The 141,865-nt window shown below is 35.7% G+C and overlaps 17 protein-coding genes, 1 non-coding gene and 4 pseudogenes across 22 annotated transcripts; 8 read left to right on the plus strand and 14 right to left on the minus strand.

Moving 5' to 3' along the window:
* Positions 1–7,304: 7,304 nt before the first annotated feature.
* On the plus strand, positions 7,305–10,446 carry LOC109012594 (glucan endo-1,3-beta-glucosidase 1-like). The gene is made up of 4 exons (XM_018994308.2): positions 7,305–7,607; positions 7,680–8,993; positions 9,804–9,831; positions 10,003–10,446. Exons 1-4 carry the CDS (start codon positions 7,535–7,537, stop codon positions 10,184–10,186), a joined length of 1,599 nt encoding a protein of 532 aa, XP_018849853.1. The 5' UTR covers positions 7,305–7,534; the 3' UTR covers positions 10,187–10,446.
* Positions 10,447–12,095: 1,649 nt separating this feature from the next.
* Positions 12,096–14,961, plus strand: LOC109012595 (tyrosyl-DNA phosphodiesterase 2). The gene is made up of 4 exons (XM_018994309.2): positions 12,096–12,621; positions 13,113–13,258; positions 13,330–13,440; positions 14,221–14,961. The coding sequence occupies exons 1-4, from the start codon at positions 12,132–12,134 to the stop codon at positions 14,803–14,805; spliced, it is 1,332 nt and encodes a 443-aa protein (XP_018849854.1). The 5' UTR covers positions 12,096–12,131; the 3' UTR covers positions 14,806–14,961.
* Positions 14,962–15,045: 84 nt separating this feature from the next.
* On the minus strand, positions 15,046–18,108 carry LOC109012603 (annotated as a pseudogene).
* Positions 18,109–18,716: 608 nt separating this feature from the next.
* Positions 18,717–18,789, minus strand: TRNAF-GAA. Its single transcript has one exon. It is a non-coding gene; the product is annotated as a tRNA-Phe (tRNA).
* A 1,003-nt stretch (positions 18,790–19,792) lies between these two features.
* LOC109012604 (glycine-rich protein 23-like) lies at positions 19,793–21,053 on the plus strand. The gene has a single exon (XM_018994322.2). It carries the CDS (start codon positions 19,905–19,907, stop codon positions 20,508–20,510), a length of 606 nt encoding a protein of 201 aa, XP_018849867.2. The 5' UTR covers positions 19,793–19,904; the 3' UTR covers positions 20,511–21,053.
* A 967-nt stretch (positions 21,054–22,020) lies between these two features.
* LOC109012596 (U3 small nucleolar RNA-associated protein 6 homolog) lies at positions 22,021–26,207 on the plus strand. The gene is made up of 6 exons (XM_018994310.2): positions 22,021–22,541; positions 23,189–23,851; positions 24,049–24,498; positions 25,012–25,184; positions 25,355–25,538; positions 25,991–26,207. The coding sequence occupies exons 1-6, from the start codon at positions 22,137–22,139 to the stop codon at positions 26,081–26,083; spliced, it is 1,968 nt and encodes a 655-aa protein (XP_018849855.1). The 5' UTR covers positions 22,021–22,136; the 3' UTR covers positions 26,084–26,207.
* A 545-nt stretch (positions 26,208–26,752) lies between these two features.
* On the minus strand, positions 26,753–29,468 carry LOC109012597. 4 transcript variants are annotated; one of them, XM_018994315.2, is made up of 7 exons: positions 29,266–29,468; positions 28,753–29,012; positions 28,520–28,642; positions 28,277–28,435; positions 27,756–27,928; positions 27,328–27,433; positions 26,753–27,027 (listed from the first exon to the last, which is right to left on the minus strand). In XM_018994315.2, the coding sequence occupies exons 2-7, from the start codon at positions 28,972–28,974 to the stop codon at positions 26,998–27,000; spliced, it is 813 nt and encodes a 270-aa protein (XP_018849860.1). In that variant the 5' UTR covers positions 28,975–29,012; positions 29,266–29,468; the 3' UTR covers positions 26,753–26,997. The 4 variants fall into 4 exon arrangements, with proteins under 4 accessions (XP_018849860.1, XP_018849859.1, XP_018849857.1 ...); XM_018994314.2 differs by having other exon boundaries at positions 28,277–28,438; positions 28,753–28,997; positions 29,266–29,462; XM_018994312.2 differs by having other exon boundaries at positions 28,277–28,438; positions 29,266–29,462.
* A 4,719-nt stretch (positions 29,469–34,187) lies between these two features.
* Positions 34,188–37,354, plus strand: LOC109012601 (aminomethyltransferase, mitochondrial). The gene is made up of 4 exons (XM_018994320.2): positions 34,188–34,450; positions 35,285–35,863; positions 36,091–36,209; positions 36,630–37,354. The coding sequence occupies exons 2-4, from the start codon at positions 35,303–35,305 to the stop codon at positions 37,174–37,176; spliced, it is 1,227 nt and encodes a 408-aa protein (XP_018849865.1). The 5' UTR covers positions 34,188–34,450; positions 35,285–35,302; the 3' UTR covers positions 37,177–37,354.
* Positions 37,355–37,911: 557 nt separating this feature from the next.
* Positions 37,912–43,205, minus strand: LOC109012598 (dihydrolipoyllysine-residue succinyltransferase component of 2-oxoglutarate dehydrogenase complex 1, mitochondrial-like). 2 transcript variants are annotated; one of them, XM_018994316.2, is made up of 16 exons: positions 43,066–43,202; positions 42,875–42,945; positions 42,707–42,784; positions 42,228–42,288; positions 42,094–42,121; positions 41,966–41,989; positions 41,821–41,891; positions 41,643–41,717; positions 41,454–41,509; positions 41,326–41,370; positions 40,919–41,209; positions 40,738–40,832; positions 40,337–40,427; positions 39,973–40,083; positions 39,286–39,480; positions 37,912–38,827 (listed from the first exon to the last, which is right to left on the minus strand). In XM_018994316.2, exons 2-16 carry the CDS (start codon positions 42,923–42,925, stop codon positions 38,636–38,638), a joined length of 1,464 nt encoding a protein of 487 aa, XP_018849861.1. In that variant the 5' UTR covers positions 42,926–42,945; positions 43,066–43,202; the 3' UTR covers positions 37,912–38,635. The 2 variants fall into 2 exon arrangements, with proteins under 2 accessions (XP_018849861.1, XP_018849862.1); XM_018994317.2 differs by lacking the exon at positions 41,966–41,989 and having other exon boundaries at positions 43,066–43,205.
* Positions 43,206–46,023: 2,818 nt separating this feature from the next.
* LOC108984587 (probable F-box protein At4g22030) lies at positions 46,024–47,395 on the minus strand. The gene has a single exon (XM_018956593.2). It carries the CDS (start codon positions 47,346–47,348, stop codon positions 46,029–46,031), a length of 1,320 nt encoding a protein of 439 aa, XP_018812138.2. The 5' UTR covers positions 47,349–47,395; the 3' UTR covers positions 46,024–46,028.
* An 11,374-nt stretch (positions 47,396–58,769) lies between these two features.
* Positions 58,770–60,307, minus strand: LOC118347936 (probable F-box protein At4g22030). Its single transcript, XM_035688347.1, has one exon. It carries the CDS (start codon positions 60,225–60,227, stop codon positions 58,917–58,919), a length of 1,311 nt encoding a protein of 436 aa, XP_035544240.1. The 5' UTR covers positions 60,228–60,307; the 3' UTR covers positions 58,770–58,916.
* A 5,432-nt stretch (positions 60,308–65,739) lies between these two features.
* Positions 65,740–67,103, minus strand: LOC108991001 (probable F-box protein At4g22030). The gene has a single exon (XM_018965145.2). It carries the CDS (start codon positions 67,045–67,047, stop codon positions 65,740–65,742), a length of 1,308 nt encoding a protein of 435 aa, XP_018820690.2. The 5' UTR covers positions 67,048–67,103.
* A 10,118-nt stretch (positions 67,104–77,221) lies between these two features.
* LOC108980947 (probable F-box protein At4g22030) lies at positions 77,222–78,561 on the minus strand. The gene has a single exon (XM_018952005.2). The coding sequence runs from the start codon at positions 78,530–78,532 to the stop codon at positions 77,222–77,224; it is 1,311 nt and encodes a 436-aa protein (XP_018807550.2). The 5' UTR covers positions 78,533–78,561.
* Positions 78,562–84,548: 5,987 nt separating this feature from the next.
* LOC109002846 (probable F-box protein At4g22030) lies at positions 84,549–85,917 on the minus strand. The gene has a single exon (XM_018980759.2). The coding sequence runs from the start codon at positions 85,857–85,859 to the stop codon at positions 84,549–84,551; it is 1,311 nt and encodes a 436-aa protein (XP_018836304.2). The 5' UTR covers positions 85,860–85,917.
* A 3,801-nt stretch (positions 85,918–89,718) lies between these two features.
* On the minus strand, positions 89,719–90,511 carry LOC109002849 (annotated as a pseudogene).
* A 5,269-nt stretch (positions 90,512–95,780) lies between these two features.
* On the minus strand, positions 95,781–97,407 carry LOC109002843 (annotated as a pseudogene).
* A 400-nt stretch (positions 97,408–97,807) lies between these two features.
* On the plus strand, positions 97,808–101,616 carry LOC109002850 (peroxisomal membrane protein PMP22-like). Its single transcript, XM_018980761.2, has 7 exons — positions 97,808–98,048; positions 98,316–98,414; positions 100,013–100,114; positions 100,455–100,530; positions 100,950–101,020; positions 101,118–101,203; positions 101,351–101,616. Exons 1-7 carry the CDS (start codon positions 97,974–97,976, stop codon positions 101,400–101,402), a joined length of 561 nt encoding a protein of 186 aa, XP_018836306.1. The 5' UTR covers positions 97,808–97,973; the 3' UTR covers positions 101,403–101,616.
* A 1,160-nt stretch (positions 101,617–102,776) lies between these two features.
* On the plus strand, positions 102,777–104,147 carry LOC109002848 (probable F-box protein At4g22030). The gene has a single exon (XM_018980760.2). It carries the CDS (start codon positions 102,777–102,779, stop codon positions 104,106–104,108), a length of 1,332 nt encoding a protein of 443 aa, XP_018836305.1. The 3' UTR covers positions 104,109–104,147.
* Positions 104,148–106,289: 2,142 nt separating this feature from the next.
* On the plus strand, positions 106,290–108,812 carry LOC109002851. Its single transcript, XM_018980763.2, has 2 exons — positions 106,290–106,796; positions 108,093–108,812. Exons 1-2 carry the CDS (start codon positions 106,514–106,516, stop codon positions 108,473–108,475), a joined length of 666 nt encoding a protein of 221 aa, XP_018836308.1. The 5' UTR covers positions 106,290–106,513; the 3' UTR covers positions 108,476–108,812.
* Positions 108,813–109,076: 264 nt separating this feature from the next.
* On the minus strand, positions 109,077–110,126 carry LOC109002844 (annotated as a pseudogene).
* Positions 110,127–111,599: 1,473 nt separating this feature from the next.
* LOC109002845 (mitogen-activated protein kinase kinase kinase 18-like) lies at positions 111,600–113,069 on the minus strand. The gene has a single exon (XM_018980758.2). The coding sequence runs from the start codon at positions 112,983–112,985 to the stop codon at positions 111,600–111,602; it is 1,386 nt and encodes a 461-aa protein (XP_018836303.2). The 5' UTR covers positions 112,986–113,069.
* A 16,907-nt stretch (positions 113,070–129,976) lies between these two features.
* On the minus strand, positions 129,977–136,172 carry LOC109021769 (aspartic proteinase-like). Its single transcript, XM_019004481.2, has 14 exons — positions 135,973–136,172; positions 134,453–134,830; positions 134,277–134,337; positions 133,619–133,713; positions 133,422–133,534; positions 133,163–133,331; positions 133,020–133,059; positions 132,817–132,881; positions 132,221–132,334; positions 131,957–132,021; positions 131,473–131,629; positions 131,269–131,388; positions 130,408–130,496; positions 129,977–130,269 (listed from the first exon to the last, which is right to left on the minus strand). Exons 2-14 carry the CDS (start codon positions 134,822–134,824, stop codon positions 130,185–130,187), a joined length of 1,545 nt encoding a protein of 514 aa, XP_018860026.2. The 5' UTR covers positions 134,825–134,830; positions 135,973–136,172; the 3' UTR covers positions 129,977–130,184.
* Positions 136,173–141,865: the final 5,693 nt, after the last annotated feature.

Consider the following 141,865-nt stretch of genomic DNA (forward strand, 5'->3'; position numbering starts at 1 on the left):
GGGGAACTCCACCCCCTCTTCATGTATCACTTTTTTAGTTTAATGATATCCACTTGCCTACTAAAAAAAAAAAAGGAGGAAAAAATATTGTTTATGTGGTCTTTAACACTACCCAGCTAGAGACTTTGTAATAAAACTTGTTATTCAAATACACAGAAGCAACCATTAGAACAATACACAAACCATTTAACTGTTAATACTATATATAATGACTGATTTAGAAGCTTCAAGGATTACAAAAACAAAAGTTGCCAATAGAGAGTATTTAATGGATGAAAGATTCAAAAGTGTAGGCGATGGTCATGTGTTGGTTCTAAAAATAACAACAATTGTCACATAAAATAGATTATTTTATGGTCAAAAAATAATTTGGCTAGCAATTTGAGCTGGCTAGATTTAGTTAGCCAAGAACATGATGGACAAAATTATTGTAGATTTAATTAGTTTGATGTAGATGCATTTTAAGCAAATTAGCTAAATCTTAACTAAATTTTAACTATACCTCGCTGACTACTAGTGCTCTAGTGTTGGCCAAGAAAACCAATCAGCAATTTCAAAAACTCCATGAGCTTGGGCTTCTCATGTTAGCATAAAAAAACTCAATTTATTTCGATACAATCATGCAATCTAGAATGGTTTTTCCATTTTTTTTTTTGGAAAAATGATGTATACAACCGCCTGGTGCAACCGACGTGTCCATGTCATCTACAATATGTTTTTTTATTATTATTTTCCACTTCCTCTCCCTCCCCATTTTGTTCCCCCTCTCTCTCCCTACAAATTTCATTTCTCCCTCCCTCCATCTCCGTCAGACCTCTCAATCTCCATTTTGTTTTCTCCTCCCTCTTACTCTTCATATCGTAACCCTAAATCCATCCCCTTCCTAGCTCTCAACCATCTCCCCTCCCTCCCTTCGTCTTTAGCTGTCCCACGAAATTGAATCCCCATCATGTTCGCAATAGAAAAATGCGATTATGCTCGGCGCGTTTGGCGCACGCGCGACCCCTGCCACCTGTCGTGCGGGTTTTTCAACCTCAGCCGTGTCCTAGAGTGGCTTTGGTAGCCACGCGCAGCCCCACCGGCTTCAGAGGTCTTAGATTCTTCAAATCTGCTTGTCTATCCACCTCCTCAAGTGGCACGTGTACTACACACGCCGCCACTGCCTGTGTTGATCTGTCACCGACGACTCGGCTTAGATTTCGGCTGCTACCCTATGTTACCGTTTTTCCTAACCAGTGATCTTGTAAGAAGGATCGTAGACCTCTTCAAAAATCATCTCCAGACAATATGTGACAGTGCACCCGCCACCTTTACTGCTTCCAGTGCAGGTTCCACCGTCTCAAGCGGTGGTTCCATCGTTTACATTTTCGCGAACATATTTCTATCTTTATATAAGACGGTGTCCTCTCGTAGGACATGGGTAGGGACCAAGAAATTGGTACCAAATAAACCCGTTTACCACTTTGCATTGTTTTCTATTGCTTTTTGGGGTGATTGTTGGGGAACTCCACCCCCTCTTCATGTATCACTTTTTTAGTTCAATGATATCCACTTGCCTATCAAAAAAAAAAAAAAAGGAGGAAAAAATATTTGTTTATGTGGTCTTTAACACTACCCAGCTAGAGACTTTGTAATAAAACTTGTTATTCAAATACACAGAAGCAACCATTAGAACAATACACAAACCATTTAACTGTTAATACTATATATAATGACTGATTTAGAAGCTTCAAGGATTACAAAAACAAAAGTTGCCAATAGAGAGTATTTAATGGATGAAAGATTCAAAAGTGTAGGCGATGGTCATGTGTTGGTTCTAAAAATAACAACAGTTGTCACATAAAATAGATTATTTTATGGTCAAAAAATAATTTGGCTAGCAATTTGAGCTGGCTAGATTTAGTCAGCCAAGAACATGATGGACAAAATTATTGTAGATTTAATTAGTTTGATGTAGATGCATTTTAAGCAAATTAGCTAAATCGTAACTAAATTTTAACTATACCTCGCTGACTACTAGTGCTCTAGTCTTGGTCAAGAAAACCAATCAGCAATTTCAAAAACTCCATGAGAGCTTCTCATGTTAGCATAAAAAAACTCAATTTATTCCGATACAATCATGCAATCTAGAATGGTTTTTCCATTTTTTTTTTTGAAAAATGATGTATACAACCGCCTGGTGCAACCGGCATGTCCATGTCATCTACAATATGTTTTATTATTATTATTTTCCACTTCCTCTCCCTCCCCATTTTGTTCCCCCTCTCTCTCCCTACAAATTTCATTTCCCCCTCCCTCCATCTCCGTCAGACCTCTCAATCTCTATTTTGTTTTCTCCTCCCTCTTACTCTTCATATCGTAACCCTAAATCCATCCCCTTCCTAGCTTTCAACCATCTCCCCTCCCTCCCTTCGTCTTCAGCTGTCCCACGAAATTGAATCCCCATCATCGTTGTCCTCGCCTTTATCATCGTGGTCTTCGTCATCATCAAAGAAAAAAGAACAAGAACAACATCATTTAAGACAGGAAGAGAGATTACCCAAAACTTTTATTAATAGGAGGATCTTCAATTTCAAGTCAAATAGTTGTCTCTCTCTCTTAGATCTGCAAGAAAATGATGAACACGATGACGATTAACTTGATTTTTTTTAATTAAAATTTCTCTCTTTCTCTTTTTTCTTTACCTGTGATGTATGGATTCTAGTTGCCTACTCAAAAAGGCATAAAAAAATCGTAATATCCTGTTTGTCGACAACAAAATCGATCGGTTCTGTGTTCAGTAATTTACTTTTGCTCGACAACCCAGATTTCAGAAGCGATTATGCTTTTGCTTAACCTGGTTTTGCTTAACTTGGTTTTGCAGAAGCAAGTGTGAAATTTGAAATCTACAAAAGAAAAAGCAAGTGTGAAATTTGCGATTATTTCTTAACCTCCAACTGTGAAATCTGCAAAAGTTGGCAGGTACCTTTCCAATACTCTTTTTCATTTTCATTTTTTACTGGGTCGTGAGTGATGGGTTTTCATTGTTGAAAGATTTTCTTTTTTTTATAAGTGTGTTGAAACTTGAAAGAAATTTTTGGGAGCTATTACATTTTATTTGGAGTTCAAATTTATTTTCAATAGAGGGCTATTTTGGAAAAGGGAAAGAAGAAGACGACGAAAATTTTAATAGAGGAATGTGTTGAAAGAAAATGAAATTTCCTCCGTTTTTTATGTTTCAGTCGATTTTTTTTAATCATGCTAACGTGGCATAATGCCACATCATCTGATTTCCTCAGGGTTACTCACCCCGATGTTGTCTGTAGCAAAACTATTTTTTTTTTTTTTTTTTTATGCATGCCTGTGATGGTTTGGCGTCATGAGTAAGCTTAAGGCCCCAACCAAACAAAACCAACATTATTTTTATTATTATTATACCCATAGGGCAGCCCAATTTTAGCTTGGATTTATTTTTGCATGTAATAAATATAGAAGGAAATTAGGGCTCGTCTATTTTCTTAGATGAGATGAAATAAATTGAGATTAAAGTTAAAAAGTTGAATAAAATATTGTTAGAATATATTTTTTAATATTAATTTTATTTTGAGATTTAAAAAAGTTGAATTGTTTATTTTATTTTATATTAAAAATTAATAAATTTATAATAATTAGATGAGATAAGATAAAATAAAATAAAATATTTTTTAAAAACAAACGAGGTCTTATGCTTAAGCAAATTTAGAAGCTAACATTTTAATTTCACTTCTATTTATTTTTTCACTTCTTTATTTTGATTTTTTAATGGACGAAAGGGAAACCTATTAAGTAGGATGATGTTACAGCTTTCGCAGGGGTTCCTGTTGAAGGTATAACATGTGTTTTCATATGTTTTTGTGTTTTTTTTAAAGTTATTTTTTATATAAATTTTTTTAATATTTTTAAAAAATAAAATAAATTTAGAACATCATTAAAAATACTTCTTTAATTAGAAAGTAAAAAAAAAATCATTAAAAAATACTTCCTTAATCACGAAATAAAATAAAAAATTATTTTTATAATTTTTTTATTTTACTTTGTAATTAAAAGATTATTTTTTAATAATATTGTAGACTTTTTATATTTTTCAAAAATATTAAAAAAATTTATATAAAAAATAACTTTAAAAAAAAAAATATAAAAACATATGCTAGACCTCCAGCAGGAGCGGGAGCTCAAGTATAATTTTTTTAAGTATTATAGGATCCGGTACCTTGTCAAATCTCTAAAAAGTTTGCAACGGTGTTAACAAAGGGAAGCTGCCATTAATGGTGGGTCAACTCTGGTGTTTTTCATTTTTACATTTTTTTAACTCACTGTATAACTTACTATGTTAAGATTCCGTTCTTTTCTACAATGATTCCTTCTGCTTCAAAAGTTGCTTATATGCCTCACATGTGCTATTTCCCTACTTAAAATGCTCAATACATACGTCGGGTCAAAATACTCTATTCATAAAAAAAAAAATTACATAAAATTTTATAAATTAATGTGATTTATTTTTACTATAAAATAAATTCGATGGATCACGTGAAATCATACTAATTTATGAGATTAATTTTATATATATTTTTTTATAACTGTAACACTCTTCCTTCTATTTTTATTTTTGGTCAAAGAGTGGGAACTTCGGATATTGAAGTCGAAAAATGACAGATTGGTGGAGTCAAGAAGAAGCACAAGTTGTTCAAGTAGAAGATTACTTACAAAAGTGTGACATGAAAATACAAATTTTCGGATGGTAAACATTAAACACTGTATTAAAGTAAAAGGACCACAATTTCAGATTGCTTTGTTTGGAAGTCAAAAGCAGCTCAGCTCAGTTCAAATTTGAACTGAGCTTGCCATCCAAACGATCAAACGAGTTTCAACCTTAACTCAATTTAAACTGTAGATGGACTTAACATGTCATTCTTTGCAGAGATTCCTGACAAGCAACTTAATTTTCTTTTTTTTTTGCTTTCCGTAGCGTCTAAGCTACAGTGCCAAAGCATTTGATATTTTTCCTGCATTTCCTACTTGCATGTGCGCCAGATCCCTACTTCATTTACATTTTTACTGTAATGTGAACAGTAGAAAATAATAATGGGATCTATTTCTTTTACAACTTCCCATAAATATATCTAAACTCATTTTAACATTCAAACACATTTTAAACTTATTTTAAGTGGACCCCACCAAACTCATTCAACAATCTCAACTCACTACTATTCATAAAAAATTCAACTCATCTCAACTCATCTCAACATCCAAACGCAACCTAAAAGACATGCACTTTCTCTCTTTGTTTAAACGACAAAATAAACATGTGCATTTCTTGTGTATCACTCGCTGCAGTTGAGCAGCCTACTGTTGGTTGAACCGCCTGTTACACATTCCATTCAAACCAGCCATGCACCTACCTTTCTCATTCTCAGTAGACAAAGCATTTTTATCCATGGATTCCGGGATCTCATTCCTCGCTCCTGTCTTTTTTCTTTTGGCTGACATATATGCACTATCTAAATTCTTCCCAGCAACCATAACTACTACTATATTATCTTCAACTACTAACTTATTGAGAAAGATAAATGATTGATTATTGTTCCTTTGTCCAAAAACTTTCCTCCAATCAAGGTTCATCTGATTCACGATAAAGTCATGAAGTATTCAAATACCGTACAATCTTTTTGAAAAGATTTACGACTGTAAATATGATTTCTCTTCTAATTTTGAGTATTGTGTTTGTGCACTTGACTTCAAATCTCTCTCACAAATTTGCTGTAGTTTACACCATTGCAGGATGACTTTGAGGCTCTGGGTTTCCTGTATTGTTGCAAAAAAGTGTGGAAAAAGCACCAATGGGCCACTTGAGTAAAGTTAACTTAGAGCAAAGTTATATTAAAAATGTAGAGAGCTTTGCTTTTCAAATTTGTAGCCCTACAACAACAGGTAATCTGCAATCATATAATGAGCTGTGCTTGGCATTACTTCTTTTCCTTGACCACTGTTTCTTGTTGTATTGTCAAAATGGCGACTGTTGAATGGGTTGTGATTGTTTAGCGACTCTAATTATATATATATTTATTTATTTCCTTGACCTCCCATTAGTAATAGAGAGGTACGAGAGATTGAAGCCTTTCCACTCTTGAAAAGTAAAGTTAATTTAGCATAATGTCCAAACCACAACAAAGCAACAATAAAGACGAGACGGCTACACAAGAAACCTCTCTCTGCAAAAGCCAGCCTGGATAAATTCAAGAACCATCTCAAAGGTTCACAAACAACCACGTGTTCTTTTCTTTTACGGTGGTCTATATATATATATATATTTATTATATGTAGGTACACTTAAGAGGTAGCTTTTTTCATATTAATATATATATATATATATATAGATATAAGAAAAGCTATTTTACCTCTTAAAATAGTCTCTTTTAAGTGTACCGTTCAAATGTATCACTTGGATAAAAATTTTTCTTTTTTTTTTTCAAATTTTTAAGAAAATAATTTTAAATATATTGATGTATTTTTTCTAAAATATTTAAATATATTAAAAAATATAAATATAACAATATAAAAAAAAACTTACAAAATTGATTAACGGTAAGTTTGAGCGATGCTACTCAATGGCAGAGTAATACCGCTCTATATATATATATAAGTTTAAAATATACCAGTCTTATTTTATAAAAAAAGTTTGATGCATGTATTTTTTTTTTGTTAAAAAATAGATTCTATAATGAAAATTGAAAAAGATTATTAATTTTTATTGGATTGACTTTTTTTTTAAATTAAAGTTAATTTGGATAGTGAGATAAGATGAGATGAGATGGTTTTAGATAGATTGAATAAAATATTATTTTTAATATTATTATTATTTTAAAATTTAAAAAATTTAAATTATTTATTATATTTTATATAAAAATTTAAAAAAATTATAATAATAAGATAAGATGAGACGAAATAAAATTAATTAAAAATATTCATGTATCCAACAGATTAGTGTTGTTGGAAATAATAAAGTCCAAGACGACAGTTGTTTTCTACTATATATATTAGGACATTTTATATTTATCATCTTCAAAATTAAAGACAGTGATGTTACCTCATTACAAATATGAACATTTATTTGAATTTTCTCCCTAAATTAATAAGAGGGGGTGTAAAATAAAATGACCTTTCCTGACCCAAGTTCATTTGAATTCTTACCTTCTCCGTGGCTGTCGGCTCAAAGATCACAAGGTTATTTCAGTGAATTCATTAAAAACAAAGTACAGAAACCCCAAACCACACGGGCTCCTTAGTCCGCTCCTTAGTCCTTTAGTTAATGTCTTCTCTTTCCTTTCACACAGTAGATCTCTCGGGTTCTGTCAGACCCGAACCTAGACATCGAACTCCCACACCCCCACGAAACAAAACCACAAATAAAAGAATCCAAAAAGGAAAAGGAAGGAGAATTCTTGGAAGATAATGCAAGGATCTGTAGCTGAACCAGAAGCAGAGGGTGAGGAACTAAAGCTCGAGCCCATCTTCGATAATGGCAGCCTCTAAGCTCACTCTCCTTCTCACCCTTTTGTCCTTATTCAATGTACTTTCCTCAGTCTCACAAGGTAAATAAAGCAAAACCGAGAACCACCGATTTTGCTCATTTATCTTCAATTCTTTATGTTCTCTGTTTGCAGCTAAATCGCCGTCGGTACTGCCGCTGGCACAAATCAAGCAGCAGCAGAAGGAAGACACCGAACCCTTCGTGGGTGTGAACATTGGTACCGATGTTTCAAGTCTACTGTCACCCTCAGCTTTAGTCTCTTTCCTCCAACTCCAAAAGATTACTCACATCCGCCTCTACGATGCCGACCCTGACCTCCTCAAGGCTCTGGCTCGCACCAAGATCCGCGTCATCATTAGCGTCCCCAACAACCAGCTCATCGCCATTGGCTCCTCCAATTCCACTGCCGCAGCTTGGGTCGGCCGAAATGTCGTCGGTTTCTACCCCGAAACCCTCATCTCCGCCATTGCTGTCGGCGATGAGGTCTTAACCACCGTGCCCTCCTCAGCTCCTCTTCTTCTCTCAGCCATTGAGTCCCTCTATAGCGCTTTAGTCGCAGCAAACCTTCACACCCAGATCAAGATTTCGACCCCACATGCTGCCTCGATAGTTCTCGATCCTTTCCCACCTTCTCAAGCTTTCTTTAATCAAAGCTTGAGTTCTGTTGTACTTCCGTTGCTTCAGTTCCTTTCGAGAACTGGATCCCCTTTAATGATGAACCTTTATCCTTACTACGTATTTATGCAAAACAAAGGTGTGGTTCCTTTGGACAATTCTTTGTTTAAGCCCTTGACACCCTCTAAAGAAATGGTCGATCCAAACACTTTGCTTCACTATACCAACGTACTCGATGCCATGATTGATGCGGCCTATTTCTCGATGAAGAACCTCAATGTCACCGACGTTCCGGTCCTTGTCACCGAGAGTGGTTGGCCTTCAAAGGGCGATTCGAAAGAGCCTTATGCCACAATTGACAATGCGGATACGTATAATTCCAACCTGATCAAGCATATTCTTGACCATAGCGGAACCCCTTTGCACCCGGAGGTGACGTCCAGTGTGTATATATACGAGTTGTTCAACGAGGACTTGAGGTCCCCGCCGGTATCGGAGGCTAATTGGGGGTTGTTTTATGGAAATTCGACAGCGGTGTACTTACTTCACGTCTCGGGAAGTGGGACTTTTCTGGCCAACGACACGACGAACCAGACGTACTGTGTGGCCATGGATGGGGTGGACTCGAAGACGTTGCAGGCTGCGTTGGATTGGGCATGTGGTCCGGGGCGGGCTAATTGCTCAGAGGTTCAGCCAGGGGAGAGTTGTTACCAGCCTAACAACGTGAAGAGTCACGCTTCTTATGCGTTTGATAGCTATTACCAGAAGGAAGGGAGGTCTGCTGGTTCTTGCGACTTCAAGGGTGTGGCCACGATCACCACCAGTGACCCAAGTAAGTTTTTAATTATATTATGAATTTCAAAGAACTTGGGTGTTTGAGATTTTAGGCTTTGAATTCAATGCAAGTGAGCAACTAGTTCTATCTATACCTCTGGATTTGCTGCTACAATTTGGCTGGGAAAATACCCAATGAGAGAACTAGCTGTTTCTTCTGTTCCCTGGTTTCATTTGTGGCTAAATTGCGTCTCATGGCTTTGTTTAGTGAAAAAGAGACTAAAAAACTCTAGTTTTGGTTGCTTTCTAGGCTAATTCCATTCCACTGTGGTAAAGTAAAACAGACAACACACGCTCCGCGGCTTCAGTCACGGAGAACTCATACTCTCATGGGTCACAAGTCATCACTCTGATGACTTCAGAGAGTGAAAAGATGTGTGGCTCCCCACCTGGCAGCACACTGTCTCTTATGTGATTGTAATGTGGACTGAAAGGGCTGGTAATTTGCATTGAGAAATGATACCCACGCAATATATTTTACAACAACACATTCCTAATTGGAAGTATGATTTTCCTTTTTGAAATTGGTTCCTCTGTGAATCTCATAATGCCCTGCCCTCCAAAAGATTCTAGAAATTTTGTCCTGGTCAAGGTTGCATTTCTTCAGAGTGAGAATGCTTTCTTACGACATCCCTGCAAGCAAACTTCCATTATATAATAAGCATACAATGTTGCCTTGTATCTACTAGAGATTCCCTTAGGCAAAAGGGCTCCACATTGTTTGTACGTTTATCTCCTGTTTCTATGTCCTCCATGGATGAATCTAATCTTCTGATATCCCACTCCCTTGTGGGGAATTTTTTTGTAGGTCACGGGAGCTGTATATTTCCTGGAAGGTGAGAAAAGCTGGCTTTTTTTAATACCATACGCTTATTGCTCCTCTCTTCTACGTGTAACATGCAAATTTTAGGCAGCATTTTGCTGTTACCCCTGCAATTATTAAGAGCATTATTTTTATGGAAACTTGCGTTGTGTTCTGAGCAAACTGTATTTAAATTTGTGTACAGTAAGAAGGTAACCAACACGACAAAGCAGGCAGTGAACTCAACGCATGCAAGTAGTGCAGCGGACAGTCTAAGATTTGTCACCTTCTGCAGCTGGCGAACGAGTGCAACCAACAAGGGGTTGCACGTTTTGTTTTTTGTAGGTTTCAATATTTTGTTTTTCATTCCTCTAGTAACTCCATTATGAGGTACAGAAATAAAGCAAAATTTTGAAATGTAGTATTAGCTTGTAATAAGCTCGGCTATGGATCTCGTGCCTTTTGTTTGGGTGGGGAGGTGAAGTGTACATGGGCGGGAAAGCAAGATATATGTCGGTAAGGGAAAGAAAAGGTGAAGTGTCTTTGAAAGCTTTTCTTTTTGCTATTTTGAATAGGAAGTTGAAAAAAAGGAATTCTCCTATGTAATCATTACGAAGAGGAAAGAGGAAGTTGTGTATTCATTGTTCTTGGTTGCTTGTCTACTGCATCAGAATTGGCTAGACATATAGCCACCGATCATCTTGTTAATTAGTAGTACAAAGGCAATGCTCTGTTTTTTAAGAGAAGTTGGGGAGATTTGACTCAGGTTCGCAGCCCCTACTGTTGATTTGGTGTTGAAGTACTACGTATCCAATGCAAGTTACTGATCATAGTCATCCCAATTTGTCATTAATTAATAGGCGTGCGGTGCTCATGGAAAGAGATTGTGAATGCGTCCTTCATCACACTACCCAGAAAGGAATTTTTGTACTGTCTTTAGCGACTTGAACATTGAACATCTGCATTTTGAACTAGAACTTCGTGTGGGCATGAGCCAGCCTCCCTTGTACCAGTACCAGTACCACCATAAGAATAGGGGCTTAAACTGCACTCCATTTTTCTGATTGATTAATGAGGGGAGGGACCAATGGTCTAACCTCTTATCACATCCAATGATGACGCGTGGTTTTGGAAAGCATGTTTTCGTAATGAAGTCATAAGACTTCACATGGTAGCATGAAGACTGTTTGTCAAAAAACCCAGTTCTTCCATGGCCCCTCACCAGCAGCTTGCCTTCAGATCCAGTGAATGGTCCTCTTAATACTAATACTACTCAGCCACAACTCCAAAAGCATGCGTTACAATTATTGTTTCTGCTCCGCATCTTAATAATCACAACTATTTTATAATGCATTACAGTGCAGAACAGAACAAACAACATTATGCTCTCTCTCTCTCTCTCTCTCTCGCTCTCTGCGCTTTGGTCTCTGTAATGGCTAGCTTGCCTGTTTTTTCCGCTATTCCTAGTCAAGATAATTTCCTCACCGAAAGAAAGAAAACAGGACATGACAGGTTGAGGTGGTTATCATTATTCCAAAAGAGTAATTATATGCAATGCAAAACATAAAATAAGTCCGAGGAATCGTATTAAATAATTTGTTTGGTCTCATAATTGACAGCTAAAAAAGCGGTTGCTAAGGGCATTCATTTGTTCGATTGCTTCCAATCATTTATTCCAAACTGAACTCACAAGTTTAATACATCTAATTTTTATTTCTATCCATTTTTGAACGACATATCACATATTTCTATCCTTTGGACAAGTCCTTACAAGAGAATGCTTTTATCAAACCAAACGGCTTGAGTTACAAAAGAAGAACATTCCCATTACATCTCAATATCACTAATACTCCATGCATGTCTTGCTAGTTGATGCGTTGCCGAGTTACCTATCCTGTTGACATGCAAAACCTTAACCTTTTGTTAGATATAAAATATGTATTAAGAATCATAAACAAATAAACCGGTGCTTTATGTGCTCAAAAGTTTAAATGAAATCCTAAATGCATTTTGCCAATTGGTGATACATGTGCTAAATGTGCTCGCGCCTTGGAAATTTTGCACGAAAAAGAAACCCGATTCAAAATATATATAATGTATAGTTCACGCATTTGTAATTTTGAATAAAAAAATACTAATTAATATTGTTTTTTTTGTTTTTGTTTTTATGGGACTAATTCATATTGTTGTCATTTACTATCTCAATAATCATATATTTGATATGGAATTCTCTATAAAATCAATGTAATTCCACCTTTGAGCATGAACCACATGTTGTGTGTCGTTTAATAACCGACATGTATAATCAGAGCAAAAGCGGCAAGCAATTTGAAAATGGCATCCTATTTGATAAAGGGTATAGCTTTTTCACCTCATTTCCACAGTCACGGTAGCAGAATAAACCCTAGAAAACCCTCTCGTCTTCTTTTATTTTCAATGTCTTCTTGGGCCTGCAAAAAATGCACCTTCATCAACCCACCTTTTCAAAAATCCACCTGCCAAATCTGCTTAACTTCTTCTTCCTCTTCTGCTTCTCCGTCTTCTTCTCCTTCAGCTCCAAAATGGGCATGCAAGGCCTGCACTTTCTTGAACCCATACAGGAACACGAACTGCGAGGTCTGCGGCACGAGGGCCTCAGTGTCGAGATTCGAGGATTTGAACGATACTGATATTGATGATGATGAGTCTGGGGTGGGCTCCGTTTTCTTGCCATTGCAGCGTTGCAAGAGGAAGCTGCAGGACCCAGTTGCGGATGAAGAAGATTGCGTTGAATTGGGTGGGTTTAGAGGAGCTAAGGCTTCGAGTAAGGCGCTGGCCGTGTTGGGTGAGTTTTGAGTTTTGGTCAAGTTTGCATTTTTGGATATTAGTTTGCTTAGTTTTCCTTGTTATTATTGCTAGTAGGGTCTGCAATTTTTATTAGGGCAGGGTTTTTTTGGGATAATATATTGCTGGACACCGTAAACGAATGTGGGTGGTCTAATGGTAGTTTCTCTTTCTTCTTTGTTTTTTTTCTTCCAACAAGATGATTGATTCTTTAGTAAGCCATGCTTTGTCCCTTTTGTGGCAATGTCTTAATTGGTAATTATGGGAATTGTTAATGATTGTCTACACAGAGCAATCAGAAAGCATATTGGACCTCAGAAATTATTCTTTGGATATAGTTGGTTTCCAACGCACGATTAGTTTTCCATGACTTGGACTTTAGATCTACTGTGATGGACTTTTCTCTTTCGTATTTTGGTTTTAATGTTTATACAATGGAAGATTAGGTGTTTTTGGTTTCACGTGACTAAAGACAAATTAAATGTGTGACAGAGGACTCAGGTTCGGGCACAATATCTAGTTCATTGAAGGTTTTAAGCTATAATGTTTGGTTTCGAGAAGACCTGGAAATGCATAATAGGATGAAAGCCCTTGGTGACCTTATCAAACTGCATTCCCCAGAAATTATCTGTTTTCAGGTTCTCTCTGTCTCTCTCTGGATTAGCTCTATGTATAAATACATCTTGCTTATGGTCACTTTCCTCTGCAGGAGGTTACTCCTAATATATATGACATTTTTCGCCAGTCCAGCTGGTGGAAGGTATATAGTTGCTCAGTTTCATGTGAGATTGCAAATTCAAGAGCTTACTTTTGCATGCTGGTAAGTTTTGGATCACCTCTAGAGTAAAGCTCATTTTGCATTTTGATTATTGTGCTATTAGTCGTGCGGGATGGGTTTAAGGAGATCCCTTTTCAGCTTTGTCATGACAAAATTGAGCATTGGCAAGAGATGTTTATTTGTAAGTCCTCCATGTTATACATTAAAGAACTGTATTCATTCACTATTCTGGGCACTGACATCCGTATTATAGTTCATTTTTTTCACATAAGTTGTTGTGTGTGACTTATGACATTTTGTTATCGTGTCTGTTACAAAGGTTCTTAGGGGATTGGCCGAGTCAGATGGTACACTTTTTCCTAACTGATATGGTCATGTTGGGAAATGGTAATAGAAAAGTGGGACAAAGTTGGATTTTGTCCAAGGCTGGGAATATGTTTCTCATTCACGTTAGCAGTAATCTTTCATATATTGTAGTCATCCCATCATCTGTGCTCACTCAATTTTTCGAATTCCAATGCTTGATTGTGTTTGGCTTTGCTCTCCGGATGAGTGCATCTTTCTTGATATATTTGCTGCTGCCAGAACCAATGGCATGGTCAACCTCTTTTCTAGGACTTCTGGTGGCATGCTTTATAGCTATATATATGACTTGGCTATGTTGTGCACTCTATTTTATATTTTAATGGTGTGAACTAAAGGATTGTTGATTAACCAAATTGCTCAATTTGTTTAATTGATGATCATGTGGTACTAATATTGGTGTGCTTATTGCATGATCATGTGGTTCTAATATGGACGTGCCTATTACATGGCATGCAGCTAAGCAAAGTGACTGTGAAATCCTTCAACTGTATACCCTTCAGAAATTCTACAATGGGGAGAGAACTATGTGTTGCTGAGGTTGAAGTTCAGAAGGGCAAGACTCTAGTGATTGCTACTAGCCATTTTGAGAGCCCCTGCCCAGGACCCCCGAAATGGGATCAGATGTATAGCAAGGAACGTGTTGAGCAAGCAAATGAGGCAGTCAACCTTCTCAAAAAGAATCCGAACGTGGTTTTTGGTGGTGACATGAACTGGGATGACAAATTAGATGGTCAATTTCCTTTACCTGATGGATGGGTTGATGCATGGCGAGAGTTGAGGCCAGGGGAAAATGGATGGACATATGATACCAAATCCAACCCGATGTTGGCCGGTAACCGTACATTGCAAAAGCGACTAGATCGAATTATTTGTAATCTTCGTGATTTCAAAATAAGTGAAATTGACATGATTGGGATGGATGCAATACCAGGTCTATCATATAACAAAGAAAAGAAAGTGAAGAAAGAGAAGAAGCAGCTGGAGCTTCCTGTTCTGCCTAGTGATCATTATGGCTTGCTTTTGACAATCTCTAGCCAGTAATATGTTTCTGGTGACTAATTGCGGTGCTTCTGTGCGTGCTTTTGCATGCAGTTTTGTATAGTTAGCAGATGGAAGGATGTAAGTGAAGGGCATCTTGTTTTGAGTTCTGTATGGAACTTGCTTTAAAAAATGATATATTTTCAGATATACTGCTAATTACTGGAGTGTTGATTGACTATTCTATCTTGTCATATTGTGGTTACCTTAAAGAAGTAGAGAGAGAGAGTCGAACATGATAATAAATAACACTCCAATGAGTCGTATTATGGTTGCTAGCTAAATGGTCACAACATAGCTTTTTGCTATCAAGAAGTGTAGCAGCCATAATATTGTCCCAATGAATCTTGTGCTAGGCAGGCACTGGAAGAGCAACAAATGGGAAATATTCTCTGTTGAAGTTCTTATGTTGCTTTGGAAGAAACGCTTATGCATACGGATCATGTTTGTATCAGGCTTTACCTCCTGCTTTTATTGATTCAACCCTTCAGATCTCTCTGAAGCTGCAGGACCTTCTAGTCTAAAATAGTCGTAGAGGATTCCGCAGAGTGCATCTCCTCCCCTGGCCAGCGTCAGAAATATGTTGTTATCTCCCTTGACCAGCAACGATGAGGAAATGTCGATGCTAAACAGCCGGTACAGTCCATGAATTCCATGTCTACAAACCGTGTTGTCTGTCCCTAAGTTCATAATTTGGAAGACCAGTTGTTCTTCATCCATGTTTTTGACATGGGCCTGCAACACAATATCAAAGGCAGAAACTAGTAGAAGTTCACTGCGAGTTGGGAATGCGTACGAAATAGATCATTATTAACTTTCACGAGATTCGAATGCTTGCATGTAGTGAAAACTTGGTCAAATTCAGGATGTGTTAGTGTATCTGTCCCACAAGCCGTATTGCCTGAACCTATATTTTGGTACACATGAAGGTTGAGTATAAATCATGTTTAATTCTCTCCACCAACTTAAAGCATTACATAAGACTACAGGTAATTTGTTATATGGTCCACAATCAACCAGCGGAAAACCAAACTCTTTTTCAGTAAATTTACAAGTGGATGGGATCAATGAGCTTGAGCAACTTCTTATTCAAGGAAGAACACAGGAGTTATGTGAACAGTACCTGCAGAGATGGTAACCTGTGCTTTATCAGTAGTCACCGATGAAACCAGGAACATAGCCATGGAGTCCATAGACACCAGGGATTACATTCTTGATTATGAAACTTCCATTTGAATCTGTTTGAACCCAAAACTGATAATCCTACACGCAAGAGAAACATTTAACTTTCAAATTTACCATTAAATGTAACCGAATTAGAAATTTATAACAATGAAAGATCAGTCATGCCAAAAGAGAGAGTTCCATTAGTTATTACCTTGCTTTCTGTCTCCCAGGCTCTTCAGTGCTTGCAACTGATAGACCAACGTAAGCATACTTGGCAGGGATAAGAGAATTAGAAACGTATCTGGGATGAATGTTTACAATGTGAATAAGCTGCAGTCAGCCTAAGGACCATCGATGCTATGAATTGGATTATTATGCAGCAAGACATTCCCATGGTCAAGAATTCACTACCTGTCTTCAACAAGCAGCCTTCCTGAAGCTGAGCCGCATTCTTTAGCATTGAGATAATAAGGTGATGAGACAAAATCATATGGCCAGGCCATCTCTTCACGCAGTCTCTAAGATGACAAAATCATGAGACAACCCCATTATTAAATGTTCAATTTTGAGGTTTTTTTAGCTCACAGAATAACTCCACAGAAAAACCTCGATGTAACACAATATATTTCATGGTCTACTGAATTTATGATGTCACAATCTTTTAGACCAGAAGCAATAAAATAAAAGTCATTTAACTAACTAAGGTGGAAGTCTAAGGAAAACAAGGCTGAGTTTAATCACAAGACGGCCACGATATATTGTTTTGCACTTGAAAGCCATATATGGACGAATAAAATGTATTGATGATGATGATGATGCAATGACAAGGTACCTGCTTTTTTGCGTCCGTCCATAAGTTGTATGCATTCGAGACCTTTGATGTTGAGTTAAGATATACGAAAAAAGGTCCAAACACCTTCCTCCACGTCTCCCCCCTTTCGAAATGAGCTAATATATAATCGATCCCCAATATAATGGGTTCCATGAAACATCTTGTAACTTTAGTTGAAGCAATAACATATTTTGTCCCTTTGGAGATTGATGTCATATTTCAATATATCATGGTACTTCTCTTGTTTGAGGATTTTTGAAAGATATCTATTGGCTACTTGGAGCCATCCCACATATTCTAAACATATACTGTTTCAAATAATTTGAGATGATCTGCTTCTCCTTTTCCTAAAAAAAAACGAAAACAAAAAGATGATCTGTAACTTCTTGCAATTTTAGAGTGATAAATTTACAGCAAGACAAGCTGGACCCGTGTGGACAGTGAGCTTTTGCTTGGTAGGACGGCCGTTTCGAAACTCATGGCTGGGAAAAATGACCCAGAATCCTACATTCATGGGACCAGAACTTATCCATCCATGGACTCCACCATCTTTGTTGTCCATTGAATTCTGGTACTTATCATCAACCTGCATGCATCAACACACAAGATAATCTATTTCTATCTATTTCATTTTGGTTATTGTAAACCAGTGCATCCATCCAAGCACAAAAACTCACAACAGACAAACTTTAGTTATATGCACCTCGCCTTTGAGATCTGGATTAATGGGATTTATCAGCAAAACCGACTCTGGTACAGTTAGTTGTTTGCCTCTACCAAGTAGTAGATCTTCTGGTGGATTCAAGTTTCGGCTGTTACCTTTCTCTCTGACAGTGATTTTTAAGAAGGTTAGCTTCAGATTCGTACATGATCTTAGGAGGTGGATTTTCTAGATCAAGATTTTCTACTCTAGATTTGAGTTACAATTATTCGCAATATAGCCTCAATGTGTTGTAGGAAATATGTTCATTGATGCTGCACTTGGTCACGTTTACATGTATCATGATGTGAATTGTTGCAAATTTTGAAATGTTACAAAGAAGCATGATAAAGCAGTCCTCATCCCTTTCTAATAAATAGAATTTTTTTTACATCAGATATGGTTCTATATATATTTTTTTTGATAGGCAGATATGGTTCTATATTATCCTATAGAACCAATTTATTGTAGTGGTTGGTTAAATTAAGATTTTGAGAAGTGGTCAAGATTGTGTTTGGGAGTAATCAGGAATCAAAATTGTCTGCAGATGGTTGGACTTCAAAATATTCTTAACTTACTCGTGCATGAAATTAATGAATCCTCTCATACTTTCTATAGTCAATTTGTGGCTAATACCAATAATGTTAGTTTACATTATGTGGTTAAAGGGATTTCAAGGGTTCTTCCAGCCACTTTTACTTGAGAAGTTTGTGCATCTGCAGCTGCAAAAAGCCTATGACAGCCCCCAAGATTTGGTTTCTGCATCCATTGCTCTGCAGAAAATGGTACTGATTAATAATTGCGGGGAGCGTCTTGTCATCTTCAGCTGAAGTTGTTGTACTACATCAATTTGGTGATCAAGCTCACGTTTTTCTTTGCCATAAGAGAAATGGATGCTTCTTCCCTTCTATGTTTGCTCTCTATGCTCTACACTCAATGAAGAGATCAATGCATTTGATTGAAGATCTGATGAAGAATGGTAGCTTTCTGGCTACTATGGGAATTAGTGTATACCTCAAGTATCAGTATCCATAGTTTTAACCTTATGTTACAAAAATGCATAGGCACCTTGTTAGTATCACTTATTTCTTGGTCCTTTCTCGAAAGTGACATTGACAAAAAAATAAAATATCTGCTGAAATGTCGTTTTTTGTTGGAGCGACGGGAGCAGACAAAGCTGAAATGGAAAGCTAGAAAACAATTTTAAAAAAAAAATGCGGTGAGCGTGGATCGAACACGCGACCTTCAGATCTTCAGTCTGACGCTCTCCCAACTGAGCTATCCCCGCGCTTTGTCATCAGCCGACTCTTAATAACTTTAAACTACATAGCTTGAGCTTCCTCCTGAGATTTGATCCAAAAACTATTAGGACATCGTTTGTTTTCACAAATGAGTTGAGATAAAAGTTAAAAATTAAATAAAATATTGTTAGAATATATTTTTTTAATATAATTTTTATTTTGAGATTTGAAAAAATTGAATTATTTATTTTATTTTATATGAAAATTTGAGAAAGTTGTAATGATTAGATAAAATAAGATGAAAATTTTTGTAAAAATGAACGAGATTAATGCAACGTTCAACCCTGAAGAAAATCTTATACATACATTTTCAATCTAATTGGACTCTGCCCATTATGGCCAAAAGAACAAATGTTTTTTCCAATGAATGTAATTCACAGGCCAAACTCTCAATTTTCATAGACAATCAACATAAAAAGGGCTCTACAGTACTGCCTGCATTGGAGAAAATTATATATGAATGTTCTTCTGGGAGAATAGTACAAATAATGTGACAGTAAAAGTCATCAAATTAATAATGGATCCACGCCTAGTATAATATGTACTAGCATGACAAAAACCGCTGAAAAACTCCAAAAAAAAAAGAAAAACAAAACAAAAACAAAACGAAGTTACTATGTTTATGTACCCTTACACCTACAGACCTTTCGCAGAATCGCAGCGATTTTCTTGGTTGAGGGAAGTTTTACTTTTTTCTATGTAATAAAACTACGATCATGTAATGGTACATGATAGCTAGTGCCTAACACGTTTTAGAATTATATGCAAGTTTCGTATATGATCATGATTATGATACCAGAATTCTCACTTGTCATCCTTTACATCAATTGGGTATAAACATGCAGGAAGTTCCAATCTAACAGCAAAAGGACGAGTAAGCTGGGACGGGGAGGACTAGGAAGGGAGAGAGAAAGAGAGTTGGGCGAGTGAATATAAATTATGTTGAACATGAAAAGGGAACTATTTAGAGAGAAAGAAGGGGTGGAAAAAGGCGAAAGAATATGAACAGATCCATCCAGGTTGCTCATCAACATGGAATGGGTCTCTTTTTCACTACTGGCAGTTGGCTCCGATCCATTTACTTTAGAAACACGGATTACAGATGACAGACAGTATGTACAAATTTAAGACCTTCACAACCGCCATCTGTCCTCTTTTTCAGTTCTCAATCTTCTATATATTCTCTCCTTCCCAACTTCATTTCTCATTTCTCATTATCTTGGTTAGTATCTCAGCAAAGATGGATTCTAAGCTTCTTTTGGTGGTGCTTCTCGGTGCACTTATTTGCACTCATGCTAGAGAGCTTGTCGGTCAAAAGGCCGGTACATTTAAAGAGGAGAAGACATTCTTTCACCACTTCCCTGGTTATGGTGGTGGGCTAGGTGGTGGTGGTGGTGGTCGGGGTGGCTTGGGTGGTGGAGCTGGACTTGGTGGGGGTTCTGGCTTGGGTAGTGGAGTTGGGCTTGGCGGGGGTTCTGGCTTGGGCGGAGGTGGAGGCGGAGGGTTTGGTGGTGGTGGTGGGAGTGGAGTAGGTGGTGGCTCGGGTTTTGGAGGTGGAGCTGGAGGTGGCTTTGGGTCTGGAGCCGGAGGACTAGGGGGTGGCAGTGGTGGAGGGTTTGGAGGCGGTGGCGGTGACTTAATTGGCGGTGGGGCTGGTGGTGGATATGGCGGAGGAGCCGGTGGAGGTATCGAGGGTGGATTGCCTTGACTTCAGAATTTGTCACCAATGCTACCACTAGTTACTTAGTGCTAATGTCTGGTTAATGTTCACAATTATTGATGTACGAGTCATTCTCCGGTTTCATTATCTAATATGATGAGGAATAATTAGGAAATAAGCTATCTAATATGATGAGGAATAACTAGGAAATAAGCTAGTGCAGTTATTTTCTTTATATTCGATAAACCCATAAGCTGGTATTAAACTCGACCCAATTAAAGGAACTTTGCATACCATTTAAATTGGAAATTAACATGGAATTATGATAAGAAACCAAATGGTGATAGGTGGTTTATGCCATGAAATGGTGAGACAAATGTTAATGGTGTGGCCAAAGTGATGGGAGCAAGCAAGCAAGCAAGCTTCTGAAATTTGGGATTTGATGCCTAATCCAATGCAATTATCAAGCCTCCATGCAGTGCCAATGCGGATTTACATTCTTGGGGGCGGAAGACAAAACCAACCCTTACAATACGTGTGATTAACCAACTCTCTCTTCTCTGTCTCTCATATACAGATATATAAACACACACACACACACACTGCATGTATGAACTACTAGTTGTTGATTTGGTCACAAGTATGCATGTCTGGGTTAGTTGAAACTTGAAAGCCCACCTCTCAATGAATTAGGAATTTCAGTGTTGATTATTTTGGATGAGGATACTTTATGTCACGAACACATGATACGTTCATTAACAAATGGGAGGAAAGGATATCATAAATTGCAATTATTGGTGGTGAAATTGGATTTGGCTCAAACCCAACATTATATATTACTCGACTATATTAAGGAATTCTCTAAGTTTGAGAGGTAAACTTGATTTTCTGTATGTATCTGAGTCTGATATTCCAAAAACACAATCTACTCACATGAAGGGTTTTGTTTTTATCATTTTACTTGTGAATCTCATTCTTTTTAACCTAGTAATATTATTTTTTAACTTAAATTGTTATTCTATTATCAAGTTAGTGTATAAAACATACAATCCATATCAGTTAAATAGTAAAATATAATTTGTAAGATTCAAGTTTTAAAATTTATCTTTTCAATCAAATTATACTATATAAGAACTTTACTATGTATGCTCCACACATCTGCTTGAGAATATAATTTTTTAATTTATTATTCTTAGTCACATTAATTGATAATACTCTAATAGAATTTATATGATAATCATTTAAATGTATAATTATATAAATTATCTCATAAAATTAATACTAAAAAAATGATAAACTCAGTATGAAAATAAACTCCTAAAAACACGATGCAAAAAAAAAAAAAAAAATTCATATTTTGGAATAAAGTGTTTTTTTTTTAATATCATTTTGGACTAGAGTTTTGTAAGATAATACAGGGGTACACTTCTTTTAGCTATTCTGGTCCTAGGGCATATTGGACCGGAGCCATCTTGGCCCACTAATTACTTTGATCTAAGAAACGAAACTGGTCCAAACCAGGCCCATGACATGCGAAAACACCCTTCATCTTTCTCAACCGCCCTAGAGAGCCGTTTCACATACTCAGAGCTCTCCTCTCCTCTTCTCCTCTCCTTCCTCTCACACCGTTCCGAAGCCCCCACAGAGTCCACTTAGTGAACCCCGGAAGGAAAAATGGCTGACGTGGTGCAGTACCGGCTCGAGCGCATGGTGGACGAGCTAGACGACCTCGAGATGCGAGGCCTCTTTTCGCGCCGGGAGATAGCCGAGATCGTTAAGCAGCGCCGCAAGTACGAGTACAGGCTCAAGCGCCCTAGCCCGCTCAAGCAGGACTACCTCGCCTACATCGATTACGAGACTCAGCTGGACTCGCTCCGCCGCCTCAGGAAGAAGTCGGTGGCTCGTGACCTCAAGGCCAAAGGCAACAAGAAGATGAAGCAGTCCATTTCGGACTTCGCCGGCGTCTCCAGGATCGTAGATATTTACCGGCTCGCCGTTATGCGCTTCAAGGGCGATATCGATTTGTGGTTTCGGTATCTTGAGTTTTGCAGGCAGCGAAGGAATGGGAGAATGAAGAAGGTACATAAATTTATTCTCAAACTTTGTTTTTGACACTATTTTGTTGCTGAGAAAGTGAAGGAAAGTAATGCTTTTGATTGTAAAATGAGAAGCTCGAGTTAAATTAAGCTGAAATTTTTAAAATTGGGTCTGTTGTAACGAGGTTTTGTACTTGTTAGGATACTTAATGTTTCTTTCGCTGAGAAAAATAGAGGAGAAGGACACAACGGTTTACGTTTTATCTCTTTATTTTGCATTGGTTGTTAGTTATTGGAAGCTCAAGGGGTAGGCCGATTTGGAAAATTAGACTAAGTGATGACCGGCTTTTTTGCTCTATTGTGTATAAAAAATTAAAACCTTTGATGCTCCTATTTGGTTTCTGATAAATTGGAGTTAGAGAGACTGAATGCAAAACTGTATGCGATATATACATTAGTAATTGTTTTGATGGGTAAAATCATGGATAAACTAAAAAGAAAAATGGCGGCGTTTGCAGTGGCATTCGTATTAATCCCATTGAGTTTATGAATTGATTTACAACCAATCCATTTGGCAGCATTAGGTTTAGTCAAGTGTAACTCAGTGTTTTCGCCAATCATAACAGTTGAGGAAGAGTTCTCTTACTCCATGTTCTGACGAAATATTACTCCTCTTGAGAACTTTTGCAGGTCTTGGCCCAGGTAATTAGGTTTCATCCAAAGGTCCCCGGAGTTTGGATTTATGCTGCAGCATGGGAATTTGACCATAACTTAAATGTTGCGGCTGCTCGTGCTCTCATGCAGAGCGGTTTGAGAGTCTGCCCAACTTCAGAAGAACTGTGGGTCGAATATCTTCGGATGGAACTCACATACCTTAATAAGTTAAAAGCCCGGAAGGTTGCACTTGGAGAGGATGAGGGAACTCTGGTCCGTGATGATAGACTTGCTGATGAAAAACAGTGGAGAGACGAAAACAAGGATTTGTTTATGTCCCTTAAAGATGAAGAAATAAATAACGATAGATTGAATGTTGACGATGAGGAGTCAAAGATGAAACTAGATTTGTTTCGACAACAAGGTTTGAGTGTTCTAAGAACTATCTATAATGCCGCGGTCAAAGCTCTCCCTTCTAGTTTTAGCCTGAGAAAGCAGTTGTTTGAAATATTGGAAGCAATGGACCTATCACAGTCAGAAGATATATGTAAGGAGATGCTAAATGACCTGAAGAGAGACTTTTCGACAGATCCCGAATATTGGGATTGGCTTGCAAGCCTTAGATTTGCTGATCCTAAAGGTGCACCAGGGATGAATGAAGAAGAAATTGTTCTTTCTCAGGCGCAAAAAGCAATTGAGGTACAAATGCTTGTGAACTACCAAAATCATGAACCAATGAAATTTTCATATGTGGTATTTATAATAGTTCCTGCATTGTTGATTACTGTACGAACACCTGAGGTACCATTCAATGAAATTGAAATGGACATATATTCATCTTCTGATTTATTCCTATATAAATCTAATGGTCACCTTTGATGCTTTGCCATGCGCAGGTTTACGAGGAGGCTTTAAAAGTCGTACCTTCAGCCACAATGTTTAATCTGTATGCAAAGTTTTTGATTGGTATAATTGATCCCCAAAAAGAAGAAAACCAACATTCTGAGCTATCCATTCATACTGTAGACTATAGTTCACATCTCTTGATGGTATATGAGAAGGTTGAAACAATGGGTTGTATTACTGAGGATCTTGCTTGCCAACATATTTCATTTTATTTGCAATTGGGAAGATTGGATGAAGCCAGAAAACAGGCAGAAAAGTATTGCAGTGGAAATTTGTCAGATTCAGTGCAGTTATGGGTATTAAGGGTCTCGATTGAGATTAGATGCGTAACAAAGGATTCTCCTTCTCCAAGTAAAGCTGATCTGCTATCCATTTATGAACTCCTAACAAAAATCTTGAAAAAAGTGCCTGTTTCAAAAGCTGAAAGCTTGTGGCTAATGGTATGTATTATTTATCCACATACTTTGGCCTTATATTCTGTTGAAATTCAATTATTATAAGTATGAGACAGCATTTTTTTCGTTGTGTGACTTAAATCTTCAGAATTTTGACTTGGGCAGCTCTAAACCTTGGGCACAAAGCTTTTATTAATGAAATTGACTTTTGGTCAACTCAATGGCTTAACCAGCTACTGCCTGATATAAATATCTTTGAACTAATTATAAGAAGTGATTTGTCTTAGCTCTTAGTAATTTGTAGCACTGGTTTCATGAGACCTCAAATAAAATCTTTTCTGATGTTTTCAGATCAGTTTCTTAAATGTGAACAGCTTGGGGCTTGAGTCCTAGTCGTAAACACTTGTGTTAATTGTTCGTGTTGTACCAAATCAACTTGAACCGGATCTCTTATATATACTAATTCATATAATTTTGATTGGAAGATACTTATCAAAAAAATAATTTTGATTGGAAGATGTAATATGTTTCTCTTTCACATAATCTCTCATATTGCAGGCCCTGAAGTTCTTTGCGAATCACAAGCATATTTTTGACAAGCTGGTAGAGATGTCTCTTGTTTCATTAGCTAGAGATGGTGGCAGCGAAGATGGATTTTCCCTCTCTGCTGCTATTGTAAATTATGTTCTTCCCAAGGATGGAATTCAGTGTGCAAGAGAGATGTATAAGCGGTATGTCGAGAGATCATGAGCTCCCTAGCTTTTATTTTAAGAATTAAATCGAAATTTAAATTATCTGACTGTAAAATTACACTTCATGTATTGGTGCATCCTTTTAGTAATCTTCATACAGTTGCTATATAAACTAAAAGTTTCTGAACTTTACTCTGTTTCAACTGCAGATTTCTTGCTTTACCACGTCCTGGTCTTGCTTTATACAGAAACTGCATCGAATTAGAATCAAATCTTGCATCTGTCGGCAATAAAGATGGCCTTGTAAATGCCCGGAAATTATATGAATCCGCACTTGCAACTTTTGACCAAAATGTGAGCTTGTGGCAAGGTTACTATTCACTGGAGACTAAGGTAAACTTTTCTCTACTATCTTCGATGGGTGGGGAGTGCAATTTATTTAGTCTAGAAGCTGAGCTATATACCATACAATGAGCTTGAGAAGTACAACAGCATTCCTAATTGAGGCTCACTAGCTTAGCATAACAATCTTACATTTCGACCTCTGCAATTTTCACTTTCAAATATCAAAGCTCCAGAATGACCTTTTAAATAGAGTCTTTTTGTCGAGTGAATTATTGCTTGAAAATTCAGATAGGTGCACCGTCCAGTACTGAGCTGATCAGTAAGGTTTCTGCAGTACTTGCATCCCAATGAGAAGAGAGTTTATAGTTTATTTATATATTGTTATAGTCACCATTCCAATTTATCTATATTTAAATGATTTTTTTTTTTTACAAGAAAGAACTATTTATGTCGTAGAATGTACTCACGAGTTTGTTCTTTGTTTCCCTACTTTTAAACAGATGGGAACATCAGAAACAGCAAGTGCTGTTCATTGGCGTGCACGGAAGACTCTAAAAGACACAACTGCACTCGTTACATCTGCAGACTTATGATAATTTCTCAATTTTGATCTCTTTTCTATTATTTGATTGTATTTTGAGAGGCCGATAAATGAGACAAATGGCGGTTCACACCCTCTAGCATCAAAAGTGAGCAAATTATATTTTCTTTTCCATCTGTGAGTTGTGAACGCGTGTGCATTCGCCCTCTTGCCCCCATGTCTGTCGAGAGAAAGAAGGGGGAGGCGAGTGTATTTTTTCTTGGCTTAAAACCAGCTGTTCAGCAAGTGTCTCATCAGACTGTCACTTTCGTCTAGATGACCTGGTCATTAGAAAAGTGACGATCCACTCATAACACAGCCACAAGTGTTTCCTACATGCCAATCCTCTTAAAATGACAGATTTAGGCTGAGTTTGGTTCAGCTGAATTCAGTTAACTTTAAGTTGAGTTTAACATCCAAACACTAAATTTTTAAATTATTAAACTCATCTTAACTCAAAACTTTCTTAAAGGTAGAATTCATAATTTTTTTTAACTTAAAATATCTTTACACCTGAGACCTATAATCTTTTCAATTTTTCATAAAAATATATTAAACTCATCTTAAATTCAAACACACTTTAAACACAGTTTAGATGGATTTTACATAACTCTCTCTACTATTCAAGTCACTATTATTTATAAAGAATTCAACTTAACTGAGTTCAACTCAAATCAACATCTAAACGTAATCTTAATCACACAAGCACGTATATATGCAAAGATATACATCATAAGAAAATCAGCAGTACATGCAATACTTTCAGGGAAAAAGTATACATGAAGAATTTATTTCAACTTGTGAAAGCAATGCTACACTTTTCTTTTTGGATAGACCATTACGATTCGCTAACTTATAATTCCAAATCGAATTAGAAGCATGACATCGGCTCCAAGGAAAATGGGAAATTTCGCAAATTATGTTGAACTATACTCTAGGCCACTGTGGACTCACCACCTGCACAAGTCGACAAGCTAATCAAATGCACATTCACTATATTCAATCAGAAACAACAGAAATGATTTTACAAGCATATGAAAACTTGAGTAGAAATGAAAGTAAAGGTCCACCATCCTCCACAAAGCAACTTCTAACATCAAGATTCAAGAAACAATTGATTGCCTGGAGATAGACCAATAACACATAGGGCCAAGGTCTTTATGCTTCTCAGTTCTAGATCATCAAAGACATTAGACCTAATATCATCATTGATCCTCTCCTACCATTCATTTGAAAAACCAGTTCCCAATAGCTAACCTCAAGTGTGCTAAACACTAATCGCATTCGGCTAGCAACGACCGATGGCTCCTCAGCTCGCCCAACTACTGCCATTTGTTCTAGTTGAAGAGTCTTTACTGGAAGCCTTCATCAAACACAAGCAATGATTAGCTAAAAAGTTCTGAGGCCATGCTGAATGCAGTATTTAAATCTCCAAAAGCAATTAAATAATCAATGATTCAGGAGCCAGGGGCATGAGCAGAGTTACAATCTACACGTGAAAAATATCAAAGAGGCAGGTTTTAAGTGCAAAGTTGCCATATCCTGAGAAGAAATTTCATAGATAAAAAGATGGCAGGCTTCATCCATTTCCGGGGAAGCTGCCTGCCTGGTTACCATAATACAAACACACTTGATAATGCTCATGCAAGTAAGAGATGATATTAAATATGCTGAAAGCACATCACCATGCCATTCCTCTCATAAAGTATGCATTTGCTATAACAGCACAAAAGCCTTTCCACTGAAGCCTCACTTCATCTGACACTGGAGGCGTAGATGACCATCTAACAATGGTTGGTTGTGGTGTACACAAGATGGTGATGAATATGATACTTAGCCACAGAATGCACTCATCAACCTGCATTGTGAAACAGAATTAAAAAAATATACGAGATTACAATCCCCAAATCATTCAACAGATCTAGTGACCGCCTAAAAATCATAACAAGTGTAACTTCTTCATCACAGAGGGTGTACTGTAGTTTGCATCTTGAACACAAATCCATGATCAAGTTTATTAACAAAAAATGTTTCTCTGGTCTGCAATCGACTAAGATGAGCCTCATTGTTTCAGATAAACTGATTAAAATCTATTACAATGATGAAAACCATAATCCTTGGGAAAAATATAACTTGTGAAAGTAATTATGATCAAGAGTCGCGCCATGAAAAATAGTTCTTGCTGAAGTATGGAGAAGTGACTTACCTCTTCTGAGATAATCTTGGATTTCAAACTAGTGATTCCACCATAACTTTGCATCGATTCAATTTCAACACCAGATTCCTTCATATCATTAAGTTCCTTCCTTAATCCTTCATCAGTACAGCCCAGTGCATACGCATTCACTCCAGCACTGATGAACTCCTGCTATAATTCACCAAACGAATTATTTGGAAAAGGCATTAAAATATTGCCTAAAGAACAGAAGAAGCAAACTAATGAATATACTTTTAGGTTGTCACCGCCTCCCCGGTCAACAGCGTTCTTGTATCGCTTAAACAGACTGATTGCTATGTTGCGTGATGATCGGTATTCATCATCATCGGCTGAAATTGATTCGTGCAACCGGCACTATGATACATAATAAGGCACTAAATATATCAAGCACTTAAATGGAACCTCAAAACTTCGAGAGATGAAAGGAAAAAATTCAGTTCAGCCAGCAGTTTTTGCTCAATTACCAGCCATCTCTTTGGAGCTACATGGTGTAATAAATGATGGGTGGTCTTAAGTTGATCACGGCCTTTCCAAGAAAATGAGGAATTATGAATGACATTATTACACGGGTTTCTTAATACGCTGGGACAGACTGAAGTGATATTAACCAAGGGATTCACATGGCTAATCTTGCACGGAGATGCTTCATGCGATGTTATGGCTCCCGAAGCGTACAGCATCACCATGATTGGACCATGATAATTAACACCTTCGATGAGCAAAACTGAATCACATACACCAAACCATAAGGCGAAAAAGGAAGAGTAAACACCAAGCAAATACCAGAAGAGGGAAACCCAACAAAGACTTAATTTTTCTACTGGCCCAATTCGCCAAAATTTAGCAAATCAACTAGGTCCAATCGTGTGAAAAAATCTTCTATAAAAGGTAGCATGTTTCTTCGGGGGAAAAAAACCCAGCAAATTAAGATTAAGGACTACAAAACAAGAATGAAAGCAAAGGTGGATATGACTTACCCTTTTAGGGTCCAAATGACCTCGTTTGGAAAGAAAAGAACTGAAAAAAAAGCAGTCAAGAACCGGCAAGTACCAAAGAGAAAGGTTCACACAGAGAGAGAGAGAGAGAGAGAGAGAGAGAGAATAAACAGCAGCAAGGGATTGAAAAAGAATCAGTTGTAAGGTTGTGGAAGTTGCTGAAGCAAAGCCACCAATTTTTTGAATGGCTGCGGAGATTCTCTGCTCTAGAATCTATTATAAGCCCGACAAAAACTTGAATTGCCTAGTGAAATTATTTTTGTTTATTTCTAGCCTCAAGTCAATGAATATTTAGTTATCAAAGAGTAAAATATATTTATATTAGATTAGTCAAATTTTAAATATTTAAAATTTAACTATAGTGACTTTTAAAAGTTTTTTTCAAATTTGAATGTTACTGTACATATATCAAATATATATTTTATTAATTATTTCTTTCTCCCTTTCTTTCTATCACATATTTTATTACAATTAATATATTAATTTGACTTAGTGATATATTAATTTAATAAGAACATGATTATTAATTAACATATAATAAGTATAATAGTAAAATATGATAAAATTAAAAAAATTAATAATTAAAAAAATTAAATATTTTTAAAATTATTAGTTATTCATTATCATATGATAATGAATAAATATATAATATAATGTAGAGATTTGATGTGAATAACTAAAATTAAATTCATCTTATATTATTTTATAATTATATAATGAAAAAATAGCTATTCCAATGTGGAGATTTATGTGAATGAAATAGTTAAAAGTCAAATTTCTCTTACATTCATCAAAACTGTCCTTTAATTTTGACTAATCTAATGAGAGTGCTCTTAGAACATTGGATTGGTCAGATACATTTTCAAATTTTAGTTAATATCACGTGAATTTATATTTCTCTATTCTATTTAAATTCAATTCCCACATTGAATTATTCATTTACTCTTTATATAATAATAAAATATTATTATTTTAATAATTATTTAATTTAATTTAATTTTATCACATTTTATAATTCTACCAATTAAATATTAATAATAATTATACACTAATTAAATTAATATTAAAAAAAGTATTATTAAATTTTAATAATAATTATATTCTAATTAAATTAATATTAAAAAAGTATTATTAAATATTAATAATAATTATATTCTAAATGTTAAATTAAAATTAATTTAAGGAGAATTTTGCTTGTAAGCGGTCCTGTGCACCTATACACTCACCCATCCAACATGGCAAGTCAAAAAGTCAGCCTATAATAATGGTGCAGATTTGTAGATTAGGTATAAGGTAGCGGCAAAATCGTTCCAAGAGGATTTCGAATTTTTAAATCCATTTAACTACAGACCAAGTACAAAGGCTACAAAAGAATAAGGTTGATGGTTCAGGTAACCATTCTTCTTTCGTATCTCCTAAATGAACCAGTTTTTCTCTCAACAAAATCAAATGCTTCGTTTAGTTTGCTCAAGGTTGCCCCAGAAACTAAGGCACAGACCTTCGAAGACTAGCCACGCAGACTTTTTCTTAACCTCCTTTCTGAAACCCATCTCAGAACCAAGGATCTACAATCTTTAACAGCGATAAGCATCGTAAATCAGAGCTGCTTTCTTCGTCGTGTTTTTCTCAACCTGCCAGTGAGAATTTGGTTGCGATTGAAGATCTGAAGGAACCTAGCCATGCAACCCATTTTGCTTCTTAATATGTTTCCGATCGTGCACCATACCCGTCGTCATCATTTTCCTGAAAAACTATGCAATATATGTTTCCCACTCCAAACATTTCCTACTCAAGCAAGCAGTGAAAAAATAGAATGCAAAAAGTGTACGTTTGAGAGGAAAAAATTTGGTAAATTATGAGTATTGATTGAAATTGAATGACAAACATGTTACTTGCTAGAATCCAAAAACCGAAAAAAAAAAAAAAATGGAACCATGTGGACTTAATGCAATGGAGTGAAGCAGGAAAGGGCCCTACGAGATCCACAAAGAAAATGTTTCAGTAGATGGAGAAGATGGAGATAAAAATTTACAGCAGATGCAGAAGATGAACATGGAGATTTTGTGAACACGCATGCAGATAAACAGTTTCTCAAGGATGAGAAGAAGAAGCTCTTCTCTCTTCTCTTAGTTTTTTTTTTTTTTTTTAACATTAACCTCTGACAATATCGTCCACATCAGCATCGGTACCCATATCAGTCTGCAAATTCGCTTGTCCCTAGCAAAATCCTTAATTTAATTTGTTTGCTTGGAGTGAGAAACTAATATTTTAATGTTTAATGAAGCAATTGTGGTTAGCTATATTTGGTGAAGCATTGTAGCTGAAATCTAAATTGTTTTAGAGATGTCCAATTCAATGTAGGGTCTTTTTGACATAGATTATCTAAATTTTAGCCATCCTTCACTTTGACTAAACCAATGAAGATGCTCTTAGGTAGACGAGTCAGCCCTCGGATTGGTCCAAGAGGGTCATGCCTGACCCCGCCATAGCCCCCAATTAGTGACAAAACAAAACATTGGTGGATGTCAACTTATCATATTTTACTTATCAAAAATAGCTACTGTATAATCTTTCTACAAATGTTTAATATTAGAAAAATGTTATTTTATCCACTCAATTTGTCTTCTCATTTTGACATTATATGTATTTTAATTTTTTTTTACTTAATAGTTAAAGAAGTAACTATTAGTGTATTGATATTTTTTTGATATTTTAAAATGATAAAAAAAATATGAAAGAAAATTCAAAAGAAAAATAAAAAGATGATTTTGACCTAGAGATCACTTGGAGCCGACTACTCTAAGCAACAGAGTAGCACCGCTCTTAATATTAATATATGAATTTTTTAAAACTTTATTTAACTCAGATAGGTTTTAATTATAAAAGGAATTTCTTTTATTAAAAACTGTATAAAAATTATACAATAGATGTGTTATATTTAAATAACGAGTAATGTTAAATATAAGTCCCAAATATATAAGTTTTGTACAAATCTTTTGTAAAAATGTGAGTTTCATAAAGAAAAAGTGAGTTTTTCACATTTTTTCACAATAAAGTCTATCTTTTTTAATAAAAGATTTGCACGAGACTTGTGCATTTAAGACTTATATATATCATTTCTCTTAGATAATTTATTGCAAATATGCCTACAATATTTTGTCAGCATTGCCTTTTGTTCATCACCATATTTTTAAATTTTATTTTACAATTTTTATGAGATGATGGCAATTGTTTAGATTTAACTATGTTGACCTTTTGTCAAGGTCCTTTAGACAGATGGCATAAAATTTGATCTCCAAATAAGAGAAGCATGTTCGAACTCCCACCTCTTTTATAAAAAAAAAAAAAGAAAAAGAAAAGAAAAGAAAAGAAAAGAAAAGAAGAAAGTCGATCTTTTCATCTAAATAGATTTTATATTTGAAACTAACTCTAACTATATTCATCATGTGAGGAAGAGATCTATAACATTTTTAAAATTCTTAAGATATCCTATCACCTTCTTAATTAATATTAATATTATATTACAGTAAGTAATTTTACAAGTTTATATCAATCGAGTCCAACTTACACGACTTAAAATTTGTTTAATAAATGAGCTTAAAAGTTTTGCTCATGCTCAATCCCTTTTTTGCTGATCAAATTTTGAAGCTTTGCTCACTCTGAATTCGTTAGTAAACAAATTGAATTCGAATTGATATTATATTATTAATGAAGAACTCAACCTATTTATAATAACTCCGATCTATTTATAATTACTCTTAATTATATAGAGTTGGTATACCATTATGCATTTGGTGCACACACACCTGTGGAAAAAGAAAAGAGACCTTCAAGCTTAAATGCTATTACATGTCTTTTTTTGACCGCATATTCTCTTTGAAAAAAAAAGAAAAATTTACTATTAAAAAATGATCTTTTTATGTGAATCTCAGATTGAGAAATGATATTTAGAGTTATAGAGTGTGCAAGCGCGCAATCTTTTTGATAAAAATTAATAAATATGAGACTCATATAAAAAAAATTAATTTTTTAATAGCAATAACGGACCTCACTCTTTTTTAAAAGGATTACACAACACATACCCACTTTACGACTGTATCTAACATTACTCTTTAGCTACTTGTGTACGGCCACCTACTACAATCTCACTTGCTATGTTTTTGTCCCAAATAACACACAAAAGAAGCCAAATATTAACATGCCAATACCTCTTTTCACCAACTTGATTAGTTAAAGCAGTACCTCCCAATTCAAAACTAGTATTTTCTTTCCTTCCCCAACAGCGATCTCTCAACAAACTTATAGGTGTTCTGTCACTTATTTTGATTTCCTGAACTTGACTCCTATACACCAAATACTACTCCTCATTTAACCTCCCACTTCAAAATCTATATAATCTTATATACTAATTATTCATCAGTGTTATAGGCTTTGCAATACCAAATTCACACCACCTAAATATGGAACCCAATATAGTAATAAAAAAGTGTAAACACCAATCTACTTTTTTTATATTAACTGATGCGAAAGTTTTCTAATTGGGCTGCTCTTTTAATTTTTAATATTGTGTAATGTTAAATATAATTTCAGATTGTGAAAATCATATGTATTTTTTTAAAAAAGTAATGTATATTATTAAAAAATAACTTTTTTAAATAAATTTAAAATTTATTTTTTTTAATAAAAATAACTAACACTTAGGCACCTTATAACTACAAATATTTTAATTATTAGTTTTGTTTGAAAAAAAAAAAAAAAACCTAGAAACTCGTCTTGTAGAGTGCCAAAATGGGAGTCCCAAATAATCAAAGTACACATGTAACATGGTACGACGAGTTGACATCCGAACGCGTAGAGAGAGAGAGAGAGTGAGATGAGGTGTGGTCGTCTGGTAGTGATACTACCACTCGCTAACGATGGGGTTTTGTTGGATGTCTCCATGTGGAAGAGAAACCCTTTCCTGAGTTTCCTCCATCCACTAGGCCATTACCCACCAACCCTTCTAATATTTTTCCCTTTTCTTTTTAGGCTGGCTTATCGGTATATATGTGTATATCCATGCATATATAAAAGACACCCTCCTTATTTAGTGCAAGAGATGCTCTTTCGGGCTCTCAGATTTGCTCGTTCTTGAGATAGCAGACGCGGAAGAAGAGAACCCGTATTTGTAAGTGTTTTTCCCGTCCATCTTTTTTTTTTTCCTCTCTCTCTGTGGTAACTCAATGTATTCTGGGTTTGTTCAGAAATGATCTTTGCTCTTGTGTCGTACCCTTTTTTCTTATACGAGATTAGAAGATCTGTGTGATTGGTTGCTTACTCAAATGAGGCTGTGGAGAAACAGTATTGAGATCCAGATGACTGGTTGCACTGTCTATTGTTTGAAAGATTGTCATTGATTCGTTTGCTATATGTATCTGTATTGGATTATACGGTTTTTTCAATGGCACTTTTTGGTGGTTTTCATTTCATCCGAGTGAACTTCCCAATGACGATTATATGAGATTTTATTGAACAATGGTCGGGGGAGATTTTATTGATGTTTTTCTTGTACACGGCGTTTGAATGTTCTTTGGGAGCTGATTCGATAAAATGATGCATTCATGTTGTTTGAAATGAGTCCACTGTATTCCAGATGGCAGAGGATGATAATATGACAATTTGCATTTATGACTTTCAAAACTTATATCACTTCTGTATCGTCTTGGTGATTATGGTCATGTTCTCAATGTAATGCTACCAACTAGTCCCTGCAAAATGCGGTATATAGAGGCTGTGGGTTTAGTTTCCACCAAACATCAAACATAATAATAATAAGATAATAATTACCATTAATCAAAATATTGCACATCCTTTGAAAACAGAGTAGTCTGATCTTGGGTTATTGAGACCTTGAGAAATATATGTGATTGTTTGGTTTCTGTTTTGAAGCCATTGGCATTTTATTAGTGACGATTTTGATGATTTAATCTGTCTCTAAAACTTCCTCAATTTTATTCATTAGGTAATTTTTGCTAAGAAGATGAGAGGCGGGGGTTTGTGGCAACTTGGGCAATCATTAAACCGTCGGCTTGCTCAGGCTGATAAGAAGACTGTCGCTCGTCGATACTTTTCTGCAGAATCAGATCTGAAAAAGACAGTTCTTCATGACTTCCATGTTGCTAATGGCGGGAAGATGGTGCCCTTTGCTGGATGGAGCATGCCCATCCAATACAAGGACTCAATCATGGATTCTACTCTGAATTGTAGGCAGAATGGCAGCCTTTTTGATGTCTCTCATATGTGCGGGTTGAGCCTCAAGGGAAAGGACTGCATACCTTTCCTTGAAAAGCTTGTCATTGCTGATGTTGCTGGGCTAGCCCCAGGAACTGGGTCGCTAACTGTCTTTACAAATGAGAAGGGAGGAGCAATTGATGATTCAGTGATTACCAAGGTGCAGGACGACCACATTTACCTGGTTGTCAATGCAGGGTGTAGGGATAAGGATCTGGCTCACATTGAGGAGCATATGAAAGCATTCAAGGCCAAAGGTGGGGATGTCTCTTGGCACATCCATGACGAGAGGTCTCTTCTAGCTCTCCAGGTTAATCCTAGATTCCTTTTATCACGTTCTCCTATCTCTTAGCTTGGCTGAAAAACTTGGATTATATCTGCCTACAAGTCATTCAAACCATTAGCTATGATTTTTGGAAATGAAGTGTGCTAATGCTTGCATTTTGATTAAAAGATTGTGCTTCTTTAGCTATTTGAAAATTCCATTAAGTGACATGTATACTTTGTAAATAGTTTTATTTGATTTATCTGGTGCAGGGTCCTCTGGCTGGCCCGGTTCTTCAGCACCTGACAAAAGTGGACTTGAGCAAGGTATTCTTTGGGGAGTTCCGTATCTTGGATATCAATGGAGTGCAGTGCTTTCTAACTAGAACAGGGTATGCTTCTTTTTGGCTTATTTTTTCTCTGGTTTAGAAATAGCAATTCACCTTGCATGGTGTGAGCCTAGATACTAAGTTCCTTTCTGAATTTTTAGCTAGTGACAGTTTGTTTTATATCAACTTAGTGCTTCGGTAGATGATAGGGTATGCATGCATACTTCTTTGTTGAATGGGAGCATGAGTGAAGCATGATTAAGTGCCCCTTCGTAGCAATCCATGTGACATCACAATAAAGCATTGTTATATCCAAGCTAATGAGAGAACAGGGGACAAATGTCAAATGTTCCTATCACCCCGCTCTCCAACCAAAAATAAAAAATAAAACAAGAAAAGGAATATACCTTAAATTATTCTCATTTTTAGGAGAGAGCCACAAAGGAAAGTTTATTAGCCTTGCCTCTTTCGTGAGATTTTCAGGTACACCGGCGAAGATGGTTTTGAAATCTCAGTTCCTTCAGAGCATGCAGTGGATCTTGCCAAAGCAATCTTGCAGAAATCTGAAGGGAAGGTAAGATTGACAGGTCTGGGTGCTAGAGACAGTCTCCGACTTGAAGCTGGCCTCTGTTTATATGGTAACGACATGGAACAACATGTAACTCCTGTTGAGGCAGGACTCACATGGGCCATAGGGAAGAGAAGAAGAGCTGAAGGTGGTTTTCTTGGTGCTGCGGTGATACTTAAGCAACTTGAAGAGGGTCCACCAGTCAGGCGTGTCGGGTTTTTCTCTTCAGGACCACCTCCCAGAAGCCACAATGAGATTCAGGATGATAAAGGAAAAGGAATTGGGGAAGTCACCAGTGGAGGATTTAGCCCCTGCCTTAAGAAGAATATAGCCATGGGGTATGTGAAATCTGGGTCACACAAGGCAGGCACCAAAGTCAAGATTGTGATTCGAGGAAAGGCATACGATGGGGTTGTAACCAAAATGCCATTTGTACCAACAAAATACTACAAGCCATCCTAATCCTAATTCATGTTTGGTATATCAACTCACAGAATTTTCATTTGGACATATTTTTTTATAAACTTGACTGCTTGTCCATTTCAATTTCCGTTTTTCTTTTTGCAAGAAGTTGGAGGTGGAATGTACCATTATTTTTTTTTGTCATTTCTTTATGAAAGTTCCACAGTTACCACAATCATTTGCAGGGTACATAAGTGGTGGAATGGATTAATATGATGGATTAATGATGTTCGTTACTAAATGTATGGGTTCATGATTCATCCAATAAGAGTTCTCCGAGGAATGTTGAAAACAATCATAACCGGAGAGAGAAGAGCCAAACGGGTCTAGGTCAAAGGCAATTGATTCAAGTGATTTTCTTGCACCTGTTGTACATTCTTCCCTTGCACACAAGAAGCTTAAAGAGCCACACAACACCCCCCCCCCCCAACTTGATATGCTTCATTCATTTGCTGAAGTCAGTTTTCGTGCATTTGGATTGAAGATTTGGGGCTTGTTCCTCAATTTGTTTTTAGAATTAGGTACTAGGATTGAAAAAAAAATAGAAATATATGAATTGAGTGAATTTTAGTAGCTTTTCATCATTCTATCCTTGCCAGCATTCTTTGGAATGCACATCTCCCGTGATTATTCTACGTCGAGTATTGGCGTCTGAATTCCGGACCCGATTTAGCTCATTCACTGGCTCGCAGACCCTACTAGTAGAGAATCGAAGCCCTGAAGCAATCCTCATAATACTATCAACCATCCACTGCTTTTTTTTTTTTTTTTTTTTTTTATTGGTACCAGACTACCAGATAAGAAATAAAATCCCGACTAATCCGGAATACAGAAGCCCTTTTTCTGCAAGTACATCTCACGAAAATATTCTCCCAATCTGATGCCATCTCAAACTAATCCACTGCTTTCTACTACTTACCTTGGCACACTGATCAGTGCTATCGATTCCAACACTTTGTTAGATGAATCAAACTCACCTCAAAACCAAACAAATGTACAAGAAAAATGGCCTTTTTTGGCGTACAGACACTTTTGTTAACATATGCGAGAGCAGTGGAGATGAAATTTTTACGCAGTCAGAAACTGAAGCGGCAAAAAATTTGACATGGCTAAGTTGGTCTGAATGAAATTTATGCAGTCAGAAATCAAGGTAATACTGTGATAGCTAGCACTGCTGCAAAAAAACGTTTCGACTTTATTCTTCTATGAGATTTTCAAAGATAAATAGAGGTTATAACCGCTGTCTCTTTTTTTGTTTTGGGTGGGGGGGGAGAAAGGGAAGGGTTTGCCGGGCCATAATAAAAAAACTTAAACTCAACCGGAATTTAATGCAAGTTATATAACGAGTCTCGCATATGTAAACAGGCCGCTATTGAAGAACTTGCTGACCAGGTAAACTGAGGAGCCAACTACAGTGCCACACCAGAAGGGATGGTCTAGCATGTGGTCTACACTGTCCTCATATATCAAGAAGCAACCTCCGAGGGTCCTCCACAACATCTTTGATACGACGCAGGAAGAAGACTGCCTCTCTTCCATCAATTAGTCGATGATCATATGTTAGGGCAATGTACATCATCGGCCTTGAAACGATCTCCCCACCAACAAACATCGGCCGGTTCACAATTGAGTGCATGCCCAAGATGGCCGACTGCCAAAAGAAGCATATAAACAAATATACAAATACATTAGATAATAGTAAAAGGCAAAACCAGCTCCCAGAAAAAAAAAAATCCCTCCCTCAAATGGAAGGTGTTTTCGGGATTATGTGGAAATGCCCACACCAGTGGAAACATCTTATGAAGCATTTTCCAATCATATGTAGTAAGCATTTACGAGCATGAGTAGTTCAGTTGCTGAGGGCCTCGCAAAACTAAATTCCTATACCCCAAATATGACTGTAGTCTAAGATTTTTAGGACCCAAATCTGGTATTTTTGTTGTCCCTCGTATCCAACCAAGCCAACACTTGGAAATGACTGAGTAGAAAGTTCCCAAAAACAGTACGAGGAATTAGGTTGCCTACAAGAAGCTAGTGTGTTCATGCATACAGGTGCCAAAGGAGAATCCAGAGCAAATGTAAGCGGAATGGATATGTGCACCATCATACCTGTGGGGGATTAATGATCGGAGTACTTAACAGGCTTCCATAAACACCACCATTAGATATAGTGAATGAGCCTCCAGCCATCTCATCAATCGATATAGAGCCATCGTTTGCCTTCTTTGCAAGGGTGTTGATCTCCTTCTCAATCTCAGCAAAGTTCATTTTATTGGCATTGCGGATGACAGGAACAACAAGACCCTAGAGAACAACAGCAATCATAAAGCCAAATAATCAAAAACTATTTGGAGATGAAATCTACATCACTTGGATGAGCCTTTTTTCTTTTTTCTGGAAATTCGAATTTAAAGATTAGGCATACGAATGATCTCACTCCTATTTCACATCGTGCGCATCATGTTGAGTCCACATTACACCACCAATCAGTGTGGTAAGATACCATTCTTTTTTGTCAATTTATAACTATGCATCTGAATAATTGACAAATATCCTTTCTAGATACATAAGCCTTGTATTTATTAGTGTCATAATTTTATGACTTTATCAAGGCGTTATGTCTATATATAGCTGATTTGAAGTTCACCCTGCTCTCTGCATTCCCTGGTCCTAAAAAAAAAAAAAAAAAAAAAATAGGCACTGTATATGTCCAATGTCCATTGACTGATAAAATTATCAGAACACTTTCAAACACCCCATGCACAAATCAACTTGAAACAAGTTAACAGAGACTACCTTTGGAGTACCAACAGCAATACTGATGTCAATATAATCTCTATAAATGATGTCATCCCCATCAATGACAGCATTGATGATTGGCTGATTTTGCAGCCCACTTACAGCAGCCTGGAACAAGACAAGCAACATTGGAAATCAATGTTTGTGAACATGCATGAAGACTTGTATTTCTACATGAGAAGGTACTGAATAATCACACGAGTGTATTGAATGGAGATGATTTTCTTGATTTTCTGTAGTTTTTAGAGTGTACGCAGGTATTTCCTCTTGTATACTTCCTATGTACTTGAGCTATGCCTATTCCTGGTAATAAAATCTCTTATTAGTTATAAAAAAAAAAATCACACATGAGAAAACGCACCTTCACAAATCCCGACATAAGTCCTAACTTTACCCCGTGCTTCTCAACAAAGGCATCTTTATAATCAGAACGGAGCTTCATCAGACCAGTCCTGGAATATGTTGCACATCAATGTGGGGAATTATAAGGCAAGGTGTAGTAATTATTCCAAATATTATATCAGAAGTATTAAGTGCCAAAACTAAAGCCAGGAATTTATTTTAAATCTGCAAAGTATGTAGATAAAAATTTACCATCATATCCAGACTATACACAAATACAGCAGAAATCTTCGCTTCAAGGACTAATTCAGTTGAAATGCATGTACTTTCTTTTTTTATTAGTAGTTGAAATATGTGGACTTGTATCGATGAAGTCCCAGAATAAGTTACATTGGTTACAAGTAGGGACGAAAAGCTTACATATCAACTTCATTGAATGTAGTCAGCATTGCAAAAGTGTTCTGAGAGTCCTTCAAACGTGTTGCAACACGTTTCCTCAGTCTTGTCATTGGAACCTGCAGTTATATAAATTGCAAAATTCTGAACAACTAATTTGAGTAACGGAAAGACCTACCAAAGTAGAGTGGATCCCAAGACTTACTCTTCTTTCCCTTTCCTTGGGAGGAAGTTGAGGTTCTGTTGCTGAAGGTTTACTGGGTGGTGGAGAAGGAGCTTTAGGCCTAGGAGGAGAAGTTTCAGCTTTAGGCTTAGGAAGAGAGGTTTCTTCTTTAGGTTTTTCCTTGACTGCATTTTTCTTGTCAGCAGACGCCTTAGAATCAGCCTTGCTCGGTGGTTGCTCTGATGGAGCGACATGTGCAACGCCTTCGCCAGACTTTGAGATAATAGCAATCTTGGTTCCTGGCTCCACTGTATCACCTTCATTGGCAACAAACTAGAGAAAAAAAAAGTCAAATACAAATTCAAAATTCCTATTCATACTAAAAGGAGAGTCAAATATATAGTTTATTCTAGCTTCCAATCATTACATGTTGCATCACATCTGATTACCTTTTGGAGAATGCCAGCTTCAGGACTAGCCACATCAATTGTTACCTATTTCCATCACATGTAAAATAATAAGAACAGAATGGTTCAAAGTAGGAAAACTTATATTAGTGTTACTTCACAGGATGTACCTTATCAGTTTCTATTTGGGCAATAGGTTCATCAACTTCTACACGATCGCCAGGTTCTGCTCCCAATTTATCAACAATGAGTCAGACAAAAGATTTGAGGTATATGTGTACACAAAATCTATTACCATACAGGCACGAGACAAAGTTAAAAACAGATGCATTCAAGTATATAATATCAGAATGGCATACGCTTTAAAAAATTTGCTAGAGTCCCATCAGTGATTGATTCACCCATGAAGGGCACTACAGCATCAACCAGATCACCTTCATACACATATAGCACACAAGTGTTAATGATTATTTGATAACATACACAACATATGTCAAATTCGGGAGAATCCCCCAGAAGACCACAAAGATATCATACCATTATCAGAAGAAAATGACCTATACTGCATGTAGTTGGGAGAATCTGTTTGAAGAAATGGCAGAACTTCCCTATACAACAAGAAAATGTCAGGGAAATACGACATCAAAGATAATTGAAAAGGAGAAGCCAAACTTGCTCCTACCGTGGCACATTTTGTTTCCTTTCTCTTTCAATTTTAAGACATGCATGGGAAAAAGGAAAAAAAGGACATCTTATAGTTGCTAACAAAAAGTATAATAAGGGGCAGCAAGTAACGAATATGTTGCTGACCTGACTGTCTTTGAACTAATGGGACAACCTGAACACAGACACAATTCAAAAGAATCAATAAAACACTCACTCGGTTATCCAAAATATTTTTCATCCCCAACATGTGCCTAAAAAGTTCTGAAACGTTTGATTACCTAGACAACCATGAAGACCAGCACTGCCTACAATTTTTGAGCCTCTTCCAAGCAGCAATCTCTGCAAAGATGTTGGTAAAGTAAAACCAAGGTAAGTAGTTCTGATCCTGAACACCAGCTAGCATGCCATACTATTAAATTAAACCCAATCCCAAGAACAAAGTGTGCATAAGAGCTTTCGTGCTGAATAAAAACTTCATATGTTATCGGATATAATACAAACCAACAAACCTAGCTGGTGAGTATAAAGTCAAATATCAGTTAAAGCTCCTAACTAGTCCATGTTAAAAGTAGAAGCTCAGGTGGAAATTCAGTTCAAACATTCACAAAACCACAGAGCGGCAAAGCGCAAGCATTTGAATTTCGCAAATAAATGGTTGTTATTTCCAAGTAATCACCTAATCTTATATTTTCGCTAATGGAAAGAATGAACCAGCAGGTATGAGATTCTTGGAAACAAATCGACTTTCAGAGCTTACCTCTTTGACGTTGGTAGAGTAACTTCGCGTTGCTGGCGCCGTTACAGGCCGAGTCTCCCGCAATGGTCGCCCAAAAACCTAGAAAAAGAAAAAAAAATACCGTCACAATGTGGGAGGCAATACTGAAAGCTCTGAAAGAAAACCAGAACATGATAGAAGAAATTTTACCGAAGCCGAGGAGCTTCCGTTGACAACTTTTCGCCTTATGATCGCCCACATAGTTGCTCCAATCAAACTCCCTATCACATTTTCGTAACAAATCAAATAATAATACAAGAACTATCGGGGATTTCGCAAAGGCAAACTATACAGATCTGAGATGACTGATTTATAGACAGCGAGAGAGAAACTGGACCTACCGGTTGAAGACGACGACGAAGACGAAGGTGACGTTTATGAGTTCAGGCTTTGACGTTTGAACACTTTACTGTAGGAAGAAAAGAAAGGGAGACATATGGAAAGAAAGTTTCAGAGAATGGAGAGGGCCGACGCGAAGAGCCGCCTGTTTATGGTAACTTTTTTTGCTACTTCCATGTCAGATTTCCTTCCTGATTTTTCTTTTTTCTTTCAATTTTTTTTTTAAAACCATATAACTTTATGAAAAATTATATATATAAATTTCATATTTCTGCACATCTTTTAAAAATATGTAAATTTATTTTTTTTACCTTCATATTTTATAAAATATAAAAATAAAATAATAAAATTACATATTTATTAAATAGTGTGCAGTATGTGAAATTTATGTATAGCATAACTCTAACTTTACTTCCAGTTATCCATTTGAGTAAAAATAAAAAAAAACTTAAATTTGTTGAGATCTGAAAAATAATAACTAAAACGCGTTTGGTTAACGAGATAAGATAAAATAATTTTAGATAAAAATTAAAAATTGAATTATTTATTATATTTTATATAAAAAATTAAAAAAATTATAATAATGAAATGGAATGAAACTGTTTCTATATCCAAATGAGGCCTAAGTCTTTTATAAAAAATATATATATTATTATTACAGGCAGACTTGATTAGTCTTAATTAGCTCATCAAAAAATTGGCGCACAAAATCAACAAAAAAAATTGAGTGACGCAGAATAATATAAAATCAATTTTTATAAAATTTTTAAGTAGGCAAATTATTTTTTATAGAAAAAAGATTTATAAAAGAAGTTGAATATAGGACAAAAATATAATTAAAAAGGTTACATTTTATTGATAAATAATTTTTGAAAGAGTTGCTTTGCTCTCAGGCTGTTGCTCATAAAATTAAAAATAAGTTCTTTTTCAATATATAGAATAGCTATTTTAAATTGAAAGTTCTGGTAAATTAATCATATAAACATGGATCACGTGAAGAAATTATTTTTTGCAACTTCATACTATCACTTTTCCATAATTTTCACAAATAAATAATTTTTATAAAAAAATCAAATTCCGCTAAAAAATAATAGGTTTTTTTACTTACTTTTTAATAAAAGAACTATGCGATTTGTAGAAATCATTTCTCATCAACTTTACGGCCAGATTGCGATGGAAGCGCATATTTTCATAATAAGGAGAGAAAATGCAACCCCTAAAATGATGTTTTCAACGTAGGAAAGGCAAAGTTATTAATTAACGTACGTACAGAACATTAACAAATAGATGTAACAAACTTGCATGCTTCAATATTTTTTAAAGTAACACTACATATAATTATGAAATGTATAAATATCGTGCAGTTACTTTAAAAAAAATAGAATCTATTATTAAAAAATTAATTTCTTTATATGTAAATCTTATATTTATTCACTTTTTTCAAAATGATTACACGATACTTGCACACTTACTATTACAAATATCATTTCTCTATTTTTTAATCTCATGGATGTAAAAACGTAAACTTTTGAAGTTTCAAAGCTATAATAATCAATTGATTCCAAATTTGGACATAATAGTTAAAGACTTTCCCTAACGACATGCGTGCAATAGTTGTGAAAAAAAGTTCACTGTGACGACTACTTGGATTATAAAACGACAATTTATTGTCATAATACAGTCAAATTTGTAAAAGCCTTGCGGTAAAATATGAAATTTTTTAAAGATATATGCTTTTGCCACAAAGATATTTTATAAAAATAATTTTATAAATTAACGTAATTTAATGCGATTTATTAATTTGTAAAACTAATTTTATTGTAATGTAAATAAAATTGATAATATTAAAAACATGTTAGTTTGTGAATTTTCTTTTCGTAGAATCTTTTTATGGTTGTACAATCTTTTTATATAATCATAAAGAGATTCTATAAAAATAAATTCATAAACTAACGTAATTTGGTATGATATGTTAAATCATAAAATTACTTTTATTATAAAATAAATCTAATCTATCCCATAAAAATTATGTTAGTTTGTAAATTTTATTTTCGTAGAATATTTTTGTGGTTGTACAACTTATCTTTTCTTAAAATTCAACAGGTGAACTTATGCAGTTTAGTTAAAATTTTGAAATAATTAGTGATTTAACAAATTAAGTGATTATTATTATTAATTATTGTTTAATTGTTAAATCTTAAATAATTGGCATTTAAAAATGCCGTGGAGCGGTTATGGCTTAGGTGTACATGAGCGACTGTAATTGAGCTGCGAATGATTGACTTTTCAATAGAGCTGACCTTGCTTCAATCGGAGGGACAATTCCAACCATGTATTAAAGATAAAAAGAAATAAGGACAGATTTGAGAGGTGAGATGAGAATTTTATGTTTTGTTTTAAAGTTTAAAATATTATGTTTTAATATTATTATTATTTTGAGATTTAAAAAAGATATATTGAGATTTAAAAAAATTGAATTGTTTATTATATTTTGTATGGAGATTTGAAAAATGTGTAATGATGAGATGAGATGAGAATTTTATGTTTTGTTTTGGTTACCAAACCTGCCTTAACCCTAACATATCATATAATCTAAGCCGTCCAATCCCCGGCCACCACATCTCTTGAATATTCAGTGTTCAACTAATCAATATAAAATTTCGTGTTCTTTGAATGGGAATATATATATCATTGCATGCAGGAGTTCTCTCTATCGATCATCTCAGCCACGGTCGTAAGGTTATATATATGTATATATGATCAGTGCATGCTTGCAACTTGACTAATATTCAATTAATAATTCGTAAAAATAAATTCAAGTAATTATATGAAGAAACTAAGAAAATAGATGAATTGAGATTATAAATTAACATTGTTCCTGCGTTGGTGATTGTACAAAAGATCGAATTAGTTATATGAACAATCAAAGAATCAAAGAATAACTGTGCACGAAGTCTAGCTTGAACTAAAAAAGCTTGCTAGCGAATTCGTCTATGGCAGTTCCGTCTAGACGATAAGAAGCTGACTTTCTAGCAAGTTCTCTAAGCTGTGACAAGCTTCTCCCCAGTTGCGAAGCCACTTTCATTTCAAACAACTCCCCGTTCTCTCTTTTCTCCAAGTCTCCTTCCTCGAGTGTGGCTTCGATTGTTTCTTGCAATAGCTGGAAAAATCCACCGTTGTTTCGGTACATCTCAAACACCATTCCAACTTGCCCACCGTGCTGGAAGGCATTAGCAGTGGTAGCCAAAGCCCCCGCCGCCACAGCTACGATTGCAGCCCATGATCCATTACCAACACAAGCAGAGCCGACAGCTGCAATCCCTGTGAGTAATGGACCTGAGATGGCTAAAATCTTGTTAATCTTCAACACTAGGTTGCCCAACCTTTCGTAGTCCTTACTGTCCTTTCTCTTCACCACTTCAACGATGTCCCGCATTTCCACTTCAAGTTCCTCACTCCACCCATTATTCTCTCGTTGTTTTCTTTCATGTGATTTAGTTTTCTTTCGAAGTAATTGGTGTGAAGGCCACCAAGTAGCATGCTCAAACTTTGCAGGGAATTTGTCAAGCATTGCTCCTAGTAAGGGAAGGGGGTAGGCTCGGTCAAGGGCCAAAACCCTTTCCATCACGTCCTTCACATCTTCTTTCGTTGTTGCCCCAAGAGCGAGCATAGTTTCTATTTGGCTCTGGAGTTGCTTGAACAATCTGGTAGCATTGCGTTGTTCTTCTGCAAGTTGTGATGGCTGAATTTTGTTCATCACAAGCAGCATCCCTGTGGCTGCAAAATACAAGAGAGTGGACGACAACTTGAGAGCCAGATGGGGCATTCCAGTGCCACCAATCGCAGCAACACCAGCCATGGTTGCGGCAGTGAGAGTAATCATGTTGATGGAGTTCAGAAGAAGGGTATTCCAGTTGTCACGTTGCTTTCCAATGTTGGCGTGCATCTCGACTCTGTCAGCCACGGCCTCTAAGAGGGAATAGAGCTGGGTGCTGACAAAAGCAATTGAGTTTTGTGCTTTAATATCATCGACGAATGGTGTGGTAGTAAAATTGATGTTTTGTAGAACTGGGATCGTGTTTGTGAACCCATCGACCCTTCTATTATTCAATTCGTCAATCATCTTTCTAGTCGTTGGGATTTTGGGAATGGAGAAAGGGGCTTTTGGAAGCTTTGGGACATGAATAGCAGCATTAATTTTCCCGGTACGACAGCATGAATAAGAAGAAGAAGAAGAAGAAGTAGGTAATAGGCCGAGAGCTGAAACTTGTAAGCTGGAAGTCATAATTGACAGAGGTTGTATCGCAGGGTTTGTTTATGAAGCGAGCTGTGCCTTAGACTTGGAAGAGCAGGAGGGAAGGTTGAGAATGCAATTATGGAGGGTGGGGAGGCGGGTCGAGTCTTATTTATACCAAGGAACAAGAGATGAGAGGAAGGGGTCAGGTTATTAATATTGACTGGCTGACCAGTGGACTGGGCATATTGGCTGACCCGGCCATTCGCCTTCTCATAAATTTCAAGTTCAACGTTTCGTTCCCCGTGATGCTGGGTCTCTCATGCGACGTAGTAAAAACTAGTAACCTAATGCAAATAACATTTTCGTTACCACTAGCCTTGGTTTCATTCTTCTATTGCGTGTCATGCAAATTACACACACACACACTAGGACGGTAACAACGGTTTGAAAAAATTATTTAAGATTTTTTTACAGGTCCTTTTACATCAGGAAATCTTTTTTTGGTGTAACAAAACAGAGAAAGGTTAGAACATGATTTTTCTTATACCTAAAGAAAAGGAGAAAAATGAAAGAATTTTAAATAAAATTATGGATTCTGATTTATTTATATTTATTAAACTGAATTATAAAAACAGTATCCGGGCCGGAACCCGCATCACTCCTAACCGGCCCAACCCGGGCCGGTTACAGTATTACATCCGGGTACCGGTTTTAAACCCGATACCCGGTTATAATAAAAAAAAAAATAGCGCCTAACTAAAACCCCCCCCTCCCCCGAACCCGTCGGATCGATTCTCATTTCTCATTTCTCACTTCTCCCCTCTCTCCCCCTCGAACCATGAAAGTTTGAAACCCTAGCCTTCTCCTTCAAGTTTTGCCGCCCTCTCTCTCTCTCTCTCGCTGTTGCCGCTGGCCGGACTTCCGATCGGTAAGTCTCTCTTCTCTCTCTCACTTCGGTAAGTATCTTTGCTCTCTCTCTCACTTCGGTAACTCTCTCTCTCTTTGTGTCTCTCGATCTATGAGTAGTGCCTTTGGACAAATCTTATGTGGGTATTAGAGTATATGCCGTTATTTTTCCAGATCTGCTCTCTTTAGTTAAACATGGGTTTTTTTTTTCTTTTAGGGTTTACGTTTTTGTTCTCTTTTTGTTGATTTTGAGTTTGTTTTGATGAGAATGTTTGAATGTTTGAGGAGTATTTTTATGGGTTAGTTCCTCATGCCGTCGACTTCATCCGTGGGTATGTTTTCTTATCTCTGTATGTTTTGTTCTCTGTTTGTTGATTTTGGGTTTATTTTGATGAGAACGTTTGAATGTTTGAAGAGTATTTTTATGGGTTAAGATCTGTTTAGTTGAACAAAGGAAAAATAAATAAACATTTTTCTAAGCTCTTGAAGATTGGGTCTGTTTCCATGTACATAAAGGAAAAATAAATAACAAATCTGTTTAGATCTACTGCTCTTTAATAAAAATCAAAGACAATAATACAGTATTGCAAGAGGCAAGTTGTACTACATTCCAAGCTTAAACATATTAAAGACTAGAACAGAGAAATCCTCTTCCCCTTCTTTCTGTCTGGATCTCCTACCACTTCATTATATGTTCTCGTAATGTATTTGTAGAACAATATTAACTTTTTCTTATTTACTTCAAGTCTTTCAACATATCTTTGATAATGCCTGCGTACTCATATGGAGGGAGACTTGAAGAACTTACATATTTTTATAGTGATGAACATTTTGGGTTTCTTGATCTAATTGTATAGAAATGAGAAGAACAATTTTTTTTTTCAGTTTTCACATAGGTCTGTTATTGGACTGATTTTGTGTCGGTGTGTGCATAGCCAAGGTTTGTAATTTTTTGTTAGCTGTTTATGAGAGAATATATTCATCTTCAATGGAGGTAAGAGATTTGTGCATTCTTTCTTAATTTTGGCAATGGAGTTGTTTTTCTTGAACGATATCAAATAATTCTCATTTTTCAAGATCATATGCTATGGTTGTCATTTGTTTTCCTGATTGAATGTCTGTGTTGTTAGTATTACATTTGGGCATTAGTTCTTAATACATTCTGTAGCTGTTTATGATTTAATTAGTTTTCAATGGGCCAAGTTATCATTCAAATTATTTAGTTTTCAGTTTCCAAACTGCATGTAGAAAATTACTTAAATCACTAAACTCCTTTTACATTTCCTCTATTGCCTGTGTTCATTTTCATCTCAGGTGCTACATGTGGTTCATATCATACTTCATTGATTGATTTTCCATTTGATATCTTGTTTTAAATTATAGCTGAATATCATGTTTTGTTATGTCCCTTGATCATGCATGCAGCACCTACTCGAGGTTGTCCCTGTGGTAGGCGTTGCTAGGAAAGGAGATTTCAGTCCTTCACTCAACACAGATGAAGTTGATGCTATTTTCGATGTTCCTGTAATTTTCATATATTGTAATTTTATGTTTTGTAATGTAATTTACAAATACTGAATAATGTAATATGCAGTGAATTGCATTATGTGTTGCATGCATTTTACATGATAAATATTAAATTTCCCTTTTTAGATGCATTTAGTTAAAAATGTAATTAGTTTTATATATAAAAGAAATATGTTTTTCAACATTTTTCTTGAAAAAATTGTAATAGTATATAGGCTTTTAGATACAAAAAAAATTAAGCTTATCAGGATTATCTTTTTATGGGGAAAAAAAATCAGTAATATAGGCTTTCTAAATGTTTTAAAAAAATAATAATAAATAAATAAATCCGGGTACAGCCCGGAACCCGAATTTCCGGGTTGTAATAACCCGGATTCATCCGGATTTCGGCCCGGGTCATAACCCGGTATATCTGGGCCGGAATCCGGCCCTGATTTGGAATCCGGGTTCCGGGCCGGGTATACTCGGATACCCGGTCCGAAATCCGGATGAACACCCTTAGATTTGAATAATTTTTTATTTTTTTTATAATCCGTTCACTACAAGAAAATAGGTCTTTTCCAGCAATTTTATAATTGTCGCAAAAAAAATCGCTGCAATTAACTCCTGTTTGCGGCGATTTTTGCATGGACTTGGGTAAGGATCCTTGAGTACTTTCTTGTAATTTTCAATGTACCCTTTGAGTTATTAAGTAAAGGGAATTAAATCCTAGCTAATCTACTAACTCTGCTTCAAATACAGTATAAATTTAGTTTTCTATGGGTGTAGTTGTGCAAATCTCTATTGCTGGATAGCAATCATTCCTATTGCTATAAGTTCTCTTTTTTATTTTTTATTTGTAGCTTTCACAGTTACTTCTAGGCTGATTGAATATGTGTGTACATTCTAAGGTGGTATAATAGATGTATATTCCCAAAATGAAAAAAAGCATGAAAAGTCAACATCACATAGCTCTTAGTTCCCCTCATGTAAATGTCTTTGTCAACTGGTTCTACATGTTTGTGTGCAGCTTGTTCTTTTGATGGGCACAAAGCTGCAGCATGTTATTGCAACATTGGCATTAGAGAATGCAGGTATGACTGGATTCTTCACAGGAGCAAAGCTAAGGCCTCGAGATGATCTATTATGCTTTAACAACCCATGTATTTATTATTGTCCTTGATCCATTTTACTCTGTTCTAGGTTGGAAAAAGCATGACACATCTGCAGATAGTTGTAAATTTGTTTTCTTGTTCTTTCTTAAATTTCTATGGAATGACTTTCAATTGGGAAAGCAAAACTGATTTGCATGTTCTTTGTTTTAGCTCTTTGCATAATCTTGTTTGAATTGGCTTCGTTCTTTTGGTTCTGGGTACTCTCTTTTTTCCTTTACTAGGCTTATTGAATATTGATACTTATCTCTACTCTTTTAATCTTTTCTGCTTAATGCATTTATAATATATTGTAACAACTTTTTGTGTTCAATTAGCTATGAAAGCCATAAATCTTTGGGCAGGTGAGACATCAAACATGGTAGACTTGATAAATTATAAAGAGTTAATTAAATATATTAATAGATAGGGTCTTTCTATTGTAAATTCCACCCTAATTGTATTTGAAGGTGGTTGGTTAGAAACTATATATTGTAAAACATAGTCGATGCCAATTTTGGTCATATTAGTAGCTCGTACTTTGGATTTTTTTTTTTTGAGTATGTCAAAAGAATATTAGTGTAATCTATAGTGTAAGGGAAAATTGTGAAGCCTACAAACTTGGATGTGTATAATATTTTTTCTGTATTCTGTTTTGTGATTTTTTTTTTTTTTTTTCTGAAACCCCTTTTCCGACGATTTTTACTTGCCGGAAATAAATTTTTCATAGCTAAAAGATATTTGCGGGGACATTAACTCGCCGTTCTTTTGCGACAAAACTTACTCGTTGGAAATATTTATTGGTGACAATAGTTTAAAATCGCTGGAAAAATAATATGTTATTTGCGACGATTTATATGACTTTTTGTGACGATATATTTCTCCAGAAATAACTTTTCTCAACGATTTTAATGGTTAATGGGAAGACTTTTTCCGTTGATTTTTGCTTCATTTGCGACAGATTAAAATCGTCGTAAATAGTAATTTTTTGTGACGATTTTTTAAAATCGTCGAAATTGATCAAAAATGACTTTAGGATTTCGTCGAACCTGCGGCGATTTATAAATCACCGAAAATGATCAAATGTAGCGATTATTATATGTATTTGTGACAATTTTGAACGCTGAAAAATGTTTGATTTCTTGTTAAAGTAAATTTTTAAATGCTTCAAACAGAAGGAAAAAAAAAATGTTAAAGTTAAAGATTTTTTTCAATTGAATTCGTGTTATTAAAATCACTTATAGTAAATATAAAAAGTTAAAAACCAGCATTATACCGTTCGTCCATTACTTAATGAAAATTTTTCTCATTTGTCTGCTCTTTATTTGCTAGGACGAGCAAAACATCCTAAGCATTTTTTGTTTTGCTATTACAATATGTCCACATTTTTTTGTAAATAATAATGCAATAAGACCTTTAATTTTTTATAAGAAACAATTTACTTGAGCAATTAAGTAAAATCGGAAATAGCGACAAGTACTTGCACCATATTGTTACCATTCTCTTATTTTGCCTGACAACATTAAACATTTTTTTTTTTTTTTTTTTACCTTAAACATTTTTAAAACATAAATAAAAATTAGGTTGAGTGACGTTTTGTTAAGTCCACAGATTGAATAAAAAAACCTTATCGATTTTATAATTTCTTCTTCCTTTGTTTTTTTTTTTAATTTTTAATCATTTTTCATTATTCAAAATCATATCTTTATTTTTGGTAAAGTCCACTGATGTTTTTTTTTTTTTAAAAAATGCAGTTTTTATTATTCAAGATCATATCTTTATTTTTTTTTGGTAAAGTGCACCAATTTACAACAAAAAAGGCACCAATTTTATAATAATATCTTTTTACTTTGTTTTTTTTTTAAAATTAATCAGTTTGTTTAGTGACGTTTTGTTAAGTTCAACGATCGTATAGGTTTTTGTTTTCCTTTTGTCACCTGGTTTAATAAAAACCTTGAGTTTTTTTTTTTTTTTTTAAACAAAACCTGGAGTTGATCTTATAATATTCAATCAAAACTTACCTGGTTCTTTTTCTATGCCTAGAAACATAGACCAAAATTCTTCCTGGACTACACACAAATTTCTTTTACGAACATTTTTTTTAATTACCTTGAAAATTCACCAATCATACAATTCCTTTCATTTTTTTTTTGTTTGGTTTTTTTTACAAAAACTTCTCTCACTCCCTTGACGATTTTTAAAAGATAGATATAGATGAGAAACTAAAAAATAAATGAAACAAAAAATTCTTCAACCAAAAACTGATTCAGTCATGTTTGGTGAAGTCTAATTAGTTTTTACTTAATAAGAAGCATGTCTCTATTTTTAATAAAACCTTGAGTTTTAATTGAAAAAAAAAACACTTACAAAAGCCTAAAAAAATGAACCAAAAAAATATAAAACCCAATACCATACAAACGGAACCAAATATATAATACAAAGATACTAACTATTTAAAAAATAGAAGAACATCTACTAACCTATTAATAACAAAATATACAAATCCAACAATATATACAAAAAATAAAATATACTCACCATTCCAAACATATATAAATTTTGAACCCACTTGTTCAAAAAAAATACCAACCAAAATATACAAGCCGAAAAAATAAAACTGAAAGACATATACAAACTCTAAAGCAATTTGAACTCCAAATAAAAAACTGCAAACCAAAATATACAAACTGGGAAAAAAATTGAAAGACATACATTCTAAAAATATAAATTTTGAACCCAATTGCTCATAAAAACCACAAAAACTCTATTGCTCATAAAATTAAAAATAAGTTCTTTTTCAATATATATAATAGCTATTTTAAATTGAAAGTCTTGGTTAATTAATCATATAAACATGGATCACATGAAGAAATTACTTTTTGCAACTTCATACTATCACTTTTCCATAATTTTCCCACATAGATAATCTTTATGAAAAAATAAATTCCACTAAAAAATAATAGGTTTTTGTCCACTTTTTAAGATGGAGTTAATTTTTTTTACAAAATAACTATGCGGCTTGACAATTTAAAATTGAGAAAGCCTTAGCACCGATCCATCCAACCACTCCCAATTAACAGTTTGCCAATAGTTAAGTGACATGTATGCTTTCCACCACAACTATCATGTAGATGCACAATATCAGATTCCCATCACCATTTAACAAGGACATGAGAGAGAGAGAGAGAGAGAGAGAGAGAGAGAGAGAAATTCAGGCAGCTGCTCATCGAGGAGGGGTTGGGTGCGGTAGTGTGTCTAGGTGGAGATTGACGGAGACGTAGTTGGGGTCGACGACAATGAAACCCGTGAGAGCGACCTATGGTGGAGACGATGGCAGCGATTGAGTTAGAGGAAAGAGAAGTACAATGTGAGTTGGATTTGAGCTAAGCATTGTTTTGGCTTCATGGCAATGAAATCTGTGGTGTGGGGTGTGGTTTTCATAGGGTGCTCACTACTTTGTTTCTTTTCTTTTTTTTTTTTGTATGAAAAAAAGATGAGATTTATGTGTTACGGTGGTGCTGGGTGCTATCAGTGGTGGTGTTAGGAGGTGCAGTGGTTCAACTATGGTAGTTTAATCATGCGACAAGGTACTAAGGGGCCGTGGGGTTGCTAGTTTCCCGTGGGCTATAGGTAGCGGTGGCAGAGGAACCTTGTGGGATTGTCGTGCATAGAAAGAAATTGTGGCTGTACAACTTCTGAGATGGTGGGCAACACCAAGGTAGGAAACAAATGGTTGGCGTCGGACTGGTGGTGGTGGAATTGAACTTGCTATAGTGCGGCAGTGCAAAGAGACAAAAGCAGAGAGGGGCAGGTAGAAGTGCTATTGGCCTGGGCTATATTCCTTTTCTGTTATCAGAGTTGTACCGTGTGAATGAGGCTATTATGAGTTTGGTGAAATTTCTGACGTGGCAACAGATGAAAGAGAGGTTGTTATATGCACAATATTAGTCGAATCGCTTAGAAGCGGAACAGTTTGAAATTTGTACATATCATTTCTCATAAACTTTACGGTCAGATTGTGATGGAAGCGTATATTTTCATAATAAGGAAAGAAATTGCCACCCATAAAATTCTATATAAATATATAGTTAATGTTTTCAAAGTAGGAAAGGCAAAGTTATTAATTAATGTACAGATCAACAACAAATAGATGTTAATTAGGTGTACAAACTTGCATGCTTCAATACTTTTTAATCCCTTGGATATAAAAACGCAAAAGTTGGATATAATAATACTTTTTAATCGCTTGGATATAATAATCAATTGATTCCATTTTTTTTTTGAGAAAACCTCCCTTCATTGATAACAATAAATATTACATGATCTGATGAAACAATGGAGTTTCCTCCATGTTGACAATGTAATCTGATACATATAAAGCAGCCTTAGCTAGATTATGGGCAATATAATTGCCTTTCCTGTGTACATGACTGACTCTACATGCTTCCAACTTTACCATTGTAGCTTAAGCATCAACAATGATCATCCCAAAGTAGCGCCCATTATGATTCTTGAGATTGAGTTCAGTGACCACTTTTTTGGAATCTCCTTCTTGTATGACCTTCCTCATACCCAATTCTACTCCAAACTTTGCTTCTATCCCTGCTGCTATAGCCTCAACTAGATTTAGACCAGGCAATGATCTTTGTTTTTTCCTCAAGGTTGCCAAAAAGTTACCCATTTCTTCTCTGACTGCTACCCCAATTCCTATTTTGCATTGTTTTTTTATCAACAACCACATCCCAGTTAACCTTACAAAATCTTTGAGGTGGACAAACCCATGGATCTGTCCTCTTGATTTCTACACTGACTTGCTGCTCATTTCTTGGTTCAATTGTACATAAATCCAGCTTCATTTGATTGAATCTGTGTAATACAACCAGTGGATCTAACAAAATATTTTTAAAGACTAACTGATTTCTTCTCCGCCACATAGATTCCAGAAAGATAAAGACAACTCCACCATTTCTTGCTTATCAAGTTCGTTGAACATTTCTTCTTTTAACTCTTTGAAACTTATATAAGACTACTTACATTTCTGAATTGTTCTGGAAAGTTGGCTCAAAACATCATTTGTTGAGGCACACTCCCACAAAATATGCTCAATTGTTTCAGGCTCACTAAGACACATTAGACAAATTGGATTATCCAAAACTTTCCTCTTGTACAAGTTGTTCTTTGTGGGCAATATATTTCAACATGCTCTCCATTGAAAGTTCTTTGCTGCTGGAGGTAAGTGAATCTTCCATAATCTGGTCCACTTCCAGTCCCTCTGATTATTGATGAAAGAACTTTTCCCTTTTTCCTTATCTTGTAATTCCCCTTGTAAATGATATGCGCTTTTCACTGTAAAGCAGCCATTTGCACTGTTTCTCCATATCAATTTGTCTTGTTGATTACTCTGGCTGATTGGTAGCTACTTGATTAGCTCAGCTTCCTTGTTGCAATAAATTACATCAATTAAAGGTAGATTCCATTTCTTACCATTTGGCATCATTAGAGCTTCCACCTTAGCTTCTTCCCCCAATGATTTGTTACCACTTTGAGGTATGAAAGTTGTAGGTTGTGGCAATCATGGATCAAACCATATTCTCACTGACTTCCCATTTCCTATTCTCCAATGATGTCCTTGTTGTAGAAGCTCTCTTGCTGATAGAATACTTCTCCAAATGTAGGATGAGTTACTTCCCACTTTTGCAAAAATCAGATTTGAGAAAATATTTAAGCTTCAACACTCTAGAAGATAAAAAAATTAGGATATAATAGAATTCTCCAACCTTGCTTTGCTAACAAAGCAAGATTAAAGTTTTCAAAATCTCTAAATCCAAGACCTCCTACTTCTTTAGATTTCCCCATCTGAAACCAACTCATACAATTCATCATTTTTTCTTGATTTACCTGACCCCACCAATATTCTTTCATCAAACTGTTTAGCTACCTCAATAAAGATTTGGGAAGTTTAAAAACTCCCATTGAATAAGTGAGAATTGCTTGAATGATAGATTTGAGGATAATCTCTCTCCCTGCTTGTGATAAGAATTTGTGCTTCTAATTGCTCATTTTAGTACTAACTCTGTTTAGTATGGCCTTGAACTCTTTACATCTTGATCTACCAACCAAAGCTGGAAGGCCTAGATATTTTTCCTGTGAGTTTGTTCCTCTAATCCCTACCTTATTAGTTAATAAGTTCTTGGAAGAGAGGCTAGTATTTTTACTCAAAAAGAGAGAAGACTTGTCTTTGTTCATTCCCTGGCCAGATGCTTCCTCACATTGATTAACATTATCCAACATCTTCCTCCATTCCAACTCTACTGCCTGGCAAAAAAGTATGCAGTCATCTGCAAAAAATAGATGACTGATATGCAATTTTCCTCTAGCAATAGGAATCCCAGTAATTTTTCTAGCCAACTCTGCCTTATTGATCAACTGAGTGAGAGCTTCTGAGCATAATATAAATAGATAGGGTGATAGAGGATCACCCTGTCTAACTCCACGAGATTGCTGAAAATTAGGTTGTGGATTGCCATTGATTAATAATGAGTAAGAGACAGTGGAAACACATCTTGAAATAAGAGCAATCCATCTGCTATTGAAACCCATCTTCCTCATTACCGTTTCAATAAAGGACAACTCCAATCTATTGTAAGTTTTACTCATGTCCATCTTAAGAGCCATAAATCCTTTTGAACCCTTCATTTTGGACTGCATTGAGTGAACAACTTCATAAGCAACAATAACACTGTCTGCTATCATCCTCTCTGGTATAAATGCATTCTGAGTTGTTGATATGATGCTAGGCAGAATGTTCTTTAATCTGTTTGCTATTGCACAAACTTATAGGTCTGAATTCTGTTACAACTTTGGGGTTTTTGACCTTCGTGATTAACATTATGAAAGTCTCATTAATAGAGCTATCTCAATTGTTGGTGTTAAGGGCTGTAGTAACTGCCTCACAAAAGTCTGTACCTATAACACCCCAATGTTGTTGAAAGAAACAAGCTGAAAACCCATCTGGACCAGGGGAACTCATAGGTAAAGAATTTGGACATAATAGTTGAAGACTTTCCCCTAACGATATGCGTGCAATAGTTGTTGCGAAAAACGTTTGGTGAGACGACTACTTGAATTATAAAAACGACAGTTTATTATCTTAATACAGTCAAAAAGCCTTGTGTAAAAATATGAAATTCCTTAAAGATAAAAATTGCCATAATCATAAAGAGATTCTATAAAACTAAATTTATAAACTAACGCAATTTGGTGTGGTATGTTAAATCGTAAAATTACTTTTACTGTAAAATAAATCTAATCTATCACATAAAAACTAGGTTAGTTTGTGAATTTTCGTTTCGTATAATTTTTTTGTGGTTGTACAACTTCTATTTTCTTAAAATTCAACAGGTGAACTTATGCAGTTTAATTAAAATTTTGAAAATATTATTGATTTAACAAATTAAGTGATCATTATTATTAATTATTGTCTAATTGTTCAGTCTTAAATAATTGTTAGGTGTACAGTAACAATAATTGAGCTGCGAATGATTGACTTTTCAATAGAGCTGACCTAGCTTCAATCGCAGGGACAATTCCAACCATATATTAAAGATAAAAAGAAACACTTAACCCTAACATATCATATAATCTAAGCCGTCCAGTTGGACCAGTCCCCATCACATCTCTTGAATATTCAGTGTTCAAATAATCAATATAAGATTTCGTGTTCTTCAAATGGGAATATATATATATATATATATATATATATTTATATATATTATTGCATGCATCATGAGTTCTCTCTATCGATCATCTCAGCCACGGTCGTAAAGTTATATATATATGATCTGTGCATGCTTGCAACATGACTAATATTCAATTAATAATTCTTAAAAATAAATTCAAGTAATTATATGAAGAAACTAAGAAAATAGATGAATTGAGATTATAAATTAACATTGTTTCTGTGTTGGTGATTGTACAAATTAAAGATCGAATTAGTTATATGAACAATCAAAGAATCAAAGAATAACTGTGCATTCATGAAGTCTAGCTTGAACTAAAAAAGCTTGCTAGCGAATTCGTCTATGGCAGTTCCGTCTAGACGATAAGAAGCTGACTTTCTAGCAAGTTCTCTGAGCTGTGACAAGCTTCTCCCCAGTTGCGACGCCACTTTCATTTCTAACAACTCACCGTTCTCTCTTTTCTCCAAGTCTCCTTCGTCGAGTGTGGCTTCGATTGTTTCTTGCAATAGCTGGAAAAATCCACCGTTGTTTCGGTACATCTCGAACACCATTCCAACTTGCCCACCGTGCTGGAAGGCATTAGCAGTGGTAGCTAACGCCCCTGCAGCCACGGCTACGATTGCTGCCCAGGACCCATTACCAACACATGCAGAGCCAACAGCTGCAATCCCTGTGAGTAATGGACCCGAGATGGATAAGATCTTGTTAATCTTCAACACCAGGTTGCCTAGCCTTTCGTAGTCCTTACCGTCCTTTCTCTTCACCACTTCAACGATGTCCCGCATTTCCACTTCAAGTTCCTCACTCCACCCATTGTTCCCTCGTTGTTTTCTTTCATGCGATTTAGTTTTCTTTCGGAGTACTTGGTGTGAAGGCCACCAAGTAGCAGGCTCAAACTTTGCAGGGAATTTGTCAAGCATTGCTCCTAGCAAGGGAAGGGGGTAGGCTCGGTCAAGGGCCAAAACCCTTTCCATCACGTCCTTCACATCTTCTTTCGTTGTTGCTCCAAGAGCGAGCATAGTTTCTATTTGGCTCTGGAGTTGCTTGAATAATCTGGTAGCATTGCGTTGTTCTTCTGCAAGTTGTGAAGGCTGAATTTTGTTCATCACAAGCAGCATCCCTGTGGCTGCAGAATACAAGAGAGTGGATGACAACTTGAGAGCCAGAAGGGGCATTCCGGCGCCACCGATCGCAGAAACACCAGCCATGGTTGCGGCAGTGAGAGTAATCATGTTGATGGAGTTTAGAAAAAGGGTATTCCAGTTATCACGCTGCTTTCCAATGTTGGCATGCATCTCGACTCTGTCAGCCACGGCCTCTAAGAGGGAATAGAGCTGGGTGGTGGCAAAAGCAATTGAGTTTTGTGCTTTAATATCATCGACGAATGGTGTGGTAGTAAAATTGATGTTTTGTAAAACTGGGATCGTGCTTGTTAACCCGTCGACCCTTATATTGTTCAATTCGTCAATCAACTTTCTTGTCGTTGGGATTTTGGGAACGGAGAAAGGGGCTTTTGGAAGCTTTGGGACATGAATAGCAGCATTAATTTTCCTGGAAGAACAGCATGAAGAAGAAGAAGTGGAAGTAGGTAATAGGCCGAGAGCTGAAGCTTGTAAGGAAGCCATAATTGACAGAGGTTGTATCGCAGGGTTTGTTTATGTAGCTAGCTGTGCCTTGGAGTTGGAGGAGCAGAAGGAAAGGTTGAGAATGCAATTATGCAGGGCTGGTTGAGTCTTATTTATACCAAGGAAGTAGAGCTGAGAAGAAGGGATCAGGTTAATATTATTGACTGGCTGACCATTGGACTCGGTATATTGGCTGACCCGGCCATTCGCTTTCTCGTTATAAATTTCAAGTTCAACATTTTGTTCCTCGAGCGTGATGTTGGGTCTCTCATGCGACGTGGTAAAAATTAGTAGTCTAATTTAATTTTTTTAAATTTTAAAATAAAAATAATATTAAAAAATATATTTTAATAATATTTTTTTAATTTTAATTTAATATCATCTCATCACAACTATATTCGAAAACAAACGAGACGTTAATACAAATAACATGATTTCCGTCGTTTCTATGTACTTGCCTTCTGCTTCGTGACATGATGGCCGAAATTAACCGACATGTTTTTATTAATCATGGCAGTACAATGCATTGATTAAAAAACTTTATTACACTTCCTTCTTATTATTTTTTCGATACTCACTTGTACATGTAAATTAGACCCACGATATTTAATAAGCATTTAGAGTTGTTCGAAAATTTACTTGAACAATAATAAATTTTGTGATGACTACTTTAAATAATTATCTTTTTCACACTTTAAGTCCTAAAATTCAAATAAAAATTTTAAGAAAAATATATCATATCATCTAATTATTAATATAATTTTTTTAAATTCTCACATAAAATAAAATAAACAATTCAATATTTTTAAATCTTAAAATAAAAATAATATTAAAAAAATATATTCTAATAATATTTCATTCAAATTTTAACTTTTATCTCAACTCATCTCATCTCATCTCATCTACAAAAACAAACGAGGCCAAAAAAGTAATTCTACATATAACCGCGAAGTGCATAAACGTTACGTAATCGTTTTGAAAAAGAGTGGGGTCTACTATTAAAAAATTAATTTTTTTTATGTGGGTCCTATGTTTTATTCACTTTTTTCAAAACGATTACGCGGTAGTTGCACAATTAACAATTACAAATATATTTTCTCTTAATAAAAACCTTGAGTTCTTTTTTTTTTTTTTAAACAAAACCTGGAGCTCTTATAAGCAATCAAAACTTACCTGGTCTTTTTCTATACCTAGAAACATTGACCAAAATTCTTCCTAGACTACACACAAATTTCTTTTAAGAACATTTTTTTTAACTAACTTGAAAATTCACCAATCGTACAATTCCTTTCATTTTTTTTTTTGTTGGGATTTTTTTACAAAAACTTCTCTCGCTCCCTTGACAATTTTTAAAAGACAGATATAGATGAGAAACTAAAAAATAAATGAAACAAAAAATTCTTCAACCAAAAACCTATTCAGTCATGTTTGGTGAAGTCCAATTAGTTTTTACTTAATAAGAAGCATGTCTCTATTTTTAATAAAATGCTTGAGTTCTAATGAAAATATAAAAAACTAAAACCCTAAAAAAATGAACCAAAAAAAAATATATAAAACCCAATATCATACAAACCGAATGAGAATCATGTCTCTATTTTTAATAAAACCTTGAGTTTTAATTGAAAAAAAAAACTTATAAAAGCCTAAAAAAATGAACAAAAAAAATATAAAACCCAATACCATACAAACGGAACCAAATATAAAATACAAAGATATTGACTATTCTTACAGTAAAAAAACAGAAGAACATCCACTAACCTATTAATAATGAAATATACAAATCCAATAATATATACAAAAAACAAAATATACTCACCATTACAAAAATATAAATTTTGAACCCACTTGTTCAAAAAAATACCAACCAAAATATATATACAAGCCGAAAAAATAAAATTGAAAGACATATACAAACTCTAAAGCAGCTTGAACTCCAAATAAAAAAACTACAAACCAAAATATACAAACTGGAAAAAAAACTGAAAGACACATTCCAGAAATATAAATTTTGAACCCATTTGCTCATAAAAACCGCAAAAACTCTAATGCTCATAAAATTAAAAATAAGTTCTTTTTCAATATATATAATAGCTATTTTAAATTGAAAGTCTTGGTTAATTAATCATATAAACATGGATCACATGAAGAAATTACTTTTTGCAACTTCATACTATCACTTTTCCATAATTTTTACAAATAGATAATCTTTATGAAAAGGTAAATTCCACTAAAAAATCATAGGATTTTTTACACTTTTTAAGGTGAAGTTTATTTTTTTACAAAATAACTATGTGGCTTGACAATTTAAAATTGAGAAAACCTTAGCACTGGTCCATCCAACCACTCCCAATTAACAGTCTGCCAATAATTAAGAAACACGTAGGCTTCCCACCACAACTATCATGTGGATGCACAACATCAGATTCCCATCACCATTTAACAAGAACATGAGAGAGAGAGAGATTCGGGCAATTGCTCACCGAGGAGGGGTTGGGCGTGGCAGTGGGTCTAGGTGGAGATCACGGAGGCGTAGCTGGGGTCAACGACAACAGAGCCCGAGAGAGCGACTTGCGGGGTAGTCGACGGCGACAACTGTGTTAGATGAAAAGGAAGTACAATGTGCGTTGGAGTTGAGCCGACCATTGTTTTGGCTTCATGCATGGCAGTGAAATCTGTGGTGTGTAGGTATCCTTTGGTGTGGTTTTCATATGGTGCTCACCACTTTTTTTTTTGGGTATGAAAAATAGAACAGATTTGTGTGTTACGGTGGTGCTGGATGCTATCGGTGGTGGTGTTTGGAGGTGCAGTGGTTCAATTATGGTAGTTTAATCATGCGACAGGGTACTAAGGGGCCATGGGGTTGTTGATTTCTGGTGGGCTGTAGGTAGCGGTGGCGCTATGATGGAGGAAGCTTGCAGGATTGTCATGCACGGGAAGAAATTGTGGTTGTACAACTTCTGAGATGGTGGGCATCACCAAGGTAGGAAACAGATGGTCGGCGTCGGAATGGTGGCGGTGGAATTGAACTTGCTATCGTGTGATGGTGCAAAGAGATAGAAGCAGAGAGGGGCAGACGGAAGTGCTATTGGTCTGGGCTATATTCCTTTTCTGTTTTGAGAGTTATATCGTGTGAATGAGACTATTGTGGGTTTGCTAAAATTTCTTATGTAGCGGTAGATGAAAGAAAGGCTGTTATATGCACAATATCGATTGAACTGCTTAGAAGCGGAACTGTTTTAAATTTGTACAAATCAAATAGTGAGAGAAGCGTATATTTTCATAATAAGGAAAGAAAATGCCACCCGTAAAATGCTATATAAATATGTAGTTAATGTTTTCAAAGTAGGAAAGGCAAAGTTATTAACTAACGTACTGATCAACAACAAATAGATGTTAATTATAAGGTGTACAAACTTGCATGCTTCAATACTTTTTAATCGCTTGGATATAAAAACGTAAACTTTCGAAGTTTCAAAGCTATAATAATCAATTGATTTCAAATTTGGACATAATAGTTAAAGACTTTCCCCTAACAACATGCCTGCATTTTGTTGTTGTGAAAAAAGTTGGGTGAGACGACTACTTGGATTATAAAAACGTACGATAGTTTATTGTTTTAATACGGTCAAAAATTAAGTCTTGTGTAAAAATACGACATTTTTTAAAGATAACTATTTTAATCACAAAGAGATTTCATAAAAGTAGATTGATAAACTAACGTAATATGGTGTGGCATGTTAAATCATAAAATTACTTTTATTGTAAAGTAAATCTAATCTATCATATAAAAATAATGTTAATTTGTAAATTTTCTTTCGTAAAATTTTTTTTTTATGACTGTACAGCTTCTCTATTCTTAAAATTCAACAGGTAAACTTATGCAATTTAATTAAAATTTTGAAATAATTATTGATTTAACAAATTAAGTGATTATTATATTATTAATTATTGTCTAATTGTCAAGTTTTAAATAATTGTTAGGTGTACAGTGACTATAATTGAGCTGCGAATGATTGACTTTTCAATAGAGCTGACCTATCTTCAATCCCAGGGCCAATTCCAACCATGTATTAAAGATAAAAAGAAACACTTAACCCTGACATTTCATATAATCTAAGCCGTCCAGTTGGACCAGTCCCCACCACATCTCTTGAACATTCAATCTTCAACTAATCAACATAAAACTTCGTGTTCTTCAAATGGGAATATATATTATTGCATAGCACTGTTCATCTAGACTGGATTTTTTCTCGATCCGGATAAAAAAATTATTTGAAACCCAGATTACAAAATCCAGACCAACACGGTCCGAGTACGGGTTAGGGACCCGGTATCCGGATCTTTAAAAAAAAAATCCCTTGATCATAAATCCCTCCCGACTCACTTCTCTCTCTCTCTCTCTCTCTCTCTCTCTCTCTCTCTTGTCTCTCACTCTCTCTCTCTCTCGTTGCGCTGCAGGAGAAGCAGAAACCCTAGCCGCTGCCATCGTGACCCCGTCACTGCATCTCCTTCGCAGTCGCCGCATCTCCTTCATCGTCGACCTTTGCCTCTAGGTCGTAGTCTCAGTAAACCCCCCGACTCACGTCTCTCTCTCTCTCTCTCTCTCTCTCTCTCTCTCTCTCTCTCTCTCTCTCTCTCTCTCTCGTTGCGTTGCGAGAGAAGTAGAAACCCTAGCCGCGGCCATTGTGACCCCGTCGCCGCATCTCCTTCGCCGTCAACCTTTGCCTCTAGGTCATTGTTCCGGTTCTCTCTCTCTCTCTCCCCTTGTAAATATATTTCTGTGCGTGAGTACAAGGTCATTAGGTGTGTGAACTATTTACCGTTGAGATGTGTTGTGCGGTGGTGGATGGATGCTTTGACCATCTGTTTGCTGGTGGTCATGTGGTTTTTGAAATGTTTATGGATTCGTTGATTCTCTATTTTAATGAATCTGTTTGGTTGTTGGGAAAGTTTAAGGAAAAAAACCCAAATTTGTTTATTTTGTCCTTTTCACTCTCTGTATATACTCATCCATGCTCAAAGTTTAATGAAGAATCTATTTGGTTATTGGGAACGTTGAAGGAAAAAAGTCTAAAGTTGTTTACTTCGTCATTTTCTCTCTGTATGTACTCATCCATGCTCAAAGTGTAATGAATTTGTTTGGTTGTTGGAGTAATTAGATAATATACGTAGTAATTATATGAATCTGTTTAGTTTCTTCATATAATATACGCAGTAATACTGCATGTAGGAGCTCTTTCTATCGATCATCTCAGCCACGGTCGTAAAGTTATATATATATATATATATATATATATGATCTGTGCATGCTTGAACCTTGACTAATATTCAATTAATAAGTCTTAAAAATAAATTCAAGTAATTATATGAAGAAACTAAGAAAATAGATGAATTGAGATTATAAATTAACATTGTTTCTGTGTTGGTGATTGTACAAATTAAAGATCGAATTAGTTATATGAACAATCAAAGAATCAAAGAATAACTGTGCATTCATGAAGTCTAGCTTGAACTAAAAAAGCTTGCTAGCGAATTCGTCTATGGCAGTTCCGTCTAGACGATAAGAAGTTGACTTTCTAGCAAGTTCTCTGAGTTGTGACAAGCTTCTCCCCAGTTGCGAAGCCACTTTCATTTCAAACAACTCCCCGTTCTCTCTTTTCTCCAAGTCTCCTTCGTCGAGTGTGGCTTCGATTGTTTCTTGCAATAGCTGGAAAAATCCACCGTTGTTTCGGTACATCTCGAACACCATTCCAACTTGCCCACCGTGCTGGAAGGCATTAGCAGTGGTAGCTAACGCCCCTGCAGCCACGGCTACGATTGCTGCCCAGGACCCATTACCAACACATGCAGAGCCAACAGCTGCAATCCCTGTGAGTAATGGACCCGAGATGGATAAGATCTTGTTAATCTTCAACACCAGGTTGCCTAGCCTTTCGTAGTCCTTACCGTCCTTTCTCTTCACCACTTCAACGATGTCCCGCATTTCCACTTCAAGTTCCTCACTCCACCCATTGTTCCCTCGTTGTTTTCTTTCATGCGATCTAGTTTTCTTTCGGAGTACTTGGTGTGAAGGCCACCAAGTAGCAGGCTCAAACTTTGCAGGGAATTTGTCAAGCATTGCTCCTAGCAAGGGAAGGGGGTAGGCTCGGTCAAGGGCCAAAACCCTTTCCATCACGTCCTTCACATCTTCTTTCGTTGTTGCCCCAAGAGCGAGCATAGTTTCTATTTGGCTCTGGAGTTGCTTGAATAATCTGGTAGCATTGCGTTGTTCTTCTGCAAGTTGTGAAGGCTGAATTTTGTTCATCACAAGCAGCATCCCTGTGGCTGCAGAATACAAGAGAGTGGATGACAACTTGAGAGCCAGAAGGGGCATTCCGGCGCCACCGATCGCAGCAACACCAGCCATGGTTGCGGCAGTGAGAGTAATCATGTTGATGGAGTTTAGAAAAAGGGTATTCCAGTTATCACGCTGCTTTCCAATGTTGGCATGCATCTCGACTCTGTCAGCCACGGCCTCTAAGAGGGAATAGAGCTGGGTGGTGGCAAAAGCAATTGAGTTTTGTGCTTTAATATCATCGACGAATGGTGTGGTAGTAAAATTGATGTTTTGTAAAACTGGGATCGTGCTTGTTAACCCGTCGACCCTTATATTGTTCAATTCGTCAATCAACTTTCTTGTCGTTGGGATTTTGGGAACGGAGAAAGGGGCTTTTGGAAGCTTTGGGACATGAATAGCAGCATTAATTTTCCTGGAAGAACAGCATGAAGAAGAAGTGGAAGTAGGTAATAGGCCGAGAGCTGAAGCTTGTAAGGAAGCCATAATTGACAGAGGTTGTATCGCAGGGTTTGTTTATGTAGCTTGCTGTGCCTTGGAGTTGGAGGAGCAGAAGGAAAGGTTGAGAATGCAATTATGCAGGGCGGGTTGAGTCTTATTTATACCACGGAAGTAGAGCTTAGAAGAAGGGGTCAGGTTGTACGGAACTGAATATTATTGACTGGCTGACTCGGTATATTGGCTGACCCGGCCATTCGCTTTCTCGTTATAAATTTCAAGTTCAACATTTTGTTCCTTGCGCGTGATGTTGGGTCTCTCATGCGACGTGGTAAAAATTAGTAGTCTAATTTAATTTTTTTAAATTTTAAAATAAAAATAATATTAAAAAATATATTTTAATAATATTTTTTTAATTTTAATTTAATATCATCTCATCACAACTATATTCGAAAACAAACGAGACGTTAATACAAATAACATGATTTCCGTCGTTTCTATGTACTTGCCTTCTGCTTCGTGACATGATGGCCGAAATTAACCGACATGTTTTTATTAATCATGGCAGTACAATGCATTGATTAAAAAACTTTATTACACTTCCTTCTTATTATTTTTTCGATAATGATACTCACTTATTGATTTAGATCTTTTATTAAGTATTTAGAATTGTTTAAAAATAAAATAAAATAAAATAAACAATTCAACATTTTCAAATTTTAAAATTAAAATAATATTAAAAAAATTTATTCTAATAATATTTTATTTAACTTTTAATTTTTATCTCAACTCATCTCATCTTATCTACAAAAGCAAGTGAAGCCTAAATCAAATTCTGTAATTATGAACGAAGTGAAAACTTTTACTGCAAAGAAAGTAAGTTCATAAATTGATATAGTTTCATATGATACGTTGAATCTATTTTATAATAAAAGTAATTTTACGATCCAACGTACGTATCGCATCATTAAGCTATATTAATTTGTGAAATTATTTTTATGAGATATCATTGTGATTAAAATATTTCTCACGGATGAAAGGCTAATGAAAAATAAAAGAATAATATGAGGGAAACTGATTGTTAGTGAAATACACAATAATATAAAAAAAATTATAATGAAATTAATATTCAAACGTAATTAGTTTTGTAATATTGTGAGAAAATGGGTGAGTTATCAAGAACTCAGTAAGCAGAGAATATGTACTAGTATATAAATATGAGCATTTACAGAATTCAGAATGCCGAACAAAATATTTACTTTCAGAATGTTGAATCAAAACATGTAATCAAAATATCAGAGCGTAATTTTAAAAAATATTCTTATTCAAAACTCCTTTGACATATCATAAACTGAGACATCATCTTCATATCATATCAGAGCGTCACATCGGGACATGTACAACCCCTGTGGTAGGGTTATAAACCATCACTATATTCGTGGGGGAGTCGTTTACCATGTTTAACCTATATGGTAGGGTTATAAACCACAATTATACCCGTGACAGGGCCGTATACCATATTTAATCCCTGTGGTAGGATTATAAACTATCATTATACTCGGGGCAGGACCGTATACCACTATTATACCCGTAGCAGAGCCTTAACGGAAAGATAACAAAAATAACATCGGAACCAGATTATAATTAGATACAGAATCAAAACTTCGTGCCAAGATTTTCAGATGCTACATCATATCAAAACAGAGTACTGAATAGATTCAAATCATTTCACATATATAAAAAAATAGATTCAAAACATCTTCGCATTATATACATGATTTTTTAATGTCAAAAATTTGTTCATGTCTACACCAGTCATGACAAAAAAGAAAACTCTTCTCTTTCATATAGATTTCATGAGTAATGCTGAACAAATAGCGGAGGTTGTTTCAAATTTCTTTTCAAAACATATCATGCACATTTTCATAAAACCAACCTTTGTCCATTTTTTTTAATGCAAAATCTAGCACAAGAACCCCACTTACCTAGACTTTAACTTTTTTGAATTTTTCGACAATAATACCGAACGAATATCAATCGTCATCTATAAAATAGACACATAACTTACTTAAATCTCTATTTAAACACGTATTTGATATTTAAGCTTGAAATACTAAAATAATATATTTTTCCTAACAATATAAAATTATCGTAACCCTTAAAATACTATCACTTCCCAAATTCATCGATACCCAATTAATTTCTCTGTCAAATACTTTAAACTCTAGATGATTTTCTATAAAACCAATTGTATGGCTAACATATTTACTCAATAAACACTAAGCCCACGTGGAAAGACACCTCCAACATAATATTTACTTTACATAATTATAACAAAATCTATTACCTAACATCAAAATTTTATTTAATAAAATAGATCTATTTTGCCATATCTAAAGCGTTGGTAGTTTTCGGTGGCTGGGCGACAATGGTGTATGGCGGAGGCTTGAGTGCACGTTGAGGTGGCTTGTTGGTTGCTTCCTGGACGTGGAGGGCAGCGGTGCAATCTGTGGCTTGTTGTCGTTGTGCATAAGTGGTTGCGATTTATAGGGGAGAGTCAAGGTGGTTGTCGAATTCACATGGGCTGGGTAGTGGGGCTAGGGGCTTTCGTTGTGCAGGGGTGATCTCGACACGTGGGGGTGGTGTGCGAGAAGGGTATCGCGGTGGCTTTGGGCGGCGTTACCTTGAGGCTCACTTGTTTTGCAGTTGGTTGGTAGCTATGCCCTGCTGCCTCTTGGTCGAAGGTTTGTTTTCTAAAACCTATGAGGAAGGTGCGGCAACCCTAGTTTGTAAAACTAATGAACAATATGCTTATACGTGAATATATATATATATATATCTATTTATACGAAATTGTTACGGTGAATGTAGTGGAAAAGGAACGTGCATGGTGTGGAGACGTGCATAGAATCTTACCTAGTTCATGGACTGGAGTTTTGGGTAAAATTTTGAAATGTTTGGGCCACTCTTAGGTAGTGTAATGACTTAAAAAAAATGGTTTGGGCTTGGGCGTTACAAGTTTGGACCGAGGCATGAAAATCTCTCTCTTTTTTTTTTAAGAAGATTCAAGCCATTTGCGGTATACAAAATTTCAATTTAACCGGTATAACAAAATACTTCTTGACTTGACTCTTCTAAGATACAACAACCCAACTGATCATTGTCACTACAAGAAATAAGATTTTTTACAGCGATTTTATGTCTGTTGCAAATAAAATCGCCGCAAATAGCCACTATTTACAGCGATTTTTCACATTGTCGCGAGTCTTTTACATCAAGTTGGAAAATAGTTTTTTGCAGCAATTTTTATAATTTTTACGACGGACAAAATTGCTGCAAATACAAAATTGGTTATTTACAACGACTTTTCAATTTTGGTGACGAGAAATTCGTCAGAATATTAAAAGTTTTTTTACGACGATCGTTGCGGTTGTGAAAGTGGTAATTTGCGGCGATATGGAGACGCCGAAAAAAGCTAATCAAATTCAAATACCCACTCGTTCCCCTGTCATTTCCCTCCAGCCCTTCCCCCCTGCCCCCCTCTCCCTCCCCTTCTCTCTCCCCAACTCTTCCTTCTCGAGCACAACCCACGCCGGTAAGCGCAGTCCGTCGCCCGCAACCCCACCACGCCACCGCCACCTCACCTCGAGCACAACCCACGCCGGGAAAGGCCCTGTTTCTTGTAGTGCCCTCTTCGTCTCTCCTTCCATTCACCGCGACATATTCGAACTTCCCCAAGGTAAGATTTCCAAACCCTCATTTCCAAATCATCTTCTTCTTGCCATTTTATGGTCTTCTAAGTCTTCCTCTTCTATTTCATTTGCTGCTCTTCAAGCATCTAGACCCACGATGATGTGGCCAGATAGCTTCCACCCCCGAGTACCAATATAGTGCTTTTGTATTAATCTTGCCAAGGTTATTCTCTCTCCAAGCGTTAGTTAGATGCAGTTTTCTTTTTTATATGGGTTTTAATTTGTTGATGTTGTTCCAAATCTACTTAATCTTCATGGGTTTCCAAAGGGAACACCGTTTTCTCACTAAATACCTGTGTGAACATTTTATTTGGGGTTTCATTAATTTTGATTCTGAATTATATTCATTTTGGTGGTTCAAATGTCTACCGGGCTACACTTGGATCTATACCTCGGTGAGGATAGATGGAAGGTTCAAATGTGGGATTTACTCTTGGATAAAGAAGGCAATTATTGGGTCTTCCTCATTCTCATTTTATACTTTTGTAACAATAGAGGGATTATTTTTCCTTGTAATTTGCTAAAATCTCTTGTGCCCTACAATTAGAGCATTTGATGCTAACAAGTCATCCTTACTTTAATTAGAGAAAAGTACCTGAGGGTTTGAAACCTGAGAGTAAACAAACATCTTTAGACTAGAGCCGTAAAGTCTAGTAGGATTTGAAACTTCTTTTTCGTCCTTTGATGGATATTTGCTTGTCGATCTGGCAATATTATGTACAGGCTGAAGTTTTTCATCCATTTTGTGGTCCTTTATGTTTTGACTGGGCAGATAGGAAAATTTTCTGCAGTGGGTGGATGCAAATAGTTTAATGATGTTTATTTACAAGATATCTGGATGTGGAAAGTTTAGTTTATAAAATTAAGAACTTTTCTAAAGATTTCTTGTCCAGCATCTTTTGCTTACTAGAAGAGCCCCATTTATTTTACATGATCATAGTGTCACCCACTATTCCTTTTCAGTGATTTTAAAGATGCAAGTTCCAGTTTATCAAAATGACATTTGTTTCTATAGTCCATACTGATTAAGGCCTCTTGCATATAGTCACTAAGAACCAAATAACTTTTCGCTTGGTTCCTAGTGCTTCCATTAAACAATAATGCCTCACTCACTAGTATTCACATCTAGTAAACAGAGATTTCTTAAATTCCTATCCAAATAGTTATTGTTTCTTGCTTCTTTTTTTTTATAAGTAAAATACTATAAACGATGTTGCACCAGCTGGGAAACTTTTCTTGCTTCTTGGTCATGAAGTGTTGGGATATAGTTAGCATGGATATTTTTGTTGAAGTTCTATGGATTTTTTCCAGGGTCTGCCTCTTTCTCTCTATTTTCTTCATCTTTATTAGATAAAGTCTCTAAAATGCAAATTTTTCTAAGAATAATATCTTTTTTTGAGAAATATCCCAAGTTTTGATAATGATAAACCTTATTCTAATCTTTTCTTCTTTTTGGGTTAGGATTCATTGCTATAGCTGTAGAGATCTCTAGTTTTGTTTTCTTTTGAATTTAAGATTTGGCAGAGTATTATACTACCACATATTATGCACTACTTGTTTGTCTATTTTTTAATGTTGTCTGATTGAATATTGCTACTGAATGGATTTTGCAACTCACTTTAAGTTCAGTGGTGAACAGATATTGCCTCATTAGCAACTTGGTTCACTTCATTGGACACATACTTTAAATATTCTGAGATATTTGTTGCTGAATAGAAGTTTACCTTGGCCTGTTGCTTGTAAACAAAATGCGCAGCTTGAGGTATTTGTTGCCCTTTTTTAAGGGAGGGGGTGATATTGGTTCCTGTTTCAAGATTGAATAGATTATCAATTAGCTATCTTACTTGTAAATGATTTTAATCTAATGACTTGCATTGCATTTTTAAATGATTTTTTTCTATAAGCAAATTTTTTTTAAGATGATGACATTGCATTGTCGCAATATTAAAAGGACTATATATGGTTTTGTGAGCTTGTACGGTACTACTAATTATCTAGCAGAGAATTTAGTGCTTCTTTAGTGTTTGGGCCATGCATAAGTGCACTGGAGAGTGAGATTGCGTTGCTCCTACTAATATCCTTTCTACTTCAAATAATCTAGTCTTTAACTCATAAACCAAAGTGTCAATTGATTTTTGTCATGATTTTTCATGCTATTAACTCATAAGATCAAGATGAAAAAATAAGAAAACAATCATGGAATTAAATATTATATTTATAGAAAAAGAAGTGGTACACAAACTTTCAAATTTCGACTTTAATTTCAAGTGACACTTGAGGCTGATAGGTACTTTAAACCAGATAGGAGATGACATTCAAAATACCTCCCCTAATTAGCTAGCTTTGACTCAGTTTCATGATGCGAAAGTAATAATACATTAATGATTTCATGTTTAAAGTACTAGTACTGAAAAATATACTTTCTCCTCAGGCATCATAACATTCTGTTTTTTTGTCCTTTATGTATTTTACTTTTCAGGTCCATGGATAAATATGCAAGGCTCATGCAGAAATTAGAAATAGTGAATATTGAGTTTTTCAAGGTATGGTCCTCTCTTTGATATTTACCTCTTCTGCTCCAATGCCTCCAGCTGTTGAACTCTTTGATAAAAAGCTTGATAATGCTTGCAATTTCTCTCTAAGTAGTTTTTCCTGATTTAGTATATTGTATCAGTATCGTGATGGAAAATGGCCTCTATTTTTCAAGCATTGACATTGAAGCTTTGAAAGTAACATGAGCAATTTCAGAAATATGAGTGTGTGAACTGTTATTTATAATTGATCCAACGGATACTTATACTTAGTCATAGTGACAGTTTATCTCTTGTTGCTCAAGTATTGCATAGATCTAAATCTCATCTCCAATTGATGCTTCTGCAAAATAATGGAACTATAGTTGACGATTTTTATGTCCATCTGGTATGTTCCTCCCTTACAAATCTCTTGCAGCATTCAGTATTTGTTATGGAGGTTTGGCAACTGAGAAAAAATTGACATGGATTTCAGTTTTAGTTCGCTTAAATGTAAATAAAGACTTCATCAAAAGCTGGGGATGTAAGCCTATTTGAAGATATAATTGGTAGGAAACAAAAGTCATAAAACCATGTGTCTCTGTCTATAACCTATCATTTGGTGCCAGTTAGATGAATTTCTATCTGATTGGAGAGTCACCTACATCCGTATGTTCAAACATGGAGCACACAACACATACACTAAAGAATACTTAGAGCATTCTCATTGGATTAGCTAAAAGCTAAATCCAATGAGAATTTAGCTATTAAGTCATAAAATAGCTCACATTAAAACAGCTATATTCCAAATATTTGGAATATAGCTACAGTAATATCTAAAATTATTTTCAAATTTGAAAGGAACTATTCATTCATCAAATCTATTTTATATTCTTTTTTTCTCTCTCCCTTTAATATCAATTATTTCTCTCTCCATTTTAAATGACAATAGAAAAAATATAATTAGAATACAATAACTAATTAATATATAATATTATGAATAGTAAAATATGATAAAATAAAATAAATTCATAATTAAAAAAATGAATTTTTTTTTAAAATTATTAATTACTCATTACTATATAATGAATAAATGGATAATTCAATGTGAAGATTTGATATGAATAGTCAAAGTTAAATTCATCTTATATTATTTTATTGTCATATAATGAAAAAATGACTATTCCAATGTAGAAACTTATGTGAATGTAATAGCCAAATGTTAAATTCATCTTACATTCATAAAAAATATACTTTAACTTTAGCTAATCCAATGAGAGTACTCTTATCTTGTTTATGTTCGTCTTTCATGATGCGGTTCTTTTATATTTAGGTCATATGGGTTTACTTCAAAACAAAGCCTATTAGGTAATAGCTGTGCTTGAGTTTTGTGAATGATGACAATAGTTTTACCAATCCTTGTTTAGTCTGAGTTTTTCTTGTCATGTGCCTCTTTTTAAAAAATCTTTTTACCATTTTTGTTCATTTTTCATTTTTCGATTAACTCTTTTTCCTTTTGCTGATTCCGCTCCCACTTCCATAATAGCGACTAAAGTTCAGGACCAAGCACGAACTTATGGTAGTGTTTCATAGGAGTAGTTCTTGTTGTTTCCCACATCTCATTGAGTGAGAGATTTTCACATTTCATTACTTATTTTTTGAGTAAAAATATCCATATATTGGCTGAAATGATCTTAAATACATGTGATTTTTATCATGATAATGCAATATAGTGCATTATATTTTTTATTCATTCTGTTTTGTGCATTTTTTTTTAATTACCTGAAATCATTTGCAACGAGTATAGTTCGCCGGAAATAATTTTTTCGGCATATAAAACTATTTGCGGCGATATATAGTCGACGCAAATAATCTTTTGCAGCGACACTCGCTGAAAAAGAGAGAATCTTATTTGCGGCGATTTTAACCGCTGCAAAAAATAGTATTCAAGGCGATTTTTTAACACGCTGCAAATAATATCAAGATATTTACGGCGATATTTTGTGTATTCGCGACAATATAAAACGCTGCAAATACTTTTTGCAGCGAAATGAGACTGAAATCCCAACGTTATTTGCGGCAAAATTAATAATATTAGCAGCGAAAAAAATCGCTGTCAATAAAAATTTTTGACGACGAATTTTGTATTTCGCTGGCTAATCTTTTGAAAGGCTCTACAATTGCGGCGAAAGTCTGGCGCAACATAAATCGCCGGACTATGGCGGTGGTGGCACTATGGCAGAAGAAGCTTGCGGGATTGTCGTGCATGGGAAGAAATTTTGGCTACACAACTTCTGAGATGGTGGGCAACACCAAGGAAGGAAACAGATGGTCAGCATTGGACTAGTGGCAGTGGAATTGAACTTGCTATCGTGTGGCGATGCAAAGAGATAGTAGCAAAGAGGGGCAGACGGAAGTGCTATCGGTTTGGGCTATATTCCTTTTTGGTTTTGAGAGTTTTACTGTGTGAATGAGACTATTGTGGGTTTGGTGAAGTTTTTGACATTGCAGCAGATGAAAGAGATGTTGTTATATGCACAATATCGGTCGGACCGTTTAGAAGCAGAACTGTTTGAAATTTGTACAAATTATTTCTCGTAAACTTTATAGTCAGATTGTGATGGAAGTGTATATTTTCATAATAAGGAAAGAAAATGCCACCCATAAAATGCTATATAAATATGTAGCTAATGTTTGAACTGTTTAAAATTTGTACAAATTATTTCTTGTAAACTTTACAATCAAATTGTGATGGAAGCTATATTTTCATAATAAGGAAAGAAAATGCCACTCGTAAAATGCTATATAAATATGTAGTTAATGTTTTCAAAGTAAAAAGGCAAAGTTATTCATTAACGTACAGATCAACAACAAATAGATGTTAATAAGGTGTACAAACTTGCGTGCTTCAATACTTTTTAATCGCTTGGATATGAGAACGTAAACTTTTGAAGTTTCAAAGCTATAATAATCAATTGATTCCAAATTTGGACATAATAGTTGAAGACTTTCCCCTAACGACATGCTTGCAATAGTTGTTGTGAAAAAAGTTCGGTGAGACGACTACTTGGAATATAAAAATGACAGTTTATTGACTTAATACAGCTAAAATTTGAAATTTCTTAGAGCTGATAAATGCGTTAACCACAAAAAATTTCATAAAAATAAATTAATAAACTAACATAATTTAGTGTGGTATGTTAAATCATAAAATTATTTTTATTATAAAATAAATCTAATCAATTATATAAAACCATGTTAGTTTATGGATTTCCTTTTCATGAAATTTTTTTGTTACTGTACAACTTCTATTTTCTTAAAATTCAACAGGTGAACTTATTCAGTTTTATTAAAATTTTGAAATAATTATTGATTTAACAAATTAAGTGATTATTATTAAGTCTTAAATAATTTTTAGGTGTACAGTGACTATAATTGAGCTGCGAATGATTGACTTTTCAATAGAGCTGACCTAGTTTCAATATCAGGGACAATTCCAACCATGCATTAAAGATAAAAAGAAACACTTAGCCCTAACATATCATATAATCTAAGCCGTCCAGTTGGACCAGTCCCCACCACTTCTCTTGAATATTCAATCTTCAACTAATCAATATAAAATTTCGTGTTCTTCAAATGGGAACATATATATAAATATATATATATATATATATATATATATATATATTATTGCATGCATGAGTTCTCTCTATCGATCATCTCAGCCACGGTCGTAAAGTTATATATATATATGATCTGTGCATGCCTGCAACTTGACTAATATTCAATTAATAATTCGTAAAAATAAATTTAAGTATTTATATGAAGAAACTAAGAAAATAGATGAATTGAGATGAGAAATTAACATTGTTTCTGCGTTGGTGAATGTACAAAAGATCGAATTAGTTATATGAACAATCAAAGAATCAAAGAATAACTGTGCATGAAGTCTAGCTTGCACTAAAAAAGCTTGCTAGCGAATTCGTCTATGGTAGTTCCGTCTAGACGATAAGAAGCTGACTTTCTAGCAAGTTCTCTGAGTTGTGACAAGCTTCTCCCCATTTGCAAAGCCACTTTCATTTCAAACAACTCCCCGTTCTCTCTTTTCTCCAAGTCTCCTTCGTCGAGTGTGGCTTCGATTGTTTCTTGCAATAGCTGGAAAAATCCACCGTTGTTTCGGTACATCTCGAACACCATTCCAACTTGGCCACCGTGCTGGAAGGCATTAGCAGTGGTAGCTAATGCCCCTGCAGCCACTGCTACGATTGCTGCCCATGACCCATTACCAACACATGCAGAGCCAACAGCTGCAATCCCTGTAAGTAATGGACCCGAGATGGATAAGATCTTATTAATCTTCAACACCAGGTTGCCCAGCCTTTCGTAGTCCTTACTGTCATTTCTCTTCACCACTTCAACGATGTCCCGCATTTCCACTTCAAGTTCCTCACTCCACCCATTGTTCCCTCGTTGTTTTCTTTCATGTGATTTAGTTTTCTTTTGGAGTACTTGGTGTGAAGGCCACCAAGTAGCAGGCTCAAACTTTGCAGGCAATTTGTCAAGCATTGCTCCTAGCAAGGGAAGGGGGTAGGCTCGGTCAAGGGCCAAAACCCTTTCCATCACGTCCTTCACATCTTCTTCCGTTGTTGCCCCAAGAGCAAGCATAGTTTTTATTTGGCTCTGGAGTTGCTTGAATAATCTGGTAGCATTGCGTTGTTCTTCTGCAAGTTGTGAAGGCTGAATTTTGTTCATCCCAAGCAGCATCCCTGTGGCTGCAGAATACAAGAGAGTGGATGACAACTTGAGAGCCAGAAGGGGCATTCCGGCGCCACCGATCGCAGCAACACCAGCCATGGTTGCGGCAGTGAGAGTAATCATGTTGATGGAGTTTAGAAAAAGGGTATTCCAGTTATCACGCTGCTTTCCAATGTTGGCATGCATCTCGACTCTGTCAGCCACGGCCTCTAAGAGGGAATAGAGCTGGGTGGTGGCAAAAGCAATTGAGTTTTGTGCTTTAATATCATCGACGAATGGTGTGGTAGTAAAATTGATGTTTTGTAAAACTGGGATCGTGCTTGTTAACCCGTCGACCCTTATATTGTTCAATTCGTCAATCAACTTTCTTGTCGTTGGGATTTTGGGAACGGAGAAAGGGGCTTTTGGAAGCTTTGGGACATGAATAGCAGCATTAATTTTCCTGGAAGAACAGCATGAAGAAGAAGAAGTGGAAGTAGGTAATAGGCCGAGAGCTGAAGCTTGTAAGGAAGCCATAATTGACAGAGGTTGTATCGCAGGGTTTGTTTATGTAGCTTGCTGTGCCTTCGAGTTGGAGGAGCAGAAGGAAAGGTTGAGAATGCAATTATGCAGGGCGGGTTGAGTCTTATTTATACCAAGGAAGTAGAGCTGAGAAGAAGGGATCAGGTTAATATTATTGACTGGCTGACCAGTGGACTCGGTATATTGGCTGACCCGGCCATTCGCTTTCTCGTTATAAATTTCAAGTTCAACATTTCGTTCCTCGCGCGTGATGTTGGGTCTCTCATGCGACGTGGTAAAAACTAGTAGTCTAATTTAATTTTTTTAAATTTTAAAATAAAAATAATATTAAAAAATATATTGTAATGATATTTTTTTAATTTTTTAATTTTAATTTAATCTCTCCTCTTCTCAACTATATTCGAAAACAAACGAGACGTTAATACAAATAACATGATTTCCGTCGTTTCTACGTATACTTGCCTTTTGCTTCGTGACATGATGGCCGAAATTAACCGACATGTTTTTATTAAGGGTGATGCTACAGCCCCCGCTGGGGGCTCCCGCTGGGAGCTGTAGGATTATTTTATATATTTTTTATTTAAATTATTTTTTATATAGATTTTTTACTATTTTTTATTATTTAAAAAAATAATAAATTTAAAATATTATTAAGAAAATATTTTTTTAATCAGAAAGTAAAAAAAAAATATATTTTCTTAATTACGAAATAAAATAATTTTTTATTTTACTTCATGATTAAGAAAGTATTTTTAGTAATATTATGATTTTTTTAAATATTTAAAATGGACATGCTACAGCTTCGCTGGGGTTCCTGTTGAGCTTAATATGTACTCTTTTATGTGTATTTTTTTAATTTATTTTTTATATAGATTTTTTTTACACTTTTAAAAAATAAAATAAATTTAAAATATTATTAAAAAACACTTTCTTAATCAGAAAGTAAAAACAAATTATTAAAAAATATTTCCTTAATCACGAAGTAAAATAAATATTATTTTTTATTCTATTTCTTGATTAAAAAAATATTTTTTAATAATATTATAATTTTTATTTTATTTTTTAAAATATTTAAAATTATTAATAATATTTATATTAAAAAAACTAAAATAAATAAATAAAAAAATGTTACATGCCCAGCGGGAAGCCCCAGCGGGGCATGTAGCATTTTCCTTTTATTAATCATGGCAGTACAATGCATTGATTAAAAAACTTTATTACACTTCCTTCTTATTATTTTTTCGATAATGATACTCACTTTTTGATTTAGATCTTTTATTAAAGATTTGGAATTGTTCAAAACTTTACTGCAACAATAATAAATATTGTGATGCCTACTTTCAATAATTATCTCTTTCACACTCTAAGTCCTAAAATTCAAATAAAAATATTAAGAAAAATATATCATTTCATCCAATCATCAATACAATCTTTTTAAATTATTATATAAAATAAAATAAATAATTCAACATTTTCAAATTTCAAAACAAAAATAATATTAAAAAAATATATTCTAACAATATTTCATTTAATTTTTTACTTTTATCTCAACTCATCTCATTTCATCTATGAAAATAAACGAGGCCAAAGGAATAATTCTACATACAACCGTGAAGAGCGTAAACGTTACATAATCTTTTTGAAAAAATGTGGAGTCTACTATTAAAATTTATGTAGATCTCATATTTTATTCACTTTTTTTAAAATAATTACGCGACGGTTATATAATTCACAATTAAAAATATATTTTCTCTTAATAAAAACCTTGAGTTCTTTTTTTTTTTTTAAACAAAACCTGGAGTTCTTATAATCAATCAAAACTTACCTGGTTTTTTTCTATACCTAGAAACATAGACCAAAATTCTTCCTAGACTATACACAAAGTTCTTTTACGAACATTTTTTTTAACTAACTTGAAAATTCACCAATCATACAATTCCTTTCATTTTTTTTTTGTTTGGTTTTTTTTACTAAAACTTCTCTCACTCCCTTGACAATTTTTAAAAGACAGATATAGATGAAACAAAAAATTCTTCAACCAAAAACCGATTCAATCATGTTTGGTGAAGTCCAGTTAGTTTTTACTTAAAAAGAAGCATGTCTCTATTTTTAAAAAAATGCTTGAGTTCTAATGAAAACATAAAAAACTAGAACCCTAAAAAAATGAACCAAAAAAAAATATAAAACGTAACATCATACAAACCGAATGAGAATAATGTCTCTATTTTTAATAAAACCTTGAGTTTTAATTGAAAAAAGAAACTTATAAAAGCCTAAAAAAATGAACGAAAAAAATTTAAAACCCAATACCATACAAACGAAACCAAATATATAATTCAAAGATACTGACAATTGTTATTGTAGAAAACAGAAGAACATCTACTAACCTATTAATAACGAAATATACAAATCCAATAATATATACAAAAAACAAAATATACTCACCATTCCAAAAATATAAGTTTTGAACACACTTGTTCAAAAAAATACCAACAAAAATATACAAGCCAAAAAAATAAAATTGAAAGACATACAAACTCTAAAGTAGTTTGAACTCCAAATAAAAAAACTGCAAACCAAAATATACAAACTCGAAAAAAAAAAAAAAAGAAAAAACTGAAAGACAGACATTCTAGAAATATAAATTTTGAACCCAACTGCTCAAAAAAACCGCAAAAACTATGATGCTCATAAAATTAAAAATAAGTTCTTCTTCAATATATATAATAGCTATTTTAAATTGAAAGTCTTGGTTAATTAATCATATAAACATGGATCACATGAAGAAATTACTTTTGCAACTTCATACTATCACTTTTCCATAATTTGTACAAATAGATCATCTTTATGAAAAGGTAAATTCCACTAAAAAATAATAGGATTCTTTACACTTTTTTAAGATGAAGTTTATTTTTTTACAAAATAATTATGTGGCTTGGCAATTTAAAATTGAGAAAACCTTAGCACCGATCCATCCAACCACTCTCAATTAACAGTCTGTCAATAGTTAAGTGATACGTAGGCTTCCCACCACAACTATCATGTGGATGCACAACATCAGATTCCTATCATCATTTAAGAAGAACAAGAAAGAGAGACAGAGACAGAGAGAGAGAGAGATTCAGGCAGTTGTCGACTGAGGAGGGGTTAAGCGTGGCAGTGGGTCTTGGTGGAGATCACGGAGACATAGCTGGGGTCGAAGACAACAGAACCTGAGAGAGCGACTTGTGATGGAGTCGACGGCGATGACTGTGTTAGATGAAAGAGAAGTACAATGTGCGTTGGAGTTGAGCTGACCATTGTTTTGGCTTCATGGCAGTGAAATCTGTGGTGTGTAGGGATCCTTTGGTGTGGTTTTCATAAGGTGCTCACCACTTTTTTTATTTTTTGGGTATGAAAAACAGAAGAGATTTGTGTGTTACAGTGGTGCTGGGTGCGATCGGTGGTGGTGTTAGGAGGTGCAGTGGTTCAATTATGGTAGTTTAATCATGCGACAAGGTACTAAGGGGCCATGGTATGCTGGTTTCTTATGGGTTGTAGGTAGCGGTGGCGCTGTGGTAGAGGAAGCTTGCAGGATTGTCGTGCACGGGAAGAAATTGTGGTTGTACAACTTCTAAGATAAGGTAGGAAACATATGGTCGGCATCGAACAGGTGGCGGTGGAATTGAACTTGCTATCGTGCGACAGTGCAAAGAGATAGAAGCAGAGAGGGGCAGACGGAAGTGCTATCAGCCTAGGCTATATTCCTTTTCTGTTTTGAGAGTTATACCGTGTGAATGAGGCTATTGTGGGTTTGCAAAAATTTTTGATGTAGCGGCAGATGAAAGAGAGGCTGTTATATGCACAATATCGATTGGACCGCTTAGAAGCAGAACTGTTTTAAATTTGTACAAATCATTTCTTGTAAACTTTACTGTCAAATTCTGAGAGAAGCGTATATTTTCATAATAAGAAAAGAAAATGCCACCCGTTAAATGCTATATGAATATATAGTTAATGTTTTCAAAGTAGGAAAGGCAAACTTATTAACTAACTTACAGATTAACAACAAATAGATGTTAATTATAAGGTGTACAAACTTGCATGCTTCAATACTTTTTAATCGCTTGGATATAAAAACGTAAACTTTTGAAGTTTCAAAGCTATAATAATCAATGGATTCCAAATTTGGACATAATAGTTGAAGACTTTCCCCTAACGACATGCGTGCAATAGTTATGAAAAAAGTTCGGTGAGACGACTACTTGGATTATAAAAAAGACATTTATTGTTTTAATACGGTCAAAAAGCCTTGTGTAAAAATATGACATTTTTTAAAGATAAATACTTTAATTAAAAAAAATTTCATAAAAGTAAATTTATAAATTAACGTAATTGAGTGTGGCATGTTAATACGGAAAATTATTTTTATTGTAAAAAAATTTAATCTATTATATAAAAACCATGCTAATTTATAAATTTTCTTTTTGTGAAATTTTTTTATAGATGTACAACTTCTCTATTCTTAAAATTCAACAGGTGAACTTATGCAATTTAATTAAAATTTTGAAATAATTATTGATTTAACAAATTAAGTGATTATTATTATTAATTATTGTCTAATTGTCAAGTCTTAAATAATTGTTAGGTGTACAGTGACTATAATAATTGAGCTGCGAATGATTGACTTTTCAATACAACTGACCTAGCTTCAATCCCAGGCCCGATTCCAACCATGTATTAAAGATAAAAAGAAACACTTAACCCTGACATGATATAATCTAAGCCGTCCAGTTGGAGCAGTCCCCACCACATCTCTTGAATATTCAATCTTCAACTAATCAATATAAAATTTCGTGTTCTTCAAATGGGAATATATATTACTGTATAGTACTGTTTATCTGAGTTGGATTTTTTCAAGCCCAATCCAAAATTCAAAAAATTGAATTCTGATTCTGAGTTTCGATCCGGATAAAAAATTATATAAAATTCGGATTGCAAAACCCGAATCAACACGGTCCGGGTACGGGTTAGGAACCCGGATCCGAGTCTTTTTAAAAAAATAAAATCTCTTGGTTGTAAATCCCTCCCGACTCACTTCTCTCTCTCTCTCTTTCTCTTGTCTCTCTCTCATTGCACTGTAGGAGAAGCAGAACCCTAGCCGTCGCCATCGTGATCCCGTCGTCGCATCTCCTTCGACGTCAACCTTTGCCTCTACGTCATTGTTCCGGTTCTCTCTCTCTCTCTCTCTCTCCCCCCTTGTAACTACATTTCTGTGCATGAGTACAAGGTCATTGGGTGTGTGAACTATTTACCGTTGAGATGGGTTGTGCGGTGGTGGATGGATGCTTTGACCAACTGTTTGCTAGTGGCTGTGTGGTTTTTGGAATGTTTAGAAACTTGTTTTTTGTTTTTTTAATCTGTATTGGGTATTGACTTGTTTATAGATTTGTTGATTCTTTATTTTAATGAATCTGTTTGGTTGTTGGGATAGTTGAAGGAAAAAAGTCTAAATTTGTTTACTTCGTCATTTTCACTCTCTGGATGTACTCATCCATGCTCAAAATTTAATGAAGAATCTATTTAGTTGTTAGGAAAGTTGAAGGAAAAAAGTGCAAAGTTGTTTACTTCGTCCTTTTTACTCTCTATATGTACTCATCCATGCTCAAAGTATAATGAATCTGTTTGGTTGTTGGAGTAATTATATAATATACGTAGTAATTATATGAATCTGTTTAGTTTCTTCATATAATATACGTAGTAATGCTGCATGCAGGAGCTCTCTCTATCGATCTCAGCCACGGTCGTAAAGTTATATATATATGATCTGTGCATGCGTGCAACTTGACTAATATTCAATTAATAACTCGTAAAAATAAATTCAAGTAATTATATGAAGAAACTAAGAAAATGGATGAATTGAGATTATAAATTAACATTGTTTCTGCGTTGGTGATTGTACAAAAGATCGAATTAGTTATATGACCAATCAAAGAATCAAAGAATAATTGTGCATGAAGTCTAGCTTGAACTAAAAAAGCTTGCTAGCGAATTCGTCTATGGTAGTTCCGTCTAGACGATAAGAATTTGACTTTCTAGAAAGTTCTCTGAGTTGTGACAAGCTTCTCCCCAGTTGCAAAGCCACTTTCATTTCAAACAACTCCCCGTTCTCTCTTTTCTCCAAGTCTCCTTCGTCGAGTGTGGCTTCGATTGTTTCTTGCAATAGCTGGAAAAATCCACCGTTGTTTCGGTACATCTCGAACACCATTCCAACTTGCCCACCGTGCTGGAAGGCATTAGCAGTGGTAGCTAATGCCCCTGCAGCCACGGCTACGATTGCTGCCCATGACCCATTACCAACACATGCAGAGCCAACAGCTGCAATCCCTGTAAGTAATGGACCCGAGATGGATAAGATCTTATTAATCTTCAACACCAGGTTGCCCAGCCTTTCGTAGTCCTTACTGTCATTTCTCTTCACCACTTCAACGATGTCCCGCATTTCCACTTCAAGTTCCTCACTCCACCCATTGTTCCCTCGTTGTTTTCTTTCATGTGATTTAGTTTTCTTTTGGAGTACTTGGTGTGAAGGCCACCAAGTAGCAGGCTCAAACTTTGCAGGGAATTTGTCAAGCATTGCTCCTAGCAAGGGAAGGGGGTAGGCTCGGTCAAGGGCCAAAACCCTTTGCATCACGTCCTTCACATCTTCTTCCGTTGTTGCCCCAAGAGCAAGCATAGTTTTTATTTGGCTCTGGAGTTGCTTGAATAATCTGGTAGCATTGCGTTGTTCTTCTGCAAGTTGTGAAGGCTGAATTTTGTTCTTCCCAAGCAGCATCCCTGTGGCTGCAGAATACAAGAGAGTGGATGACAACTTGAGAGCCAGAAGGGGCATTCCGGCGCCACCGATCGCAGCAACACCAGCCATGGTTGCGGCAGTGAGAGTAATCATGTTGATGGAGTTTAGAAAAAGGGTATTCCAGTTATCACGCTGCTTTCCAATGTTGGCATGCATCTCGACTCTGTCAGCCACGGCCTCTAAGAGGGAATAGAGCTGGGTGGTGGCAAAAGCAATTGAGTTTTGTGCTTTAATATCATCGACGAATGGTGTGGTAGTAAAATTGATGTTTTGTAAAACTGGGATCGTGCTTGTTAACCCGTCGACCCTTATATTGTTCAATTCGTCAATCAACTTTCTTGTCGTTGGGATTTTGGGAACGGAGAAAGGGGCTTTTGGAAGCTTTGGGACATGAATAGCAGCATTAATTTTCCTGGAAGAACAGCATGAAGAAGAAGAAGTGGAAGTAGGTAATAGGCCGAGAGCTGAAGCTTGTAAGGAAGCCATAATTGACAGAGGTTGTATCGCAGGGTTTGTTTATGTAGCTTGCTGTGCCTTGGAGTTGGAGGAGCAGAAGGAAAGGTTGAGAATGCAATTATGCAGGGCGGGTTGAGTCTTATTTATACCACGGAAGTAGAGCTTAGAAGAAGGGGTCAGGTTGTACGGAACCGAATATTATTGACTGGCTGACTCGGTATATTGGCTGACCCGGCCATTCGCTTTCTCGTTATAAATTTCAAGTTCAACATTTCGTTCCTCGCGCGTGATGTTGGGTCTCCCATGCGACGTGGTAAAAACTAGTAGACTTGATACAAATAACATGATTTCTGTCGTTACTACGTACTGGCCTTCTGCTTCTTGACATGATGGCCGAAATTAACCGACATGTTTTTATTAATCATGGCAGTACAATGCATTAATTAAAAAACTTTATTACACTTCCTTCTTATTATTTTTTCGATAATGATACTCACTTATTGATTTAGATCTTTTATTAAGGATTTAGAATTGCTCAAAAATTTACTCCAACAATAATAAATATTGTGATGCCTACTTTAAATAATTATCTCTTTCAGACTTTTTAAGTCTTAAAATTCAAATAAAAAAACTAAGAGAAAAAGGCAATTGGAAGACGATGGCGTTAGGATTGGGAAGTCTCCAATGCTAAAGTTAGTATTTTCTTTTAGAAATTTATAAAATAATAAATGAGTCTAAGGATCAGAGAGTTTTTTTGTACCTGAAAATTATTATTTTACCGGAAGCCTGGAGGGGGAATGATCGTGTCTGCCCTCATGGAGTTCGTGTCTTTTTCATTGTTCATTTTGCTAGTCTTTTAATGCGGTGTGCCTTTGCAATAGTATCATTAATGTGACATGTAGTTCGGGTGGTGGTGTTATTAATGCGACATGTTTCCTCGATTTGCTTTATTCTACTAGTGTCTTCGGTAGTCTGTTGATGCTCTCATATTAGAAGATCAAATGTTCTCCGTCTTTCTCGTTCTGTCTTGTACAAGTCCCATCAGTGGAGTACGGTTGAGCGACGTCAGGACTGTCCGTCCCATCAAACATCATTGTTTACTTTCCCTTCTAAGCGACTTACTTCTTGGGCCCTGGTGGCCTGGTGTCGGGTTGAAGCCCAGTGGGCTTATGAAGTGGGGGAAATCTCCTTACCTACAGTATTAAGAAATTTCTATAATTATGATCGAAGATAAGTGTTACTGCAAAGAAACCTTACAAAAATAAATTCACAAATTGATATAATTTCATATAATACGTTAAATTTATTTTATAATAAAAGTAGTTTTATGATCCAAAGTACCACATCATCAAGTTATATTAATTTGTAAAATTATTTTTATGAGATCTCGTTGTGATTAAAATATTTCTCACGAATGAAATGCTAGTGAAAAATAAAAGAATAATATGACGGAAATTGAGAATATTATATATATATTGTTAATGTAATAAAAAATAATATAATAAAAAATATAATGAAATTAATATTCAAACGAAACCAGTTTAAACTGAGATATTAAATTTCACTCTCTTTAAAAAAATTCAAGCCGCTTACTATATACAAATTAATATTATTAACTTACTGATACACACAGAGGATATGCTATCGCACATACCATTCGTGAAATGTTGTCTTATTGGAGTTCGTTCAATTCACTCTCTCTCTCTCTCTCTCTCTCTCTCTCTATGTGATTTTATACTCTTGTATACAGTACTGTACATTATTATGTTTTAATCAATTTCCTCCAAAATTATTTGTTGAAATGATATTATTCTGGGTATAGTTGTTCAATTTCATTCAAATCAATTGGTCTAGTTAGTTGGCATTGGAATTGGACCGAATAATTTCAATTGATTTTGGTTCAATCCTAGATTGTAGAAGGAAGTTGATACTGAGTTTGTAAAACTGTTGTTTGCACTTTGCCCACTTCTATTGGTGTTTTTAGTGGCCTACGTTGGCCAAACAAACAAGAAATCTCAAGCAATATTTACATGCATTCAGGGCGTATGTAGAGAGAATAAAAGGGGGGGTGTTCAGCGAGAAGGCGGTGAGCAGATCATGGCAGCGCTGGCAATCAGAACCCCCGTGGAGAGAGAGAGAGAGAGAGAGAGAGAGAGAGAGAGAGAGAGAATTGGGAAAGTTCAAGAAAATAAGGCGCGGATTTTACTGTACACACCTTATTACGGCGACTTATAAGTTGCCGTAATAATTCAAATACCAAAAAATATATATATTTTGAAGCGAACTCAACTGCGATGATGAATAATCGCCGCAAATAAAATTGTAACAGTAAATATTTTATTAGGACAATACTAGAATTATGAAAAAAACTTATTTTAGACCATAACATTTCTAGCGTATAAAAGTCGCTGGAAATAGTCAATCATTTCGATGATTTCTCTGATTGACACAAAAATTAAATACAAACAGTAAAACAATTTTTTTTGTGACAATATTTATGTGGAAATAAAAGTAGCCGTAAATGTTACGTTTTCTTGTAATGATAAGGAAAGAAAATGCTACCCGTAAAATGCTATATATAAATATATAGTCAATGTTTTCAAAGTGGGAAAGGCAAAGTTATTAATTAACGTACAGATCAACAATAAATAAATGTTAATAATAGTTAAGGAAAACGATGGTCATCCCGCTGGGAGCGATTGGGATTTTTAATTGAGTCTTATTAGGTATAAATAGTTTAGCGTATTAAACTATATACTGACGGTAACATAATTTTTTTTATTGAAAAGAAAAATAAAATAAGAAAAATTTTGAAAGAAGAAGAAAGTCATTTATCTTATGAAAATTATTTTCATTTCAATTCACATTATTTCATTAAATATATGCGTTACATGTTAGTATCAGTGTGTTGTTTGATGCATGAATTCGCTTACAAGAATATTTTAAAATACAATAACGGGAGTCCCCAACAACAGCCACCCAATCGACATGCGTGCAATAGTTGTGAAAAAAGTTCGGTGAGACGACTACTTAGATTATAAAAACGACAGCTTATTGTCTTAACACAGTCAAAAAAGCCTTGCATTAAAATAGGAAATTTTTTAAAAATAAATGTTTTAATCATGAAAAATAAACTTACAAATTAACGTAATTTAGTGTGATATGTTAAATCATAAAATTATTTTTATTGTAAAGTAAATCTAATCTATCATATAAAAATCATGTTAGTTTGTGAGTTTTTTTTTTTGTAAAATCTCTTTATAGCTGTATAATTTCTCTTTTCTTAAAATTCAACAGGTGAATTTATGCAGTTTAATTAAAATTTTGAAATAATTAATGATTTAACAAATTAAGTGATTATTATTATTAATTATTGTTTAATTGTTAAGTCTTAAATAATTAATGGCATTTGAAACTGCCGTGGGTTACGGCATAGGTGTACAGTGACTATAATTGACCTGCGAATGATTTGAATTTTCAATAGAGCTGACCTTCAATCCGAGGGCCAATTCCAACCATGTATTAAAGATAAAATCTAAGCCATCCAGTCCAGTCCCCACCACATCTCTTGAATATTCAGTGTTGAACTAATCAATATAAAATTCCGTGTTCTTCAAATGGGAATATATTACTGCATGCAGGAGCTCTCTCTATCGATCTCAGCCACGGTCGTCAAGTTATATATCATCTGTGCATGCTTGCAACTTGACTAATATTCATTTAATAATTCGTAATAATTAATTCAAGTAATTATATGAAGAAACTAAGAAAATAGATGAATTGAGATTAAATTAACACTCTTTCTACGTTGGTGATTGTACAAAAGAATTAGTTGTATGAACAATCAAAGAATCAAAGAATATTATATGTGCAAGAAATCGATCTTGAATTAAAAAAGCTTGCTAGCGAATTCATTTATTGCAGTTCCGCCTAAAGGATAAGAAGCTGGCTTTCTAGCAAGTTCTATGAGATGTGACAAGCTTCTCCCTAGTTGCAATGCCACCTTCATTTCAAACAACTCTCCGTTCTCTCTTTTCTCCAAGTCTCTTTCATCGAGTGTGGCTTCAATTGTTTCTTGCAATAGACCACTGCTGTTTCGGTACATCTCGAACACCATTCCAACTTGCCCACCATGCTGGAAGGCATTCGCATTGGTAGCGAAAGCCCCCGCACGATTGCAACCCATGATCCATTACCAACACAAGCAGAGCCGACAGCTACAATCCCTTTGAGCAATGGACCTGAGATGACTAATATCTTGTTAAATCTTTAACAACAGGTTGCCTAGCCTTTCGTAGTCCTTACTGTCATTTCTCTTCACCACTTCAACGATGTCATGCATTTCCACTTCAAGTTCTCCAGTCCACCCATCGTTCTCTCATTGTTTTCTTTCATGTGATTTAGTTTTCTTTTGGAGTAATTGGTGTGAAGGCCACCAAGTAGCAGGCTCAAACTTTGCAGGGAATTTGACAAGCATTGCTCCTAGCAAGGGAAGGCGGTAGCCGGTAGGCTCGGTCAAGGGCCAAAACCTTTTCAATCACGTCCTTCACATCTTCTTCAGTTATTGCCCCAAGAGCGAGCATAGTTTCTATTTGGCTCAAGAGTTGCTTGAACAATTTGATAGCATTGCGATGTTCTTCTGCAAGTTGTGAAGGCTGAATTTTGTTCATCACAAGCAGCATCCCTGTTGTTACATTTTAATAAAAATTTATTTTGTAACAATTATCTTTTAAATTGCAATGTTTGGGTTAAAGCATTAATATAGATTTTTATTTGCATGTCGTTGCAGATTTTCTTATATTAATATATTTTGTATTTATCTTGAAAGCCGTTTGTAATAAATTTGATTGATTTTATGTTGTACATTTTCATTCAGTAGACATGCATTGCATTTATGGCTATTGAGGTGCTAGTTTTCCAGCTATGACTTTAACTCATGTATATACGTTATCCTTCTTTTGACTGACGGAAAAATAGCTCCAGCTTAAGAAATCCATCATTGCAGTATTTTTAACATTTGATTGATTATAATTTTTTACGGTTTTGTTTTAAGGCTTAGCCGTAGGGGTGTAACCAGTCCAGTTCGGTCCGGTTTTAGACAAAATCTAGAATTGAACCGGTATGTACCTGTTTTATATTTTTTAAAACCGATTACGCCCCGATTACCTTTCTAAACCGGTACCTCCAGTTTTTGATCCGATTTTTTGATTTTTTTAAAATATAAAAAATATATAATAAAGTATTACTTCTTATGATAAGATGTTATTTATAATTTAATATATATATATTATGTTTAAAGCATATGATCAATTAAATTTTCATCTTTAAGCTTAAACTTTTATTTTATAAATTATAATAACATTATATTATATATAATTATATTAATAACATATGATCAAACAAATTACAAATGTTCATATTTAAGATTAACATTTTATGTTATAATTTATAAATTATAATATGAAAATTTAATATATAATTATATATTATATATATAAATTATATATATAAATATTTTGTATAATATATAAAATTAATTTATATATATTTTTCAACCGGTCCGGTCTGGTCCCGAAAACTAGGGAACCGAAACCGGATCGGATCCTGCCAGTTTTCATAATATAGGAACCGGGCCGGACCGGTTCAAAACCAAACCAACAGGTCCGGTTCAGTCTTGTCCGGACCCATTTTCCGGTTTAAATTTACACCCCTACTTAGCCTTTTTCAAATCATTATTTCGTGCGTTAACTTTTGCAGAATTTAACACTTCGGTTACTTCTATAATTATTAGCAAGTTTTACTAGCTTATAAATAGGTGCTTTGGTTTAGTCAAACGTGATATATAAAAAATTCATATTATTTCATCTAATAGTTTTTGTGTGTTTGAGAGATTTCAAGTAAAAGAGAGGTGTTTCTTTTTGTGGATTTTTGAGTTCAATCACTTGTGCAAAGTCGAGCTGAAGCTTGTAAGGAAGCCATAATTGACAGAGGTTGTATCGCAGAGTTTGTTTATGTGGCTAGCTGTGACTTGGAGCTGGAGCAGGAGGGAAAGTTGAGAATGCAATTGTGCATGGTGGGGAAGCAAGTTGAGTTAGGGCTGTGCAAAAAGTCTGATGGGCCGATTAACCCATCCCACAAGATTGGATTCGACTTGATAAAGTCGGGTTGAAACCAATAATCGGTTTCGATACTGTTGAATCCAATGAATGTCGAGCCAATTTGCAACTCGTCTATTTAACTTTTCTTTCACTTCTACACGAACCCTAGCCCCTGCATCTTCTCCTTCCCTGTTCATGCTCTGTTCTCCTTCCGCATGACTTGGTTTTGGATCTACTGAGCAAGCCAGCGAGATGGCATCGCAACCTTTCTCGAATATTATTGTCTTCTTCTTCGTCATCCTTTGGTCTCCGTTTTAGACAAATCCATTTCTTTATTTTCGTCATCATTCCAGTGCATCGATCGCCCACCAGGAGTATTAAATGAAGTATTTGCTTCGGTTGGAATAAACAGAGCCACTGCAGAGTGAAGGAGCGACAAAACCTGGCATTGGGCACAGAGCAGAGAGACGCAGTGCTCGGCGGTGCGGTGTAGAAGTCATCGGTCTGAGACGTGACTTGCGGCTGTGTTTTGGTGGGATGAGGTGGTGGCCAGCATCGGCAATCACAGAGGAAGAGTGGGCAACAGAGAGAGAGAGAAAAAACAGAGTGAAGAGCGTGTGCAGAAAAAAAAATGGAAAGAGAGGCAATTGGGAGGAGAGAAATATAGAGAGAGTTGGGATGCTGTCTGGAGGAAAAACAAAAGATAAGAGAAAAATAACAGTGGTTACCTACATTTCTCTGCATCGAAGAATGTTCTAGAGTTAATACGGGTACATTTGTCTCTCGAGATTTTTTGTTTGAATGCCTCTTCAAATGAAGTTTCCTTTCATTTTCTTTCTCTTTCCATGACTTTGATGAAGTGACTGTGTAATGGGTTTTTGCAGCAATTGCGTGGGGAACTCGATAAGCTTGTGATTAAAAAGATTGAGAAATCAGGGTTTGACATTTCTATGGAGGGAAAAAGAGTGGTTGCTCCTGCGGTTGAAAGTTTGACATCGTTAAATCTGAGTCATGTTATTCTTCTGTTGAAGCTACAAAGTGAAGGTTAGAGATGAGTTTTGAGAAACTCCAAACGCAGCATGTTGATGATGGCGATGGCGATGTTTTCGTTTCCCTTTTTCTCTCTTTATTTTATTTTTTTCTTCGTTTTTCTTCTGCAAGTGGCTCTTCCATTTTGCTAGTATTTTTTGGGTTTTTCTTGAATTTGAGGATGATTATAGATCTGAGATTCAGATCATGGAGAGATTTTGTATGAAAGAGAGATTTAGTAGATCGATGTGCAGTAGCTGCTTTTTTTTTTCTTGGTCGTACGGGTTCGACCCGACTTTATTTTGTCAGGTCGGTTTGTGCCTTAGATGTTTATGGGTCGGGTCGGGCACAAACCCGATTATACCAAGTCAGGTTGCAACCCTAGGTTGAGTCTTATTTATACCAAGGAAGTAGAGCTAGAAGAAGGGATCAGGTTATACGGAAATTAATATTATTGACTGGCTGACCAGTGGACTCGGTATATTGGCTGACCCGGCCATTCCCTTTTTCGTTATAAATTTCAAGTTCAACATTTCGTTCCTCGCGCGTGATGTTGGGTCTCTCATGCGACGTGGTAAAAACTAGTAGCCTAATACAAGTTTGCCTCGTTGGGAGCTGTCGTTTTTATTTCTTACATGCTTTGGCACTAATACAGTTTTTGCTTTTATGCTTCTACTTCTTGACATGGGCCTAAATTAACCTGCATGTTTTTATTACGAGAAAATATAAATATCAGCCTACTGTTTATTGAAGTCGGCGCACACTTAGTGAATTGAGTAGAAAAAAAAAATCTATATGGTGTGCTGCGACTTCCGACTGATGCGCAGCACAGCCCTTTTATTATAGGCACCATGCATTGATTAAAAAACTTTATTCCCCTTCCTTTTTATTATTATTTTTTATAATCAAATATGATACTCCATTGTTAATTTAAATCACTTAGAGTTTGTCAAGTGCTTGGTGACTTGATGGCATATGATCCAGTTCTTCAAATGAAAAATTTAGGATTCGAAACCCTCCATCTCCTTGCATATATATAAAATAAAAAAAATAAAAAAAAGATCCCTTAGAGTTTATATTTAAACTTCAGATCATACTATGGGAGAAAAATATATATAAATTTGAACCCACAATATTATTTATGAAGCATTTAGTATTATTTGAAAAATTCACTCGGACAACCATAAATATTGTAGGGTTCACTTTATATAATTATCTCTCTTAAACCCTATAATTCAAATAGAAATTATAAGTAGATTGAATCTCTCTCTTATAATATAGGATTAAATTGGTGATCTCGATCACCATCACCATTGTTCATTTTAAAAGAGTCCGAAGGAGCCAATTACTTATATCTTTTATTATTTTTCATATCTAGCTTTCCTAATTATTGATGCATATATATTACCCAATAAATTTTTGAAAGAATCCGGCCAATTGTTGGTAGTGTACTAGTGTAATTTAAAGACAATATATAATTAATATTCCAACTTCTTTAATTTGCTTGTTTCTTCATAAACTGTTAATTTCTTGATCTCATTGGTTTATCTTCCCTAGCTCACATGCATATATATTGAAAGTAAGAGTAAAATCATGTATATTTTTAGTTATTTTCAATCGAATATCCTGGGGGCCATTAATTTCCAACCACATGTATTAAAAATAAAAACAAACAGTACCTAACCCAACATATCATATAACTAACGTGAGCTGTCCAGTCCGGACCACATGATGATCTCTTGAATATTCAGTATTCAACTAATCAATATGAAAAATTCTATTCATTCTCTTCACCCTACACATAATTTTTTTTTTCTCTTATCAAATATATATAAGTATATAGATGATGAGTAGAAAAAATCAATTAATTTAAAAAGAATAAAAAAATAAAAATAAATATGATGTGTGGAGATGATGAGTAGCAAAATTTAATCAATATAGGATGTCTCACTACAAGAAATCAAGCATTTTTCAGAGCTCAAAATTGTCACAAATACTCTCAAAAATCGCTGCATTTGATCAATTTCGACGATTTTTAATTCGCTACATTTTCGACGAAATTAAAGTGTCATTTCTAACCAACTTCAGTGAACTCAAAAATTGTCGCAAAAAGATACTATTTCTGGCAATTGTAGTCTGTCACAAATGTATTTCATTGTAGTCTATCACAAATGTATGAAAAATCGCCGAAAATGTCGTTTCTATTTAAAATTAAATCGTTGAGAAAAGTCAATTGCGGCAATATTTATTGTTGCAAAAACTTAATAAATCGCCGCAGATAAACTATATCTTTTTTCCAACAATTATAGATTGAAATAATTTAAGTGAAGATATTTTATTGAGTCTTGGGAAATGAGAAAAAAAAAGTTGAATAAAAATATTATAAAATAAAATAAAACTCTTTAAATATGATTTTTTTATATTATTTGATTTTGAAGTTAGTAAAAATTGTATTGATTTTAGTATTAGAATAATAATTAAGTGAAAAAGTTGAAAATTTAAAATTAAAAAGTGTTTTGTGGGTGAGTGATGTATAAAGTTATGAAGTTATAATTTGTGCATCCTTTGCAACTCGACCACAATTCAATAAATTCTGTAATAAGAAGTTCAAGTAATTATATGAATGAAAGGCCCAGCTGGGAAAAATAAATAAAGTAATTATATATAGAATCAACTTGGCTTAATTTTAGCACTGGTGCCACTGAGATGAAATTTGAAGATTAATTAACATTTTTTTACGTTAGAGATCAATGTGCAAAGAATTGGTTATATATATGAACAACCAAAGAATCAAATAACAATTGTGCATGAAGTCTAGCTTGAACTAAAAAAGCTTGCTAGCGAATTCGTCTATGGCATGCAGTTCCATCAGTACGACAAGAAGCAGACTTTCTAGCAAGTTCTCCGAGCTGCAACAAGCTTCTCCCCAGTTGCAAAGCCACCTTCATTTCATTTCAAACAACTCCCCGTTCTCTCTTTTCTCCAAGTCCCTTTCCTCGAGTGTGGCTTCAATTGTTTCATGCAATAGATGGAAAAATCCACCGTTGTTTCGGTACATCTCGATCACCATTCCAACTTGCCCACCGTGCTGGAAGGCATTCGCACTGGTAGCCAAAGGCCCTGCCGCCATAGCTACGATTGCAGCCCATGACCCATTACCAACACATGCAGAGCCAACAGCTGCAATCCCTGTGAGTAATGGACCCGAGTTGGATAAGATCTTGTTAATCTTCAACACCAGGTTGCCCAGCCTTTCGTAGTCCTTACTGTCCTTTCTCTTCACCACTTCAACGACGTCCCGCATTTCCACTTCAAGTTCCTCACTCCACCCATTATTCTCTCGTTGTTTTCTTTCATGTGATTTAGTTTTCTTTCGGAGTAATTGGTGTGAAGGCCACCAAGTAGCAAGCTCAAACTTTGCGGGGAAATTGTCAAGCATTGCTCCTAGCAAGGGAAGGGGGTAGGCTCGGTCAAGGGCCAAAATCCTTTCCATCATGTCCTTCACATCTTCTTCTGTTGTTGCCCCAAGAGCGAGCATAGTTTCTATTTGGCTCCAGAGTTGCTTGAACAATCTGGTAGCATTACGTTGTTCTTCTGCAAGTTGTGAAGGCTGAATTTTGTTCATCACAAGCTGCATCCCTATGGCTGCAGAATACATGAGAGTAGACGACAACTTGAGAGCCAGAAGGTGCATTCCGGCGCCACCAATCGCAGCAACACCAGCCATGATTGCGGCAGTGAGAGTAATCATATTGATGGAGTTTAGAAGAAGGGTATTCCAGTTGTCACGCTGCTTTCGAATGTTGGTGTGCATCTCGACTCTGTCAGCCTCGGCCTCTAAGAGGGAATAGAGCTGGGTGGTGGGAAAAGTAGTTGAGTTGTGTGCTTTAATATCATCAACAAATGGTGTGGTAGTAAAATTGATATTTTGTAGAATTGGGATTGTGTTTGTGAACTCGTCGACTCTTATATTGTTCAATTCGTCAATCAACTTTCTGGTCGTTGAGATTTTGGAAACGGAGAAATGGGCTTTTGGAAGCTTTGGGACATGAATAGCAGCATTATTTTTCTTGATAATTGCATATGATACTCTTGATTCCTTGTATCGGATTAAATTGGTGACATCGCTATCATCATTGTTTATTTATGGAAGAGAAGATACTAATTGTTAATTCGAAGACAATAATAATAGAAAAGAAACTTAGTCTTTGTATGAATTTTATAAAATAATTTTTATATAATAATAAAAATAAAAGGAAATAAAAGAAAAAATAAAGCGTGGATTTTACTAAATTGTCCAATCCCAAACCAAAATGGGCCGAACCGATTCAATTATAGTACCGAACCTGATTAACTAACTTACGGAATATATCCCATCAAAAAAAAAAAAAAACTTACGGAATATATAGTTATATACACACACACAGAGGATATGCTATCGCACATACCATTCGTGAAATGCTGTCTTATTGGAGTTCGTTCAATTCAATGAATGTGGAGGGATTTTTTTGTCTTTTCATGTTCTCTCTCTCTGTCACTGTCTCCGTGTGATTTTGTATACAGTACTGTACGTTATTATGTTTTAATCAATTTCCTCCAAAATTATTTGTTGAAATGATATAAAATTATGGTATAGTTGTTCAATTTCAATCAAATCAATTGGTCTAGTTGTCATTGGGATTGTTCAAAACACTCGCTAGATCAAACGGACCATCAAAACCGATTAAGTTCAATTGATTTTGGTTCAATCCTAGATTGTAGAGGTTGATTCGGATTTAGTGGGATTTGTGTTATTTTTGGTTCAAAGGCACCAATTATATGTAATTTCAATTAGAAAAAAAAAAAAAAACTGCCAATTAAAGCCGGACGTAAATTTCAATGCCGGAGGAATCAAACCCCGATATTTATGTACCACCACGACTTATTTTACTTTCTATATAGCGTAGCAAAGCAAAGAGGCGGAAAACAGTGAGTCAGATCCTTCTCAACATCCTAGGAAATTGGAAGCTAGCCAAGCATGGGCTCGATACCGAACAAGGGGTTGCTCCACCAGTACCTGTCGCAGCTTCAGCGTCACCCCCTGAGAACCAAGGTCTCAATATCACCACGTTATCATCTCTCTCTCTCTCTCTCTCTCTCTCTCATTTGCTTTCCTTTTCTCATTTTAGCTAATTTTGATTCTGCTCATTTTTTCTTTCACTACTTTTTTGGTTGCTTGGAAATCGGAAGAAAGTAGATGAATAACCGAGAGTCCGAATCTTTTTTTTTTTCCCCATCTTTCTTTTCTAGGTTTCGAATTTATGCAACGTGCATCCAAGTCTCTGATTGTTCACTGTGTTGTAACATGTTATGAAATCAGGCGCTTACAGCGGGGGTGTTGTCAGGGATCAGTGATTTGGTTTCTCAGAAGCTCACTGGAATACAGAAGATTCAACTGAGGCGGCTTCTTCTCAAAGTGGTAATATTCTTTGGTCTTTTCCTTAGATTGCCAATTCTGTTGAAGGTATATACAGTTTGTGGCTGCAAATGTGCGGGTGCGTTTTCCTGTGGTTTTTGTTACTAAATTATGAGGAACCCTTGCCTAAATTGATTGTAAAATCTCGAAGTAACTCTATTGGTGCTCCGTGTTTGGACACCAGGGCATCGAGTCTGTCTCTAATTTGAAGATAAGCAAACTAATGAAGTGAAGTCTGAGGGTGAAAAGGCATACTATTGGCTTTAGCAAGTCCAATTTCTGTTACACTTTATTGGTTTGCACTCTAATAAGATATTCTCGGTAACATGAGTTATGTATCGCATTTTAGAATCATTAGAACTTTGAAGACCCTCCTCGCAATGATTAAATTGCGTCAAACATTTGTTGGAGATGCTATGAGAACTAGCTCGACGATAATGCAAACAATAAAAGTGAAGGAATCTTTGTCGTCTATCTCGTAATTGTAATACACTATACCATATGTATATATCAGCATTTTGGTCTAGAATATAAGATTTATTATTGAAAAATTACTGTTAATTTATAGTGGAAGGTATAATAGACCCACACCTGGAGTTACTTTGGTCTAAAAAATCATTAAACACCTAGGAGAGGAAGTTCGTGAAGTGTTTTTTTTTTTTCTTTTGTAATTGGGCGATTCTTGGTACTACCTTTTGAATGTCTTGGTTGTTGGGTTTGTGGAGCCTAATTTGTTATTATATCGGCTTGATTTGATGATCCGACCCGACAATGATGCGTTATGGTTTTTTAGCGGATTTTCAAGGAGGCTTGGCCATGGAGCGCAGGCTTGGGCTGATATCTCGTGGGGTCCTGGGAAAATTTTTGGCACTATTTGCAACCAAAGGAAGCGCCAGGCAGAAAGTTCGCTATTTGTTCGTGCGACAGGTAGCTCGAGTGAAGCTCAGTCAGAGAATTCACTCGAGTCTCGCTCGACAGGTCGCTCGAGCAAGTGTCGGAAAAAGAGTTCGTTTGAGTCACGCTCGACACTCCGCTTGAGCGAATAAAGCAGAAAAGTGAAAATTTGGATTTCCGCGATGAGCTTTTGCCTCAAAGTGTATTTTGTGATTCATCAGTATAATAAAACCCTCTACAACTCTATCGACGTAAACACGTTACCGAATCACGTTAATTTTGTGTCGTGTGATTGATTTGCTTTTGTTTGCTTTTTTGTTTTTGTCTGTCATCATTTTCACAACTCTGGGCTCACTTTTTCAAAGCTGCTCTACCTTTTATCAGCTCTACCATATGGTTTGATACTGAAATTCAAGTACGAAGGTGAGTTTATTTTATTTGTGATGTTTTATTTCTGGTTCCACAACTTGGTATGAGTGTGCTGAAATGTAAAGCTCATGGCTTGATGCTGTGTAGCTTTCTCTGTCCCTTATTGGATGAATATGTAGTGAATTGCACTACGTTCTGTCTGAACAATATTAACATACTAAAGAGAGAAGATGCTAATGCTGCAGAGTTATATAATTGTCAACTAGTTATATATTTTTATGTGTATCTTCTGTTTCATATAAGTTTCAAGTAATCTATCCTAATATAGCTAACTGCAGCTTTTTGGAGTTGCTTATCTTGGACCTTTTGGGCATTTCCTGTATATAACACTGGACAAAATTTTCAAGGGCAAGAGGGATTCAAAAACAGTAGCCAAGAAGGTATGCTATGCACCCTCATACTCTTGTTAATTGCTAGTGGGCAACAGTAAAGAATAATTACCCAAAATTCTATGATAATCACTCCAAGCCCAAATACTGCAAAATTTCATTTCCCAGTTCTCTTCTATCTTGATAAACATACGCATACCACCGTGCCATGATTTTCGTTTAGAAAACAAGTTTGCTTTCATATATGTTTCATGAATATATGAGGATTAATCGAGTACAGGTAATCTTGAAATTAGTTTTACTGCAAACCTGAACAAGTAGCCTCTGGTCATTCCTAGCATAGCAGGAGAAAGAAGAGGCATTCTAAACTTCTGCATCAAATTATTTTCAGGTGTTGCTGGAACAGTTGACATCTTCTCCTTGGAACAACTTGCTATTCATGATCTACTATGGGTTTATTATTGAGGGTAAGTCTGTATCACATACTAGAATTGTATTTAGACACCAGATATGTGAGAAGTATGAGTAGAGGAAAGGGCTAATGTAACAGATACAGTGAATTTTTTTGGGGTAATCAAGTATAATCACTTTCCTGGCTCCTTGATAACCGAATCCTGATTGCTGTGTGTAAAATGTTGAGTAAAGGTGCGTGGGTGGGTTGGGTGGTTGGGAGAGTGTATGGAAACCCCCGCCAGTCACATTCAAGATTTTTAATTTTGCCAACTCTTAAATATGTTTTAGAGTTGAATAACTCCCAATGTCAAAAAGAGTCAGCCTGAAGGAAACATGTAAGCATATAGGCTAGGTTTGAACTTTGAACTACCTTGCTATAAAGTTGTGCAGTTGTGCTTATTATCTTTTAAAGAAGAAAGAATGTGAAATGCAGGAAGACCCTGGATGCATGTAAAAACTAAAATTAAGAAGGATTATCCATCAGTGCAGCTTACAGCGTGGACGGTACTGCTCTGTTCCCATTATGAATTACTGTGATACATTGTGAGAAAACAAAAGTAAAGTAATATCCCCATGTTTCCTCGATTATTTCAAACTGCAGTTCTGGCCTGTTGTTGGTTGGGTAAATCACCAGTACGTGCCATTGCAGTTCCGTGTCATTTTCCATAGCCTTGTTGCATTTTGCTGGTACGCACGCACGCACCTAATCTCTCTTCAGTTCCACTACCTAATGTCTCTCCACATCTTAATTACTTTTTTATTTTTCATTAATCTCGAATTCAAAAGTGGCGCTTCATTGTTTTCTTTCTTATTTTGGTTTTTTTTGGCCCGCAGGGGAATATTTCTAAATCTACGAGCAAGATCTTTGGTGTTGACAAAGACCTAGTGAATTTCAAAAGAAAAAATGCCATTGCCTGTTCAGACGATTGATGCTCACAGTTTGTGATATATCTATGCAATGTATGGTATCGTTTAAACAATCGTGTATCGAAATAATATTAAATTTCGACTCCTTGTCTTGTATCTGTTATTCATAGTGAATGATCTGGAGATTCCTTCGTTGGTAATTTCGAAGTATCTTCATTCATGCATTTGCGTTATTCCATTTACAGAAATGAATTGATGCAATCAAGGAGATCCCAAACATTGCAAACTCACCTGTTTTTTCTTGCTTGCCAGTCAGACTACGCATGCATGTGTGAATGACATCCCAAGAAATGAAAACGTGTGTGAATTAATCATTCTTTGCTCGTGTACTTAAAATTGAACTATCCCGACAACACTATATATATGCGTCCCAAAGGTAGTATAATAAAACACACGAGTTTTTTTTTTTTTTGAGTTTTTTACTAACTGACATTGTTCCGGATGTTCAAGATATTAGTTCAAAAAAAAAAAAAAAAAAAAATTGCTTGCACCAAAAGATAAATGTTGATCAATAAACTCTTGGGCTTTTCGTCTGATTCTGGTTTTGTTTTATGCCAGATTTGATGATCCAACCCGAAAATGATCTGCTGTGATTTTTTGGTGGATTAATTTTCAATGAGGCTTGAGCCGATAATTTTGACCCATTTTATTCAACCTGATCCGCTAACTAGAGTTTATTATATATATATATATATATATATATATGTACTATACCCGTATGGTCGTTGTATTGTCGCATTGTGTGTATTCGAATTTTAAATAAAATCCTTTACAACAACGTATCCTGAGCTTTATAGAGATCTGAAGCTGATCTTCCTCCTGATCAGAGCCTAAATAAAAAAAATCATAGCTTCCCATCTGATCTGGGGCCGGGGGATGCCCAAAGTTGACCCGATAAAAAAGTACATTAATGTTAAACAAATGTTACGCGATTACCATGCATTCTGCTTTTACGATATAAATATATTTATTTATAGCCCCCGCGGATTGATAATTAAATGCACGTGTGTCGTTCTCATTGACATTCCAATTATTATTATTATTATTTTCTGATCTAGAAAACCTAGGAAACAGTTTTTTGTCTCAAGTCGTTGTCTGATTCAATTGGCTACTTCTCGTTGTTACTGTTCAGAGTCAGCAAAGAAGATCCAAGTGGCCGAGCAGCTATAAACTATATATATATATATATATATATATATATACGTCCCTATGCAAAGTCATTACACTCGGCCTCTATAGCTAAGACTACCAATTTCAAATACACCACCACCAAATCCAAGAGGCGAGAACTCATCAGGGAGAGACCGGTATTATTGCCTAGAGATCATCTAGCATGGCCATCCTTCAAGCTCCAAGATTCACGTGGTACTCATTGGGTTCATCTTCGACTCGGAGTTGTACAAGAATTAATATTACAGCCACAATCAATTTGCCAAGAAACCAGGTAAGTCCTGATGATCTATCGATCCCAAAGATCATCGCGAGAAGAGGTTTGGTTGAGGAATTTGAAACGAGAACTGGTTACACGAGTCTACCCACCACTGGTTTGGATCAGAAGAATTACGATCATGACTCCATTATCAATCTAGACAATTCCAAAAGGCGCAGACCAAATAATCCTCCTGATGCCATGGTGATTGCCAAGCTCTATGCAATCATGGAGTCTGTTGCTGATAGAGTGGAGATGCATAAGAATATTGGGGCCCAGCGCGACAACTGGAACCTCCTCCTTCTAACATCCACTAATGCAATCACTCTAACTGCTGCAACCTTGGCTGGACTCGCAGCCACCATTAATGCAAGCGGTCCTCCTCTTGTGGCGCTGAAGATATCTTCCACCATACTGTATTTAGTAGCTACTGGCATGTTGGTGGTGATGAACAAGATCCAGCCATCCCAACTAGCTGAAGAACAGCGCAACTCTGCGAGGTTATTTAAGCAGCTTCATCAAGAGATTCAAACGACTTTAGCTGTCCGCGATCCTACCGCCACAGACGTGAGCGACGCAATGGAGAAAGTTTTGGCTTTGGATAGGGCATACCCACTTCCATTACTAGGGGCAATGCTTGAGAAGTTTCCAAAAGCTGTGGAACCTACAGTGTGGTGGCCGCCAAAAAGACAAAGACAAGTAGGGAAACAGCTTGGTGAAGAAACAGATGGAAATGGATGGGATGGAAAGTTGGAAGGGGAAATGAGAGAGATAGCAGGGATTTTGAAGAGGAAGGATGTTGCTGAGTACTTGAAATTGAGTAAAAAGGCCCTAAAAGTAAGCGGCATCTTAGCAATATCTGGGCCCTTACTGACAGCAGTTGGAGCTTTGGGGTCTGCATTTGTGGGCACTATTCATGGGACACCGGCGGTGATGTTTGCAGTGATTGGAGGAGCCTTGGCAAGCGTGGTAAACACAATGGAGCATGGTGGGCAAGTAGGGATGGTGTTTGAGATGTACAGGAGCACTGCTGGTTTGTTTAGGCTAATGCAAGAGACAATCGAGTCGAATATTAGCGAGAGAGATGTTGAGGGAAGAGAGAATGGGGAAATTCTCAAGCTGAAGGTGGCTTTACAGCTGGGCAGGAGTCTAACAGAACTCGAGAATCTGGCAGCTGCATCATCAAGAAATTATAAGCAAGCCGTTGATCAAGAGTTTGCGAGCAAGCTCTTCTGACAGATCATTAACAAGAGAAGGTCTTTGGTCTGTCAAGTCTGAGGGATGTTTAGATTTTGTAAATACGTCGTCATTAAGCTAATTAAGGATCCACTCATCAGACCCAAACCCATTAAGATCAATTCCTCTTCTGTAGGCCCATGAAAAACTTGGTCCTAACTTGTAACTGGGTTCAAATACATTGTCCATTTGCCCTACTACCATATACCCTTGCCCTTTAAAAGCTGTCTGCGGCCATAGACAACACAATAGCACAAGGTAGTTGGGTGGGTGGGTTGTTGTTTGTTCTATGATGGCCACCACATTTCCTCCCCACCTTCCCCATTTATTATGCCCAACAACAACAACAACAACAACTTAGGAGATAACTTTGCAGGTCTATCACCATGCTTTTCCTTTATTTATTTTCTGTATGCGATCCGCATGCACTGTTGATTCAAGTAACATGCCACCCAAAAAGCAGATATGCTTTTTGAGCTCGGCAACAGCAGTTGAGAAATGGGTCTTCTGAATCACCTACTTATATAAACCGAATTATTATGTATATGTTAATCCTTGAAAAGGCATACAAAAGCAGTGTCGACCAAAACAGAGTCGCCTAGATGGTTACACTGACTTGAACCAACCGGGAACTGACAATTAATAACTTATGTCCAGGTTCGACTATTTTATTAAAATGATTGCCTTAGCTGTGGATAGCTATCTACATTGATGTTGAGGTCCACATACATGATGGCTTTAAACCGTGTCCGTGGTGCCTATGGTGGACTATGGTCTGAGCACAAAGGATAGATTACAAATGACTTTTAATGCAGTGTATCAAATTGCTATAAATTGCCAATGACTTTCAAGGTTTTGTGGATATGAATTCAATGTTGAGAAACGATCTTTGCAGGCCTAATGTTAAAAAGAAGTGAATAAATCCATGATTTACATGGAAAGTTTTTTAATAATAGATTTCACTTTTTTCAATGAGATTGCACAGAACTTGTACACTCTAAAACTATATTTAGTATTATTTCCTCAACATTTAGATATCTGAAGTGACAATTCAAATCAAGATCTTTTATAGTTTTTTTAATACAACATTAAAAGTTGTCCATATACAATAAGAACCACAATCCGTTAGAGCATTATCACTCACTTATGGTCCTGTATAAACAATGGATTGAGAGAGGTACGACCTATATAAATGGTGAGGTTCTTGGAGGTATGATGCAGTCCAAGTTATGATCTGTTAACAAGGTTCATAGGGTCAACAATATTTGTGGTGTACAACCTCACCAAATGGGCTATAATTCTTAGATATAGCTGCACCCTTATCCTATCTCATTTCAATGATCTTTTTAGGAGGATCTTCCTCTTAACTTTTCTCATTTTTTGGTTACAATCTCATCCGATTCTCAGAAGTCCAGTACTGAACCCTCGTTTTGTAACCCATATATATTTGTTTACTTTTGCAATGGCTCTGATCTTTTGTTCTTTGCGTCACCATCAAATTAATAGATAGTAGTTTCCTTGGCAAAAAAGTAGAAAGTACTTTCAATCATAACCCTACACCACATGGTAATTGGTAAGGTTACAACGTCTTTCAGACACATACAATTATAAGAAAATGCAGCAGGATTTGTTTTTGAAAAATTCTATTATAACATTTATTATATCTAGTGTAAAAATTTGAAAAAGTTAAATTATTTATTATATTTTATGTGAAAATTTAAGAAAGTTATAATGATGAAATAAGATGAGTTGAGGTGAATTAATATGAGTTACGAATACAAACGAGGCCATCTAATTGATGTGACAAGACTTAAATTGCGTTTGAATAGTGAGTGATCTCAGATATTCTGTAAATAGTAATAAAAAAATAATAATAGAATATTAAATAGTAATGAGAAGTATATGAAAAATAATAATAAAATAATAAATAATACTCTACTACCCAAATCAACCCTTAATTTACTAGAAAAATTTATAATTAAAATCTCTTATAAATCAAGTCTTCTCATTTCAATAAAATAGAAGATGTACGCTTTGGACACCGGTTTTGGGTAGAAGAACTGTTTGTTTTTGCTTTCATAATCATAATATTAGAAACTAAATGCCCTTGCTTTTAAATAAGAATACTCTAGGGACTTCATAGGAAAATTTCAAAAATAAAGTAGCCCATTCCTTCTTCATTCATATCTTTCAATTCGGCTCTGAGAGTGAGAAATAGAGGGACTGAGAGAGAAGAAAGGAGCTATTGATTGATCCCATACGCCCCATCCTATGATAAAGACTTGCACTCTCCTTCTGGACCCTATAATTCTCTGCAGTCGCCACCCTTAAAGATCCCACCCTATCGACCTCCGTCAATCCCTCACCGTTCGGTTCTCTGAGATCGAATCCAAAGGAAAAGGAAAATGCAGCAGCTTTTGTTCGCGGTGATATTCTCGGAAATGAGTCTGATATTGGTGATGCTTTTCAAGACGCCGTTGAGGAAGCTGGTGATCGCGGGCTTGGACCGCCTCAAGCGCGGCCGTGGACCCATCATGGTCAAGACCGTGGCGGCCACGGTCTTTGTGGTGCTCATGTCCAGCGTCTACAGCATGACCAAGATCCAGAAACGTTGGATCGAAGAGGGTGCGCTCAATCCTACAGATCAGGTCCTCATGGCCAAGCACCTCCTGGAAGCCACCCTTATGGGTAACGAACCAACCCTTCCCTCGCTATTGCTATTCATTAAAAATAAAACAAATTTTTTGTGTTTTAATGGTATTTTGTCTAAATTTTTGTTCGATCGAGATAATCTATAGTCAGCAGGAACTCTAATTAAATCTTACCAGCATTTATCGTATTTTGTATATCTTGATTGGATTTTTTTTTCGTCTCAATGTTTATGACCTTTGGAGACTTTATTCTCATTTGTCAAATTCATGATATCTCATTAAGATATTTAACGTATGATTATTATAAAATGTGAAATTTTTAATCGCAAATAATTATTATATCTTTAGAGAATCCATTCTGGAATAACCTTAAAAAATTTAGAGAATCTCGATCGGGGTGTTGATAGATGTAATTTTGTGCCTTATTGGGTACATAATTTCTGTTCCATTGATAGAAACAACTTTTGACGAGCACATTCTTTTTTCCCGTTTGATGTCAATGCAGGGAATGAGACCTTCGATTGAAAATTAATCTCATTCTTCCTCTGACTCTGAAAGCATTTCTTTTTGGAATCCTAAAGAAAAAATGTGCTATTAGGTATCCTACATGTTCTTCACAAATCCATTTTGTTAATTGAAATTGCTCAAATTACCGTTCAATTCTGGGATCATTGCATCGTCTGTCCTGATTACTTAGGAATCACGTAATCAGCAACAAACAAAATGCTTCTCCTGTATTTTATCTTAATTTTTTTTTTTTATCTATATACCTTTATTTTTGGAACCACTTTTAGTCTTAATTAGATGGATCGAGATCCTCTATGTTTCCTTGGTTACGTACTGGACGGTTTAAAAAATTTCTAATCAAAGTGTTTAAGTTCATAGTTTAAACTTGTTATCTCGGAATACAACTTGGCAAGAGATGATGAGGCAAAGAATATTAGCCTCATTTGTTTTCGCATATGAGATGAGATGAGATGAGTTGAGATAAAATTTGAAAGTTGAATAAAATATTGTTAGAATATATTTTTTAATATTATTTCTGTTTTGAGATTTGAAAAAGTTGAATTGTTTATTTTATTTTGTGGGGGAATTTGAAAAAATTGTAATGATTAGATGAAATGAGATGGGAATAGTTGTGAAAACAAACGAGGCAATCTTGAACCAATGTACTGAACATTCTATCACACTTTTAGTATTGCACAATGTTCTTTTATGTTGTAAGGTTATAATGTTTTAGGGCCTTTTGTTTTAGGTTCGGGCTTGTTGTTTTAGTTTGAACTCCATGTTTTAGGGTCTTATGAAAATTTATCGATGGGTTAATTACTTGCAGGGTCCTCCCTATTCCTTGCGCTGATGATAGACAGACTACACCATTATATCAGAGAACTCCGGATACGAAGGAAGAGCATGGAGGCTGTTAAGAAACAGACCCGAGGACCTGAAGATGGGAAAGCTGGAGGGTCAGAGGAAATCAAAGCCTTGAAGGAAGAGACAGCCACATTGCAAGCAAAACTCAAGGAGCTGGAATCAGAGCTTGAAACAAGGACAAAAGAAGTACATGCTGCAGATGCCAATGCAGTTGCACTAAGAAAGCAATCTGAAGGGTTCCTTCTTGAGTATGATCGCTTACTTGAGGAAAACCAGAATCTCAGGAATCAGTTGCAATCACTGGACAGGAGATTGTCACATTCTGGTAGCAAGAAGAATACTTGAGCAAACACATTCTGGTAGCTATTCTTTTAAAGTTCTCTTTTCATTTTTCATGGTGATTGTTCGCGAGTTCCATGATGGATTGGTTAATTACAAAAGAAGAAAAACAAATAGGGTTTTCAGTTGTGTGTTTGACTTATGTAGAGCTGAAGTGCTGAAGTACTGAAGTAGAATGGATCGATTTTGTCTTGACAAATTGTGATAAGTTATTAGGGTAATAACAGTTGAATATTTACTACTGAATTTGTTTTTGTTTTTATATGAATACATATAGTTTTCCTTGTTAGATGTGAGAAGCTATGGACATCAATGCTAATAAATAGTGTTTGTTGATTGATAACTGTGGGTGAGATGCGTTCACTTTTTAGTCCTGGTTATTTTTCTTAGTTTTTGTGTTTAATATTTCAATGTAGTCAAAACATCCTGATGGTACTCTGGTTTTCTTTCTCGTTTCCTTACAAAGTATGTTACTTCTGCAACGATCGAACGATTCTCTTCTGCCAACAGGATTTTTAGGAAGAGCACGAGCTCTGTAATTTTTCTTTTTTACAATTGAGTCAAAGATCCATTGTAGGTAACAGCCATCACTGTCTGCAATCCTGGCTTATTTGTTTGAAGTCCTTGTGTTGCCTCCTTCAACGTGTGGCCTAGCTGCAGTCCCCCTCAGTTCGTTAGCAAAACTCATAATGGGGTCTTTTTTACTGAAAAGCATATGGCTCATGAGGGCAGTGAGCAGCATCAAGCTGGGGAAGACGAGGACGGAAAGAATTAACAACAAAAGCATCGGCCCGAGTGTGACCTTTAACCTCCTGTGCCTACTCAGTAGAGGCAAGAGCAAGAAGGGTTAGCGGGAATGAGTGTGCCCACCATGCAATATTGAATCTCCTCATGGCTTTCTTGAAAAGGGCTGGCCTGCAAGCCTGTACATAAAACCAATAAATGGCAATTTACAAAAGCAGCAAAAATATTACCAGAGACGTGAAGAGGAATAGAGAGAGGAAGAAGAGCAACTTTGAAAGGGTATCAAAAGCTCCTGAAATGGAGCTCCAAGCTAAACTTGCCATGCTTCGTGCAGCAACTGAGCAAAGAACAAGAAGAAACCCATAACCGGAAACTAATTTCCACCAGATAGGCGTTGCTAGAGCGTAATGCAGAGCACCAAATAGTGTACAATGCCTATGAAAACATGAAAACCGCACTCTCTTTCCATCCCATCTGTGCTGCTGCTCGGGCCCCACCAAATTCCCCAACACCGATATCTGGCTCGTTGGATTCGCCACCATCGACAGAAACCTCTTCTTAGTCGTAAACTATTGCCCATATATTTTAACGTCGAGCACCATGACTGGAACTGTGAAAACAAACCAAAGAACTTGATATGCAGCATCTTTTGGACTGATCAATGGCGTTGATTGAAGCATGGGAAGCCATGAAATTCAAGGAGCGTACAAGAAGTTCACTCCTATGTGGTGCAGGATCTCTGCCTCACCATGGGGAAGTGAAAGAAACATCTCAGAATGTAGAGGGGAGTGAGTGTCAGGAGCGCTAAAAGCGAGAGGCACCATAGTAAAAGAAAAGCTGTCCAAGGCAGCATGTGGAATACATGCTGGGTAGCTTTTGAATCAGTTGCAAGCTCACTTAAGATCTTCCATACGTAATTTTTATAATAATAAAATTATAAAATAAAGTGATTTTATATGCGACAGACTATAAAATAGATATATAGACAAAACATTTTCTTTGCTCTATGCCGAGTTGTTGAGAACATTATAGGATAGAATTTTGCCAAAACAAATCTGAGTAATTTTCAATCAGCAATGGCATACGGTGTTTGCATAAAATAAGTTCAAAAGCTGGGCAAAATAACCATTAGTACTTGAAAATGGAAATGATTTTAATCATAATATTTTTATAAAAAATATTTTATAAATATCTTTTTAATTATTTAATTATTTTGTAAATAAAAAATATTTTTATTTGATATTTTATAAAATAATTTAATTTTATAAAAATAGCCATTTTATAATATTATTATGAAATATATTATAAAAAATGAAATTTGGGTAGGTAATTTATAAATTACTATTACTTATTTATAAATATATAAATATATTTATAAATAAAACAAGTTCAAACAAACACTACAATAATTGGTAGAACTCACATCTATCAAATCTACAAAAAGTTAAAACCATCTCCTCTCTTTTAATTCCAAACACAAAATTTTCAAAAGCCTTATTATCCCATCTCAACTCAACAATCTCACTACTATTCACAAATCATCTCAACTCATCTCATCTCATTTTATCTCACTATCCAAACGGGACCATATTTGTACCATGAAGCTGATGAAGCTTTTTTTTTTTTTTAATGGTACTGGTGTCCGGGAATAATGATCCGACTAATTTCGAGAGAAGTGAATAGACTCTCGACAAGAAATTTTTTACAAGTGCACTTCGAATAATTCAAAAAGAATCTATCAAAAGTAAGCTAAGCTAAGAGAGAGAGAGAGAGATATTTTCATGGTAAGCTATGAGCATTAATATTTGTGTTGGAAGATGCTCTAGCTATAAAAAGATTATACAAAATAATTACAAAATTAATATAGTTTGATGTGACTTATTAGATTATAAAATTATTTTTATTGTAAAGTAAATTTAATGAATCAAATTATTTATATTATAAAATAAATTTAACAGATAAAATCAACCTATATTAATTTATAGAATTATTTTTATATAATTATTTATAACTTTATCACTCTTTCATTTGTATTTTGCACAATAATTATTTTTATCGTGCAACGTACGCACATTAAAGAAGTTTGGCTTTGAGGTCACAAAACACACTTTTAATTAGGTATTAGCTAGGCCAGGTACGTACGTATTAGGTTAGCCTTCAAATGTGGCCGCAAAAACATGCTATATTCTCATGCCTCTGCTCAGCAATTAATATAACAAAAATTTTATGCGCATGTGCTGGTTGATTATTAAAATGAATGCTGAGAGTTTTTGGTTACTTTGACCTGGCCTGTGTTCTCAACTACTAATTGGGTTTTCTTTTCAAGAGCCCTATAAACTAATTAATCACATAAACCAAGCCAATTTGATAAGGATGGATCTGGGTCTTACCGTTGTGAAATTAGAAAGAAATAACCAAGTATTCTTGCAGAAAAAATGTCCATATTATTCTTTCCCCATAATACTAACCATTTCACATTTAAAGGCATCATTCTCACATTCATAGGCCATATAAGAGACCTTCTTCTTCTTACTCCTCTCCACATTCCTATAACATTGCTGCTGTTGGTACTATAACTACTGTTAGTATTACTAATATTACATGACTCTTTCCCACCAGTCCTCGTGGGCTCGTTGAAATGTACCAGCTCCTTGTCCTGACTGACCCAAAACAGGCATATCCCACTAGTTGTTGTGCTGGGCTCATTGGCGTAAAACAAATCATATTCCTGGCTGCTGTAGAACATCTCTGGCTGTTTGCTACTATTGCTTCTTACTGTAATCCAATGTTCATCCCACACCCAATCAGGCATTCTTTGAGACGATGCCGTGCTGATTTCACTCAATTGCCGGATTCTTTCCCTGGGAGAACTTAAAGGACTTTTATGGGTCGGATTGGTTGCATCTAGCTCCCCAATTGAGTCCCAAAAGCCTTGATCCAGTACACTGTTTGGAGTATCCGAGTTAAAAACGCTAACTTCTTTTGAAAGAGAAATGGTCTCTTCAAGGAAAGCGTGACTTAGAAGTTCACTGGCTGACCACCTCTCAACTGGGTCTCTCTTTAAGCACTTGTCCAAGAAATCCTTTGCTTGCCTTGACATCAAGCTAGGAACCTCCGGGACATCACCCGAGTACCCAATTCGGTAAAGGGCAGATACCGGTTCTGAAATCTCCGGCCACGGTGACCGCCCGGTAGCCATCTCGATCATAGTGCATCCTAGAGCCCACACATCTGCAGGGAACCCCTGTTTCTCTCCACGAGCCACCTCAGGTGCCATGAAGACGGGTGTGCCGGCAATTGCCAAATCGTTGTCTGACACGTCATCAAGCCGCCTAGCACAGCCCAAATCAGCAATCTTCACCCCCTCATGCGTGACCAAAATATTGTGACACTTGATGTCACAATGCACTATACCATTCGAGTGAAGGCATTGAAGCCCCAACACAATGCTGCGAGTGCAAGCTTTGATCGAGGCCTCGTCTAGGCGACCACCTTGGTTGCGAATTGAATCGGCAAGGTTGCCCTGGGGTGCATATTCCATGAGAACATTGTACAGAAGCCTACCATTCTCGAGTGTAATGTCGCATCCCTTGTATTCTACAATTTGAGGGCAGTTTAATGAAGAAAGAGTTTTTTGTTCCCTTTGGAGGAATTCTGATTGAGTGAGCTCCGTCGACTTGACGGCAAGAACCTGGCCCGACCCATGAACGGTGGCAACCGAGACCGTGGCAAACGAGCCCCGGCCGATGATTTGGCCCCTGGTCCAGGCCATCTGGAGAGCTGAGCAGCCTGAGGTAGGAGAGTATAAGAGAATGCTGAAGGCCTTGGCGAACAGGCAGTTTGGTATCTATGTCTGTTTTGTTTGGTTGGGGGGATTCAAAATGTGTGTATATATATATATATATACACAAAGTCTTCCAACTTTGGTTTGGTATGGTTGGCTTAATGCAAGAAGCCACTTCGAGGGTTCCACGTGGCAAAAGGAGAAAGGATGAGAACTTTGGCCGGCGGTTAGATAGCTTAGCTATGAATCATGCGGTGCACATGTCATCACGTGCTCACGCGAAGAGTGCTGTGATATACAAAAGATAGGTCATATTGATGAGCATGAGAATGAGAATGAGCATGGGAAACAATGGATGGGATATTCCAATGTTTGGTTATTTTTTAAAGTGATTTGACTTCGTGAAAGTTGATGCTCAAAATACAACTAAAATAAAGCAAAGCCAACCCTTTAGCAATAATCAAGCATAAAGACAAAGTTGTACCTAAAGTAAATAATAAAATGTGGGGTTCTCTGTACCAAACTAGCTCGCCTCTGCCTTTTCCTTGGACGAGAAGGAGTTGTATATTTTTACTCCTTTACAAGGTGGTGTGGCCACGTATGATTCTTATGCATGCATGTAGATTCATTATCTGGAAAAAAAATTCTTAACAATCCAAACCCTTTCGTTATTTTTGGACATTTCGACTCAAAAATCAAAATCACTATGTTGCAAGAAACTTGCTAGATGGAATGTATTTGGTATTACTATATATGACAAGATTCAATGCTAGCTGTGTTAACAACTCCAGCTGAATCCTCTACAAAAAAAGCTGAAACTTAGATGACAAGTTATTAAGGTCTAATTTGAGTACTGAGAATACATCATTTTTATTTATTATTTATTATTATTTTTTACTACTATTTAATATTTTATCATTATTATTTTTTATTATTCATAGAATACCTAAAAATAACTTATTATCCAAACACAATCTTAACTGCCTCAATCATTTCTTTGACATGTACTGGGGAAATAATTATATGATTTTGTGTAATTCTTTGGATTTAGACGAACAAAACAATAGTTTTACTTATGTTAGGCAGTTAATCTTGATGAGACATTTCAGAAGCATATTTGAAAGGTAGGTGTAGGTGAGAAAATTGTTTAAGATTAATGGATAAGACGTAATACTTGGCTACTAAGATTACATTGGATTGTGGGTGAAGTTTCCAAAAAGAAACAAAGGAAAGGCCAAATTACAAAAGCACAAAAGAGCAGCCTTTGTGTAAACGACCCTAAAAAGTAAAAGGATAATATTTCCAATGGAATTTAGTTGAAAAGGGAAAAGCCAAAACCGCCCAACCAAAACACTCACATTCTCTCACACCAACCCGTCCGTCCATCCATCCATCCATCCAAACATACACAAACTATCTGTTTTTTTAGCTGTAGAAGTAGTACTTTTCTCAGCACAGCTCAGTCTTGGATGGGTTTGAAGCTTTTGTCAAAAAAAAAGATGGGTCTGAAGCTTTGGTTGGAGCAATAGCATCTGTGCTATCTACGACACTATTCCCCTCTCAAGCAATCTAATCGCTCTTTTCTTCAGATAACATATCTGATGTATAAGCTTTCGGCAAAAGCTTTTTGGGACCCACGTTAGCACTGAATTTCGGCTCTGATCACTCGCTGCTGCAGTAGGCGTAAATCACCAGGCGTGCTGTATATTACCATGGGATGTGAGCTTGAGATCACGATTTTCTTAGTACTAGTGTCTAAAAAAATTAATTTTTTTTTATAAAAAAATTTTAATAATATTAAAGTATTTTCCTTTTTTTTTTAATATCAAACAGAGTTTTCAAAGGCTTTTTTTTTCTTAAATACAAAGGGAAGGGTACCTGGGTAAGGCATTCTCACCTAATCATTTAGTTGGTGTCGTAAGCGTGGGTTCCAAAAAGACTTCAAAACATGCCTTCTGTGTCTTATAATAATAATAAAGAAGCATGAGCGCTCGCTGACAAGAAAAATGGCAAGATTGATGCAGTGTCTCAAAACTCAAAAGGTTGACGTGGTCTAAACTATCTTACTGACCCACGTTACAGAAGATCTTAGAATCCTTTTTTTTTTGTTTTTTTGTTTTTTTTTTTTTTTTTGCTTTTGGTAACCAACTTAGGCATATATTGGAGGATTATTACTGTACTTATAAAGAAATTATATAAAAATAATTTTATAAATTAATGTGATTTCATATAATTCGTTAGATCTATTTTACAATAAAAATAACTTTATAATTTAAAGAAACACATCATGCCACATTAATTTATGAAATTATTTGTTAGAATACACAGCAGAAAAGTACATCAAGCTCAGCTTATAAAATTGTTCCACAAGTTTTTCCAGATTGATAAATTTCAAGCGTTTCCTCTTAGTGGCAAAAGTGTACTACGTAGTATGAAACTAGAGTAACACTTAATAGATCCACAGCCTAAATATTTTATCAAGAGAGAACAAAAAAAGAGATAGCCTTTTTCGTATTTCAGATAGTGCCAAAACACAATTAGTAGCACGGTTGGCCTTAAAGGCCAGCCTTCAATTTTGATATTAAAAACCAGTAACACATGGATGCGTTACATGCGTTACAAGTAACGCATGGCTTAAAAGTAGCTGCTGGAGGGGGTCAGCCCCACGTGGGCGCCCCTCCATCTAACATCTCTCACTCACACACAGTGAGCATGACCCCAGGTCAACTTCTCTCTAATGTTCTCAATCTTGTTCATACAAATAAATAGGTCGTGCAACCACCAAGCACATCTATAGAAAGAAGGGAGTACATACACCAAATCTCTCCCAGAGAAGACCAGTATAGTAACATCCATAAAGTGTCTGGTCATGTTCTAGACTCATTCGATCGCATTAAAATCAAGCATTTTTGAACCCTCTTGAGTTTAAAAAAACTCATAACAATGCTTGACTACCTCCAAATATTTCAATGTGTTCACAATCTTTAGCCGCTACCAAGATGTAGCGTCATTTGTATGACGTCAGCAAACACTATCGAAGATACGATATCGAATAGTCTTCCCTTTACACTCATATCACTCAATTTTGGTCGAACTGTTTTCCCAACAATGCCTCTTTAGACCGTATCAATCATGACCATAGACAACATGCCAAATGAGCAAATATCACAACCTCCATCTCATGACATAGTCAAAAGTAAAGGACATTTTAAAAAATGAGACTCACACAGTGAGAAAGAGGGAAACATTTTACTCACTTACTCATATGGTCGTACAAGCACATATAGTATGGAACACATGCTACGGTGGATTGCTATATCTTAAAGAACATATGTTTATATCAACACCGTACAGATCTTAGTCTAGCCGCTCCTTAAGCGTCTAACCCGAATTCCTCTATTTGCACGTCTCTAATACGTCAAAGAGGAACTCGCATCTGGCTTACTACAGGCTACATGAATGGTGGGATAACTCATGCATAGTCCTATCAATGGACCTCATCTTAGCTCCCACTAAGGCGACATAACTTTGTGTCAACCAACTTATCCCTTTGGACAAGTACTTAGGGACACAATGTCTCATCTCTACTTGCTACTTAAGCACTAGAAGCGATCGCTCGTGTGAGTGAACCGATCTAAGCCTGTTAACATATCTTGTGTGTATATATTAAAAACAATACGATAAAAACAAGAACTGAATCATATTGTATTAATATCCCAAAGGAAATGTTACATCGTTATGTCATTTGAAACATAAATTACATTTATAGTATACACAATCCTAGATTCCTAACATGAGCCTCGAAGACATCTCTTGCTATAGGCTTCGTTAAGGGATCAGCAGCCATGCGACTCGTAGAAAGATGTTTCAGAACCACTTCCTTTTGCGCTATCATGTCTCTGATATAGTGATATCTTATATATATGTGTTTGGTTCTTCCATGATACTTTGAGTTCTTAGCATATGCGAGAGCTGCCATGCTATCGCAGAATATCGTCACTGAATCTGATGTATCCGTGCCAATGTCTAAATGCTTGAGGAACCTCCATAACCAAACAGCTTTTTGAACTGCTGCAAAACAAGCTATGTATTCTGCCTCCATAGTGGATAAAGCTATAAAGGGTTGTTTCTTGCTGCTCCATGTAATGGCGCCTTGGTTGAGCAGAAAGACATTCTCAGTGGTTGATTTGCGCTCATCTAGGTCGCTGCCCCAATCGGTATCTCTGTAACCTCTTAGCTGCAAAACTGAACCTTTATAGCACAGCACATAGTCCACAATTCCCTTGAGATATCACATAATCCTTTTGACCGCTTTCCAGTGAACTAGTTCGGGATTATATTGGAATCTACTCACTAAGTCAACTGCATAGCATATGTCAGGCCGAATACACATCATTGTGTACGTCAGACTACCCACAGCATTAACATAAGGACACGGGCCATCTTTTCTTTTTCTTTTTAAGTCTTAGGACATATCACTTTAGACAAGTTCTCGCTTCTTGCAACAGGAGTGTCAATGGGTTTACATCCATTCAATAGGAAGCGCTTGAGGACTTTCTTTATGTAAGTCTGTTGAGACAAACATAAAAGTCTCTTTGAGCGATCTCTGTAGATTTTAACCCAGAATGTATTCTGCCTCACCCATATCTTTCATCTCAAAATTGAAAGATAACCACTCTTTTGTGGCGACTATCAACCCTTTATTATTTACAGCTAGTAGTATGTCGTCAACATATAATGACAACATAATGAAACTCTTCTTAGACCTTTTGACATAAACACAATGATCCTCTGTGATCATCGTAAACCCATTCGAGAGAATGGCTCGATGGAATCTGAGGTACCATTGTCTAGATGATTGCTTTAGGCCATATATAGATCGTTTGAGCTTGCACACTTTGCGCTTTTGACCTTTGACCACAAAACCCGTTAGTTGATCCATATAGATCTCCTCATCTAGTTCTCCATTAAGAAATGTTGTCTTAACGTCCATCTGGTAGAGTTCCAAATCCATGTTTGCTACTATAACTAAATCAGGCGAATTGAGGCAAACCTCACCACTAGTGAAAAAGTCTCCTCATAGTCTATATCTTCCTGTTGGGTATATCTTTTCGCCACTAAGCGAGATTTGTACTTATCTATTGATCCATCCGACTTGCGTTTGACCTTGAGAACCCATTTGTTCCCAATAGTCTTACGCCCTATTGGTAGATCAACCAGGTCCCAGACCTGGTTAGTCTTCATAGACTCAATCTCATCATTAAGAGCTTTCATCCACTCATCTTTAGTAGAAGATGAGAGAGCCTCATAAATTGTCCTAGGCTCGTCATCATCATGCGGAGCTACCATAAAAGCTTCCCCTTCAATCTCAAAGCGACGACAGGGAATACTTTCACGTGTGCTTCTATGCGGCTGAGGTTGTTGTGATTAGGGCTGAGCAAAAATCCGACAATCCGACTCCGAATCCGGCTCTGCTCCGGCTCCGCTCCGATCCGCTCCGGCTCCGACTTGTCGGAGTCGGAGTCGGAGTTTTTTTCTTCTTGGAAGTCGGAGTCGGAGTCGGAGTCGGATCCATTGAAGATCCGACTCCGACTCCGCTCCGATCCGACTCCGATCCTCCGACTCCGATCCTCCGACTCCGCCTCCGCCTCCGAGTTTATACATATTTTATAAAATATGTGTTTTTCTATATATTAATTATTTAAATTTTATACAACTATATCTTATATAATTAGTTAAACTCAATAATATACTAGTTAAATAATATATTTATACTACAATATATAGACTAAATTGACTAATAATAGTTTAGTATATGACTATATGTAAATATCATACTATTACAAATTTACAATATTACTACCATGTAACACTAAATTACTAATGTATAAATATAATAGCATATAATACTAATAATTAATGTATATATAATATACTATAAACACTAAGATGAATAATGACATCGACATGTAATATTGTAATACTAATGTATAAACACTAATTTATAAATTTATAATAACATATAATACTAATGTATAATAATTATTAGTATAACTAATATCGCTACTAGTATAACTAATATTAATACTAATACTAATATACTAATACTATTATATAGTTATATTAAATTAAAATCATTATAGCAAGTACTATATATAATTATTCTAATCACTAGATTCACTACAACTAATTCTAATACTAATATAGACTATAGTTATAACTTGTAGTATCATAATTATACTAAATCACTATAACTTATACTAATATAGTTATACTAAATGACTATAAGTTATAACTATAACTATATATATTATATAGTATTAATATCACTATTAGTATAATATATAGTATTAATAATAACTAATAGTCTAATACTAATATAACTATTAGTATAACTATTAGTATAACTAATATCACTACTAGTATAACTAATATTAATACTAATACTATTATATAGTTATACTAAATTAAAATCATTATAGCAAATACTAATATATAATTATTCTAATCACTACAACTAATTCTAATACTAATATAGACTATAGTTATAACTTGTAGTATCATAATTATACTAAATCACTATAACTTATACTAATATAGTTATACTAAATGACTATAAGTTATAACTATAACTATATATATTATATAGTATTAATATCACTATTAGTATAATATATAGTATTAATAATAACTAATAGTCTAATACTAATATCACTACTAGTATAACTAATACTAATACTATATATACTAATACTATTATATAGTTATACTAAATTAAAATCATTATAGCAAATACTAATATATAATTATTCTAATCACTACAACTAATTCTAATACTAATATAGACTATAGTTATAACTTGTAGTATCATAATTATACTAAATCACTATAACTTATACTAATATAGTTATACTAAATGACTATAAGTTATAACTATAACTATATATATTATATAGTATTAATATCACTATTAGTATAATATATAGTATTAATAATAACTAATAGTCTAATACTAATATAACTATTAGTATAACTAATATCACTACTAGTATAACTAATATTAATACTAATACTATTATATAGTTATATTAAATTAAAATCATTATAGCAAGTACTAATATATAATTATTCTAATCACTAGATTCACTACAACTAATTCTAATACTAATATAGACTATAGTTATAACTTGTAGTATCATAATTATACTAAATCACTATAACTTATACTAATATAGTTATAGTAAATGACTATAAGTTATAACTATAACTATATATATTATATAGTATTAATATCACTATTAGTATAATATATAGTATTAATAATAACTAATAGTCTAATACTAATATAACTATTAGTATAACTAAATCCCTATATAATAATATATATCATATATTTTTTTTATGAATCTTCATATATATATAATATAAAATAGATTCATATTAATTAGTATATAATGTATATTAGTATATTACTATAGTAACTATTCATTATAAAAAAAAAAAAAAAATCATTTATCATCACAGCAAAAACGGCGCCGTTGATTCATTTATTTTAGAATTAGGTCTAACGCTGCACGCAGTCCCTCTCTCTCGCGCAAGACTCAGTCACTCAAGTCACCCGGTCCCTCTCTCTCGCGCAGGCTCGCAGCGCCGCAGCCCTCTCGGCTCTCTCGCGGCCTCGCCAGTCGTACTCTCTCTCGCGCAGCGCCGCAGCCGGCGCATCTCTGTCGCGCAACCCCTCTCTCGCAGAACCCCTCTATCGCGCAACCCCTCTCTCGCGCAGCGACTCCCTCGCACGGCCCGAATCGCAGAGCCCCTCTCTCGCCGTCTCGCGCAACCCTCCTCTCACGGAGTCACGCAGGCCGCAGCTCCTCTTGGTAACCGATTACCCAACTCCATCTCTGTTCTTTAATCAAATTTTTGAGGTTGATAATGTTGATTTTTTCGAATTTTTGAGGTTGATAATGTTGATTTTTTCAAATCTTTGAGGTTGATAATGTTGATTTTTGTTGGTTCTATAATTAATTCCTAGCTGTACGAATAGTCTGAATCGAGAATCTGCGAAGCCTTCAAATATTTGTTTGTTTCATTCCGTGCTTATTATATGACCCGAATGGAGTATGTGCAAATTTGGATTCAAATTCCTTCAGAAGCTGTTTGATTCTTTACATATGATTTCTGTGTTATTGGTTTTTCTATGTGTAGGTGCTTTATGTCTCTGTTAGGGCTTTTACTGATCCAGAAATAGATTCCTCTCTTAGTGTTTGTTAAGTCAGCAGAATTATTCCACTCAAAAGAATCTTCTGCAATATCTCCTTGTAACAGAAAAGATAAATAGTCTAGCTAGGTGTCATGAGTTGATTGGTTTGTTTTAGAATTCTGTTATGAAATGCTTCTATATATTCTCTACTGTACTGAGGTTTTGTTGTATGAAAATTACAGAAGATGAATGCAGAGCATCTTTACGGTTTTATCTCAAACAGTGCATATGCATTTTATTTAAACCGTCTGCCCTGTATTTTCTACATACATGAGTAGTACCATATATTAAAACAATGTGCCTGATCTTTTCCAAGGACAGAGATCTGGGACAAGTAGTTTTCGACGACTATAATGTTTTAACCTTTCAACCGTATTATTTTAACCGTATTATTTTATTTGTTTGTTGTGTGTTAGTTCTTAAATCATGAATATAGAAGGCAGACACACGTCTACATCCACAGCTGCATCTTCTCCTGGCATCCCTGAACAGCCTATTGATGCTCCTTGTCCCATGGTTGAAGAGTCCACCGGACCAATAGAATCTTCGGTAGGCACTCGGACTCCTAGTGCCTTCTGTTCTAACCCTCGCCCTCCACCTGGTAGTAGAGTTCCTAAGAATAGGTCTTTAGTATGGGTCCACTTCACAAGAGTGCCCGATTGTGATCCTGAAGAGCCTATAGCTACTTGTAACCATTGTGGGAGGCAATGGAAATGCCATCCCAAAAGGCAAGGCACTTCGGCCATGAAAACACACATCCAACTTTGTCCCAAAAACCGTAAGAGTAAGTTGGACAACACTCAAACATTCTTGGTCCCGGAAGCAAGAATTGAAGGCCAAGGGGAGAAGACCTTAGGGATGACCAAGTACAATGAGAAAAAAATCCGGGCAGCCCTTGCTAGGATGGTGATAGTGGATGAGTTACCCTTTAGGGTTGTTGAGGGCCAAGGGTTTCGGGAATACACTAAATCCCTTGATCCTAGGTTTTCAATTCCTTCTCGATTTACCGTAATGCGTGACTGTATGAGGCTATTTTTGAAAGAGAAAGATAGCTTGAAGAAAATGTTTTTGACCACCAAACAAAGAGTGTGCCTGACCACTGACACTTGGACTTCTATCCAAAATATTAATTACATGTGTGTGACCGCTCACTTTATTGATGGTGATTGGAAGTTGCAGAAGCGGATCATTTCATTCGTTCGGATTAGTGACCACAAGGGGGCAACGATTGGGAGGGAATTGGAGGAGTGTATGCTTGATTGGGGCATTGACAAAATCCTCACAATTACGGTGGACAATGCTACCTCTAACGACTCTGCTATTGATTGGTTGAGAACAAGGGAAATAGGAAGTGAAGATTGTGTTGCAGCTCACGAGTTTATTCACATGAGGTGTACGGCACACATCTTAAACCTTGTTGTGAGTGAAGGTTTGAAAGATGTTGATGACTCGATCATAAGAATCAGAAATTTGATTAAGTATGTGAAGTCTTCTCCCCAAAGACTTGCCACTTTCAAGTCTTGTGTTGATAGGTCAAAAGTGCCATGTTCTAGTTTCTTGTGCCTCGACGTGCCTACTAGATGGAACTCGACTTTTCTTATGTTGGACGTGGCTGAGAAGTATCAAAAAGCCTTCCAACTTTTGCTTGATGAGGATCCCTACTCAAGAGTTTATTTATCTGAGGATGGGCATGGGAAAAAGGGTCTTGGAGCTCCTGAGTCTGATGATTGGGAGACCATAAGAAACTTTTCGAAGTTTCTTCATGTATTTTATAATGTCACCATGCGTATTTCTGGTACACTATATGTTACATCAAATTTGTATGTCCAAGAGCTCATTAATATTCATAAAAATTTGAATGTTTTTTGTACCAATAGTAATCGACGCTTGAGTTCAATGGCTTTGAGAATGAAGACAAAATATAATAAATATTGGGGTGATCTTGAAAAAATAAATCGATTGTTGTTTGTGGCTGCCATTCTTGATCCACGGTACAAATTAGTTGCTCAAGCATATTGGTTCAACAAAACATTGGGGGATGAGAGGGGTGAGGAGTTTGCTGTACTCCTCAAGAGAGATATGGAATATTTATATGAACAATATGTAGGGTTTTGTGGTGGCCGTGTAACTGGGTCTAAGTCAAATCGGAGTCGGAGTGGTGAGGCTAGTGCATCAATGGGGAGTAATAGTGGTACCGGTAATGATGATGATCCCATGGACTTTTTGTTCGAATTCCATAAAGATCAAAAATCAGCATCCTTGATGGATTGTAAGTCTGAACTAGAGCGGTATTTGTTGGAGGATGTTGAGATTCCTACGGGGAATTTTGAAATTTTGGTATGGTGGAAAGTCAACTCAAGCAAATATCCGGTTCTTGCCCTAATGGCAAGAGATATCTTGGCCATTCTGATCACCACCGTTGCATCTGAGTCGGCATTTAGCACAGGAGGCCGTGTCCTGGATCCATTTAGGAGTTCTTTGGCTCCTAGAACTGTCGAAGCTCTTGTGTGCACGCAAAACTGGTTGAAATCAACTCCTATATGCTTGAGTCAAAATTATACGGATGCCATTGATGATGCGGAGAGTTATAAGTTAGACTCAGGTAATGTATTTAGAGATTTTTTTAAGTTGTTATATATGTTGATTTTGACATTTTCTGATACTAACCTCTTATACTTTAACATCTTAATGTAGAATTAATCACTGGTATGGCCAACTTACTTCGTGAAGATGATTGACAATTTGACATATTGAGCCTTTGAGGTTTGAGCTACTATCCAAAATACTAAATGCTTCATGCTAAATTCTGTTTACTTTTCAAAGACAACTATGCTATCTACTTCTACTTTATTTATACCATTGGTCCATATATATTTAAGTTTCTGAGACCTTACTTCTACTTTGTTTATTTTTCATATGATATTAAAGTTGGGTTGTTTTTCTTACTAATATTTTCATTTTTTTTTTCAGGCACAACTTGAAAGTTGGAAGTTGGAACATTTGGAAATTTGTAACATTTAATATATTTTGGTTCATTTGTTGGGCATTTAGAATATTGTAATTTGGAAGCTTGTAATTTATTTTATTTTGGTGCATTTGAAAGTTTGTAATTAAATATTTAAATGTTGTTGGAACATTTATTTTGGTTGGCTCTTAGAACATTTTGGATTTCTTTTTTGTTAGCTATGTGATGGATGATGGATGGTAGGTGTGATATGTGGATGTTTATTGAAGTGATTAGTATTTAGTTGGATGTGGATATGAGGATATGGATGATGGATGATGTGGATATTAGTAAGTTTGGCCCTTTGAAATAGGTGTGATATGCATGTTTTTGTTTGCATGTTCTTTTAGTATAATGATAACATTAGATTGATATTGCATGCATGTCCAGGTTTTCTATTTAGTTTAGATTGTAATATTGAGAAAGTTGAAATTTGAAAGCCCACAAATTTTTTTTTTTTAAAAGTGGATCAAATATGAAGTTAAAAAAGACAAAAAAATAAAATAAAAAAATCCTACTCCGCTCCGACTCCGCTCCGACAAGTCGGAGTCGGAGTCGGAGCGGATTATGTGCATTGCGGAGTCGGAGTCGGAGGTCGGATTCGACCTCCGACAAAGTCGGAGTCGGAGTCGGAGGTTGGGCCCTCCGACTCCGAATCAATCGGTGCTCAGCCCTAGTTGTGATTGATTGACAAGTGATGTGCTCCCAGTCGGATTCAAATAATTTGTAGGAGCTTGAAGAATTTCTTCCTCATTCTCAACTAAATTCCTTGGAGCACTTTCCTCTTGTTCCGCAATCTCATGAAGTTCTAAACTCCTATCAACCTCACCTCTACTTGGAAACTCATATTCAATGAAACCCACATCTCATGACTCAATCTCAGTCACACTTCCATCAGATTGTTCACCTATTAATACATATCTTTTAGAGTGTTCTGAGTACCTTATAAAGATACACTTCTTCTCTCTAGGGCCTAACTTCCCATACTTATGAGAAAGATCGTGAACAAAACCCATTGAACCCCATGGCTGCAAGTTACTCGAATTGGGTTTCTCGCCGGTCCATAGTTCATATAGGGTGGAAGTTACTGATTTGGAGGGCACTCGGTTAAGAATGTAGGTAGCAGTCAAAAGTGCATCCTCCCAAAAAGAAATTGGTAGGTTTGCTTGCGCCATCATTGACCTAACCATCTCAAGCAGTATTCGATTTCTCATTTCCGCCACGCCATTTTGCTACAGCGTACTCGGCATCGTCAACTGTCTTTTGATTCCTTTTTCATCACAGAGCCTTTTAAATTGCTCTGAGAGATATTCTCGTCCTCGGTCAGTTCTTAGACCTTTTAAACTCTTGTCTAACTGATTCTCAACCATTCTTAGATATCGCCTAAAGCATTCCAATGCTTCAGACTTATGGGAGATTAAGTAGATATGACCGTAACGTGAAAAATCATCTATAAATGTGATGAAGTAGACACCTCCGTGTCTTGCCTTCACACTCATTGGACCACAGATGTCTGAGTGGACTAATTGCAGTGGAAAAGATGCCCTTGTGGCTTTTCTAAACGGTTTTCTCTTAACTTTTCCCATTAGACAATGTTCACATGTGGGCAAGATGACCTTAGCGAGATTGCCTATTAGGCCTTCTCTAGCTAACCTAGTCATTTTATCTTGCCCTATATGGCCAAGCCTAACATGCCATTTATATGAATCCAAATTATCAGATGTAGAAAGAAAAGTAGTAGACTCATTTATATTTGAATATTCCAAATTCAAAATCATAAAACCGTCTTGAAGAAAAATATTGTCATAAAACACATGGCCTAAATAAAAAGAAACATAATTGTTTTCAAATACAATTCGAAAACCAAGTCTTAATAGAGTGACTACAGAAAGTAAGTTTCGTCGGATCTCGGGAACATATAGCACATTGTGGAGGAAAAGAGTGCGGCCACCCCGCAAGTCCAGCTTATAAGTACCAAGTCCCAGTACCTCCACGCTAGCTCCATTCCCCACCTTAATATCACGGCTCCCAGCTGGAATCCGGCGATACTCCACAAATCAGACTCTATCTCGCGCTATGTGTTTGGTCACTCCTGAATCAACAGTCCATACAGGATAGGAGTGAGCAACCATCACATGGCTAGTTACAAAAACAATGCAAGAAAAGTCAGAGTGTACCTTCTTCATATCAGTGCAGTCACGAGCGAAGTGGCCATTCTTTCCACAGTTGAAGCACTCTAATTTTGACTTGTTCTTCCCGTGCTTGCCCCTCTTGCTGCGCGGAAAAGTTCCTGACACCTTCTTAATTTGTCCAGCAGCTACCTCATTCTTGGACTTCTTGCGCTTAGGCCTTGATGCCTTACGCAAACCAGAATCAGACACATAGGCCGTGTGATTGGGTTTGGGAGCATATAGGCGCTCAACTTCCAATTCCAAGTGACGCGAGACATCATCAAAGTCTTTGATATTATCGTTATGCATCAGGTTCTGACTCATATTCTCCCAAGAATTCAGTAGTGATCTTATCATTGCCTGGACTTGCTGTTCATCAGTCAAGTTGTTTCCTGCCGACTTAAGTTCACGGATTATGGTTGACATAGCCCTAAGATGCTGCTTCATCGTGTGGTCAGAGCGCATCTTATAGGAGTCAAACCTCATGGTTAACCCACGCAACCTAGTGGCTGAAGTTCCACCAAACTTCAACTTCAAAGCGTCCCACATGCTTTAGGTAGTGTCATAGATCTCGAATTCACATATTAGATCATTGTGCATGTTGCTTAACATTATTATGCACGCGCACTGACTTTTCGTAGCCCATTGATTATAGACTAGTTGATTTATCTTGTGTTGTTCAGAGGTCCCTTCCCCGAGCTTAGTAAGGGAGTGAGATAAGGCCTCCAAGACTTCTTGCTCATCTAAGACATATTGGATCTTGCGATGCCAAATGTCGTAGTTCTCCCCATCCAATTTCTCCCCTTTGTTTAAATCTATAACTATACTCTTGGATGACATTTAACTACAATACACAAAGAAGGGATATTACACACACACACCTAAGAAATCTGCCGCGTCCATCCAAGTTAGAAAAAAAATAATTTAGACATTTCGCAATATCGAAAAATCACTATGCTTCAGAATCATCCATTGCGCCTCAATATCCAATTATTAAATTTCTAACCTAATTTCCACACAAATTCAAAAAAAATATGAGAGAATTAATCATAAATCTCAACCATACTCCCACTATCTTAAGTAGTAATCTAGTCCTAGTCACATGTAAAGACATAACTTACTAAAATCGCAATAACCTTTTGGGACAGTCTACAAGGACAGCTACTCCAACCACAGTAACATGTTGGGCCAGTCTACAAAGATGGTTCATATAAGACCATTACAATCTATTTTTCTTGTTCCATCAGTGCATTTACAGTTCTTACTGGGGTCACTGTGGTCTTTTGGCTAGACAGTGCATTTACAGTTCTTACTGGGGTCACTATAATTTTTTTTTCAGTCTATCATTTACATTGACAATTCTAACTAAGACTACTTAGTGAGAACTTTTCTATTTTATCAATAAAGACTAATGTATAAACATTCAAGTCTAACATTTATAGATGATAAAATAATCACATATCCACATGTTCAATTCACATATACATGTAATCACATTTAATACAACAAATTAAATAAAAGATCACATGTAATATAACATAAAAAAAAAAGCATGAATATAACTATATATTCACATGTGATCACATTTAATCTAAAACATTAAATAAAAGATCACATGTAATATAACAATATATCTAAGCATATATTAAATCATGCAAAAAAAAAATTAATAGAAACAAAATAAATGCATAATAAATACATTTAAAAAAAAACCCCACCTAAACCGATAAGTCGCAACCCAGTGGTGCGCGCAGCATTTGACCGGTGGTCCTGGGTTCGAGTCTCAGGGATGCCAATTTCATCTCCTTCTTTTTATTTTCTGTTAAAAAATGAGCTTAAACAAGGTTGGGTTTTGAAAAAAATGGCCCAGACATTTTTTTTTTACTGTAGAAAGCCCAGCCCATTTTTTTTATTAGTTTTTTTTTTAAAAACGGGCTGTGAGGCCCAGGCCCATGGGAGTAAACAGATGACCTAATGGTCATCTTCTTCCTCCATTCGGCTACTGTTTACGTGAACAGTAGCCGTTCCTCAGCAACAGCGGAGACGCCGCTAGAGCCTCCCACGTAGCACCGTAGGCGCCGGAAAAGATCGGTCCAAGCAGTTGGGTGCTGCCGCAGCACCTCGCTGGTGCGCGCAGCACCTCGCTGGTGCGCGTTGCACCACGGTGGTGCGCTCTGCACCAGGTGCGCACAACACCACTGTGTTGGTGCTCGCAGCACCACCTGGTGCGCGGCCATTTTCTTTTCTTTTCTTTTAAAAAAAAAAACAGATAAAAAAAAATGGTTAAAAAGACACCATACAAATCTCAAGCATATGCGAGAAAAAATTATAAACTGGAAGCAATTCAAAAAATAGCTCTGATACCAATGTTAAAATGCACAGCGGAAAAGTACCTCAAGTTCAGCTTATAAAATTACTCCACAAGTTTCTCCAGATTGATAAATTTCAAGCGTTTCCTCTTAGTGGCGAAAGTGTACTACGTAGTATAAAACTAGAGTAACACTTAACAGATCCACAGCCTAAATATTTTATCAAGAGAGAATAAAAAAAAAAAAAAAGCCTTTTTCGTATTTCAGATAGTGCCAAAACACAATTGAGGATAGTCCTCCTATGCACGGCTGGCCTTAAAGGCCAGCCTTCAATTCTGATATTAAAAATCAGTAACGCATGACTTAACATGGCTTTAAGCCACTTGTAACGCATGTAACGCAAAACCATGCGTTACAAGTAGCTGCTGGAGGGGGTCAGCCCCGCGTGGGCGCCCCTCCATCTAACATTATTTTTATATAATCCATTTGTGATTAAGATATTTTTATATTGGATTCATATATGTATATAATGGCACCTAGGCTTTTGAGTATTAATTAGGCTTTTAATTAAATACAAAAGGTAATTACGAAAACATATGGGTTATATGTCGATACATAGATAAACCATCCAATTTTATCGCGCAACATTTAATTTATTGGGATATAAAAAAATTAGAAACGAAAAAAAAGAAATGGTTACTTTCAGGAGGCTCGAGAAGCATGCAGCTCATCATGGTACTAAATTTATAAGACAAATGATGATGTCTGATTCAGGGTCAAAATTTGTAGATATTGAGGTCATTATACCCAGCCAAAGTTTCGTGACAGAGGGGCTGCTGCATGCTATCTATGCCCCTCCCTAAAGGGACAACGAGGCACTCTCTAGAAAGGCGATGGAGGCGTGCACATTATCAGAGGGTTTCACAAGTGAAGAAAAACAAATATATATATATATATATATATATATATATATATATACATACCAGTTTCCACCATTGAAATTTTACACATTCAAATCGGAGATCGCCAAGCTGGGATAGTGATTCACATAAAATACTTTTATGGTATAAGCCAATAAAATATAAACCTCAACACCAGGAAACACAAACACAAAATCAGCCAACGTCTATATATATAAAAAGAGATGATTGGGCGAGATGTTCGGTTTTGTAAGAGAAGTATAGGGAGGGAGAGCTCCCATGAGTGAGGAAGAGGAGTTTCTGTTGTTCATCTTGTCTAGGAATGGAGCTATTTGTAAGCATTTAGAAAGTCCGGATCAACAAAACACTATTAAGAAATTCCATGGCAAACATATTAAACCATTCAAATACACGTGCGAATATATACACAAGCACCTTAACATTCCATCAATTCAGTTTGTCAAGCTTATGTAAGGTAGACATTAAATAGGGTATTAAAAGATGATAGCTAGGAAAAGGTTCTTCATGCTGCCTCTGCAAATCCAACTCTCAGTTTGCCATAATCAAAGACGGTATGGTAGCGACCCATGAAGATATCCCCCAGGATCCTGCATTGCAAAGGTGCCCTTTTCAGTGAGAATCGTCAAACCAGAAGCATCCCCATGGCCATGGGCAAATCCTTTATTATGGTAACTTAAACAAAGATAAAAAGGAAAAGAAAGAGAAATTGAAAAAACTGGAAATACCAGAGAGGTCCACGAGGAGGAGGAACATCCAAAGCCGTAAAGCCGCTGATGCACTGAGAAGCAGAACCCTCGCCCACCTGAAGTATGTACTGATGACACCATCCACAAAAGTCGAAATCAGTACAATGACATTCTAGTTATATATACGCATGCTTCTTGTTTTTTGCCTCTTAATCATTCTATTTATGTTTGTCAAAAAAAAGTAGAATGAGGTTAAAAAGATACCGATCAAAAAAAAAAAAAATCATTCTATTTATGTGTAAACCAAATAAAGGCAACAGAACCAGAAACAGGACAAGTTACAAGGCAAAAAAAACCAGATAAGAAGCAAAGCAATTAGTGATTATTAACTCTTAGAATTTGTAGTGTTTGACATACTCTGAATTTCTACGTCTGTTAGCTTAGCAAAACCACTCAAAAGAGAAGACTCAGATACAACCAAAATGATCTTACATTTGGGAATGCCTTCGGGGCAATCCCTTCGCTGTGTGGCTGAAAGCTAGTTACCCAAATCCAGCAGTCTTTAGGCCAAACAAATTATTTTGGCTATGAAGTGACAAGCCAATAGAAATCAAAGGTTCATAAATCAAAGAAGGTCTATTCGTGCTAGAAACATAATATCCAGGTCACAGGTGCAAACAAAACAAGAGCAACAGTAGCAACCATGCTATCAAGTCAAATGCACCATATTATTATTAATATTGAAATTCATCTTTCAAACTAATGAATAATATCAAACATATGAAGGTAAAACACTACCAGATCTACACTACTTGATTTGATGACCAATTCAAAATCCAACAAAATTGCAACTTTATAAAAAGCAAAAGAAGTTCGGGATAGTTTGGGATCGCATCTTACCTCTTGAGGGGAAAGCTCAAAAATCTTTCCACCAATTGTGAAGGAAACACTCGGCATGGAAGAAACACGCCCACAGTCCACAGCAGACTCTCCCATAGGGCTTGGCATCCGATTACAAAGCTGTGAAAGTATCAGAGGGTGTCAAGCAAGCATAAGCAGCAATATTTTTAAGATATAGCAAATGTGGTACCATAGGTGTTTCACCTCATTGACATAGTCCAAGATGTGATCTTGCGTCTGATTCTGCTTTAGCTGGTTTTGCATCCATACAACAGCCATCTCACAAGCAGGACACATGGCATCACGAATTCCATGAGACACTTTTCCACTGCTCTGATCCACGACACTCTCGATGCCCATACTGTATCAATACATTCATAGACCAACAAGTTAATCTAACCACTACGTTCAGGTAAATATTCATGTAGACATCATCAAGGGGTATGGGTTGGCCCCCAAAAAAAGGGTGACAACACTAGGAATAATTAATTATAAGCATGACAAGAGAATGACAAAACACAATAAAAATGCCAACAGAAAATCTTGTGACTTGACCTAGCAACATGGGTATCATCTAAGGTGCACAATGCAGCATGACAGCAGATAATAGAATGAAGAAATCAAGTACTATATGGAATTGCAGAGAATGATAAGAGGCCACAGGATTATAAGAATATTTGAATTTGACCTGACACCATGGGAACCATCGAAGGTGCACAATCCAATCTGAGAGCAGATCTTCATTGGGTTTGCCTGTTATGTACAAATAAAAAAGCTAGAAATCAGTTCAATAAAGACATTGACATGAACATTCTCCAAAGGGGTAAGTACACTGACATGCTGAGAACTATAAATCTTTCCCACCCAGTATGAAGAAGGATAAAAAGATCATAAGCCATATAATCTGACAGGAAAAACATGAATTAAAATTTAATAAAAAACAAGTATTTACCTCAGCTACAAGCAAATCAATAATTGATTGTCCATACTGTTCAACAACTGCCTTGCATTGCTGACTAACAACTCCAGAAGCTCCAATTGCTTGATTTATCATAGTAATCACAGTCTGCAAGAAAAACCACCATATTTCTAGAATAAGCATGCGTTGCAATACATGTGTTTAGCACATCCAAATGAATGTTTTAAAGGATAAGCATGTACAGCCAAAGCCAAAGATTAATAAAGGTAAGGTGCACCTGCAAACCTTCAAGACAGACAAATGAATGGCAGAAATAAATGTAGAATCCAGCCATCAAATAAAAGAAATGGGAATGAGATACATAAGAGTGTGACAGACAAGCCACCAAAGCATTGCAAGTGTAATCATGCCTTCAATGGTCAAAGCTTAGCACAAAAGAATGCATGGACGGCAATAGATCTATAAAATGTCTCTTCTCATTTTGCTTCCATTTTTTTTCATCTTGAATTTAATAAATATTATCATCCTACACAAAAACTGAGTTAACAAAATCCATTTCAACTCCAAGCAAACAATGACTTTGGAGGACAGCGTACAACATATAAAAAAGAAATTGATAAAATTCATACCGTTGGACCTGCCAGCAGGGAAGTGCCAGAATCTGCAATAGCTGAACAACCACCAGCACAATATCCTGCATAGCAATATGTAAAAGTTAGACCCACGAAATTAAAAGACCCGAAGGATGTGATATTTACATCTTCCCTAGATTTCCAAATTTTATCGTCTCTCCCTCTTAAGAACGTGTACATCGGATTGTGAAAGAACATACCGGTTGGTTTATCATCGATAAGAACATCACCCATGCCAAACTATCAAAATAAAATATCAGTGATCAAATAGAGAAGATAATTAGAAAAAGAAAATATTGAACATTCGTTAACCACTAAAAGATTAAGTCTTTTGATAACCTACCTGCCAATAACCTTTGCGTGTCACAGGAACATATGTGTGCTTGCCCTTGTAATGATTTGGATCTACACCACCAAAGACAATCTCACCCCCTTCTTCCTCCTCTGCTTTACGGTTGAGCCAGAATGAAAACACTTGTTCTTGAACAAGACCTTGTTCAACCATGTTGTACCTGTACGACCAGCAAGTGCCTCGTCATACATGCAACTTAAGAACTTTTTTCAGTAAAAGACCAATCAAAACTAAATATGACCACACATACCACAAAGGAACAGAATTTCCAACTGAAATCTCTTGAAATCCAAGTCCTAATATACCATCAAACTTTGCCACTAAAAAAGTAATACTAGGCTCTCTAGTTGCCTCAATAAATTCCTGAAGAGGCCAAACAGTATTTAGTATAGTCTAATCAAACTACTATCAGACGAAGTCATGTCAAGCGTAAACTGCTCAAGGTACCTGATCCTTCACAACTTGGTCACCAACTTTGACTTCGTCATAGCTAAAGAAACCAGAAATTGCTCCACTGCCGTATTGGATTGCAGCAGATGTCCCTGCACGATGGATATTACCAGATGTTTCAAGACATATATAATTGCAATTATCGCATGCCAATGTCCCAAATACACTTGCCTTGGAAATGTGCACCATGAAGTGGGCATTGTAACTAAAAATCACAGAATTACTGATATGCATGTTTTATGACGAACTTAATGCTCATTGGTGTCTGGGTTCTCCATCCCAGCAATGACAAAAAACACCACTTGTTTCGCTAAAATATCTAAGAGAAAATCATCTTGGAACAAAATGAAGTAGAGACCATTCCTGCAATCTTCCTACCTCACACAGCCACTCAGGATTTGGTGAAGCATTGGTTGGGTGGGTAGAAAATTAGTCACAATTCAACACCCCATGTCCCCCAAAACAAAACAACGGGAAAAATAAAACAAATCCCACTAGATTCCAAAAGACCTTAATGTGTATGAACCTTCATATCACTCTCCCATATAAGTCAACATAAACATAGAAATAAAATTAACAAATTTATACCACTCAAAATTAGTTTTTGAATCAATAACTTGAAATAAACTTAGCCTAAGGTGACGCGACAACTAACCATTTTTCTTGTAGGTGCTCGAATCGCTTGATTTGTACTTCGCATGGAAAAAACATGGCACCTGCAACCAACCATATATGCAAAAACATCAACATTTTCCTTGAATAAAAATTTCTATACAGCCAATATATTTCATTTGACAATCATTCAACACAGACTGAAGCATAGAAGCTCACCGAGAGATAGCACTTAGATGATGGCACCCACAGATTAGAGCTGCCAGTGTCAAAAATTACAGTGAAATTCTGAGGGGGAGTACCGATACCAATCTCACCATAGTACTGAGCGTCCAAGTAGTTCTTTAAAACAACAATGTCTGTGTCCTTAGAGTCACCGAGATTATTAGGGATATGATACTTCCTTGTAGAAGCTCTTAAAGACTCCGCATCCTTGGATTCAAGCCGTGAGGCCAACAGGTTGTTTTTGTCCAGTTTCATCTTTTTCAAGCCAATCCTAACAAAGCCATTGTTGGAAGCAGAGGTGACCAGAGAAAACAACAGGGTCGAAATGAACAGAGACAACACGACTGCTTTCAAGTTGGTTCCCATGTTTACCTATTGGTCCACAACGAAAAAATAATGAAGATTAGGAAAAGCCTTAATGGGCCAAAGCAAACAGACATATATATATATATATATATAATATCTGTGTGTGTGGGTTAACAAAAACCCTTTTGAGAATGCGTGAGTTGTTCCGAAGAAACAAAACATCTGACAAGGTATTTTGTTGCTGAGATACGGAACGGTAGTACCGTAGTAGACAAAGGGATAAGTAAATGGCCTCGTTTGTATTCGTAATCCATCTCAATTCATCTCATCTCATCATTACAACTTTCTCAAATTCTCACACAAAATATAATAAACAATTCAACTTTTTCAAATTTCAAAACAACTTTTCCAAATTTCCACACAAAATATAATAAATAATTTAATTTTTATTCTACTATTCACAAATCATCTCAACCCATCTCAACTCATCTCTGAATCTAAACCAATCCTAAATCTGAATTATTGTCCTATTTAAAGGTCAGTTAATTATTTTAGCTTCAGATACTAACATTTGAGCTTAGTTAACCACAGTATAAAAGAGAATACAGAGTAATTCTAAACCGCATTTCTATCGTTCCAGCAATATTCTGAGCAACCAACAAACCATAAGGAAATGTAGGCAAATCAAGCATGATTACTAAAAAGAAGAAGACAGAAACACAACCTAATCCAATATTAGTTTAAATGAGTTGAAGACACCTTCTATAAACCACGGCGTTTGCAGATGAAAGCCCTTGAGCAACAATATAAAATAAAACTCAGATTTTCGTTCATCTTGATTTCAACCAGAGCTTTAAAAAGGACAGGCATTACAAGTAGTCCGTACTTTCGAACAAAAAAACACAATCACCAAAACAAATTGCAAAATTTGCATGCAAATACTCCAAACACTAACATGAACGCGTCAATGAACAATAATCACAAACTGAAACCGTCGATTGTCATAAAGAACAGTAATCCACAAAACAAGCAAATAATCGCCCAACCCAACATTTGTAACAAAACCAAGAAAAAAAACATAAAAAACAATTTTCCATCGCTTCCTTCTTCGCATACAGCATAACTTTTGAGTAATCAAAACTAAAACAGCAATGGAATGATAATCCGAGACATTATTAAAAGCAAAAGAGAGAGAAGAATTTACTCACGGAAAAGCAAAGGCAGAGGAGAGGAAAGTTGAAGAAGAGGAAGGGAAACGAAGGTGGGATTTAAAACTTGACGAGAGAAAGAGACGGAAAAACTGCCTGTCACTGGGTTAGACCCACCAGGTCCAGCATGCTTTTACTCTCTTTATATAGAGGGAGGTGCAATTCCAGGCTTTTTCTGCAACGCAAAGAACGAGTGCCTCTCCGTAAAGTTTCTGACAGAGATGGGATTATAACCGTCGGATTTCGGTCCACGATGGACTCGTTTCTCCGACTGGCCCTCAAAACGCACGACGATTTTTAATCAGATACTTTCGCGTATAGAGTACTGAATATGAGATTTGGAGTTAGAGCCGTTGATTGTGGACAAAGAAGGAATGAGATCGAGGTGTACGAGATGACGATTGGCGGGAAATTCTGATGCGGTAGAATAGAGAATAGAATAGAGTTGTTGGGGGGTTTGTAACGGAAGGCTTACGTGGCAACGAAGCATGCAGTTTGGCAAACACTCCGAACGCAACACCTCCCACATTTGCTTCGTTGGCGAGGATTAGTGTGACTTGGGAATTACGTGCAAGGTGCTCTCTTAAATAGCTCATACATCAAAGTTATATAATTATATTTTATCCTAAATCACAATCTATATATGGAAGATGCTACCTATATTTATAATTTTACTAATATAAAATTATAATTATAGGATGGTGCTACTGTGCTGCCTAAATTTGCCTCCAAATTTGATCCTTTTACAATTTTTTTTTTAAATGTTAAAAAAAACATACAAATTCATTAGCGAAAAAACAAAAAAAAAAAAACATTAAGGGTCAAATCCAATAAACAAACTAGCAAAAAATATTAAATATATTTAAGAAAAACTTACTTCTCCACGTGTCAATTATTAATATGCTAAAAATTATAAAATTTGAAATTCAAAAGAAAGTTAACAAAATGAGTCTTTTAAGTAAAATTGTAAGTACATGTAGCACTACTATTTTCCATGATTATATGTGCTGACGTGTCAACTATTTGAATAGTGAATATTTTTTAAATTTGTAATTCGAATTAAAAAATAAAAATGATAAAATAAAACAAACACTCAATTTATATAATATTGTACATAAAATTGTACGTATATGTAGCACTACTCTTTATAAAATTATAAAGTATATATAATATGCTACATGTGAAATTATATAAATAAAATAAAACAAGAATATCAAATATACGTAATATAAAATTACTTAATAATTACTTAGTCTTAATATCAAGTCTACCATGTATGTATAAACTTTTTTCCTTTTTCTTAATCCGCAATTGGAAAAATAGTTCACCGACAGACAGGACTAATAGCCGAAACATGCATTTGGACTCTGTGATTTATTGTGATCATCAATCTTCATTTACAGTTTTCAGTCATCATGTATTAATACACAAGAACCCTTCCGATGGTATCTCATTGAGTTGTGCTACAAATAAGCCTCACACCCTGCACACCCACTTAAAAACATATGATTTTACTTTTTTATCCTCATATTTCATATTGAATTTTATGTTTAGAATATTTCTATCTCATTTGCTTGATTAAAGGATTAATTAATGCATGCCCTCGATATTTTACAAAGGAATATTGAATATTGTGGATCACCCATTAATTTACAAGGCATGAATTCCATCTATAGACCGTACCTTAAAGGCAAAGAAACCAACCATTCATGGTAGGTTTGGTTTGGTTTGGTTTGGTTTGGTCATGGGCTTAAAAAATGAGAAAATATATTTGTAATCGTAAATTGTGCAACCGTTACGTAATCATTTTGAAAAAAATAAATAAAATATGGGACTCACATGAAAAAAAAAATTAATTTTTTAAAGCGATTATGTGACGTTTACGCACTTTACAATTGTATATAGAATTATTTTTAAAAAATGAATGGCATGTACATTTGGCCGAAATGAGAGGAAGAAGTTGCAAAAAGAAGCAAGCATAACTAGCTAAATAACTTGAGAATGATCTCAACCGATGATGCTGCGCAAGGTACTCTCTCACTAGTGAAAGGTACCGATCCTTGAGTGCAAGAAAGAGATCAACATGGCTCTTGGACTGCAAATGTTGAGCAAAAAGCTAGCATGCATCTTCATACATGATCATGACCACATGATGATGGATGTGGCAATCGTCTCGAGCTCAAAAGCTTTTACCTCCTTTTTCTTGTTTTGACATTAAAAATCAGTCTTGATCAGTTGCCAGATGAAAATGATAGTATGTCATTTGCGTTTATTCCTTCAATTTGATATGATCATTCATATATTTTTTAAAATTTTTTTATTTAATTGTTAACAAAATTTAAAAATAAAATAAAATTTACACTAAAAAGCACGCTCAGCGATCAAAACCTAGCGGCAAAGTAGCAAAACCGATTGTTCTCCACAAAACAATATGGAGCGCAAACAGAAGAATGCTAAGACAGCTGGCTCTTTGGTTGATGACAAATCTGTGACGGTACATGGTGGTGGTGGTGTACATTACGTGTGCAGAATTATGGCTGTACTTTTACTCCACGCAACTAGTGTATATATAAGGATAACAAATAATAATTATAGTCGTAAATGTATAAATATCGTGTAATTATTTATAAAAAATAAATAAATATAAAATTTACATAAAAATTAATTAATTTTTTATTAATAAATTTTATTTATTTTTTAAATAATTGTACAGTATTCATGCATTTCAGTATTACTCATATGATTGGGGCTTGGTTTTTTTGTGGCAAGCCCTTAGTATCATTTTCAAGTCCAATGAACAGTAATTTCTATACCAAATTTGGGCCTTGAGATGCAGACTACATGTGTGAAACAAATATAAGATGGGCCTATGATGTGAGTGTTGGAACATGAGTTGCCATGTCGCGTGTATTTTAGAATAATTTTAGAAAATAATTGATCCAGAAGTATCATCATTTTATCAAAATACTTGTATTAAAAATAGTAATAACTCTATGATTACTCGGGTTGATGTATTTTTCAAGAAGAATAGAGTTGCGTGTGACCTATCTTCAACCCAATAATGATAATTAATGAAGAGTTAATTAATAAGTACACATGATCTCGAGGTAGTCTCTATTCAATCATTAATGCTCTCACCCACTTCGATCTGATCTCGTTCTTTAAATTAAAAAAATAATAATAAACGCACATCATTTTTTATAATATTTTATATAATAATATTTTTAAAAAAATGATGTTTTTTATAGACTATCTTATAAAACTAACATATGTTATAAAAATATGTTTATTTTAAAATATTTATTATGAAATGTATTGTGTAAATAATTCCTCAAAAAAAAAAAAACTAATTAGCCAACGAAGGGGCCGGCCGGAGAAAAACAATAGGAAAACAATAAACTCTCACAGAATCCGAGGGACCTATAATCTGTTCAATCAGCAATGGGCATCTCTGATCTCCTTTTCGTTCTTCAAATTATATAGCATGGATGGATAATATGAGGCCCAATGATCATCATTTGAATGGGTGGGTTCGACCTTTCTATATATATCTTTATCTTTACTATTATATAAGTGGCTATCAAACGGCCACCAAACGGAAATTCTTGTTTTCCGTCTACTTTCGTTAAATCCGCGTTAACTTACTAACGCGCTTTGGGACCCCAAAGCAGGCAAACGCAACAAACTCAAACCCTATCTCGAAAATTCCCTCTAGAAACCAGGACTCTCTCTAGAAACTCACTCGTCCGAATCCAACTAGGGTAAAGGGGAGCTTCGGCTTCTTATTCCTCTTCCTCTCCTCCCTCTGCTCGCTGACCTTCGTCTCCAGTGATTTCGTTTGTTTGTGTTTTTTTTTCAAGGTTTTGGCGGAATAAAGGGGTAGCAGTTTCGAGATTCTTCGGTTACCATTGTCCGACACGCGCACCACCGGGAGAAACCTAACCCACCGGATTCTCTGCTCTGATTGTTCCTCTGTCTCCCAACTCTGGCCACGCGCCGCCTCCCTCATACAAGAACGTTCCACCGCCCGTCGACGGTTTAACCCTTGCAAAGCCGCGCGCTCAAGAGGTCGCCGCCAGACTCTTTAACAACTCTGGTGTTGCAGCTTTCACTGGTGCCATCGATGCCAAGCGCCCTAAGATTCAGCTCCGTACTCCCAGGTTCTCTCTAATCCTTTTAGAAATTTATTTTTTGCTTCTCGGGTTATGATGTTAATGTTCTCCACTTGCACATATTTTTTCGTAAATACTTTTGGGAAAACCAACTGTAAATCAGCTGGTGCAAAGTCGTATTCGGCGTGACCTAACCCTCCCACAGCTCCTACATCGTGGTGGGGCAAGTGCAGTGGACCAAAGAGAACCATCTGAGAATGTTGGATCTCTCCTAGGTCTGGCCCGTGCAAAGGGTCACAGGGTCTTGCATCGGCTCCAAAGAGATCGGGCAGATAAACACCGAGGGCACATCTATGGGTTCACATTCATTGCCAGGGGAAAATGTTTACCTTAATGACTTTTAACGTTTGAAAATTGTCGACTCTGAAGATTTAGAATTACAGTTGATAAATGTGCTTTGTTTGTGTTGAAATCATACCAAGTTGTCGGTTTTCTTGGAAGATTTGAATTGTTTGTAAGTCACGGAAAAATATAAATTCTTGGAGTGAAATATACGTTGAAAATGTTTGTATGTCACTGCAAATGCATGTTTCTCCCACCATGAGCCAATTGTTTCATTTTTTATCTTTGGTAAAAAATGAAAAGGCTATTATTTGTGAATAAAATTAAAAAAGTCAAGGGACGTTTAAGGATTTAATTAAAGAACGGAATAAGATTGTTTGTGGCAACCATGAACATCTTCAAGAACAAAATCTCAACACAAGTTTTAACCGTAAATCATGCTGCTCTAATTTTTTATGTTCTTTTCCTTTCTATTTTCTTAATTTTCTCTGGGGTGTTTGGTTCTAAGAAACTGAAATGTAATTGGGTTTTGTTCTTGAACATGATTTGTAGCTTCGTTTTCTTGTATTGAAAACCATAATTGATAACGCAAATGTCATCATAGAATGGCTATTTGTTTTGGCAGGTTGCTCAGGCTGTTGCCACCAAGAGGTATATTATGTATACTTTTCTTGCCATTGAGTGCTTTTCTTCCTGATCTCCGGACAAAAATTGTATTCTTTTATTGATATTATTTTTCTTGAATTTTGAATGCGGGATACATTTGAATTGTTATTTCTTCATTCTATCATATTGAGAAGTCAAGTGAATTTGTGTTTATCTAAATTTTGGTCCTTGGCAGGGGAAAAGCAAACCATTGAATGTTATTCAATATTTGTTATCATCGATATGGCTGTCTTATATCTGCATCCATTTGTTGAATGGTGATCCTCGGGTCTCATGTTTTGGCTTCATGAAAAATAGTAGGGATGGGAAAAGTTATAGCACAAACCTTGCCTACACACCTCCCAAATATAAATGGTAATAAATTCTCCACTCTGTATAAGTTGGATGATTGGTATTCTACTTCTTTATGTGCTAAAGGATTTGCCTGTATTAAGTATCTGTGGAACTTTCAGTAAACTGATTCCCCCCCTCCAAACAAACCAAAAAAAAAAAGTCACATTTTTTTTTAAGTTGGTGGATAAAAGAATAAATTATCATCTTTAAATTATTGGGCTTCTTCCAAGTGGGTGCTAAGATATCTTGATGCAGTTGTATGATTGAAGTGGAGTTTTTGCTCTAACAGCATATGGCAACAACTCTTTTACCAGGAAATATTCCTCAAACATCATATTTGTGGTGGTGGAACTCTAGGAATTATACCAACTTTTCTGTCCTTTCAAAGTGAATGAAAATATTTTTCTATTAGGCTATCTTGTTCAAAGTGCAAAGGGATG

Source organism: Juglans regia, chromosome 3, assembly GCF_001411555.2.
Source record: "Juglans regia cultivar Chandler chromosome 3, Walnut 2.0, whole genome shotgun sequence".
In the NCBI taxonomy this organism is placed as follows: Eukaryota; Viridiplantae; Streptophyta; class Magnoliopsida; order Fagales; family Juglandaceae; genus Juglans; species Juglans regia.

Coding starts and splice junctions, on each gene's coding strand:
- LOC109012594 (XM_018994308.2), top strand. CDS start 7,535: ATGGCAGCCTCTAAGCTCACTCTCCTTCTCACCCTTTTGTCCTTATTC. Junction 7,608..7,679: donor ACTTTCCTCAGTCTCACAAG/GTAAATAAAGCA, acceptor CTCTGTTTGCAG/CTAAATCGCCGTCGGTACTG. Junction 8,994..9,803: donor GATCACCACCAGTGACCCAA/GTAAGTTTTTAA, acceptor ATTTTTTTGTAG/GTCACGGGAGCTGTATATTT.
- LOC109012595 (XM_018994309.2), top strand. CDS start 12,132: ATGGCATCCTATTTGATAAAGGGTATAGCTTTTTCACCTCATTTCCAC. Junction 12,622..13,112: donor TAAGGCGCTGGCCGTGTTGG/GTGAGTTTTGAG, acceptor AATGTGTGACAG/AGGACTCAGGTTCGGGCACA. Junction 13,441..14,220: donor GAGCTTACTTTTGCATGCTG/GTAAGTTTTGGA, acceptor CATGGCATGCAG/CTAAGCAAAGTGACTGTGAA.
- LOC109012604 (XM_018994322.2), top strand. CDS start 19,905: ATGACAGACAGTATGTACAAATTTAAGACCTTCACAACCGCCATCTGT.
- LOC109012596 (XM_018994310.2), top strand. CDS start 22,137: ATGGCTGACGTGGTGCAGTACCGGCTCGAGCGCATGGTGGACGAGCTA. Junction 22,542..23,188: donor GGAATGGGAGAATGAAGAAG/GTACATAAATTT, acceptor GAACTTTTGCAG/GTCTTGGCCCAGGTAATTAG. Junction 24,499..25,011: donor CTGAAAGCTTGTGGCTAATG/GTATGTATTATT, acceptor CTCATATTGCAG/GCCCTGAAGTTCTTTGCGAA.
- LOC109012597 (XM_018994314.2), bottom strand. CDS start 28,974: ATGGTGATGCTGTACGCTTCGGGAGCCATAACATCGCATGAAGCATCT. Junction 28,643..28,752: donor TAGCTCCAAAGAGATGGCTG/GTAATTGAGCAA, acceptor TATGTATCATAG/TGCCGGTTGCACGAATCAAT. Junction 27,929..28,276: donor CCAAGATTATCTCAGAAGAG/GTAAGTCACTTC, acceptor TTCACAATGCAG/GTTGATGAGTGCATTCTGTG.
- LOC109012601 (XM_018994320.2), top strand. CDS start 35,303: ATGAGAGGCGGGGGTTTGTGGCAACTTGGGCAATCATTAAACCGTCGG. Junction 35,864..36,090: donor GGTCTCTTCTAGCTCTCCAG/GTTAATCCTAGA, acceptor TATCTGGTGCAG/GGTCCTCTGGCTGGCCCGGT. Junction 36,210..36,629: donor TGCTTTCTAACTAGAACAGG/GTATGCTTCTTT, acceptor TGAGATTTTCAG/GTACACCGGCGAAGATGGTT.
- LOC109012598 (XM_018994316.2), bottom strand. CDS start 42,925: ATGTGGGCGATCATAAGGCGAAAAGTTGTCAACGGAAGCTCCTCGGCT. Junction 41,510..41,642: donor TCTAGCAAATTTTTTAAAGC/GTATGCCATTCT, acceptor AATTGGGAGCAG/AACCTGGCGATCGTGTAGAA. Junction 40,833..40,918: donor CCAAGGAAAGGGAAAGAAGA/GTAAGTCTTGGG, acceptor ATATAACTGCAG/GTTCCAATGACAAGACTGAG.
- LOC108984587 (XM_018956593.2), bottom strand. CDS start 47,348: ATGACTTCCAGCTTACAAGTTTCAGCTCTCGGCCTATTACCTACTTCT.
- LOC118347936 (XM_035688347.1), bottom strand. CDS start 60,227: ATGGCTTCCTTACAAGCTTCAGCTCTCGGCCTATTACCTACTTCCACT.
- LOC108991001 (XM_018965145.2), bottom strand. CDS start 67,047: ATGGCTTCCTTACAAGCTTCAGCTCTCGGCCTATTACCTACTTCCACT.
- LOC108980947 (XM_018952005.2), bottom strand. CDS start 78,532: ATGGCTTCCTTACAAGCTTCAGCTCTCGGCCTATTACCTACTTCCACT.
- LOC109002846 (XM_018980759.2), bottom strand. CDS start 85,859: ATGGCTTCCTTACAAGCTTCAGCTCTCGGCCTATTACCTACTTCCACT.
- LOC109002850 (XM_018980761.2), top strand. CDS start 97,974: ATGGGCTCGATACCGAACAAGGGGTTGCTCCACCAGTACCTGTCGCAG. Junction 98,049..98,315: donor GTCACCCCCTGAGAACCAAG/GTCTCAATATCA, acceptor TTATGAAATCAG/GCGCTTACAGCGGGGGTGTT. Junction 98,415..100,012: donor GGCGGCTTCTTCTCAAAGTG/GTAATATTCTTT, acceptor AGCTAACTGCAG/CTTTTTGGAGTTGCTTATCT.
- LOC109002848 (XM_018980760.2), top strand. CDS start 102,777: ATGGCCATCCTTCAAGCTCCAAGATTCACGTGGTACTCATTGGGTTCA.
- LOC109002851 (XM_018980763.2), top strand. CDS start 106,514: ATGCAGCAGCTTTTGTTCGCGGTGATATTCTCGGAAATGAGTCTGATA. Junction 106,797..108,092: donor CCTGGAAGCCACCCTTATGG/GTAACGAACCAA, acceptor AATTACTTGCAG/GGTCCTCCCTATTCCTTGCG.
- LOC109002845 (XM_018980758.2), bottom strand. CDS start 112,985: ATGGCCTGGACCAGGGGCCAAATCATCGGCCGGGGCTCGTTTGCCACG.
- LOC109021769 (XM_019004481.2), bottom strand. CDS start 134,824: ATGGGAACCAACTTGAAAGCAGTCGTGTTGTCTCTGTTCATTTCGACC. Junction 133,535..133,618: donor ACCAAGTTGTGAAGGATCAG/GTACCTTGAGCA, acceptor TGGCCTCTTCAG/GAATTTATTGAGGCAACTAG. Junction 132,882..133,019: donor TATCGATGATAAACCAACCG/GTATGTTCTTTC, acceptor ATTGCTATGCAG/GATATTGTGCTGGTGGTTGT.